Source organism: Leptodactylus fuscus, chromosome 5 (assembly GCF_031893055.1).
Source record: "Leptodactylus fuscus isolate aLepFus1 chromosome 5, aLepFus1.hap2, whole genome shotgun sequence".
Taxonomy (NCBI): domain Eukaryota; kingdom Metazoa; phylum Chordata; class Amphibia; order Anura; family Leptodactylidae; genus Leptodactylus; species Leptodactylus fuscus.
The window spans coordinates 50,120,022-50,261,830 of NC_134269.1; the positions used below are offsets into that span (position 1 = coordinate 50,120,022).

General features: G+C 42.9%; 3 protein-coding genes across 4 annotated transcripts; 2 read left to right on the top strand and 1 right to left on the bottom strand.

Moving 5' to 3' along the window:
• Positions 1-16,600: 16,600 nt before the first annotated feature.
• On the top strand, positions 16,601-113,614 carry ITGA11 (integrin subunit alpha 11). The gene is made up of 30 exons (XM_075273192.1): positions 16,601-16,738; positions 33,357-33,468; positions 47,154-47,263; positions 48,299-48,390; positions 48,658-48,772; positions 48,897-49,024; positions 49,102-49,250; positions 49,353-49,497; positions 50,089-50,257; positions 51,021-51,091; positions 54,040-54,184; positions 56,605-56,753; positions 56,989-57,129; positions 75,364-75,567; positions 76,266-76,396; positions 76,721-76,887; positions 77,248-77,393; positions 78,483-78,593; positions 88,233-88,318; positions 98,250-98,457; positions 100,108-100,206; positions 103,048-103,124; positions 104,433-104,522; positions 105,897-105,987; positions 108,441-108,551; positions 108,641-108,727; positions 109,674-109,784; positions 110,007-110,102; positions 110,927-111,040; positions 112,656-113,614. Exons 1-30 carry the CDS (start codon positions 16,672-16,674, stop codon positions 112,713-112,715), a joined length of 3,582 nt encoding a protein of 1,193 aa, XP_075129293.1. The 5' UTR covers positions 16,601-16,671; the 3' UTR covers positions 112,716-113,614.
• A 9,111-nt stretch (positions 113,615-122,725) lies between these two features.
• FEM1B (fem-1 homolog B) lies at positions 122,726-128,369 on the bottom strand. The gene is made up of 2 exons (XM_075273096.1): positions 128,093-128,369; positions 122,726-124,999 (listed from the first exon to the last, which is right to left on the bottom strand). The coding sequence occupies exons 1-2, from the start codon at positions 128,344-128,346 to the stop codon at positions 123,364-123,366; spliced, it is 1,890 nt and encodes a 629-aa protein (XP_075129197.1). The 5' UTR covers positions 128,347-128,369; the 3' UTR covers positions 122,726-123,363.
• Positions 128,340-139,403, top strand: CLN6 (CLN6 transmembrane ER protein). 2 transcript variants are annotated; one of them, XM_075273098.1, is made up of 7 exons: positions 128,340-128,450; positions 131,028-131,142; positions 134,983-135,081; positions 135,465-135,653; positions 136,965-137,020; positions 138,160-138,282; positions 138,688-139,403. In XM_075273098.1, exons 2-7 carry the CDS (start codon positions 131,140-131,142, stop codon positions 138,956-138,958), a joined length of 741 nt encoding a protein of 246 aa, XP_075129199.1. In that variant the 5' UTR covers positions 128,340-128,450; positions 131,028-131,139; the 3' UTR covers positions 138,959-139,403. The 2 variants fall into 2 exon arrangements, with proteins under 2 accessions (XP_075129199.1, XP_075129198.1); XM_075273097.1 differs by lacking the exon at positions 128,340-128,450 and adding an exon at positions 128,694-128,797.
• The last annotated feature ends 2,406 nt before the right edge of the window (positions 139,404-141,809 follow it).

Here is a 141,809-nt window from a genome sequence, read left to right on the forward strand (position 1 = left end):
ATTACAGTCATGAGATTCCAGACTTAAGATGAACCCACAAAGTGAAACAAAGCAAAAAATGTTATGAAAAAAATACTGTATTTTGTATTATTCTGCATTTTTTTAGTTTTTGCTGTGTTTTTCTTTGAGTTTTTTCTTCCCTTATTAAATATATAGGAAGAACATTTGCGATTTTGCAGCTGAATGAACAAGTTTTATTTTTCGCAAACGTGTTTTTGAAAATGGAACTTTTTATCCCATAATGTATGGATGAGATTAAAGACAATCTTATTCACTTTGCTGGAACTATAAGGCTAAGGGCTCATTCACATCTGCGCCCAGCACTCCATTATGCAGGTTCCCGTTTCCTGCATAAAACAGAGGCAGGGGGCCACACGGTGGCGCAGTGGTTAGCACTGCAGCCTTGCAGCGCTGGAGTCCTGGTGTTCAAATCCCGCCAAGGGCAAAAAACCATCTGCAAGGAGTTTGTATGTTCTCCCTGTGTTTGCATGGATTTCCATCCCATATTCCAAAAAAGACATACTGATAGGTAAAAATGTACATTGTGAGCTCTATGTGGGGCTCGCAATCTACATTAACCCCTTAGCGACCCTTGACGTAACTGTACGTCATGGGTCGCATGGGGATGTATGGAGCGAGCTCACACGCTGTATAATACAGCCAGGACCTGCCACTAACAGCAGCGGTCGGTGCCCGAGCCGATCGCTGCTGTTAACCCTTTACACACTGCGGTCAAACGTGACCGCAGTGTGTAAACGGCGCCGGCGGCATGGGCGCCGCCATGTTTCGCCGATCGCCGCCTTCCTGAACGTCACAAGAGGGCGGTGATTGGTTGCTATGACAGCCGGAAGCCTATTGAAGGCTTCCAGGCTTGTCTCTGCATGAGATCTATTAGACGATGGCCGAGGCATCGTCTAATAGAAGTGCTGCGATTTTCCTATTCACTGCAATACTGTAGTACTGTAGTATTGCAGTGAATAGTATGAGCGATCAGACTCCCTAGGTTTCAAGGTACCTAAGGGGTCTGATCATAAATGTAACAGAAGAAAAAAAAAAGTTTTTAAAAGTATTAAAAAAATAAAAAAAATATAAAAGTTCAAATCACCCCCCTTTCCCTAGATCAGCTATAAAAGTAATTAAAGAACATTAAACATAAACATATTAGGTATCCCTGCGCTCCAAAATGCCTGAACTATTAGAATATTAAAACATTTATCCCGTACTGCGAACGGCGTAGCGGCAAAAAAAATAAAAACAGCCAAAAAGCATTTTTTTCAACACTTTGCCTCCTATAAAAAATTGAATAAAAAGTGATCAAACCATCGGATCTTTCCCCAAATGGTATCAATAGAAACGTCATCTTGTCCCGCATAAAAAGACACCACAACCAGCTCCATACATGGAAATATGAAAAAGTTACAGGTGTTAGAACATGATGACACAATTTTTTTTTTCTATTTTGCAAAGTTTATCATTTTTTTAAAAGTATCATAAAATTTCAAATACTATATAAATTTGGTATCACCGCGTTTGTACTGACACGTAGAACACAGGTAACATGTAATTTGTACCAAACAGTGAATGCTGTAAAAATTAAACCCATAAGAAAATGGCGCAAATGCATTTTTTCTCCAATTGCGCCTCATTCTGAATTTTTTTCCAGCTTCCCAGTACATTGCACAGCATATTGAATGGTGCCATTACAAAGTAAAATTTGTCCCGCAAACAATAAGCTATCATGTGACTCTGTGAACTGAAAAATGAAAAAGTTATGGCTCTTGAAATGTGAGGAGGGAAAAACGAAAATGCGAAACCAAAAAATGGCCTGGTCCTTAAGGGGTTAAAAAAAAAAAAAAAAAAAAAAAAAAAAACAGAGGCAGGATACGGAAACCTGCAGGACTCTTTCTCACCCATGCATTTGAATGGGTGAGAAAGCTGTCTGGCCGTGAGCGCCGGTGAGCGTTTTATGCTCTACACAGGTCTCTGACTCGCATAGATTTCTGGTGCATGAGACCAGTCCCATCGTGTGCCAAAATTCTTAAGATGCTGGAGCTTTTGCTAAAGTTTTTCTCTTTTATTTCATGAAAGAAACTATCACTAATATCCCATCCAGAGCTGCTGCGATTTCACCATACTTGAAGTGCGTTATGAATGGAAAATCATATTTTCTTACTGACTCATAGCTAAAATCTGGCAGTTACTGTGAAAAAGGCAGGGAGTGTCCTATCATAGATACATATTATAATAAGGCTTATATCAAGACACTTCTTAGATCAATTCCATTTTAAAAACAGAGTTGGTTTTTTTTTTTCTAATTTTAATTTTGACTGCATTTATACAATCATGAATAATAATGCCATAAAGTAACTAACACAGGTATGAGACTACGCAAACTGGATTGAATATACTCACCAGATATGTGGTTTATAGTAAGAACTTTGGTAGTTTAGGGTAGTGCAGAGATTAGATTCTACTTTTAGTTTAAGGGTTAATGCTTGTTTTCCTGGTGATCTAGGGCAGTGGTTCTCAATCCTTTCTAGTAAAGTACCCCCAGTTCACATCTGTGCTCGGTATTCCCAACGGTTGATAGCTGTTTTCTAGAGATGAGTGAGTAGTATTCAGTCGAGTAGGTATTCGATAGAATATTACGGTATTCAAAATATTCGCACTCGATCGAATACTACGCGGTATTTGCAGTAAAAATTTGATTCCCCTCCCACCTTCACTGGCGCTTTTTTTACCACAATAACTAAAACCGACCAGGAAGGTAGGCGTTGTCGGGTTCGTCTGTTTACTGTGCCGGGGTGTTTAACGTGTCCCGTGTTGTGTACTCGCTCTTACTTGGCGGACGGGGCGGGGCGTCTGGCCCCCTTCTGGTTCATGGGGATGGCTCTTTTTTATCCAGATTTCAGTTTTGGGGGGTCTTTCGGGGGGGGGGGGGGGGGCGTTTTTGTGGTCATTCTTTTTGGATAGGAGTGGCTACAGAGGCAGCTAGGCGCGGTTTGGGGGATGATGTCACTAAACGGATCGGGCATTGGGAGTCAGTTCGTTTTAGGTCCTATGTGCGCCTGGATGGTTTCCGTTAGGGGTGTTGTCGGTGAGATGCCTAGATGGGGTTAGGGGGTTGTTGGTTTTGGGGTAGACTGCAATTCGGGGTTGTTGAAAATGTTGTTTTGGTTTTTTGCAGGTGTCGGTCCTTGCTTGGTCTGGGTGATGGGCCACTCCTTTGCTTTCTGGGGAGCGTTGCCAGCAGCAGTACGTCCGGATGGCAGGCAGTTGTGATTTGCGAGGGAGGAGGCGATGATAAGGTGGTTGGGGCTCAGAGGTATGTCCTGGGGCAGGGTTTTGGGCGAATTCCACAGATTTCCTAGGCTGGATAGGCCTCCAGATTTACTTCAGTCGCATGTAGGGGGAAATGACCTAGGAGTGCGCCCATTTCGCGAGCTGATCAATGACATTAAATTTGACCTTTTGAGGTTGTGGTACCTGTTTCCGGGCATGGTGACCGTCTGGTCAGATATCGTGCTGAGGAAGGTTTGGAAGGAGGCAAGGTCTGTGGAGCGAATTAACAAAACCCGGATAAAGGTTAACTGGGCTGTGGGGCGATTTATGGCACGCAATGGTGCGGTGGCAGTTCGACACATGGAGTTTGAGTCTGGTGAGGGCGCCTTTTGGAGGCACGACAGGGTACATTTAAACGCGGTCGGAATTGACATGTGGTGCCTCGGTTTGCAACAAGGTATTGAGACAGCGTTGAAGGTGTGGTGGGACACTCACCGATAAGGTATTTATGGGTGTGCGTCGTGGCGGTGGGGGTCCTTGAGGCTGGAGTACCAGAAATGTTTTTGGTCGAGAGGGCCCCGCGGTAGGGGCTGGACTCCCCGGAACATTTGGGATGTTGGTTAGTTGGTTTACTTTGGTTAAAATTAAGTTAAGTGGGATTATATGGCATGAGTTTAAGTAAGCACCGGGCAAGTAACTAAACAGGTGCCCCTGAGCTGGTGTCCAACGGCTAGGGGTAATAGCTGGTGCTCAGGGACTTAGAATTCGATGGGGTTTTGGGGCCTCAAGGACCGCCATCGTAGGGTGATAGCTTTTTGGTAGGAATGTTGGTGGTTGGCACGTTAAATAGTTATTTATTTTATTTTATTATTCAATAAAATGGCTGCTGTGGCCAATTAATCCAACCTTGTGAGTTGAGTATTTATTTCAGGTAATTCTACAAGAAGGTGCGAGTTGGCAATACCCTGGTCAAGCTTTCCTGGCTTATTAGCTTCAGAAACAAAAGGATTAATCAGCAGGAGCCTCACGCCGTGCGTTCTGCAGTCAGAGAATTCAGGAAAGATCAAGAAGGACTCTTATTTTTCAGTGTGAGTGAGTACTGCAAGGTGGCCGTCACAGGAAATAGATGGAAATCAGTTCGGACAAGCTGAATAACCCCTTTAGGCTCAGCAGCAAAAAAGTGCTGTGGGAAAAACCGAATTGCAGTTCTTCCTACAGCGCTTTAAACAGAAAGTTCGGATTGTTTTCCTCTACGTACTTTCTGTTATAATTATACCTATAGGAAAACCGCCACTGTTTCCGTAGGTATAATTGACATGCTGCGATTTCCAAAACCACGCCAGATTTGGAAATTGCGGCATGTCCACACAGCGGTTTTTCCCGTAAAGTGGGCATGGATTTCGCTAGAATCCTATCCACTTTGCCTATACTGTAAAACGCTGTGATTTTTCCTGCGGTGTTTCTGCTGCTGGCAAATCGCGGCATTTCCGTCTCAGGCCTTAATTGTACAGAGAGGGAACAGTCTAGATTTATTTACGAGCGTATTCACACACATAGCTGTATGTTACATTGAATACCCTCTCATTATTGTATTTTACTCTCAGCTCAAGATTACCCAGTGCTCCATAACATCCCCGAGCCCCATAGCATGCCCACTGTAAACAATATGTGCTCTTTGAAGTGAATCTACACCTGATTTCCAAACTTTCTTTTTGATCTGTGACTACGTTACCCCTCTGAAGTCCATGATATAGTTCATTATTTGCAGTTGTTTCAATTCAACACAGCCCTGAATGTAAAGGGAAACATCTGTGGCCCGTCTTTAATGATCCAGTGAAAGGCAAGTGTAATTGTGATATAGGGAATTCAGCCATAGAAATGTGTGACCCTCTGTCCCTCTCTGTCCCACCTGATCTCTTGTTACTTATGATCTCGTATTGAGTCATTGTCTGCTTTCCTGTTTTGGGATTAATATGAGCTTGGTGTAAGTGCAAATTCTGGGTCAGTCCACACCATGGACATAGGGATAGTTTGTTAGAAAGAAGGGTAGAAAGTACCGTATCATTTTCCATGGGTCTGGCACATTGATGGAGTTGACTCTTTGGTTGATTTTACCAGGAAACCCACAACCAGCCAGGCATTTCCCTTGTGGTGGTTGTAGTATTGCATGGAAACCATTCAGGGTGACAGGCAAAGTGCTGGAGTCCTGCTATATTAGCGTCAGGTTTCTGACCTATGTGTGGTCCAGGGCGGGTCTGGAGTAGGCTTTAGCCCAGGTGTAGGTCCTGAGCTTATTAGTGGCCCATAAAAGGCTGAAGAGTCTGCAGCTGAGGACAGATCCTGGGAGTAAGAGGAGGCATCTGGGTCTGTCCTGATACTCTGTGTCCGGTAAGACTGTTCTTATCTGTTTGTTCATGTGGCTGTTAGTAAGCCACACGTATAGTTAGCTTATTATTGTTTAGTTAGTAGCTCAGACGAGCAGGATCTTGTTTCTTTCTGTTTTGCCAAAGTTAAGGCTGCATTTTATTTTGCTAATTTTTTGTGCCTGAAGTCAAGGTTTATTTATTTTGCTGTGTTTTCGTAAATAAACCTATTTTATGCAAGATTTGTGTCCCTGTCTCTGACTTATTGGGTCCGCACCAATGCTGCTACCGAGCTACCTTCCCAACAATCTTGCACAGTACAAACACCTATAAACTAGGCATGCACTAAATGCCCTAATAGACACAAGTAAGAGTCTGATACATCACCCCCCAAATATTACCACCAAAACAAATAAACCTGACTGGCTTAGAGAACTCACTGCATCAATGCACTTTTCTTGTCTAAGTCACTTGACTCATTAATTCACATCTAACTTCCTTTTTTTGGATTTCATGCATGAATTTTGAGGGCAGCTCAGTAAGGTCAGTGGCACTCACTGATACGTTTAGTTTGAAGCCTCATCTATCATCATGACAGACAATCTCCTACCTCATGTAGACACCTAAACAACAGTATTATTTTGACTTTATACTTTTTTAGCTAAAGCATTTCCACCCCACCATTAAAATGGCCAATATCATATACAAGCCCAGGTTTATTCCGCCATGGTTAGGACATATGAACATCATAGAAGAGGACTCAACATTCATGATCCCCATCTATTAGTTGGCACAGAGAGCAACTATAGTGTTAGTGACAGTGACACAACAATACTATTTTCTTCCTCTCTTGCAAATCCAATGGTCTGATGAAGGTTCTAAGTGGACCAAAACATTACCATGATTTTTTTTGTATTGCATATTAATAAAACTACTATTGTATGCTGCTGAGTGCCTGAACCCTTTATGAAGAGATCATCTGTCATCTGTCACCCGAAGCATTATGGTGTTTTTGTTTATCCACACCAGCTCGGAGTGTCTTTTTTGGCATCCATCATTCCAATTTCAATGCGAGAATCTACTAGAAGATTGAGCAGAAGACATTTTTTGATTCGCTAGCTGAAAATATCAGCATTTGCCTCCCATTGAACTGACTCGAGGCTGATTTTTGGTGGAATTTGGAGCTGATTCTGAAGTGGAATATGCCTCGAAATTGGCTTTAAACTCCTCCATGTGAACATACTCCAATCCAATGCCACCATACACGTTTTGTCCACTTTGGTTTTTACGGTGGTTCAGACTGGTCATACATCAATGATATAGAGATTCTGGGAACAAGGGGGAGGGAAAAATGTTCACTCAAGATAGATGTATGTGAAAAAATTTGAAAAAATAGAGGAACTCACGCTACCGCAAAGGAAAAAGGATGCCCGGATGAATGGTTTCCTGGCTATGAGTAAGGAAGCATGTGTCTTCTGAAACGCGTCAGCCAGTGTGCAGTGATGTTGTCTACACCCTAAAACTATGCTAAAGATGCATTAGTGTTCCTATTTTATTATCTGCATGCATATTAAAAGTTAAGTTTTACTTCAAAGAATGAATCGGAGTGCTGGATTTTTACATTGTATACATCAATGATATCAGACTAAGGATGAACAATCTATACCTGTGAAGTTTCTTTCACGGAAAGATTGTTGATGTAATGGCTGTCTGTACGATACATAGTCAAACGGCAGATGGAAATACAATATTTTTTATAAAATTTCACCAAACATAAAATGTAATGCCCTCCAGCAATTGTTTGGCTTTCTAGAGCTATAAAGCAGTCTCAAAGTCTCGACTACCAAGTCCAGTAAATCGTCTCGAATCAAGACACAGGAATTCTGTGCGGTGATGTACAATCCCTGTATGAAGATCAATGTTGTCTGTGTGTTATACAATGAAATACACTTAGCTATGAATCTTCTGTCCGCCTGTTTCTAGACTGCACCGCTAAGTGACACTAATGCGTTCTGGATTAAACGCCATGATGGATGATAAACAGATCTCTGCTTATAATATATTCCTACGTCTCTAGTGTAAGATTTTAAGTCCAGGACAGGAAATCTTAAGGATAGTTGTGGTATTTTTTGCAGGAAATCATAATGTATTTATATAATTGTGTTATCTGCCACTATGCAATCTGTATAGAAGCTGTAAGTAAAGTACAGAGGTCTACCTAAAGTTGTGTAATATCACATGGAGACATGAAATCCCAAATGGAGCAGCCTAAGTGGGTTCATCTTACAGGATTTTTGGACATGTAATTAGTTTTGGATGTGTTTAGTGTGATGGATAATATAACACTGTTGTAACGGATATGGAGTAATTCTTTCACACATTTTAGATCATTAACTTTTCCCATAGTTAAAGCAGATCTATCACCTCTCCTGACATGTTGCTTTTAGGAAAAACTTGTATCCCCCCATAAAAAAAAAAATATATATCTGCCTCACCTTTTCTTAGACTGCCGTTCCTCTGTAATTTCTCCCACTAATTTATGGATAAATAGATAACTGGGTATTACCTTTCTCCTTGTTAAAAGGGTATGACCCTACATAGTCTGACACTGTCAACACTGCTCAGACAATGTCAGGTTGTGTATGGACACGCCCCACTGATACCACCCAGTTGTCAATTTATTCAGAAATTTCTGAGGCCTGGTTCACATCTGCGTTCGGGCCATTCCGTTCACCTTTCCAAATGAAATATGCAAGCAGCACTTTTCTTGTGCGGAAACCATACGGACCCCATTATAGTCTGTGGGGTCCGGGTGTTTCCTTAGGCAACCACTTTTTTATGCGGATTAGGTTTCTGTTCGGGGGTTCCCCAAGCGGAATTTCCGAAGGGAAACCTGAACTCAGACGTGAACCGGACCTAAGTGGAATAATAGAGGAACAACCAGCGCCGCACCTCCCATGAGGCGACCTGAAGCGAGCGCTTCAGGCGGCGCTATGCCAGGGCCTCAGGGAGGGCGGAATTTTTGGTTATCTAAGCCAGTCCAGGACAAGCTGTCCTGGACTGGCTTAGCACCGAGCGGTGGTTTGGGGAGTCCACTGGAGCAGCGCTGCTCCAGCAGCCTCCCCTCACGCTCAGGCAGAGAGCAGGTCTTCTCTGTGCCTGCTCTCTGCCTGTGAACGGCGCTAAGCCCCGCCCCTTTCACTTCGCCACGCCCCCTCTGCTCCGCCACGCCCCTCCGCTCCACCCCCTCCTCCCGGCGTAGGGGGGGCGGCTTTCTGTAGTTCGCCTCGGGCAGCGAAAGGGGTAGGTTCACCCCTGGGAACAACACAGCATATAGGTGCAAGAAAAAATGCTCCATAGTCGCCATTACATGGGGAATGTAACCATTTACTCATAAAGACATGAGAAAAGCTGACAGATCAAGATCAAGGTCTACTGGATTTCTGTAGAAAATAGTCCCCTGACCATCTAAGATGGCTCTGTTTATTCCTGCCACCAATAGTGCAGCAGGTTTTGGTTTCATCTCTCTCTGCAGATTATGTCTAAACAGTAAATGATGTTCAGAGGTGAAAATCTGCTGTAAGATATGAAATACGGCAGACGCTCGTTAAAGAGGAGCAATTCTCACAAAAGGTTCATTATATGATGAATGCCTCATGATTGTACGTCTCCTTCAGACTCCTCTTTTCCTTCCTCCTCTTTCCCAGTGGACAGTCCGCTTGGCCATTTCACAATGCTCTACTCACAAGTCCCGGTATAATCAGATATGGGCCTGACTTCTGTATCTGCGACTGTAGCTGGAAGACTTCCTAACCTGATGAATAAACATGAAGTGCTGGTGATGTCTTACACGCTGAATGGCTGCTCTATCTGGTGTGGTCCATCAGAGGTTCTGTAGACAGATAAGAATGGGCTCTCTATCCTCCTGTCACCATCAGTTTCACATTTTACCCCATCTTCCTTCTTTTATTAGTAAGATATCTGAGATGTACAATTTCTAAACAGGTCATAAATAGAGATGAGCGAGTAGTATTCCATCGAATATCTCGCTCCCATAGGAATGCGTGTAAGCGGCCAAACACCAAGGGGTTAAGTGCAGTGAATATTCGATGCGCTTAACCCCTTGGTGTTCGGCTGCTTACACGCATTCTTATGGGAGTGAGGTATTCGATTGAATACTACTCGCTCATCTCTAGAAACAACCACATCAGGATTCCTGAAGCCTTAGGTTTTATATCTGACCTTTACACAGTTGTGCTTTTTTCGCTGCTTTTTCAGTAGGTAATATTTATTAAAGGGAGTCTATCATTAGGATTTTACATTTTTACCTATAAATAGGAGCCATTTATTTATAAATGTTGATCACATATTCAATGGCGTAATTAGGAATGGTGGGGCCCCATGGTGAACTTTTGACATGGGCCCCCTCCCCCCCCCCCCGACCAACGCCAAAGACGTCGACAAACCGACCCCTCCCCCCCGTATTTCTGCGCACATTATTATGTCCCATAGTGGCCCCTACACACAGTATGAGCCTGGAGAGGTAGGTGACACTGTTTTGTATGTTCTGTTACCTCCCCTGGGCCTCCGATCATTATACTCGGGGGTCCAAAAAGACCTCCTGAGTATAATAGTGTTTGTGGGGCCTCAGGTGTCACTTACCAATCCCGGCCCCTGCCAAGATCGGTAAGTAGGGCCCATTATCGTCTGGAGTAACTCCAGCCGGTAACAGCCTATTAAAAAAAAACAAAAAAACACAGTGGTAGCAGCTGTTGCCAGGCCCCCTAATGTCCTGGGCCCTGTGGCAGCCGCTACCGCTGCTACCCTGTGATCCTTTTGATGCCCATGTGCACTTTGTGCCTGTTTTTCTAAAAATGCACACTTGCTTAATAAATTTTACGTAAAATGTACCACATAGATTTGTGATTCCCAGGCTGTGGGATGACAGGCTTTTTTACGCCGCCCATGAACGGGATGGCTTTTGTGCCTTTTTAAATGGGTGCAAGTTATACCTGCAAATACGTTGAGAAAAGAATTTCCACTCCTCATCCCCTTTCCTCGACAAAAAGTAAATGTGGTGAGGGAAGAAAAACATCTGGAAAAAAATTGCACAAATTCTTGATATACAGTATAAAGCGCATTGAGCAAACAATCCCTAAGAAAGGTGCACTTTATACCAAATAAAGGTGCAAATTGCTTAAAGGGGCTCTATCAGCAAAATCATGCTGATAGAGCCCCACATATGTGTGAATAGCCTTTAAAAAGGCTATTCAGGCACCGTAAATCTTATATTAAACTACCCCCCAGTTTTAAAATAATAACCTAAAAAACAATGTGCTCTACTTACGCATCGTGCACGCTGGGCGGGCATTCAGGGTGTGTCTTCATCTTCATCCACGCCTCCTCTTCCTCCGATGTCCTCGGGTCCCGTCTTCCTCCGGCGCTCGCGAACGGACATTGATAAAAAAAAAATAGCCTGGGCGCATGCGCAGTAGCCGTAGTAGAAGCTGCATGCTACTGCGCATGCGCCCAGGCCATTTTTTTTTAATCAATGTCCGTTCGCGAGCGCCGGAGGACGGGACCCGAGGACATCAGAGGAAGAAGAGGCGTGGATGAAGATGAAGACACACACTGAATGCCCAGCGTGCACGATGCGTAAGTAGAGCACATTCTTTTTTAGGTTATTATTTTAAAACGGGGGGGGGGGGGTAGTTTAATATGTGGGGCTCTATCAGCATGATTTTGCTGATAGAGCCCCTTTAATAAATATGCCCATTAAATAGCTGTCGACTTGAAAGTTTATTCAGTTGACTGCTATTCCGTTCTTCCATACCTATACACATGCACACTTGATTCAGCTGAGACTACATGTATTCTCCATAGTAAGAGAGGAATGAGCTGCTGGCGCACACCATTAATGGTCAGGTCTATTCTTCTCTGAGAATGAAAGGATCAAGCATGTTGAAATCCAACTGCGTAGAAGTGTTGGGAGGCTTCTCATGCACATTATATGGTTGGTGGATTTAGACAAAATTGAAGGGGGTTATGAATATTGATGGGGTTGATATTAGATCTATGGGGGTCCAACACTTAAGACCCCCGCAGATACATTATGGGGTCAAGCTGCTCATTTGGCCTACAAAGTGTAGCAACATCTTTATGTATTGTAGCGCTGTCCCATAGACATTGTATAGCGAGTAAGCCGCACAGTTCCTTGTATATAAGTATTAATGGGAACCGCTTTGTCCAGGAACAACTGGGGGTCCTGGCTGTCAGACCATCAAAGATGTAATATTGATGGCCTATTCTATACATCTAAAGGGTTTAGACACATAGCAGGCAATACGCATCCATAGCCATACCAGTATGTGGTTTTGCTGCAGTTCACTATGTTTTTCAGACTGGTGCTTACTTGTTTATATCACTATTATATGCCATCACTTTGTAATCTAAGGGACACCCACTGATCCAGAGGATGAAAGGGCCACAGTACTGGTCAATGCTATAGCACTTGTTATACTTGCGTGTCAGCGTCCCAGCCATCCGCCCTGTCGGAAAGTGTAGTACAGGTTCATTGAAAGGAGTGTGGTTGTGGATAGCCAGGTGACCAGGCGTACCATCGAGCTACAAAAACTTGGAAGAGGACACAACACTAAAGTTAAGCAGCGCCCCTTCAATTGCAAAATAATGGCATAGTCTAGGGATATACTATCACTTTATGAATTATGATAACACTTTCAATCCATATGAAACAGTAAAATAATACAGTAATAAGAGCACTACAAATGTCAGCTCTTCCATTACTGTGATGTATACAGATAATCCTAGACTGATAGACATCTGGGAATATTATTGTACGTGAGGGGTTAATGGGTCCGGTTTATGGAAGTAGTGGGCTGCAGCTCAGAACATTCCACTCTTTTATGGAAAAAATATTGATGATGAAGATTAATTTGTGATTAGGTCATAACCGTGGCACATTGTGACATTCCGAGGGTTTATCATCCGTCCCTTTATTGGAAGGTTTAGTGTTGATTTATAGATGGTTCCTCTGATCCACATCTGTCCTTGGAGGCCTGTTCCATCTCCCTTCAGTACATTCTTGTCTGTCCCTTGCATTGCGCAAGGTATACTATAAACAGATAAAATATCCGTGTGCACATTCTTTCCCAAACCTCACATCGGCCCGAACTGTGATTCAATCACATTAACTCTTCCTGTCTGAGGGCACATCCTTGTAGAGACATGAAGTCACCTTAGCCACTAACACTTTTTGGGTTAAACGCCTCATTATTTGTGGGTTTCCAGACCAAGGACAGTGCGTTCAGTAAAAGAGAAAGCACATGGCGTCATTCTTTCCATTGATTCGGTAATTCTGCTCCATTCAGCAGCTTTCATACCTGCTTATATTTTCTGACCCAATATGATCTTTAAAATCTACCCAAAATCTTTGACTGGTTGCTAGCGTTCGCCGTATGTGCAGAAAATAGCCAACCTTCTAAAAGCTACTTTAACTCCTTGGGACATACATATAGACCTTTTCTCTAATGTCATTGACTAGAGTCGAGCAAACCAATTTGTAATGAACTGAATTTAACCCAAATTTTCAAAAAGTTTAGTTTTTTAAAGAATCCAAATCCTTTGTGTTTTGTATCAGATGAACTGCCAAAGCGGCATGCATTGTGCACTTAAAATGCAGAGAAGAAGGATCACACGTGTCTGTGACGTTGTCTGGCTTTTGGCATCTGTTCAACCTGAGAGGAACTTGTCATATCACCATCGCTACAAGATCCTAAGCAATTGCTGCAATTTTTCATTGAAAAAAACCCATATAGAACAACTACAATAGAACTACAGAATAATAGAAGAACCAGTGGATTGAAGTTTAATCAGATTGAATGAATTTCAGCCAGATAGGCAGAGAAATCATAGGAGTGGATGGAGGGAGAATTTCTGCACTGTGCTGTGAGCCTGCGATTGTAGTTTTCACATACACTGGAAAATTCACCCTTTCATTGCCAATGGTCCCATTTTCAAATTAAATATGCCCATTTATGTTTTTAAAAAATATTTTTAAAAACTATAAATTTGTTCCACTCCCTTTCCCCCAAACGAAAAGAAAAACTGTTATTACATATGTTATATGTACCCCAAAATGGTGCCATTAAAAATGAAACACACCGTAAAAGCAACAAGCTCTAATGTGGCTATGTTGGCAAAAAATTTACTGTATATACTCGAGTATAAGCCGAGCTTTTCAGCACAGTTATTTGTGCTGAAAAAGCCCCCCTCGGCTTATACTCAAGTCAAGCAAAGAAAAAAAATATATTTTTTTTTTTGAAGGGGGGGGGGGGGGGTCTATGACCAGCCGCAATAATAATGTATAGAATCTCCCATAAAATAGTGAAAAAATAGAAGCTTTACAAAAATATAATAAAAAAAATTAAATAAAAGTTCTAAATCCCTCCCCTCCCTAGAATACATATAGAAGTAGAAAATTACTGTGAAACACATACACATTAGGTATCCCTGTGTCTGACAGTGCCCGGTCTACTGAATATATAAACAGTGCTCCTGTTCCATTGGGAAGGGGTTAATAGGAGCACTGCAGATACCCTATAGTCAGCCAGACTGAATTCCAAGTGGGGGGAAAAACCCCAGTCCTCAAGCTCAGGGAAGGGGCAGACAGACAACTAAAACACCCTCTCCCTTTCCCAGCATCTACTGCACCCAAAAACTCCGGCCATTTTAATTTTTGAAATTTTCCAATAGCTGCTGCATTTCCCCCCCTCGGCTTATACTTGAGTCAATAAGTTTTTCCAGTTTTTTGTGGAAAAAATGCCAAAACTAGACCATGTCCTTAATGGGTTAAAAGTCAAACTATGACATGTAAAGTCTTCAGGATAGTCCTGTTTTTATTTTCGTAAGCTGTGTCTTCCTTATACAGTAATACAGTAAATTTTCTGCTTTTACAACTCCCGCAGGTGTTTTTACCAGACTTCAGAATAGCAGTTGCAGTGATGCATCCCTAACTGCCTTATATCAGCACAGCGGCATGGATTTCTTAGAAAGCTGGGTGAAATACAAAGTAAACTCTATTCTTGTGGCCAAGATTTCTAAGAAAGAATTATAAATTAAAGATATATTCCAACACAAAGTAATAGAAAATCGCTAGGGTATGTCATCACTTTTTGGTTGTCAGGAATCTGACCTCTATGACCCAATGGGTTCTTAGAATAAAATGACTACAGTCAGTGCTGATTCAGTACTGCAGGCACTTCCTTCATTTTCCCTGCACAGCAGCACTCCTGAATAGTCTCATCCCACCATGTCTAAGGGGACAGTATTTTGTCTATACAGGACGCCACAGACCCTGTAAGGAGGAATTTGCTGTGGATTTGGGGGAGGATACCGCCCCCAAATCCGGAGCAGATTCCTCCCGAATCCACCTCCCATTATTTTCAATGGGAGGCAGAAATCGCGCATTCCGGCCGAGGTGATTAGGCCCATCAGCATCCCGTAGCGGCTAGCCCGTGCGAAAATGAAGAGGAATTTCCTATTCATTTTCCCCTGTGTGGACAGACCCTTAGGAAGATAACAGACATTATATGTCTCCAAACTCCAAACATGACCATCTTCATTAAAGGGACATTTCCATTTGGGCATCTATGGCCTATATGGTCCAATAGATTCAGGTCCCACCTCTCAGACCCAAATCTATCCCATAAATATGGGTCCCTTGATTCCCAATTCACAGCTGTAGTGAAGGGAATGATGGCTGCCCATACGCAGGTCTCTACATTCTCTTGTATGAAAGTTTTCTAGGTTATTATCAGAACTCCTGAACAAGTGAATGGAAAAACCTATGTATGAGCAGCCATCTATCCCTTCACAGGAGCTACAAAACAGTAGTCCCAGGTTCTTGAGACAAATGTGGATCCCACTGCTGAGACCTGCACCTATCAGGTATATGACATATCCTGTGGATACAGCAAAAAATGCCCAGATGGGAAGATCCTTTTAAATATACGGTTCTATAGTGACCTAGATTCAGTTCAATAGAAAAAAAGGCATTTCATGTGGTCATAATGTGGTGGATATAGCCATAAATGGGAGAAACCCTTTAAGTACAGGATACTCTAGTGACCCAAATTTGGTTCAATAGAAAAGCAAGGGTTTGGGGGTTGTGGCCATAATATGGAGTAAGTCATAAATGCTCAGATAGGAGTACCCCTTTAAGTATAGGGTTCTATAGTAATCTAATTTCAGTTCTATAGAAAATCAGGTAGTTCACGTATTGTGATCATATACTACGGATATAGCCATAAATGCCCAGTTGTGAGCTGTGACCATAATACAGATATAGCCATACATGTCCAGATAAGAGGACCCCTTTAGGGTTCGATAGTGTCCTAAATTTGTTTCTGTAGAGAATCAGGTGGTCCTGATGTTGTGACCCCAATACAGATGTTTGGATGTGGCCGCATAAAACTAGGAACTGGTCTTAGCTAGAAGCAGTGACATTTGTGATCTGGAATAGCTTCGTGCACTGTCTTACAGAAGGGCTGCCATTGCGTAATAGGATGTGGCCAGATGTAAAATCATTTCATAACTGACACTGAATCAGCGCGAGTGCAGATTCTTATGAGACCATTTGGCCCCCATAAAGCAGAAAATAATAGAAAAGCAGGTAACCCAAGTATTGCAACACAGAAGCTAAAATAGCTTATCCGCCTTGATTTCAGTCTATGATGTGACTCATGGGTCTATTTAAGGGGCCACACCGAAGGGTTCACATTCTTTGTCTTTTATTGATGACCCTATGATTAATGTCCTCATACCCCCGGCTATTTTGCTCTTGTCCTGTCCCTGTACCACTTACACCTCCTACCAGAGTCTGGTCCTCCCACTTCCTCAGTCTACTATGTAACTCCTAAGTTTGGGAGCCAGGGAATAGCGGAGACTGAAGTGGGAAAGTGGCAGCTTCTCCGGCTACCAGTCTGGCAGAGGGATCCCCACAGACAGGATGAGAGTCTGCAGCATGGATCACTGGCGGGGGCTCCTCACTGCCTGGGCTCTCTTCTTCTTACCAGGTGAGCTGACAACCATCAGGACCATTGATATCAGGCAGAATGAAGACTGATCCTCCTCTGGTTAACCCTTACCGGTACAGAGAAAACTAGGAGACAATGCACTTGAAACATTGATGCACTTTAATTTTTTTGCAGAATTATATTTATTAGATTAGGATTATTAAGGTTAATCATAAGGATCTAGACAGGAAAAATGTAATTCATTGCCGACTAGTGTATTATGTCTGAAGTGCACCTGATTTTCTGGATAAATACGTTTTCCAGGATTATTGGGATTTCTTGCATGCAACACTGATATATAATAATTTTACAAGTTACTGTGATATCTTCAAAGAGCGACCGGTCAGACTGACATTAAGACTGGCACTTGCCAATTTTATAGGCTGCCACTGGCTATACCAGCTGCCAATAGATGCAGGGTTTCTGCCGCTGAAGATGTCAGGTTTTACGACACGCCGCTGCTTTGTAGATCAGAGGCTTGTCCCTTTAATGTGGAGGAATCTTCGCTTTATGTCTGGAGCTGGACACGTCCAGAGAGCTAAACATCTGGCAGCAACTGGAAACAAAATCTGCCGTCAGCCCAAAATCCCAAAGCATAGCAGAAATGTGAGGAGCAGGGGGCTTGAAAGATGAAAGGCGAGACTGGTGGACAGAGTGGGATAGGGGGGCAGGGGTGCTGGGCTTGGCATCCTCTGAAGATGTTACAGAATTGGGGGAACTCAGGACCGAAAGGAGGCAGTGGAGGACAGGTCAGAAATCATCTCAACTACTATAGGAGCCACAAGTATGTCAGGAGAGACTCAGTGTCACGTCAGGCTGAGTAGTGGAGATGAGGAGAGGGTTCACATGTCACAGTGGAGGGAGGAGAAAGATTGGGGTTGTGATACCTGGACGGAAAGGTGACATGGACTCTGCTGGGGTAGATACATGAGAAAGACATATGTACTACCTGGCACGGTACGGTAATAACACATGACCTGCACAATGGTGGATACAGAGTCATCCAGGTGGAAATGATAGAGTAGTGGAGAGAGTTGACAGGTGGAAGAGACCTCACCCCCCGTTTAGCCCAGGTTAAGCTGTTTTTGCTTAGTTCTGGTACATTTTGAAGAGGTTATCCACAATTGGTATAATAAGGTCTGTTTATTTCAGAAACATCACTACATCTGTGCATGGGAAGTGTCTGGTATTACAGCTCAGCACTATTCACTTGAATAAAGATGATTAAGCTGCAGTACCAGACACAGCCAATGGACAGAGGTGGCGCTGTGTTTGAAAAAAATTGAATATTTTTCTCAACATGAACTTTTTTTTTTTACTGAAGCTGTTGCCTTACATATGATACACTTGCATAGGTGAATGATAACTGGTATATGGTAGTTAAACTTTAGAAAATAGGGGAGATTTATCATCTTAAATCATTTTCCTGGGGTACAAAGCCATAAACCTTGGGTTTGCAACTTTGCATATGCTATTTGTGCAAAAATATTGACATAAATCGTGTTTTACACCACCCTCACTACTTTTCGAAAGGGGTGTGGTGTAGCCCAGGTCATGACCCGAGAGATCTATCATCATTTACATGAGTTTTCTGGGGTATATGATGACTGGAGCTCATAGAAATTTCATTATAGGCAGACTGACTGCCAAGAGATGAGCTTGCACCTCGCCAAAAATTGAGCGCATCCTCCAGCAGCACAAGGGATATTATGACTTATAAATCTTGATAAATCTCCCTCATGGTATTTTTATAGATCGCTATGTACAAGTTCAGGTTTAACTAAAATAGGACTAATGGTAGCTACAGATGAAAGGATGGTGGATGACGAGATATATGGAAAGCACCAGGAGGCTGCCTGCCTATGTGATGGGTATTTACTTAAAGGGACTGACCAGCCTGCAAAAATGTATTAGAAAATAGTTCAGGATGGTGTAGGATGATAAAAGAAGCCATACTCACCTTACCCATCCCAGCTTTTCCCAGTCCTCTGCTTCCCAAACCAGAAGGTGACACAAACAGCTGACAGCCCTGACCAAGGATGGTTATTGGCCCCTTGTTGCCCCATCTCAGCATAGATCACCCCCTTATGTCTCTCTAACAATACACCAGCAATCTTTATCAATGAAGTACATTAGCTTAGGTATTTCCCTGCAATCTAATAGACACTAGAAAGTTGCTGTTAATGAGATCGGGCCCCCTGATATTCTGGGCCCCTGTGAAGCAGCACAGGTTACATCGATGGTATGTCTGCCCCTGTCCCAGTCCCCCAGTCCCATGGTTGTTCTCCTTCCTGGTCCTGTGATGTCATCCGTGATGTCATCCTTACATGGTCCTGTGACCACTGCAACCAATCAGAGTCTAAAGCAGTTACCGTACCTATTTTATATCACTAGAATATTAAGTACAGAGATTGGTGGGGAAGGGGGGGGCAGTGGAATGAGAGAAGTGGGGGCTGCCAAGGTAAGTATGTCTTATTTTGTTATTTTATACCATTCTGATCTCTTTTCCAATAATTTTTTGGGGCCTGGGAAAGCCCTTAAAGGTTAGGTTCTCGATCTGGTATGTGGCCCACAAGAGGTACAAGTCCAGACTATATGTACACTGTCTTTTGCTGTGTCTTTAAGGGGTGTCACACAGTGCGTGAGTATATCTTAGGGGTATTTCGTGTAGTTTTTTTTAATGTAATAATTGGTAACCCTGTACCACAGTCCTGGTGAAATCTCTGCTGTTTAGGATTCTTGTCTGTTTATAATGTTAAAGTAAAAATCCAGGAAAAATGTATATTTTGTTCTCTTCTTTCCTACATCATGTGGACCAGGTTATATCTGTATATTCTTATAATAGTCCATTATGCATCCTTTCTTGACCACCCTGTTGCCAGTTTTTTGTTGTTCTTTTTTTGCTTTGTTTTTTTTGCACTCCTTCTGCCACTAATCAAATTTGTACAATATAAGTCTATGGAGAGGGGAAGGGGGAGGAAGAAGAGAATTCCTCAAAGTAGAGAGACATCTGCACTGTAGAGAGACAGTTTTCATTTACTAAACATCAGGGTTATCAGGAATTGCTATCCAGTCTTCTTCTTTAAGAATTAACTAATATAATTGATGTAGACAGCCTTATATCTCTCTTGTTCTCCTCCTCCCCCTCCCCTCTCCATGGACTTCATTGTAAACGTATCTGCTTTCGTGCATACAGACAAATATCACTCAGATAATAAGTAAAGAACAGAGTAATATTAATGACACAGGCACTTTTCTTTCTGTAATGTTTGTTCCATTAACCTCCACTACTGATGATAAAATTACCACTGCCTATGGCAACCACTAGGGGGAGTGTAGGAGCTTACTATATACCTTTGCATTCAACAGTGTGACAGTATTACAGTATTACTGCCCCATAGTCCTATCTGATATTAATAAAAATATTAACAAATTAATACAAAATATTGGACCTAAAATAACCCATTTTAATATCATTTTAAGTATTATTCTTTGACCATATAAAATGTCGGGAGGTCTGTGGAGATGATAGTTTTCTGGTTACAGGAATAAATATTTCAGTCATACTGTTTTATGCCCTGAATAACACAATGAAGGCATTGACTCAATGGAATGACATAAAAATTATATTTGCCAGAAGTTACATCAGTCTGACACCAGTGACTTAAGCTGTGGTCACTGAACCCGTCCCAAAAGCTAATGTTTTCTTGTAGAGGTTGCATTTATAGAATATAATCTGACAAAGAGAAAAATTCTACTCTCTACCAGTTATCTAGTTATTGAGCTCAGTCGGATAATAGAGTCACAGGTTTATTAAAATTATATATATATATATATATATATATATATATATATATATATATATATTAAATGATATTATATTACATTTAAAAATTATATATATAATACCTTATAAAATATAGGATATGGGACAAGTGTCTGTAATGTTACAACCTCTTTAAGAGAAGGTTACAGTGTTACAAATAAATAGCTCCTATTCAACATCTGTAACCTACTCCTGGTCCTTGGCTGTATGCTGTAGGTTGCATGCTGCAGAATGATCAGACGGATTCTCACTTCTCGCTTCAGTATGTCCATTCTTCATATAACCTTGTAGTTGAAGTTAGATACCTAGGATGAAAGCTGCAAAAGAAAACTTCTCTGAATTGCAAAACCAGGTGCTTCTACTTATCTTTACAATATTGCTAGAAATGTCAAGTCCAGTGAAGCTTCAAAGTCAGACACTTAGCAGACAGATCTACAGTCTGTGCATTCAGACACCTGTGGAGAATTTATATTTGACCAGTCTGCAGTACACTGCAGCTACAGCAGGTGGCGCTTTACAGGCAGCTTGTTATATAGCAGGAGATGCTGAGTAGATGGGTATATAGCTTTAATAAAATTTCCAGTATAATTTGGCATTTATTCATATATATTTCTGCTCATTCATGTCTAAAGAGTCCTATGGGTGATCCTACTCAGTGACTTACTACCTTTATTCTATGCATGTGCATACATAGATAGCTATCAATTATTGAGAGTCCGCCCACTTGACTCCTAAAACCAGACAGAGATACAAATGAATAAACCTATATACCAATCTGTTCAGTTCCTCCTGCTCTATAGCATTGGCCACACTTTCAATGTGACTACTTCCCTTTAAGAATATATTAAGTCAGAGTTTCTTAATGTCTAAGCAAAGTGCCCCCTACCAAGAGTCAAACAACAACCCCAAAGTAACAATCGGACATGATTTTAATATAAAATGTCAATTGCCATCATAGTTCATTGAGCAGTAACCATTAGTATTGTTCTATGAGTAACACAGATAGTAGCCTTTATTCATTACCTTGACGCCAAGCACTTCCTCCTTGGGGTTTACCTACGACAGGCTAATACTTTAACAAGAAATACACCAGCCTTGTCTCCTACTTGAGAAATTTGGGCCCTGGTCATTTCTCTCTGGGTTATCAGTTGACTTTTCCCAGTAATTCCCGACAGAGATCAATTGCACAATACAAGTTACATCTGGTCATATCATGCAACTTGCATGCAATTTTAGTTACACAACATTTTTCATATTATTTTATGTAACTTTTTGCTCCTTGGTCTGGAAAGTGTCATTTTGTTGTGTGATCATTGAAAAGTCACATAAGGTAGTATATAAAGAATGGTTACAACAACAATCCAGTATGTGAATTGACCGTATGGTGTGTCTGCCTCTGTGTATTCCAAAGGACAGCAAAAGATGCTAAAGAAACGCCATTGCCTTGTGCAGTGCTATAGGAATAACCATAGGGGCAAAATTATGCATCATTTAGGAAGAATACCAATGCAGGTTTTGATGCAGTTTTTTGAGCCAAAGCCAATAACACATCTGACAGAAAAAGTATAAATCCTTCAATTATATTCCCTTCTCCTTTTATATCCATTTCTGATCTGGTTCAAAAAATATCCGTGGCATGAGGACCCCCCCGAATGGAATACCAAACGCATTTGCAAGCGCTGTGTAGTAAAAGCACACAGACCTCATAGACTATAATAGGGTCTGTGTGCTTGCCGCAAGATCTCCGCTGGGAACATGCAGAGAGGAAAGAAGTTCACAATCTACTTTCATGTCCGCATGAGTCGTGTGGAGATCTCACGACAAGCACACGCACCCCATTATAGTCTAAGGGTCTGTGTGCTTTTACTGCACAGCCCTTGCAAATGCGTTCGGTAGTTCATTCAGGGGGTCCCATTGCGGACTCCCTGAATGGATTACCAAACGCAGAGGTGAACGAGGGTTTACATGAGGGATCTCTCAAGCCCTGAACTCTAGAAGCTTATTTACAAAAAAATTTGCAACATTTTACAGTTTTAGGTTGAAGCCCCACGTTAACGAAACGCAGCTTTTTTGTTGCAGATTTTGCTGCATTTTTTAGAGCCAAAGCCAAGAATGGATTGTGCAGAAGGGAAACTTGTATATGTTTCCCATTCCTTTTGGAGCTATTCTTGGACTTGGCTTAAAAAATGCAGACTTTACACCATTCAGTCCACTTTTGAAAAGAGGGTGGAGCAGTGGGCGTGGTTAGGCTGTCTAGCGCTTTGTACACTGCATTTATGAAATGCTACTTTTATGATAATTGTTGCAATATCACTTCACTACAGGGGTGACATAGAAAGTGGACAAAGTGAATCCCATATCAGAATTGTTAGATTTAAAGGTTTGCCAAATATCGTGTAACATTTGATAAAGTTGGCACAAATTTAGGCAATGCAGATTGCAACAAAATTGACTTGAAGGATTTGCCCAGTTTCAGCAAATAAAAGTTATTGTTTGTATAAAAAAAGCTATCCAGTTTTTCAATATACTTTCTGTATCAATTCCTCGCGGCTTTCTATATCTTTGTTTGCTGTCATTCATTCTGTTTCTTTCCAGTGGATAAATATTAGTCCATGGTCATGTTATGTACAGTCCGTGGTCATGTGATATACCGTTCATGGTCGTGTGATGTACAATCCATGCTCATGTGATGGACACACAGTTGCACAGCTAATTATAATCACAGCACAGTAATCAGACACCTGCCCGCTACGAGCTGTGCACCTGTGTGTCCATAACATGACCATGGACTGTACATCACACGACCATGGACAGTATATCACACGACCATGAACTGTACATCACATGACCTTGGACTGATTTATATCTACTGAACGTAACAGAATGAATGACAGTAAGGAGAGATCTAGAAGAACGTGTGCAATTGATACAGAAAGTATATTGGAAAATTGTATGCATTTTTATTATACAAGCAATAACATTTGTTTGCTGAAACTGGACAACCACTTTAAAGAGGACCTTTCATCAGATCGGGCACATGCAGTTTTATATACTGCTGGAAAGCTGACAGTGAGCTGAATTCAGCGCACTATCGGCTTTCCCGATCTGTGCCCGGTGTAAAGCGCTATCGGTCCCGGGACCATAGTGCTTTACAGTCAGAAGGGCGTTTCTGACAGTTAGCCAGGAACGTCCTTCTGCCTCGCGGCGCCTATAGCGCTGTACGGTGTGAGCGGGGAGGAACGCCCCTTCCCCTCCTGATAATACTCGTCTATGGATGAGCACTGTGAGCAGAGGGAGGGGGTGTTCCTCCCCGCTCACACGGTACAGCGCGATAGGCGCTGCTGGGCAGAAGGGCGTCCCTGGCTAACTGTCAGAAACGCCCTTCTGACACTAAAGCGCTACGGTCCCGGGACTGATAGCGCTTTACACTGGGAACAGATCGGGAAAACCGACAGTACGCTGAATTCAGCGCACTGTCAGCTTTCCAGCAGTATATAGAACTGCATGTGCCCGATCTGATGAAAGGCCCTCTTTAAAGAGGACCTTTCACCAATTTGGGCACAGGCAGTTCTATATACTGCTGGAAAGCCGACAGTGCGCTGAATTCAGCGTACTGTCGGTTTTCCCGATCTGTGCCCTGGGTAAAGAACTATCGGTCCCGGTACCCTAGCTCTTTACAGTCAGAAGGGCGTTTCTGACAGTCAGCCAGGTACATCCTTCTCCATAGCAGCACCTATCGCACTGTACTGTGTGAGTGGGGAGGAACGCCCCCTCTCTCTGCTCACAGTGCTCGTCCATAGGCGAGTATTATCAGGAGGGGAAGGGGCGTTCCTCCCCGCTCCACAGTACAGCGCGATAGGTGCTGCTGTGGAGAAGTATGTACCTGACTTACTGTCAGAAATGCCCTTCTGAGTGTAAAGAGCTACGGTACCGGGACCGATAGCTCTTTACCCAAGACACAGATCGGGAAAGCCGACAGTACGCTGAATTCAGCACACTGTCAGCTTTCTAGCAGTATATAGAACTGCCTGTGCCCCAAACCATGAAAGGTCCTCTTTAAGTCAGTGTAGCTGGAGTCTGCTTTGCCATAATGATAACCCCTGTGCGTGACACCAGCCTAACAGGAGACAGCCATATGCGGAGGGTGAATTGCTACTTTTAGAACAAGGCTCTTCTGCAGAGGTCTTTTTATCTTCTTTGCCAATAAATCACAGTGCACGATATATAAAGCACATAAAATCCAATAATAACATTTAACAACACTGTCCCTTTAAATCTCCTACTGCTATACATATGTAGCAAGCCACAGAGGAGATTCTGGCTTTCATTTAACATGAAACATGTGGAAAGATTACACGTTGACAAAATACTTTACAATCACTCCTCACGGATCAGAGAACATACTCTGTACATTCGTTTTTCCTTTGTTTTGCTACATTGAGTCTTCTAGAAAGTTAAAAAAGAAACCTATAAATGAAGTAGAGAACCCAATACTATATCATTATGCTTCAAGAGCTCTGACTAATGTCTGGGAAGGAGCAGTGTAAGGACTATGGTCCCTACTAGAGCATTGTCGTCTGGTGTACTGACTGTCATCATGGCTGACATAACCCCACACTCTCCATGTCATTGCCCTGCTGTAACATCAACTACAAGGACTAATGGACAGCCTTGCAGAACAGCCTGAATCCCTTCCTGAGAACACATATGGGTTAATTTAACATCAGCTCCCGTTCAGATCATTTTTTACGGCATTCCTGTGGGTTGTGCACTTTCCGTCTGGAGGTTTTCTCAGGACATTATTGTGTGAGTAACTAACTATTCTTAGCAAAGCCATAATACAGGATTTCTGAATGTGTTATCTGCACAAGGGACTTCTCTAGAAAGTGACCTATGGCTCACAAGGGTCCCACTAGAAAAACACATACTGGATATACAGATGTGATTCTGTATCTCACTTGAGCAGCCTATACATATTAGAAGTAGGAAGACGGAAGGACAACCATTAAACAAGCAATCGTAATATTGCAGTCATACTCATTTTGGTCTATTTTGACCATTGGTGTTCAAAGAAAGTGGATGATGTGCAAACCTGCAACGATCTTCGACAGAAAGATTGTTCGTGTAATGAGCAAGTCAAGGACATGAGAATGGGATTGTTCTGGTCGAAATCCTTCTTATCCTTATAGGAGGTATAAGAATAAAAAAACTTATCAGTATGTTCCCTGCCCTGGATAAGCTTACATACTAATGTGTAAAAGCAAGTCCGCCATCACCCCATTATTAAGTTTGCAGAGTTCAACAGTGGGTCAGAAGTCATATTCCTCTGCTTCCACTGCTGCTGCCCTGTCTCCTGGTCACCCATCCGTCTCTGCTCTACTCCTGCTACTTGAACATGGAGTTGGGATGGTCAAGAGTTGAGCGTCAGTAGGAGAAGTAGAGGAACAAGACTTCAGGCTCCCTAATTTGGCTACTGCTCCATAAAGCTCATCCCAATATTGGCCAACATGTTATGGATGGTTACATAATAACATAAGTTGAAAAGGCTGAGAATTGACTCCAGGACATAAAGTCCAGTCTAAAACCCTACAGTGTTGATCCAGAGGAAGGCAAAGAATACCCCCTGAGACTTCCTAACTAGTACCTATAACCTGTAATGTCATCAATGAATCAATCCAGTTTGCAGCAGAAAGTTCCATAGTCTCTGCTCTTATAGTGAATAATTCCCGTTTAGTATGGGGGGAGGGGGGTTACCCCATGTTAGGAGTGAGAACACCAACAATCTGACTTCTATTACCCATCTTGTAGGAAAGTGATGGATGCTATATATGTGTGCTGCCACATACTCATCTTTAGGTGCTGTATATATAGCAATACCTCTAGGGGAGTACTCCTCCATATATACACTTTCAGTATGAAATCTGAGGCATACAGAAGAAAGGTAGTGGTCCCATGCATTTCTATAGGGCTCCTATTATGGTGCTGTACGTATGTCAAATAGATACAGTCTATGTATAGCTATCACACAGATCAATGCTATGCCAGGGTGATACATTGCATTTTTTTTGCATGCAACATACATCAGAGAATATTTCATGATTAAATAAAAAAATATCAGTATCCATAAATCACCAGTATAAATTCCTAAGTTCTTCTGCAAATTCATTCATCTGTTTCTTACATCTGTGTCTGAAGAAGTTGTAAACCAGTATGACCAACATTAAAGCTTGGCTACGGCTTGTCACAGGGCTGTTGTGAGATGGAAACACTTCAAAGCCAAACATTTATTATTTTATAACTGGATAGATTTATTCTTTTGGATTCTGAGAAAGCTGGGTGAAGCCTTCTCGTGGAGATATTATGGCAGCATTTTTGGATGTCATATAACTCAAACTGGTGAATATTATAGGAAATAACTATTAAAGATGTCAATTAAAGGGGCATTCCAACACAAGTTATACCCTATCCACAGCTCATGGCTGTTGGTGCTCAATTCAGTTCTATGGGACTGCTGAGGATTGTGTTCATCTTCTCTTCTGTAGTATTATAGAGATGAATGGAGTGGTAGCGCACATGTATGACCTGCTGCATTATTCATAAGGGGTGTACAGTACCTCCATTTTCATGATCGATGGGACCCCAATAGTCAGTGACACTGATCAGGCAGTTACTCGCCTGGTACCACTCTGTATACATTAGTGTAATACTTGAGAAGTTTATTCAGCTGCCCCATCACTGCTGTAAATGCCTTGTGTTATTCTATGTCTAGCGTATAGGAGCAGACTTGGAAATAGTAGGATTATTCCAGTGTGTTTTAAGTCTAGCATTACTTTTATACTGCTGAAACAAGCTGTTTTGGTTTTGTGGTTATTTGGAAACTTGTACAGAGCAATTCATGTCTGCCTGCGCTTACAATCCACAGTCCTACCCCAATTACTAAATTGTTGTTTTATTAGATCATCATTGTATAAAGAGGGAGTAGACGTCACTGCAATTCCATATGTCCGCCTTACAGAGCTTAATACTGCAGAGTCATCAACTGTCCCTAATCTTCATGTATGGTGCCAGGGGTTTAAGATTTATCCCTAAAAAAAGAGTTTCCCATTATTCTTAGCTCATGACTTCATGCTCTATTTTATAGGGGTTGTATACAGTTTTATACTTATAACAAGAACGGTGGTCCTGTGTCCCCTGTATAAATGAAGAGGCAGTCGAGTATACATAATGCTGCTCCAAAATAGCCAAAGCACTGTACTCGATCGACTTCTTTAATTCAGTCCCATAGAAATGAATGGAGAAGCAGTGTGCATGCTGCTTCATTCATACAAGAGGACGTGGGACCCCTGTTCTTGTGATTCCTGGGTTTCCAGCAGTTGCAATACCACCAGTTAGACAATTTGCTCACATCTATACAGGAGGAGATTCCATTAAAAAAGAGAGATGAAATAGCCAAGCCTGTGCACTGTTGTATGACCCCATTATTGTTAGTAGGTTATTGCTCAACTCCTATAACAGAGCAAAGCAATGGAAATAGACAAGAATTATGTGAACTTAGCCCATCCTGGTTTACGTTAGATTGACACCCAATGAGCTGCAAATGGTCATAGTTATGGAACCAGATAATAAGTGACAGTACCGTGGACAAGCAAAAACAGAGACTAGTAGACCGTAGTCATATCATAAATGTGCCAGAATCTGCATGCAGTATACAGCATTACAGTATGTCAATATTATGTCTAAGGTAGCATTAATGAATTTATGCCATATCTTATTGTCAGGAGACAACTAACATGAAACTAATCTCTCATGGTAAAGGCAAAGTCTATATTGTGATACTTCATAGTGTCCTGTTCGTCATACAGTCAGAGCCGCCTCCCCCCAGCTTGCTGGATAATATAGGAAGTGAGGAGAAGAAGAGACAGCAGTCAAAGCTGCTGAGACATAGAGATTGGAAAATCCCTTTAAGGGCAGCAGTCAAATGTAATACATGGTATCACTAAAAATATGCACAATGAATACTCTGTCCATATCTGTATTGTGGCTTCAATTTATAAGAGTCACCACAGTACTCTGCAGAATCCATCACACAGTGACTGGCAGCCTTACTGCCTTATAATGGAGTTCAACAGGTTCCAGAGAAGTTCCTGTCATACCATACAGCTCTTTTTGTGAGAATCTCTGAGAATATGGACATATACACTCACCGGCCACTTTATTAGGTACACCTGTCCAACTGCTCGTTAACACTTAATTTCTAATCAGCCAATCACATGGCGGCAACTCAGTGCATTTAGGCATGTAGACATGGTCAAGACAATCTCCTGCAGTTCAAACCGAGCATCAGTATGGGGAAGAAAGGTGATTTGAGTGCCTTTGAACGTGGAATGGTTGTTGGTGCCAGAAGGGCTGGTCTGAGTATTTCAGAAACTGCTGATCTACTGGGATTTTCACGCACAACCATCTCTAGGGTTTACAAAGAATGGTTCGAAAAAGAAAAAACATCCAGTGAGCGGCAGTTCTGTGGGCGGAAATGCGTTGTTGATGCCAGAGGTCAGAGGAGAATGGCCAGACTGGTTCGAGCTGATAGAAAGGCAACAGTGACTCAAATAGCCACCCGTTACAACCAAGGTAGCTAGAAGAGCATCTCTGAACGCACAGTACGTCGAACTTTGAGGCAGATGGGCTACAGCAGCAGAAGACCACACCGGGTGCCACTCCTTTCAGCTAAGAACAGGAAACTGAGGCTACAATTTGCACAAGCTCATCGAAATTGGACAATTGAAGATTGGAAAAACGTTGCCTGGTCTGATGAGTCTCGATTTCTGCTGCGACATTCGGATGGTAGGGTCAGAATTTGGCGTCAACAACATGAAAGCATGGATCCATCCTGCCTTGTATCAACGGTTCAGGCTGGTGGTGGTGGTGTCATGGTGTGGGGAATATTTTCTTGGCACTCTTTGGGCCCCTTGGTACCAATTGAGCATCGTTGCAACGCCAAAGCCTACCTGAGTATTGTTGCTGACCATGTCCATCCTTTTATGACCACAATGTACCCAACATCTGATGGCTACTTTCAGCAGGATAATGCGCCATGTCATAAAGCTGGAATCATCTCAGACTGGTTTCTTGAACATGACAATGAGTTCACTGTACTCCAATGGCCTCCACAGTCACCAGATCTCAATCCAATAGAGCATCTTTGGGATGTGGTGGAACGGGAGATTCGCATCATGGATGTGCAGCCGACAAATCTGCGGCAACTGTGTGATGCCATCATGTCAATATGGACCAAAATCTCTGAGGAATGCTTCCAGCACCTTGTTGAATCTATGCCACGAAGAATTGAGGCAGTTCTGAAGGCAAAAGGGGGTCCAACCCGTTACTAGCATGGTGTACCTAATAAAGTGGCCGGTCAGTGTATAGGTATGTAAGACAGTGCACATGGTTCCTTAGCTGTACGAAAACCTTATTGCATTTGTTTTTTCTGTTGCTGAGAATAATAGTTCAATACAATCCGTGCTGTAGACACCATTTATAGAGCTGTAAACCGAGCACATAATAAAAGCAGATGTACCATAGTGTCTGCACTAGAACTTGTCTCATCGTTACAGGACAGCAGAAACTCCAGCAAAGGTATAACAGTAGTATATTAAGGCTAGGTTCATGTCATATTTCAGCCATTTTGGTTGGGGGCATAAAAAGCCAAACATGCCAGTATGCACCAGGTGTATGCTTATATACAGTTCTAGATGTCTTCATATACTCTCTTTGAAATAACATGTTGCATCTGGTTTTTGGGAGGGAGTGGGGGTTTGCTTTAAAAACATAGGACTCTCTTTTCATATGTATTTGAAATTCGATGGAAATGTTAGGCAAAAATATGAGAAGAATTTCCCATATTTAATAATAGACAGTATAATCGTAAGACAGGCAGTCTGAATATGCACCAGATTTACATAGTGGCCTACATTTATTAATAGTCATAGATAGTGTTAACTTAATAGGGTTAATCCATTAATAACATGTATCCCTTGTCCACAGGATAGTAGATAAATGTATGATCATTTGGGGTTCGAGTCTGGTCCTGAAAAGTCCCTGGAGTGCCACATCTGAATGGAGTACTGGTGTCTATGCTGACTATAGGAGTGCTGGAGATCACTGTTACAGTAGATCCACAGAAGTGAATGAAGCAGTAAGGGCTAGTTCACACGGGGATTCCGTATTGCATATTCCGTCATGGCTGCGCAATGGGATGCTGGTGCACGCATCCCGTCACGGCTTTCTGCTCCAGATTACACCCACATGAATGGGCCTAGTCCGGAGGATGCTGTCGCAAGGCGGACACCGTGGCTGAATCAGCTGCGGAATCTGCCTGAAGAAAGGGCAGTCCGCTTCTGTGAGGGGGCGGATTATGACATGGATTCAGCGCCAAAATCCGCCCCCTCTTGCCCCGTGTGAATGGGGCCTAACTGAGCAATGTGCACCTCTTTTATGCCTCCCATTCTTCATGGTCTCAAATCATCTGAGTGGTTTGGTTAGACATTTTTTCCAATTATGTTGATAAGGAATAAATGTTACTATTTGGAAAATCCCTTTAAGACTGGGTGCCTGAAAATGCACCAAATTTACAAGTGACTCAGTTTGTATGAAATATTTGACTTGAGAGATGTAACTTGAAGCTCCTGGGCCCCAATAAAAATCTGTAATGGGGCCCGTACCTAACTTTTTTTTTTATGTAGAGTGTGAGCCCCACATAGAGCTCACAATGTACATTTTTCCCTATCAATATGTCTTTGGAATATGGGATGGAAATCCATGCAAACACGGGGAGAACATACAAACTCCTTGCAGATGGTTTTCTTGCCCTTGGTGGGATTTGAACACCAGGACTCCAGCACTGCAAGGCTGCAGTGCTAACCACTGAGCCACCGTGTGGCCCCGGGGCCTGTACCTAACTTGTGACACAATAGTGGTACATCACGTGGCAGAGGGACCTTTGAGCCTCCGTCAGAGTCCAGGACCCCATAGCAACTGCTATCTCTTCTCCCCACAGCTACTCCCTGTCTGGGGCATAAACTGACTAGAAGTTTACAAGACCTATGAAAAGGCTTAGCTTGTGCCAAAAATTTGGAGCACAATGTCACATTTCACACTACATGCCCTTGTTTCTGAGCTCCATATTATTCTAAGCCATGTCCCTTGCCAAGGAAATGGTCTATAACCAGATGCAACATTCTGTGCCAATATTTTGTTGCACTCTAGTAAATGTGCCCCAAAAACTCAATATTGAGTATATTCCACAATGCAAATCTAGGTTACCACTGGCAATGTACACACTGTATGAAGCGTGAACGTTGCCTTTTATTATTGCCATCTTGTGTTGTCCTTTGTAATACTGGAATCCCGCAATCAAAACATTGGGCTTTCCTCTGTTACACTTGCATTTTCTAACATCATTTTCCGATATCATGTTAAGTTCTGCCATACAAAAAAAGCAAAGTCTGGTATTCAAGGAAGGATATAACAGGGAAAACCACTATAATCTGCATGAAAAGACAAAAAAGCCTAAAACAGATTTGCCACAAACTATGTCAATGGCTATTTACAGAATGTTCCATGGACGGTGGAAGAAACGTGGAATGTTTGGTGTAAATGACAAATGTTATTTTTGGAGAAAATTAAAGCCTGAATTTTAACATCTGAATCTTCATCATAGCAACCAGCGCAATACAGTCTACAGGATAGTTATCGTACATGAGCTGGATATGAATAGACTATATATGCATGGAAATAGGTTTCATATAATTCCATGCCATGAGGACGCTGCCAGTTATGTGCCATACCTCCCAACGAGGACAGAAAGAGGGACAAAATCTATAGTCTTATCTCGCAGTATAATACTTACTTAATGATCTCTGCATGGTTCAATTCTACCTTAGTTCCCCTTACATAGTGTCATGGCCCCTTTGTGTCCACCACACCACCACAAAGCTCCCCCTCTGGTCCCCACACAGTATAGCAGTTCCCCTTGTGACTTTATCACATTATAATGTCCCCTTTATTGCCCCCGCCACAGTATAATGCCCCCTTGTACACCTCACACAGTATAGTGTCTCCCTAGTGGCCACCACATAGTATAATGGTCCCCTTTGTGGCTCCCACACACACTGTATATTAGTTCATTGTGGCTGGTATTTGCAATGCCTTGGAGCAAAAGTCTTAATGTACTGATGTTACTACATCGGTATTTACCTATAACAGGGAGCTGAAGGCTCAGACAGAGTTGGCGAAGACAAGCTGCCTGGGGTAGCGGGCTGTCACCTGAAATCTGGGACTGTCCCGCTGAATCTGAGATGGTTAGGAGACATGATTACTGAACATACAGGGCTGGCAATTAAATAAGAGGCAAATAATGGGGTAGGGGGAGAGGTAGTAGTCACACTTGGAACCTGGATCCTTAGTGGGTACAAAGACCCCATGCCAAAAAAAAAAGATACCAGCATTAGATACGAGAACAGTAGATGGGAAGCCATTTTTGCATTGGTGCCCAGGAGCTTTAAGTCATGTATATGATTTATATCATTGCCGATGGTATTGTTATGTACACATCACTAACATCTTAGTGCAATAAAGGAGAAGTAGCATCTGCATCCCCCATTCACTTTACTGAAATTTGCAAAGTCAGGACAAGTCCAAAAATATGTTTAAATGTTATACATAATGCTTTATCTACAGGAGGCGCACTGGTCTTTATTTAATCCTTCTATTCATTTTTTCTTTGTTCTCCATTAGGTCTGACTGATACGTTTAATATTGATGACAAGAAACCAAGGATCATCCAAGGATCGAAGGATGCATTCTTTGGCTATACAGTACAGCAGCATCTGGTTGGAGGCAAGAAATGGTAAGTGCTGATTTCTCATAAACCAACCTTCTGCAAAGATATACGAAGGTACCGGATATGTAAAAGTATTCATTCCAACAGTGCAGAAGCTACAATATCAACAGGAAACATACTGTACTATAATAAAATGGAGATGCACGCTCTTTGTTAGTAAGTTATGCCACTGAAATGTACATAAAACTGGAGATACATTTAACCACAGTGTATTCGACACTGACCGCATTAGGATATTCAGCAACGTGAAATCCATACACTGAAAGGGTTAAGTTTATAAGAGCAAGAAAAGGCCAAAAAGAGCCCTCCATATGTTTGCATGTTTGTGGTGTGTTTGTATCTCATTTGGGATCTGTAGGAATCTCTAGCGTTGGCTAAATCTTATCGGAAGGAATTAAGTTGAGGAGGAGTCTAGATTCTGGCCATGATTCCATATAAGCTGGAAATAATAAATAATGTGAGCCTACATGAAGTATTGGTGTAGTCTCCTAATACTGTGCACCCTGTACACACTGCCAGACAGGCAGACATAGCGGTCAGAGGTACTCTAGGTGCTTCTGCTGTGTAAATAGGGATTCATGACATCATCAGTAATATTTTGGTTATGGATTCGGAGATGTTCCCTCTGGACTTTCTCTGCTTAGACTATTTCTATTTGTTTTATTTGTTGCAGCTGGGTTAGTTCTTCCTAGCAAAGCAATGACTTGCTTCTGTTGACACGGTTGGCGGGGTCCAAGGTTAAGGCCAGGTTCACACAAAGCAGTTATTAGCTTATTTTGAGCCAAATCTGGAATGAATCTTTAAAGGAAGGAAAGGTATACAATACAGACTTATACTCTTCCTCTTTCTATATCCACTCCTTGATAATCAGATGCATCATCAAAACTTGTCCTGTGTGAACCTCACCCGATAAAGAATATAAGAGGAGATAATAGTAAGGGAAGAATTAACAAACATATGGATGTAATCCATTATACGATTATTACGGCAGGTTCGCATAATATGGTTGACGCATGCATTTTCCATTACACTCCCCCTCACGTTGGAACTATCCTCTCCCCACAAAAAAGCTCGCAGAAACCGCTCCACTACTGTGATGTGTGTCTTTTGTGTCTAGAGATAATTTGATTTGTATGGAGTCTTTGAGAGTATCTTCAATAGCCAGGGGTGCTTTGACATCAATACAGCTCTATCCATGGTAAAAAAAATATGCAAATCTATTCTCCAGGATGTAATTAGGAGAACAGTGCACTCTGTACACCTCCCTCTAGAGGGCAGCATCCTTAACATCATGCATGACTCAGTTAAAAAGTCTAATATCATGATGCGGATTTAATTGCCAAATTAGTATTTCTATTCCAATAGGAACAGATTCCCAGCTATGGACAGCGCTGTTTCGGCTTATTGGGCCTCCTCAGCATAGCGTAGGGATAGTGATTTGGCAGAGTGAGAAACTATAGATCAGGGTCAGGGGATAATCGTACACATCAGGGAGAGTGTGTGCCTACATAGGCAGTACGGAGACTTACAAATCATTCCTGCTCCACTAGGGATTCTGGGTAAAAAATATGCAAATCTATTCTCCAGGATGTAATTAGGAGAACAGTGCACTCTGTACGCCGCCCTCTAGAGGGCAAAATCCTTAACATTATGCATGACTCAGTTAAAAAGTCTAATATCATGATGCGGATTTAATTGCCAAATTAGTATTTCTATTCCAAAAGGAACAGATTCCCAGCTATGGACAGCGCTGTTTCGGCCTATTGGGCCTCCTCAGCATAGTGCAGGGATACTGATTTGGCAGAGTGAGAGACTATATCCATGGTATTCAGACATGGATATAGTCTTAGCATCACATACCAGCCTCTTGCTTCCCATGCAATGATCTAGTTAAGTGATCTAGTGTTACGTTGTAGTGACACCTCCTGTAGTGGTGAATAAGCTTTAGAGATGAGCTGAACTATGATTTCTGCTCTTATTCCAACAATGCATTATCTGAAATTATTTCTATCCCTTCCTTGAGGTTTCCTTCCCCAAAATTTACCGCAGGATTGTTTTTTTTTTTTTTTTTTTATCACATCTTCATTTAATAACTCATTAAGGGCTAGTTCACACGTGAACTGCCCGCGCGGGTTTTGACACAGAGAGAGACGCGGCGAGCCGCGTCTCTCTCTTGTCAAAACCCGCCCGTCGCGACCATCGCTGTCGCGGCTTAACCCTCTGCTGTCGGCTCAAATGAATGAGCCGACATAGGAGGGAGCTGCCGGGGGCGGAAGACGCGCGGCTGAGCCTGCGCGGCTTCCGCCTGAAGAAAGGACATGTCCTTTCTTTTCTCCGCTAGCGGCAGCCCGCCGCTAGCGGAGAAAAGAAGCCCGGCGGTCTCCATAGACCACCATTATAAGGGGAGGTTTTGGACGCGAAATCCGCCGTCAAAAACCTCCCCTTATACTCACGTGTGAACTAGCCCTAAAGAAGAGAATATATAAAAATGATGTATTATCCATAAATAGTTCTTTTTCAAGGAAATGTTAAGAGTTACAGTGATTTTCTATTCCTGGACTCCATCATTGCCCCAGGTGTTCTACAGTCCTATGAAAAAGTTTGGGCACCCCTATTAATCTTAATCATTTTTAGTTCTAAATATTTTGGTTTTTGCAACAGCCATTTCAGTTTGATATATCTAATAACTGATGGACACAGTAATATTTCAGGATTGAAATGAGGTTTATTGTACTAACAGAAAATGTGAATATGCATTAAACCAAAATTTGACCGGTGCAAAAGTATGGGCACCTCAACAGAAAAGTGACATTAATATTTAGTAGATCCTCCTTTTGCAAAGATAACAGCCTCTAGTCGCTTCCTGTAGCTTTTAATCAGTTCCTGGATCCTGGATAAAGGTATTTTGGACAAACAATTCAAGTTCAGTTAAGTTAGATGGTCGCCGAGCATGGACAGCCCGCTTCAAATCATCCCACAGATGTTCAATGATATTCAGGTCTGGGGACTGGGATGGCCATTCCAGAACATTGTAATTGTTCCTCTGCATGAATGCCTGAGGATTTGGAGCGGTGTTTTGGATCATTGTCTTGCTGAAATATCCATCCCCGGCGTAACTTCAACTTCGTCACTGATTCTTGAACATTATTCTCAAGAATCAGCTGATACTGAGTGGAATCCATGCGACCCTCAACTTTAACAAGATTCCCGGTGCCGGCATTGGCCACACAGCCCCAAAGCATGATGGAACCTCCACCAAATTTTACAGTGGGTAGCAAGTGTTTTTCTTGGAATGCTGTTTCTTTTTGGACGCCATGCATAACGCCTTTTTTTTATAACCAAACAACTCAATCTTTGTTTCCAAAATGAAGTTGGCTTGTCCAAATGTGCTTTTGCATACCTCAGGCGACTCTGTTTGTGGCGTGCTTGCAGAAACGGCTTCTTTCTCATCACTCTCCCATACAGCTTCTCCTTGTGCAAAGTGCGCTGTATTGTTGACCGATGCACAGTGACACCATCTGCAGCAAGATGATGCTGCAGCTCTTTGGAGGTGGTCTGTGGATTGTCCTTGACTGTTCTCACCATTCTTCTTCTCTGCCTTTCTGATATTTTTCTTGGCCTGCCACTTCTGGGCTTAACAAGAACTGTCCCTGTGGTCTTCCATTTCCTTACTATGTTCCTCACAGTGGAAACTGACAGGTTAAATCTCTGAGACGTTTTGTATCCTTCCCCTGAACAACTATGTTGAACAATCTTTGTTTTCAGATCATTTGAGAGCGGGCTGTCCATGTTCGGCGACCATCAAACTTAACTGAACTTGAATTGTTTTGTAGAAAGAAATGGTCCAAAATCCCTTCATCCAGGATCCAGGAACTGATTAAAAGCTACAGGAAGCGACTAGAGGCAAAACGATTATCTACTAAATATTAATGTCACTTTTCTGTTGAGGTGCCCATACTTTTGCACCGGTCAAATTTTGGTTTAATGCATATTGCGCATTTTCTGTTAGTACAATAAACCTCATTTCAATCCTGAAATATTACTGTGTCCATCAGTTATTAGATATACCAAACTGCCATGGCTGTTGCAAACACCAAAATATTTAGAACTAAAAATGATTAAGATTAATAGGGGTGCCCAAACTTTTTCATAGGACTGTATATCTCAGACAGTCTGTGTTTCTGTGACTGAGGTTAAAATCAAAGAACATTCCACCAGAAGATCTAAAAACACTCTTCAACCTTTTCTTTCTTATGTCTATATTTGAGAAAGCTGAGTGATAATATCACCACCATTGCAGCTTCTTAAGAAGCATCAACCCTGATGGCCCAAAAATAGTTAGGAACACAGTACTGGCATAAAAAGTCAGAATTCTGATAATTGTCAAAACCCTTAAATGACATAGCCAACCAAAAATTTAGCAATTAGCCCTTCTCTGCTCCTAGACCATCAGGAATAAATGACCATCTCCACTTCTCTATTCCTGCAGAGGGCCTCCTTTAGTCTCCAGTCAATGGCTTCCTATGTGGCCTCTGCCAACAGTCATATGCAGTGGTTGATCATATTGTTACAGTAGCACCAAAATCTCTGCATGGGTGACCGAACCAACTATGAGACTAGTGATGAGTTGCAATTGCCATGTGGGGGGACTATTGATATCATTGTTAGAAAGGAGGAAATGAACAGAGGCCTACTGCTGTGAACTCACTCCATTGCTAAATTCACAGCATAACTACTCATTAGTGTTGTGTAATGTCCTCCATGCTGCTGCTACTGTGAATGTGAAAGAGAGAAAGATAGGAGAGCAGAATCTCCTCTTCTCTCTGTTTGTAGTATAAAGGAGAAATAGCAGAATACTTATGATAAAAGATATAGATAAAGACAAGCTGTAAGCTAACAAAATATTATAAAAATGGATTTCCACATAGTGGTTGAGATTGTGTATTTTATACCAGTAATGTTAATTCATGGTAATAGTTAATGCCATAGTTTAATTGTTTTAGTCCTCATGTACATATTCATGATGCCTAAATTAATCTGAAGGACAGAATTATGTAATCCAATCATCTGGTCAGGCTGAGTGCGTGCAGGAATTAGTCATGTCCCCCCGGGTCAGTGATGGAGACTGTTGGTCAAGTGTGATGAGTACAGATGCTGAGATACCATGCCTGTTATGTAACAAGCACTCCTGATCCAGGGATTTAGAGTAAACCGAAGTTGACCCAAGGGAAGTTACTTATTAAATGGAAAGAATATGAAATGAGTCCATTTGATGTGTAAATGTCCAACATCAGAAGGCGTAAAGTGTATGAGATGTGCCAGCTCCGCTCTGCCTTAGGATACAGAAGTGATGTAAGAGGAATTCTTTGTAAACAACAGCTTGGACGCAGCTTTCGTGGGGGAGAAGAGATATAACAGTTCAAGTGATGCTATTCAGAATCAATGCAATGTGATCCGCCACAGGCCCAGATACAACATCAGGAAGAATAAAGGAGGCAGAATGGATGTTATTCTTCCTTCTGGTGACAGCCTGGACCTTGTCTTCTTGCTGGCACGGTACTAGATGCGATCTTTTCCCTCTTGTCGACATGACATCACAAGTCATGGTTTATTCCCCCTTCACGCGGTGCTTGTGTGAAGATGGGGGCCCAGAAATTCACACACTACCCGGAATTTGGCCACATTCAATATCAGATGGTCCAACAAACCAAATTGTTACTGCATCCTAGAGAAGCCTGTATATAGCTTGTCAGTAGTGTCTTGTGTGGTCTTAAGGTATTATGTGTATACTTTGTATTTTGGTATACTTTGTAGCTATACCAGGGGCCGATGGGTAGTTGCTTGCAACTGGTCAATGGTATGTTAGCTCTACATGGCTATCACCATTCCCTTCTGTGGCTTACACAACACCGTATTTGGCCTGTCTCCTTCTGACCTACCCACAGACACCACCCCTGGAGTCTCTCACAAACAGAGAAGGACATGTTAATAGCACAAGAGGTTTTCAACAAAGTTGGTAAACACTGTGGAGTAGAACACTAACCAGGCAGGTCCCCATGCTGAGGTGATGAACAACCACTTTCACTGTCAAAGGGGTTACCTCAGCTGGCGTCTTACAACTGTTTCCCTCTCTCCTCCTGCAAACCACACACTCTGCTTCTCATGCTAGCTCCCCTTACAAGCTGTCCTCCTGCAGCGGGCTATCCTTCTGCTCCTGCAGGCCAGCTCTCTCTCCAAGGCGCAGGAACCGAGACTGGCCAATGACATCAGTGGGTCAGACCACGGGAGAGTAACAAACAACTTCTCCTGCAATGCAATTCACATGTGCAACTTTATTCAACTTCTGTGTGGTCATCACAAGATACAGTCTCCAGAAAACACCTAAAGCACTTCTGAAAGCAACATCATGTAGATGCTAAATGCACCAAATACAACCTAATGCACCAGTCAATGCAATGTACACAGGGCAGAATATCATAATCCAAATAATACTATACTGAGTCTATTTGCAGCGCCAACCTCCCTTAGCTCTGAACCTCTGCCACCATTACATGCTCAGCTCACTTTTGACTTAACTCTTCCCGCACCTTTCCCAAGCAAGTCTTGTGCTCTGACAATGAAGATATCCAACTGTTTAAAGTATGTATCCATAGGTGCCTAAGGTGATAGGTGCTCTGTACTATTGAGGGGTCATTGTTGAGTTGTACTGGATGTACAAGATGGTGAATGCTGTATATTGATGAGGATTTCAATAATCATACTCCTTACTAATAACTATCTATCAGTATCTATCTATCTATCTATCTATCTTACTGATAACTATCTATCTATGAGCACGGCCAAAGCAATGAGTTGTATTAAAGGGTCGTATAAAACCTGACAGATTTCTTTTAATACATCAGTATATTGTCTTTCAATAAATAAGGATACATGTAGAATAAATCCTATTTTTTTCACTATTTTCTTGTAGGTTTTTATAAGTTGTCACCAATGACCTCACTGACTTTGCTGCCTGCATTGAGCACCACACCTGCTGATGTTTTATCCTAGCAGTCGCTGCTCACGGGACACAACTGTTATTAGTATACTGTGCTTTTATGAGAATCTCATAGAATTATGGTATTTGGAATGAAGTCAATCTTTTTATTGGGTGTCATCTCTAGGGATCAGGGGATGCTTTGAGCAGCCCTCCATCCTAGTTTCATGAGTCTGCCCCGTTGCTGGGTTACAATTCTGCTGCTGTTTATATTTTCCTGGCTCAGCTCCATTTGACCAGATGTTTGAAGGTTCCTCCTTTATGTCTGTCGCCTTGGAATGTCCCCATCACCAGCGTGGCCACATGTGCACAGCATGCGCTCCTAACTGTGTGTGGGGAGACATCAAGGATTCCGAACTGCTAGTCATTTCAGGGACCAGCAGATATGAGAGCATCTTTGGGTGCAAAAAGCACATTGCAGTGTATATTTCCATCGTTCATAGGGTTACGTTTCCTGCAAAGTTCATTGTTGCCCAATGAGCCAATACACACACTCCCCTCACATCTGGTTTTGTGAGTAGTCTTTGGCTGCTGCTTCCAGTCTCATGGACAGATTCCCAAACCCGCTTTGTCTGCTAAAAATGAACCAAAACCTATAAAATAAAATAACATCTAATCCGCTACCAACCTGCAACTGTGAATGTGCAGCAGATACACAAAGTTGCTGAGAAATCAATAGCCCTTACCAAGGCAATGGATTACATTATCCTATTGTAACTATACAATATATGAAGCTTACTCTGAAAGTAAACTACATGAAAGAGTTAATTTCTGCACTGTAAAACATGGCGGGTAATTACAATCGTACAAATAATACTGTTCATGCTTTGACAGCAATCGTATGCATTTTCATGAGACATTTCTCAGAACCTGGAAAGCTTTGGGAAAAACTTATAACACTTAAGGTTCCCATACACTCAAGAGCAAAGATGGGAAAAATCTGCCAATTTTGGCAGGACTGGCAATTATTTTATGTGTGTAGTTTGCTAAATCTCCCCAAAGAATGGTAGACCTGTTTCATTTTATATGCCCAATCTGTAAGTTCTCATAAGAGATAAGTTGCCGCCAGGTGGTTTACTGTATTCTCCCATTAAAATACGTATGTGATAAGCCAGGTATGCATATGTGTGGGGGAATCAGGAGGAATAGCTGTGAAGGTGTATGAGAACCTTTAGACCAGGTTCACGCGGCAAAAAATGAAGAGAAGTTCCTCTTCATTTTCTGCTGCCATATTTGACTGCAGGATTGCCACGACGGAAGCGTTCCTCTGATGAATAGGCCCAGATGAATGGACCTAATCGGCAGAGTCTCCTGAGCTGCAGAATCCGCCAGTAATAAGGTGCAGAATTTGCGACAAGATTGGCAGGACACTGATTTCTTCTATGTCTTGCTGCGATCTCTGCTTTGCATTAAAAGCAATGGGAGGCAGATTCGGAACGGAATCTGCCACAGATTTGGGGGCAGAATCCGCTCACAAATTCATGTCAGATTCCTAGGTGGGAACCTAGCCTTAGTCCATGATCAATGCAAGTAGTATTGTCTTCATAAGAACACTATAAAAGAGACTTTCATGTGATATGCATTGTTTCCTAATGCCCTTCACTAGGTACAAGATATTGGAGGGAATTTATTAAGGTTTGCAATTCTTACATCAGTCTTAAATTATTCCCAGACAGGCACTAGACATGCAAGAAATACTAAGAGTCTCTGGCCCCTTAATCCTTGCATATGTAGATGTGCCTGAACTGAAATCTACACTAGTCATGGATTGGTTTAGCTTTCGCGTCATTTTGTTGGTGTGAGTTATGGTTAATCAGATGGACCAGGGCATCTCCGACCCAGTCCACCTTACTTATTGTTAAACAAAGTGGCAAGTGGGGCATAAGATCCATCGTGCACCAAAAAATGTGACAAGTCCAGTTAGCAAATCATTAGATTTTGGCAGTATTTATTTGTAGTTGAGTAGAATATAAATCCGTTCATTAGGCTTTTCATGTACTATAGGATTTATGAGTTAGCTTGTGTCCTGGTATCACTAGTCATATGTTTGAACCCGGTTTCATCTGGTTTTCATACATTAAAGAACTGGACCTCATCTGGGATTCATGTGGTTATGAGCTGGGCTTCATATGGTATTCATGTGTGAACAAGCCAGGGAAACCCACAGCCAATCACAAAATCAGATCTTAATGCTGAAAATAATAACTACAGACAATATTAAGTATGAGAGGATCCATCAGCAACTGGACTGATTGTTATCAGTTTCCATCCAGCATTAAGGTTGCTTTCACATGGTCAGTGTTTGGTCAGTGATTTCCATCAGTCAGTGGGTTAAAACACAGAACAGGTACAAATATTTTTATTATACCTGATCTCTGTGTAGTCTCCATTCCTAATTTTAGCTTACAATCACTGAATAAAATCACTGACCAAACACTGCTGCCTGAAAGTAGCCTAAGGCTAAGGTCCCACTTTGCGGAAACGCAGCTTCTTTGGCTTCAGATTTTGCTACGTTTTTTTTGAACCAAAGCCAAGAAGTGGATTGAGCAGAAGGTAGAAGTATAAGGCTGGGTTCACACAGGGTATTTTGGATCAGATTTTAACATGGGAAGCCACCTCAGGATCGCCTCCCGCGGCTAGCCGCGACTGTCACGGAATTCCGACAGTCATGGCATTCCGTTCTGGATTAGGCCCAATGAATGAACCTAGTTGAGAGGGAGTGTTGTGCCGTGGAATCTGCGGCAAGAAAGGGCAAGCCGCTTTTTTTTTCCACGAGCAGGAAGAAACCACTTGCGGAAAAGGGAATTGAACAGCTCCCACTGAAGTCAATGGGAGGCGGGTTTTTGGAATGGATTCTAAAGCGGATTATGCGTCAAAATCTGGTCCAAAAAACCCCCGTTTGAACCCAGCCTAAGAACTTCCTCTACATTTCCCATTCCTTTTGTAGCCATTTTTGGCTTTGGCTTTGGCTCAAAAAACAGCAGCAAATTCTGCAACAAAAAAAAAAAAGCTGCGTTTCCACAACTAAGGGTAAGTTCACAGAGTTTTTTGCAGGTGGATTTTTGCACAGTAGGAATAAATAGGTGATGCACTTTCTAATTTTGGTTGCCTATCCTTGGGACAAGGCATTGATATTAGGTGTGCAAGGGTCCGACACAGATGTGAATGCAGCTTAAGATACCTGACCAGTCGTGCAGAAGTGAGTGGGAACTGTCTACTTTTGTCTACCTAAAGTCACTGCCATACTTCGTGCAGTGAGTGAACAGCGCAGTGCGGGCATATAAACCATACCAGGAGCTGCACTGTCTGGGGGCAGCTGATCTGCAAGGATCCCAAGTGTCAGGTGATCCCAGGTACCCTTGCAGATTTAATATCGATATCCTGTCTTAAGGATAGGCCATGACTATAAGAAAGTGGATAACCCCTTTAAAGGCCTCTATCTTCAAAAAAGAAAAGTAGAGAAATCCGACTGACTTCAACAGGACCAGCCATCTATATTAAGTTGCATTCACATCTGTGTTGGAGTCTCTGCTGCAGGTACCATCAAATATCCCAGACAAATAAGTCCTGCCAACTCTTCTTTTGCATCCAGGAAAATTGCAGACATCATAATGAAAACCGATGTACGCCATTATAGTCAGTAGGATCTGTCTGGCTCTGTTGGCCTCCACCATGTAAAAAACCTGTCCCCAGCTTGCATTCCATTTTTCTGTACTGACGTAGAAATCTGACAAAAATATTACATAACAAATCATAATCTAAGACATGATCAATGACACGGAATAGCAGCTGACAGTGTAATGCCAGTGCGCAGTCTTCAATAGACTGTGATTTATTTACTGTTTGTGTCATCTGGATATATCATAATGTAATATTAAGAACTAGTGTTTGGCAGGTTTCATGTTACTTCATATGGCAGAGAGAGGTAAAAGAGAGCTCCGAAATTTCCATTGGTAGCAGCCAAGTAAATATAATGAGACTGGCAGCTTGTTCATGTATTGCTCTATGGAGGGTTATATGAATGTTCGTCATGTCTCAGCACATAAGGAAATAGTATAGAATGGCTCATTGAACTGTGTAACTATAGTTATCTATCTATCTATCTATCTATCTATCTATCTATCTATCTATCTATCTCCTATCTATCTATCTATCTATCTATCTATCTATCTATCTCTCCTATCTATCTATCTATCTATCTATCTATCTATCTATCTATCTATCTATCTATCTATCTATCTCTCCTATCTATCTATCTATCTATCTATCTATCTATCTATCTATCTTCTATCTATCTATCTATCTATCTATCTATCTCCTATCTATCTATCTATCTATCTATCTATCTATCTTCTATCTATCTATCTATCTATCTATCTATCTATCTATCTATCTCTCTATCTCATATCTATCTATTTATCTATATCCTATCTATCTATCTATCTATCTATCTATCTCTCTCTCTCATATCTATCTATCTATCTATCTATCTATCTATCTATCTATCTATCTATGTATCTCCTATCTATCTATCTATCTATCTATCTATCTATCTATCTATCTATCTATCATCTCCTATCTATCTATCTATCTATCTATCTATCTATCTATCTATCATCTCCTATCTATCTATCTATCTATCTATCTATCTATCTATCTATCTATGTATCTCCTATCTATCTATCTATCTATCTATCTATCTATCTATCTATCTATCTATCTATCTATCCATCTATTTATCAATATAGCAACCAATTAAAACGTGGTTTTAATTTTTCAAGATTAGTGTACAAAATGAAAGCTGCACTGTGATTGGTTGCTATGAGCGACCTAGACAGTTTTGTTTTAAGGCCATTTTAATAACTCTGCCCTATGAGATATGATATATGCAATACTAGCTTTTTAATAGAAACTACAGGCAAGGTCTGAGGTCAGATTTGGGAGCTTTACAAAAGAAAAACTACCTTTGCAACCCATAGCAACCAATCACAGCACAGCTTTCATTTTCGATTATGTCCAAGAAAAATGAAAGCTGCACTGTGATAGGTTGCCATTGGCAACAAAGTCAATTTTTCTTGGTATCATGTCTATTTATCATTTGGAGCAGAAATGAAGGCCTTGCCTTGTGTTTATTTGACCTAATACGTAGAAAACTGGACACAATGGCTAAAGGTCTCTTATTAGGCCCAACTATTAAGGGGTTTTTGCTGAACTTTTCAACCATTAGCAAACATAGAACACTTTCACTGTGTACTCCATACACATGACTGGCGGTACGCATTGGCGACCACTCTTACGTTTACTAATATGGGACTCAATTAAAAGCTGTTCCATTCACTAATGGGAGACTCAACTCATTATTGTACATACACTTTAAGGGCGAGGCCTCATGTGGCATAAACTAGCGAATCCCATGCACACTTTGCAGGAAAATACACGCAGCGGATACCGTTGTGGTTTCGGAAATGGCAGGATGTCAATTATACCTACAGAAACCCCGGTGGTTTCCCTATAGGTATAATTGAAACAGAAAGAGCACAGAGAAAACTTCTACGAACTTTCTGGAAAAAGCGCTGTGGAAAAACCCACAATGTATTGCCACTGCGTTTTTTTCCCGTATCACTTTTTTGCTGCGGCCGCCATGTAGGGCCTTAGTCTAGATCAATGTTGGCTGACAGACATTCCATATATATATATATATATATATATATATATATATATATATATATATTTGGCTTAGCATGCTGAGCATACCGGTGGGTAAGAGTGGGGACATTACCATACCCAGTAGACAGTCAACCAGTCTTGCTGGAATCAGTAGCTAATATCAACTAATATGTAATATATTAAGAATATAGTAGGACATAACATTTGTGTTTTCAGGCTGTGAGCTTTCTCATTGCCTTGCACTTTTTAACATGTACATTTACTGTTGCCGACATTAGTCACATACACTGTTAACCATGTCTAGAAATCTGATACAAGTTGGACCTGAGTGGAGCTACAAACCTCAAACTTCTGTGCAACCCACAAGCTGCTTCTGCTTGTCACTTGTGGTTTTTATCAAACCTCCTGGATTTTACAAGTCTCTTGGTGATGTCTTTAAATGAACAAATAAATCTGCTATCCTTCATTACCTCCGTACCCTTGAGAATGATGTATATTTTCCTTACTGTAATTTCCATTTCCCAATTCTATTTTTCCAGTATATCAACTATTTGGAAAGGTCACATGCAAAGCTACATCTAGGAAGGGAAGAATGGAGAAATGGCTTTGTATTGAACAGAGTTCAATTTGCATAAAAAAATAAAACTTATAAATTTACGATTGGATGTAAATGGTGGTAATTTTAATCCAGCTTTCATTAAATTCATTAAAGGATGGCATAGTCTCCAGGTATATTCCTGGTATGATGTTCCTGTGCCTGCCACCTTTTATGCATGCAATGATGGATGATATTGAAGTCACACTTCTGTGTTATACTTTATCTATGTGTCTAATGTTTTTCTAAAATAAAGACCCAAATTCAATGTAAATTGTTTCACATGGTTTCCTTCCAGTGTGAAGAAACACCTCAGTAGTATCATCTATTTGCCTTATCAATGTCTGAACTTGCATCGTAGATTGAATTTTTTCATTCTGTTTCTTCATGCAGGTTGGTGGTTGGTGCTCCTTTTGATCACAATGGAGCTCAGAGAACAGGAGACATCTACAGATGTTCAGTAGCCAATGATACTTCTAATGACTGCAGCAAGCTTGGAATCGGTAGGTGACATATCATCAAACATGTCTTTCAAATACAGTTTATTAAGTTACATACATCAAATATGATATGGAATGATATGTAGTCTTATCCAATATATATTCTTGTGACACAACATATAAAAATATATTAATACAATCTTCATGGTTTGATTGCGCCTACTGGACAATCTGCAATAGCCCATATGCTCATCCTTTCATTTGGGCCCTCTCAACCATTCAAAGGTTTTTCTGGCCTTTCAATTATTTCTTCCTGGCTCTTCTACTTCCTGTCTATGAAGGGATTGTGTTTAACATGCTGGTCAGCAGATAATGCACATTCAGTGTGGGACAAACCGAATGTGTCAGTAGTAGATCGCTGTTGCACTAAAGCATATGTAGATAGAGTAAATGATTGTGAGTGGGAAGAATCATGGAAACTATTTTTACATATTAATGCCATCCATAGCAAGCCCAGGTTTAGCACAGTACAACTATACTTTTTCTATATTTTTAGAAGCTTGAAACACTCTTTCAAATTCTATGTCCACTTTCACAACCAATTTTATTGATCTAGTGCTCAGAAAAAATAAGCAGCTTTGCAAACAGTCTTGAAATATCCAACCGTTTGAATCTACATCCAATATGCAGACAGACGTGTCTTCTTGTTTGAAACCCTGTGTAGTTAGATCCTGTAGTCATACTTCCTTCCACCTGTCTCCTACTTCTTACTAAGTTACTGAATACATTTATAATGAAGATTATTTACAAGGTCATATACTATAAGAGCGTTACTACATGTGTTTGTCTCTCCAATATAATGCTTTCACTGGAACCTCATTAAGTACTTATTCACACTTATAGGGCATCTAGAGCAGCACAAAACATTAAATGCATTCTAATTTACACAAGATGTTGTCTTTCTTGGAAGCATACGTTAAGAATGAGGTCTGTGTGGTAGCTTGACTGTCTCTAAGGTCTCTGTGGTAACTCAGAGGTTTCTCAGGTCTCTGTGGAGGTCTCAGAAGTCTGTGTCTCTGGTAACTGGAGGTCTCTCAGGCAGGGTGATGCTGTCCAACATCTCGGAGCGAAAGGACAACATGCGCTTGGGAATGAGCCTAGTCACAAATCCCAAAGATAATAGCTTTGTGGTAATGTCATGTTATGTTATATAATGTGTCTGTGCTGTATTAATGCTTTAGCTACTGGATATACCAGACTCCTATTATTTGTTGCTGCATGCCATATCTGGCTCTCTACTAGTTTTATGATTCATTGATGCAATCCCCCTCAACTGTTCCTGCATGTGTCCAATATGCCAGGCTTGTTTGCAACCTTTCTTGCCTTGGTACTGCATTCAGTAGCTATATACGATTATTGCATGGACAGTAAAAGTGCCGGTATATTTTATGTTTCAGGCTTGCAGCCCACTCTGGTCCCATGAATGTGGAAGTTCCTATTACACCACAGGGATGTGCTCCAGGGTCAATGCCAATTTCCGTTTCTCTGGGATTGTGGCTCCCGCTCTTCAAAGTAAGCTTAAATAGTCACAATTGTCAACTGATCTATAGTCAAGCAAATATAAAAAAACTTTGTAATTCATGTTATCAGTTAAAATCTCTTTCTCTATTTTTACTACCTGGGTTTCTTTCTTCAGGATGCCCAACTTTCATGGATATTGTCATTGTTCTGGATGGATCCAACAGCATTTACCCTTGGGAAGAAGTGCAAGGCTTCCTCATCAGCATCCTACAAAAATTCTACATTGCTCCTGGACAGATACAGGTATAAATGATAAAAAGAGGCATATACGTGTACATTAAAGCTACAGTTGCCCTAATAAGACCTTCCATTTGCCATAGGTTGGAGTCCTGCAGTATGGGGAAAAGGTAGTTCATGAATTTTACTTAAAAGACTTTCGCTCAGTGAATGAGGTGGTAGAGGCTGCCAAGCGTATTGAGCAAAGGGGAGGGGAAGAGACCCGAACTGCACTGGGGATTGAGAAAGCCTGGTGAGGATACATGAAGTTGTGTATGCATTGCATCTTAAAGTGTATGCTCCTTTCAGAAATGACTTGGAGTGAATTTGCATTGGTATTTATGATCTTGCCTAGTACCGAAGCTTTCCAGCATGGTGGAAGAAAGGGTGCCAAGAAAGTGATGATAGTTATTACAGATGGAGAGTCCCACGACAGCCCTGATCTGAAGAGAGTGATAGAGAGAAGTGAAAGAGACAACATCACACGTTACGCCGTGGCAGTAAGTATTTGTCTCTAATCTTATACTATTCTATCTGTATGTCTTAAAGGGATTCTATCATTAGAAACCAATTTTCCACAAACACCACGTCGGTATAGCCTTTAGAAAGGCTATTTTTCTCGTACCTTTAGAATTCTTCTCTGAGCCGCCGTTTGGTAGATATCCCAGTTTTATTGTTATGCTAATGAGTTTTCTCGAAGTACTCGGGGCATTCCCTTGCACTCAAACAGTACTGGGGGCGTCCCCTGTGTTACTTGAAAACTCTCCAGCACCGCCTCCATCTTCTACTGGAACGCCTCTCTGTCGTGTACTCTGTGATGTCTTATTCCGGCGATGGTGTCTTCGGGATCTAAATCCCACACATGCGCTGTTGGCACTGCAATCGGGCTTTGGGCAGAGCTGACTGAGCATGTCTGTGCGGTCATTTTCTTGTGGCCGCTTTCTTTTAACCTATTTGGAGCCTTTTAACAAACATTTTTCCCCCACCAAAGAATGGTTGTTTAAAAAAGCCCTATAAGCAATGCCTAAATAGGGCTGAGTTGCAATACCGATGCAGTGGATAGAATGTAATATACTTTTCTTTATATTCAGGTTTTGGGATATTATAATAGGAGAAAGATTAATCCTGAAGCTTTTCTCAATGAGATCAAGTACATTGCCAGTGATCCAGATGACAAGCATTTCTTTAACGTGACGGATGAAGCTGCCTTGAAGGACATTGTGGATGCGCTCGGTGAAAGAATATTTAATCTAGAAGGAGGTATGTATAATAATGTATTACGTGTAGTATATATTATGTACAATTTGTATTATTATCACCAATGACATTAGGTTTACAATAAGCCCGGTCAGTTATATCTAGCCATAATGTACCACTAGGGTCAACGTTTCATGCGTGCTTGTAGATATCTTGCAATCTACCAAGGTATCACTATAACTGAAGCTTTTGTCTTGTGTCAGATAGTTTGGGATACATATCTGTAGGGCAAGACTATGTAGGAGAGTTCAAAAGTTTGAGAAGGAAGAGAATATTTGTGGGTCAGTGGAAAAAATGATTCTCTGCATTTGATGTGGACCTTTATGGACCTCTACTCCATGTAACTTGGCTATGTAGATTTATATCACTGAATTGAAGAGAGAAGACGGATTGTTCTGTATGTGGAGAGGATGGAATGTAGGAAGTGGGTGCTGGAGAATGCCCTGCCAAGATAAAGAGTCAAGATAATGTGATAGCTTTGTGTATTGCGGAGCTGAAGTCAACTAAGGACCATTGGGTTACAGATTTAGAAACTTTATTTTAATGTATTTAAAATATGACTGCCTGAAATGTCCTACATCTTATATCTGCTTTTCTAATCATATTGTTAAGAATTGTTCTAACTATATTTACAATGAATTATGTTTGTAACTTATACCCATTGTAAATGTTCACATTCACAATGTTCAAATTGTCATATTCAGTTTGCAAGAAAATTCACAGAAAATATTCCATTACTCAAGTTCTGATTTTCTTTTAATTGCAGGAACCAGTAAAAATGAGACATCATTTGGGCTTGAAATGTCCCAGGCGGGGTTCTCGTCACATGTAGTGGAGGTAAGTATAGAAGGTTCTATGGTCACCTACAAAAATGGCATAGAAAGATGATAAACGTCATGTTCTAATTAATAAAAAAAATCAGATTGGATATGTTAAGGTTGTGACCCAAACCCTACCCATGTGCAGTCTCCATTCATTGCATGGTTTTAGTTTATAAACATGGCAGCCACATTCGGGCAGGGTTTCAACCACGTGCAGCTACGGTAACATTAGCATGCCCCCTTATATTATTGGTGAAGATCCACAGGCTGTCTATACACAATTGGATTCTGCATCAGCTTCTGAGGAGTATCACTTGCCCTTAATATATTTTCTCCCTTTACAATCCACACTTGAATTTGGCTTCAAAACTGCATATAAAAACTGATCAAAACCCAATGCCGAACCCGATTCTGTACGGGCACCCTAAGGCTAGATGCACACGACTGTGAAACTCAGTCCATCTGCTCATCTAAGTCTATGTTCACATTGCATTTCTATAATATGCTTAGCAGATCAGTTTTAACTAAGGCCTGGTTCACATCTGCGTCAGTAATCTGTTCAAGGAGTCTGCATGGGGACCCCCCCGAACAGACTACCAAACGCATTGGCAAGCGGTGTGCAGTGAAAGTACACGGACCCCATAGACTATATTGGGGCCCGTGTGCTTTCCGCACAATCTCCGCACGGAGCATGTGGACAGAAAAGTACTTCACAATCTACTTTCCTGTCCACATGACTCGTGCAGAGACCGTGCGGAAAGCACACGGACCCCATTATAGTCTATGGGGTCCGTGTGCTTTTACTGCACACCGCTTGCCAATGCGTTCGGTAGTCTGTTCGGGGGGTCCTCATGCAGAATGCTTAATGGATGGGCCTCTACGTTCCATAGACGTCAATGTTAAAAAAAAAATCACATTCTTCTTTCTCTTTTTTTCTGCTAGACCAAAAGCATGGTCACCTCTCCTATACCATCTGGTGAGGTGTTTTTTTTTTTTTTTTTTAACTGAAGTCTATGTAAAACAGATTCAAACAGATGCCCATCTGTGTGCCTACGCTTTTAGTGTTTCTATTAAAACAAGTTGCACAAAGCGGATGATAGAAACAGTTATGGTTCAAAGGCTTAACCCCACACATCATGGATGCCAAATACACCTCGGAGCAAAAATGAACAGATAGGTGCACAATTCTGATACACAGACTAACAGTAATAAACCAAGTAGCTGTGTGCCCATCACAAGACTAGAAAGATGGAAGTAAACCATGAAGCTTCTCAATGAATAACATATGCAGAGAATTGAGCCAGATATTTCAGTATAAAGGAAACAATATATACAGCTTAAAACAATATTTCTTATATACAGTTTTATATTTCTTATTATATTTTATTCCTTGCTGCTGGTTGAGCTATATCTCAGCCTTCCTACCCGCCCTTCACTCAGGTCTAGGCCTCACAAACTGACCCTATAATAACCTGATGTCAGGTCCAAGTCTGCAAGCCACAAATCCTTTAGGCAACAGTGGTCATTAAGTAAAGGATGTTCAACCTTATACCGTCCATTACATAAAGAAGATGGATTAAATGTTATTTCTGTAGGAATTTTCTACCTTCCTCTTTTTTCATTGTGGTTTGGAAACGATATATTGGATAAATTATATGGAAGGAGGTAAATAATAAAATAGGTGAAACTATCTTCTACTCCAGATGCTAAAATGTGCTTCTTCCATATCCTTCCCTGCTTCTTTGGTCTCCTTTCTGATTTCCTTTGATGGCTGGCAGTCTGTACATTGTAAATTTATGACCCCTGCCTTCTGGTGAGCTGGAGTGAGATTTATTATACACAGCCGTCCAGTTGTCATCTGTTGGAATCTGTGGAAGCTGTGGCACAAAAAGGGGGCACAATTACTGTTTGTGGGGTACTCCTATGGAATGGGAATGATAGGAAGCTTGTGTGCACACCGACATGTTGTGAAGAAATCTTCAGGATGGTCTGGGACCAGATATTGAAGGAAAGGGAAATTGAAATGTTGCTAAAATGTATGCATGGGAGTTGGTTGACTATTGAAAGAAATCACAGAGGGGCCCAAACTGAGTTTTTGCCTAAGCGAAGGTCATTAGACCTTTAGGCTGGTCTTACACGACCATATTGATTTTACGGTCCGCAAGTTGCTGATCAGCAACACTAGATGCTGGTTAGCAACATAGACATCGCAGACGCCCATGTCCTGCTGCACGGCCTTTGCGGACCTGCGGTATTCAGTGCAGACCTCTGTCACGGCCTGGCACACCACGGATAAAATATCCGGTGGTGTAAGAGGCCGCACTGAATATAATGTGTCCGCAAATGGTCTGCAATTGAAAACCCTCAATTGCGGACCATTTGCGGACTTAAATTACGCTAGGTTCACACCTGCGTCTATGGTCTCCATTCTGTGGTTTCCGTCTTCTGCATGCCAGAAGACGGAAACCACAGACCGGGTCCGGCCGTGAGCGGCGGTGAGCGTTTTGTGCTCTCCGCCGCGAAACCGGTTTTTTTAATCCAGACACAGAGTACTGCATGTCCGACTCTGTGTCCAGATTATAAAACCCGGTTTCGCGGCGGAGAGCATAAAACGCTCACCACCGCTCACGGCCGGACAGCTTTCTCACCCATTCAAATGAATGGGTGAGAGAGACTCCTGCAGGTTTCCGTCTCCTGCTCTGTTTTATGCAGGAAACGGAAACCTGCAGTACGGAGAGGAGAACGCAGATGTGAACGAGCCCTTACTGTTGTGTAAGACCAGCCTTAGTTATACCCTAAGAATGACCAAAGAATACCTTTTTTTGTGAGGGGCATTCACACAAGTCATATACATTGTTATGCACAACCTTGTTGTCCAACACCCTGCACCTATGTAAGGTAAGATCGCCCTTTTAATATATTCATCATTTATCTATCAAAAACTTTTTTCATGCTTTCTTCTAGGACGGGATTTTGCTTGGAGCTGTTGGTGCTTATGACTGGAATGGGGCTGTTCTAAAAGAAACCAGTAGTGGGAAGGTGATACCTCGAAGAGAATCTTACCTCAAGGAGTTTCCTGATGAACTTAAGAACCATGCAGCTTATCTTGGTAATCCTGGTGGATCAAATATTCAAAAATTTTGACCATAGATCATGGGTCCTGGAAGTCTTATGTAAATGTAGCATTGGGGGCAGCCTTCTGCTCCCTGAAGCATTGCTATTGTCACGCAGACCCCTACCATCTCTTGCCTGTGACACCCCATACAGTAACAGTTGATTCTACCACTGTTATGTCACCCATCCTACTTGAGCAGTATGAGCAATGCTCCAAGGGTTGATGGCCCGCCCCCAGTGCACCAGCTACTATTTGCATAAGTCTCCAGAGTTGTTTTTTTCCCAAATCTAATAAAGGGGCATGTACAACAGAGCTATGTTGTTTATCACAGTAATGTGCTGTGTAACATGGTGTTAACTGCTCTATATGTTTGGTGGAGGTGATAGACTCTCACTTATCTACACAGTAGGACTAGAGCGTGTGCTTTTATTCACCAAGGGACTTAAGACTAACTCATAGTCATGTGACTGATAATCCCTACTAAATGATCTAAGATTTTTGGCCTTCTTACACATGTCTTAACTCAGTAATGATTTTTCATTTAGAATATAAAACGTTATAAGCCGCAGCCAAATGTGTCACCTGGCACCATAAATACCTGGACGAACCTGTCTGCTTATACAATTATAAACCAATGAGGCTTATAATCTGAAATTCATTCTTGGCAAGTCATTGCTGCACATAATGGAGTTTACAAACTTAAATACCTCAAAGCAATTTCCACTAATATAGAAAATTAATCTTCAGCTTTACTTGCCCAGATCCTGTCTCCCCTTAAAACCTTTATTGGCTCCTACCACACTTATCCCAACTTCTCCCCTGATTTATTAGCTGCCCCTTATATCATATATGATGCGTACAATGTTACCATCATTTTGAACATATATCTATTTGTTGTAGATCGTTTTGGAAATTGTACGATACCTCTGGGACCTATAGATCAGTATTGTAAAATTCTGCCTAATAATATTTGGCACAAAGGGTTAACATAAAAGATGTCTTTTTATGACGCCATTTACCCGGTCAGTAAAATACCCCTCATTGGAAATGGAGGATTACATGCGTTACGGGTTAATGCCCAGCTCTGAATTTTGATCTATGGCTTGGAACATTGCTTGGAAAATTGAAGGGGAAAATAAGAGTTTTATATCCTCAATGTCCAGGATGGATCTTATTGCTTTGGGTCCTGTGGAAAAGACGTCTGGCCTCGTGCCTGGAGTTGCTCACCACACCACCACATTTGCTGCAGGGGGAATGTGTGAGAGCTGAGCGCTGCTGCTGCTGCATTAGTATTGTCTTACCCCCATACTTCAGGCATGTACAATAATGTTATGGAAGGCAGCGAGCCAGCGCTCTCAAACCAAACTATGCGTAAAAGTCCTCAGCCCGCTCACGCTCTTCCAAGTGTTCCTCACCTATAATATTAACTCCTCTCAATGCTAGTGGTTTTGACTCAGCAGTTTATTAGAATCATTCCGCTATAAGGTATGCCTGGCCATACAGCTTACTACAAGGATAAGCCATATGCATAGATCTATGTGCAAACTCACGTAAGGCTTGTCTATGCACAAAGCAATGTATTCAGGTCTAGATTTAACAAGAAAAAAACATAAAATATATGCAATTTTACTTATACAGTTGCATACATCTGCCATTGATTTTCAATGCCAAGAGTTACGTAGTGTTATGCAATTTTGGAATATATATGTACACTAGAAGTTTATAGGTATATTACAGTATACATCAGGGTAGGATTTTCTTTTACAAATACACGTCACATGTTAACATACCATGATATACCCATGCACATTAGAGCAAAGTTGTTCAAGCCCCCCACCCCAAACCGCTTCCACACTTGACATTTTGGAGCAATAGCAAAACCCTCATTGCTCCAAACGGCCATTTGCATATTCACAAAAACAACAATATCTCAGAAACTGAGGCACTGATTCATATGGGAGAAACACTTCTTGATTCAGATAACCCTAACCTGTCTATCAATGGGGATGGGTTCAAGTGACACACTCCCTTTACAGGGATCCTATCATTGGGTACCCTTTTTTTTCTGACTAACATGTAGGAATAGCCTTAGGTATATGGAGTTGTGCTAACTTGCCTTCAACGGATTATATTGGGTAAAAACACAACACCTTTTATTGTCACTTTGGTTCACCTGGTACCTAGTCTAAAGCAGGTACTAAAAAAGTACCCAGTACCAGGAACTTTCTAGTACTTTTTCACAAAATTGGCAAAATTTCCGCAAAGGCAAAATTGGGTCAAGGCAAGCTGAGGCGATCCAGTACCATGCAGTGCAAAAGGGGCTCATCACTGACTGACATTGGACAATATCGGATCTTAGTTTGGTCATGGTCAGCTCATGGCATCACACTTGTCTTTCTCTCTGTCTTGGGCAGGTTATACTGTGACGTCTGTCATGACACCACAACGTGTGAAATTATATGTTGCTGGAGCCCCACGGTTCAACCACACAGGAAAAGTAATAATCTTCAGCATGCAAGGAATGGAAAACCTCGTGATCCACCAATCTCTGCTAGGTAGTCAGGTAATCGCTTAACATAGTACTTTGATATGACACAGTACTGTAACATCTGTGTTTCTTTCCTTCTATAGTGGAATCGGATGAGCGAACACTGTTTGTGCCAGCGTCACAGGTGTTTCCATTCATTTCTATGGGAGCGTGCTGTTCGGATCGGCTGATCCGAACAATGTTCGCTCATCTCTTACTACCATTTTAATAGAGTTGATGAAATAATAGGATTTTCTTCTATCCTTGGTAGATTGGATCATATTTTGGCAGTGAAGTTGCCTCTGTAGACGTGGATGCTGATGGAGTAACTGATGTCCTATTGGTTGGAGCACCTATGTTCTTCAGTGACGGACGTGAGCGTGGCCGTGTGTCTGTATACATCATGAGAGAAGTAAGTGTCTGACAGTATTACCCCTGTAAATCTCTACTAACATAAACTTTTTACACAATTATTGCTTAAAGCAGATTTTTACAGCAGATTTATGACCCAGAGTCACTGCAAAAAAACCCAGATTTTAAATGATCATGTAATATGTAGTCGCTGATGTGACCTTGACTGATAATAACGCTCCCACACAGGTTGTATTTCCATGTGTCCTATAGACTTTGAATGGCAGTATACGTATATAATAAACTGGATCGCTACTTCATTCACACTTCTTATCATCACTGTATTGGAAGGAATAGGGGGCATAAGACTCACATTCCAATAATAGTTAGAGGTCTGAGCAATCATACATTTAGGATTCTTCTTGTGGATAGATAATATATGTATTTTCTGGAAAAACCCATTAATGTGTTTGGTACACATTCTGATCAAACTGTATAAACTCATTTACCACTTAATGGTGACTTTGCTTAAGGTCCCAAAGTCTACTTCCATCTTATTTCACTTTGAGAAGTTACTAGCTAATAGGAACTGTACTCTAAACTGTACACGCACCAATTATTTATGACCATCTTCCTCTATAGCTTTTTATGTAGTGCCAAGAAAATAGTCTTGCCAATAGCTGTTTATATTGTACTCATTAAAAGTTGTCTATGAGCATGCCAAGTGATGTAATCCACCTCATAATCCTTGAATAATTCATGCTGAAAGGGCTGACTTGTAATCCTCTATTAGTCACCACCCCCTAGCCATAATCCTACAACTAGATCTTCAAGGTGGGTAGTCAAAACTGGACAACAATCCTAAGGGATGTGCTGAGTTTGAGAAAAACTGTCCGTGTATTGGTTGGATTTACCTGCCTGAACATGGCTATGCTGAGCTGAACTCGGCACGACATTTCAGTCCAGCCAAGTTGCACTAGGGCGGGTGTATTTCCTAACCATGATCCAGTAGTCTTTGACAGTCTTTGAGATTTTTTCTACTACTGTGATGAGCTGCGCACCCATATGGCCATATATGTTGTCTTGTAACATAAATTCCAGCATCACAGCTAAGGTCAGTGATTTGCTGCAGAGATCATGTAAATATACAGCATGATACCAATGGTAAAAAGTCAGCAAAAACTGGTGAGGCCCACTAGAGCGGCGCTAGAGATTTATTATGCGAGTAATAGTTTTCTTTTTATTTTATGGTATTTTTTCCTTGTTTCTTCACATGAATGTTCTAAAATTATAGAAGAACATTTATGATAATTCTACAAAATTGTGTGATATGAATAAGAAGTACTGATCCTTCCCCTCAGCCTTCAAACACGCCACTGTCACTCCTATACTTAAGAAACCGTCCCTCGACCCGTCCTCTCCTGCCAACTATCGTCCCATCTCTCTGCTCCCGTACGCCTCAAAACTTCTTGAGCAGCATGTCCACTCCGAACTCTCCTCCTATTTCTCATCCAACCTGCTCTTTGACAGACTACAGTCAGGCTTCAGACCCCGGCACTCCACTGAAACTGCTAACAAAAGTCACTAACGACCTGCTAACCGCCAAAGCCAAGCGCCATTACTCTGTCCTCCTCCTCTTCGACCTCTCCTCTGCCTTTGACACCGTTGACCACTCCCTCCTGTTAGAAATTCTCTCATCCCTTGGTATCTCAGACCTGGCCCATTCCTGGATCTCCTCATACCTCACCAACCGCACATTCAGCATCTCCTACTCGCACACCACCTCCTCACCTCGCCCTCTCTCTGTAGGTGTCCCCCAGGGCTCCGTCCTAGGACCCCTCCTGTTCTCCATCTACACCCTTGGCCTGGGCCAACTCATAGAATCTCACGGCTTTCAGTACCACTGCTATGCCAATGACACCCAAATCTACATCTCTGGACCAGACATTACCTCCCTTCTGGCCAGAGTTCCAGATTGCTTAGCGGCCATAGCCTCCTTCCTCTCCTCCCGCTTTCTCAAACTCAACATGGAGAAAACAGAGTTTATCATCTTCAGCCCATCCTGTATGGCCCCTCCACCTGACCCATCTATCAAAGTTAATGGAACCACAATTACCCCTGTCCCACAGGCCTGATGCCTTGGGGTAACCCTGGACTCTGACCTATCCTTCAAGCCACATATTCAAGCCCTCAACACCTTCTGCCGCCTCCAGCTCAAGAACATCCACCGAATTCGCCCCTTCCTCACCCAGGAAACTACCAAGATGCTCGTCCAGGCCCTCATAATCTCCCGCCTAGACTACTGCAACACCCTTCTCCATGGACTCCCAGCAAACACCCTCGCCCCCCTCCAGTCCACCTTAAACTGCGCTGCTCGCTTAATCCACCTCACCCCCCGATCTTCATCGGCTGCTCCCCTCTGTCAGTCCCTCCACTGGCTACCTATAGCCCAGCGAATTGAGTTCAAGCTACTAACACTAACATACAAAGCCATCCACAACCTGGCCCCTCCATGTATCTCTGACCTAATCTCCCGCTACCTGCCCACACGTAACCTCAGATCCTCCAATGACCTCCTACTCCACTCTGCTCTCATCCGCTCCTCACACAACCGCCTCCAAGATTTCTCTCGTGCATCCCCCATACTCTGGAACTCCTTACCAAGACACATAAGACTGACCCCCACAATCACAGGCTTCAAGAAGGCCCTGAAGACTCAACTATTCAGGAAGGGCTACAACCTCCAATAACACTATCACCTCACTGCCATCTGTACAGTCTCCCCCCTCTCCTTCTGTCTCTACCCCCTTCCCTCATAGATTGTAAGCCCTCGCGGGCAGGGCCCTCTACCCCACTGTGCCAGTCTGTCGCTGTTAGTATTATATCTACCTGTATATTCTGTGTATTGTATGTAACCCCCAAATGTAAAGCACCATGGGATTAATGGTGCTATATAAATAAATAATAATAATAATAATAATAATAATAATAATAATAAGGATATGCTATCCATTTCATATAAAGAATTTTTTTTTTACTTGTTCATATGATTTGTACAAATGGTTGGCAGGTTGAACCAGACCAGGATCTTCTCCATGTACATATTTCTCATGCTCTTCAGTGCAGCACTGAGCCTCAGACATCACTAGCAGTAGCCCGAATGATGGAGGAAGCATCTGAAATCTTCCACCTTCACCATTGTTTTCAATGTATCTTCAGCTTTAGGCCACAGGTCTACACATGCAGCAACCTCCACATGGCCGTGTGTGACGGGTCTATCTGCCTTTTTTTTAAAATAAAATGGCAGCAAGGTGGTTGGGCTCGTCGCAACTGGCACCAAGGAAATCACATAGTTGCCATTTGGACCCCAGCTACATCCTCATTGTGTTTACTCCATATTATGTAACTGACGTATTGTGGTTTTACATTATTGATTTAATAAAGATATAGAGTATTTTTAAAAAAAAAACCTGCAGCTACCACGGAATGTTCCCTAGTGTTAGCTATGGTAGAACCTTATGACATCACGCAGGATATATAACAAGGTGCTGCACTGATATTCCTTTGAGGGTTACAGTTGATGGTGGCGAGTTGCTTGTGTTTCTGAGCAATTTCTGCGTAGTCAGTATGGAAGACATTGAAGAGTTTCCAGACGAATTATGGAGAGAAATGGTAGAGGAGGCAGAGCCAGCCTTCTGGCCTGATCAGTATGGTGAGGTCTTATTCTGGCCCACCTTGGAGACAATACCAGAGGAGGAGGAGGAAGAAGAGATGGTTGAGGAAGGAAAGGAGATGAGAGACAAAGAGAGCATCCGTGTAATAACACCCAAAAATGGCTTGGATGTCGATAAAATCTCTGAGGAAGAAAAAGACTTGGAGGTAATACAGTCAGAGAATGTAACCGAAAACATCTCTGAGACAATGACTACGTCTTTACAGTGTCAAGTGAAGGAAGCCTGGCCATGTCAAGATCCTGTTTTGCCGCAAAGAAGATGGTGGCTTCCCAAATGTTTCAGATCATCAACCACAGAACTGCAAAAGATGAGCAGTGAAAATATTTCTGAAATTTCAACACCAACACGGCAAGTAAAGGAGGCATGGCCAACCATGGATTCGGCATCAAACAGAAGGTGGTTCCCAAAACATTCCAGGAGGAACACCAATAGCCCCGCAGAAGACCCCCAGCCATCGGGATTCTGGAAGGCAATTCTGTGTTGCTGCAGAGTGAAGACTATAGAATGAATACGCCAACTCTTCAGTCAGTCTTCACCATGGTTGTGCCATCTGATACTTTACCGGCATCCTGATGTAAAGTCTGCCAGGATGCAGATATCTGATAAAATTTATATTATTTATTTTAAAAAATAAATAATTTCTGTTTTATCTTATATATTTTCTGACTCTTCTATTATAGCCACATCGGCCTGGGTATCAATCTGAGTCCAGTGGGAGGAATTTATTAAGACCAGCGACATCTGGGGGAGGGGGGAATTGCAGGTGGAAGTGAAATCCTGTGCCAGTCAGGGAGTAAAAAACCTGAAAAAATTAGGAGAAAAAAGAACTTTCAGTTGATAAATTGTATAATGGTCTGCCGAGTGCCCCCCCCCACACACACACACAGTATAATGCTCCACCACAGTGTATATATAATATTGTCGGTCAGTGAGAAAAGCAATGACTCTAAGGTGTGAGGTCGGCCCCTCTGACAATATTGAAACTAATGGCACCGATATCTCTGGCAGATATCTCTGAATTCAGTGCACCCTCAGCTTTGCGGTGATATGTAACATGGCCCATGTTAAAGGACATGAAAGGTCGTCTTTAAGGGGGCGTTCGCACTAGTGTATGCTGTCTGCCCAGGGTTTTCTGTCCTAATTCCTGGAGAAGCTGGATAGGGGACGTGTTAGGAGTTCTATTGGGTGTGCTTAGGTCATCAAGGGTTAATCTTTTCCTTGCTCTCAGTCTCCATGCCATTAGCCATCAGGTGTGTTTTTCTGCTGCTATTTAAACCCCACCCAGGCATGGATCCTTGCCAGCCATTCACTTTGTGTTTCCTGGTCCCCCTGCTCAGTCTGATTCCCTGTCTGTTTGTATTCTATATGTTTCTTGGTTTTTAGACCCGGCTTGTATTTTTGACTATCCCTTGTCTTTTGATTTGGTACCTTTTATTATATCTCCTGGCTTGACCTCTTGCTCGTCTGACCTCGCCTTCTCTTCTGTGTCTTGCTGGGACTTGTGGTCCTCCCTGGTTCCATGCTATTTAGTCTTTTGTTTTGCATTGCATTTACACTGTGCTTTCTGTTTAGGTGTGACCCCGTGACTCCAGTCCCTAGGACTTTCAGGGCCTCCTCTCCCCTTATCCTAGCCGCCGGATAGAAGGTTAGGAGCCGTGGTAGGCGCACTTCAATTAGGAAGTGCATTGGTCTGCCTCATCTCAGATATTACAGCATAGTTATAGCTGCAGGGCCTGCGACCCCTTTTTGTCATTAGTTGCACAGTGTTGCTTTCCCAGCTGTGTCACATTGCACTGCCTGACCCTGACTCCAATCCTTACAGACAGCACCTAACAAATATGTGGTATCCCAAGGGATGCAGGTGTTATAGTAGGACCTAATGGGGGTAGTAGTCCCTCTGATAGCTGAGCTGTTGTAATGGTCACGGTAGCTGTAGTGGTGGTCCAGACTGCGGGGCACCTCTCATAGGACACACAGCAAGTCAATTTTCAAAAGAAGGATAGCAAAAGACACAGTCCTTTGTTAACCAAAAGTTTCTTTACTGAGGACTCTGATAAAATGCAGCAATACCTCCCAGTGATACAGTCTCATGTACAATACAGCAGGGTGCATGTGAGGAGGACTACCATATAGTGCCGCCATACCTCACAGTGATACAGTCTCATGTACAATACAGCAGGGTGCATGTGAGGAGGACTACCATATAGTGCCGCCATACCTCCCAGTGATACAGTCTCATGTACAATACAGCAGGGTGCATGTGAGGAGGACTACCATATAGTGCCGCCATACCTCACAGTGATACAGTCTCATGTACAATAGAGCAGGGTGTATGTGAGAAGGATTCCCTTGTAAACTGACAGGTAATGGCTGATGCTGACACAACTTTCCTCAGATTTGGTATTTAGAGTATTGAGGAGACACAGTCCAGGTTATAGCTACAGAAGAGGGATCTTCACCGGTTGGCTCCCGGCGGGTGACTAATTTGGGGCATATGTAGTTACTCACGGTTACTGGGTCGCGGTATCCGATAGCCGGACGCAGACCTAATACACGTGGCCTGGAAACCACAGAGCACTGGACTTGAGCGGAGGCCTTCTTTAGGTCCAGGAATGCAGAAAGGCTTCTTTCTAGCTGCTCCTTTCTGTCAGGTTCTCTCCTTCTTGGAGGCAGTAGCAGTATGGCTCTTATCCCCTCTGTATGGACTGGTGAATGGTCCTAGAAGTATCTGTACTTTACATGGCCTGTGAGATTCACCATGTAGCTCCTAGGTTTGGCAGGAGGACCAGCAGGTGCTGTTACCTTACATTTAAAGACACGTCTATCTGGTCATGTGACCTTGAGACGTCAGAAGGTCCTTACGGCGTCTAGTATCTTTACCATAGTGATACCCAGTATTAGTGCATTGTGAGAACATGACATTACATAGCATACAACTATTATAATGGCAGGAAGGAGTGTACTGAAACACTAGACATATACATCTGCAACCACAACTGTGCATTTTTTTCCAGCAGTTTTTTACTTGTTCTTACACATATGATTTGTACAAATAGTTGGCAGGTTGGAGCAGACAGAAGTTGAGTCCCCACTTCCTGGATCTTCTCCATATACATATTTCTCATGCTCTTCAGTGCAAAGAGACTAACTGTAATTAGAGATGAGCGAACAGTGTTCTATCGAACTCATGTTCGATCGGATATTAGGCTGTTCGGCATGTTCGAATCGAATCGAACACCGCGTGGTAAAGTGCGCCATTACTCGATTCCCCTCCCACCTTCCCTGGCGCCTTTTTTGCTCCAATAACAGCGCAGGGTAGGTGGGACAGGAACTACGACACCGGTGACGTTGAGAAAAGTAGGCAAAACCCATTGGCTGCCGAAAACATGTGACCTCTAATTTAAAAGAACAGCGCCGCCCAGGTTCGCGTCATTCTGAGCTTGCAATTCACCGAGGACGGAGGTTTCCGTCCAGCTAGCTAGGGCTTAGATTCTGGGTAGGCAGGGACAGGCTAGGATAGGAAGGAGAAGACAACCAACAGCTCTTATAAGAGCTAAATTCCAGGGAGAAGCTTGTCAGTGTAACGTGGCACTGACGGGCTCAATCGCCGCAACCCAGCTTTCCCAGGATCCTGAATGGAATACACTGTCAGTGTATTCCCGTATACCCGATATATACCCCGATACCCGTTCCAACGGTGTGCCCCCCCACCTTCACCCCAGAAATACCCTGCAAGTCCCCTAGCAATAGAATTGGGGCTATATACACCCACAATTTTTACTACTGGTATACAGTGCCATTGTCTGACTGGGAATTCAAAGAATATATTGGGAATACAAATACCCTCATTTCTTGCTACTGCCATATAGTGCCAGTGTCTGACTGGGAATTCAAAGAATATATTGGGGTTACGTGCACCCACAATTTTTACTACTGGTATACAGTGCCATTGTCTGACTGGGAATTCAAAGAATATATTGGGAATACAAATACCCTCATTTCTTGCTACTGCCATATAGTGCCAGTGTCTGACTGGGAATTCAAAGAATATATTGGGGTTACGTGCACCCACAATTTTTACTACTGGTATACAGTGCCATTGTCTGACTGGGAATTCAAAGAATATATTGGGAATACAAATACCCTCATTTCTTGCTACTGCCATATAGTGCCAGTGTCTGACTGGGAATTCAAAGAATATATTGGGGTTACGTGCACCCACAATTTTTACTACTGGTATACAGTGCCATTGTCTGACTGGGAATTCAAAGAATATATTGGGAATACAAATACCCTCATTTCTTGCTACTGCCATATAGTGCCAGTGTCTGACTGGGAATTCAAAGAATATATTGGGAATACAAATACCCTCATTTCTTGCTACTGCCATATAGTGCCAGTTTCTGACTGGTAATTCAAAGAATATATTGGGGTTACGTGCACCCACAATTTTTACTACTGGTATACAGTGCCATTGTCTGACTGGGAATTCAAAGAATATATTGGGGTTATAAATACCCTCATTTCTTGCTACTGCCATATAGTGCCAGTTTCTGACTGGTAATTCAAAGAATATATTGGGGTTACGTGCACCCACAATTTTTACTACTGGTATACAGTGCCATTGTCTGACTGGGAATTCAAAGAATATATTGGGAATACAAATACCCTCATTTCTTGCTACTACCATATAGTGCCAGTGTCTGACTGGGAATTCAAAGAATATATTGGGGTTACGTGCACCCACAATTTTTACTACTGGTATACAGTGCCATTGTCTGACTGGGAATTCAAAGAATATATTGGGAATACAAATACCCTCATTTCTTGCTACTGCCATATAGTGCCAGTGTCTGACTGGGAATTCAAAGAATATATTGGGGTTACGTGCACCCACAATTTTTACTACTGGTATACAGTGCCATTGTCTGACTGGGAATTCAAAGAATATATTGGGAATACAAATACCCTCATTTCTTGCTACTGCCATATAGTGCCAGTGTCTGACTGGGAATTCAAAGAATATATTGGGGTTACGTGCACCCACAATTTTTACTACTGGTATACAGTGCCATTGTCTGACTGGGAATTCAAAGAATATATTGGGAATACAAATACCCTCATTTCTTGCTACTGCCATATAGTGCCAGTGTCTGACTGGGAATTCAAAGAATATATTGGGGTTACGTGCACCCACAATTTTTACTACTGGTATACAGTGCCATTGTCTGACTGGGAATTCAAAGAATATATTGGGAATACAAATACCCTCATTTCTTGCTACTGCCATATAGTGCCAGTGTCTGACTGGGAATTCAAAGAATATATTGGGGTTACGTGCACCCACAATTTTTACTACTGGTATACAGTGCCATTGTCTGACTGGGAATTCAAAGAATATATTGGGAATACAAATACCCTCATTTCTTGCTACTGCCATATAGTGCCAGTGTCTGACTGGGAATTCAAAGAATATATTGGGAATACAAATACCCTCATTTCTTGCTACTGCCATATAGTGCCAGTTTCTGACTGGTAATTCAAAGAATATATTGGGGTTACGTGCACCCACAATTTTTACTACTGGTATACAGTGCCATTGTCTGACTGGGAATTCAAAGAATATATTGGGGTTATAAATACCCTCATTTCTTGCTACTGCCATATAGTGCCAGTTTCTGACTGGTAATTCAAAGAATATATTGTGGTTACGTGCACCCACAATTTTTACTACTGGTATACAGTGCCATTGTCTGACTGGGAATTCAAAGAATATATTGGGAATACAAATACCCTCATTTCTTGCTACTGCCATATAGTGCCAGTGTCTGACTGGGAATTCAAAGAATATATTGGGAATACAAATACCCTCATTTCTTGCTACTGCCATATAGTGCCAGTTTCTGACTGGTAATTCAAAGAATATATTGGGGTTACGTGCACCCACAATTTTTACTACTGGTATACAGTGCCATTGTCTGACTGGGAATTCAAAGAATATATTGGGAATACAAATACCCTCATTTCTTGCTACTGCCATATAGTGCCAGTGTCTGACTGGGAATTCAAAGAATATATTGGGGTTACGTGCACCCACAATTTTTACTACTGGTATACAGTGCCAATTTCTAACTAGGAATTCAAAATGCGCAAGGCTCCCGGAAAGGGACGTGGACGAGGCCGTGGGCGAGGTCGGGGGAATGGTTCTGGGGAGCAAGGTAGCAGTGAAGCCACAGGGCGTCCCGTGCCTACTCCTGTGGGGCAGCAAGCATTGCGCCACTCCACAGTGCCAGGGTTGCTTGCCACATTAACTAAACTGCAGGGTACAAACCTTAGTAGGCCCGAGAACCAGGAACAGGTCTTGCAATGGCTGTCAGAGAACGCTTACAGCACATTGTCCAGCAGCCAGTCAGACTCTGCCTCCTCTCCTCCTATTACCCAACAGTCTTGTCTTCCTTCCTCCCAAAATTCCGAAGCTTTACAGAACAATAACCCAAACTGTCCCTGCTCCCCAGAGCTGTTCTCCGCTCCTTTCATTGTCCCTCAACCTGCCTCTCCACGTCACGATTCCACGAACCTAACAGAGGAGCATCTGTGTCCAGATGCTCAAACACTAGAGTCTCCTCCATCTCCGTTCGATTTGGTGGTGGATGACCAGCAACCCACCCTCATCGACGATGATGTGACGCAGTTGCCGTCAGGGCATCCAGTTGACCGGCGCATTGTGCGGGAGGAGGAGATGAGACAGGAGTTGGAAGAGGAAGTGGTGGATGATGAGGACACTGACCCGACCTGGACAGGGGGGATGTCAAGCGGGGAAAGTAGTGTGGATGTTGAGGCAGGTGCAGCACCAAAAAGGGTAGCTAGAGGCAGAGGCAGAGGTCAGCAGCTTAGGCGAAGCCAGGCCACACCCGGAATCTCCCAAGATGTTCCAGTTCGTACCCAGCCCCGAAAAACTCCCACCTCGAGGGCACGTTTCTCGAAGGTGTGGAGTTTTTTCAAGGAATGCGCCGAGGACAGATATAGTGTTGTCTGCACAATTTGCCTCTCGAAATTGATTAGGGGCTCTGAGAAGAGCAACCTGTCCACCACTTCAATGCGCCGTCATTTGGAATCCAAGCACTGGAATCAGTGGCAGGCAGCAACGGCAGGACAAAGGCCGCCTGCCGTTCACGCCACTGCCACTGCCACTGCCTCTGCCTCTGCCACTGCCACTGCTGACTGTGCTGGCGATGCACTCCAGAGGACGAGCCAGGACACCACTTCATCTGCCTCCGCCACTTTGTTGACTTCTACCTCATCCTCCCCTGGTCCTGTCTTATCTCCTTCTCCTGCACCATCAAAGGCACCATCAGGCGTTTCTTTACAACAACCCACCATCTCTCAGACATTGGAGCGGCGGCAGAAATACACTGCTAACCACCCACACGCGCAAGCCTTGAACGCCAACATCGCTAAACTGCTGGCCCAGGAGATGTTGGCGTTCCGGCTTGTTGAAACTCCCGCCTTCCTGGACCTGATGGCAACTGCGGCACCTCGCTATGCCGTCCCTAGCCGTCACTACTTCTCCCGGTGTGCCGTCCCCGCCTTGCACCAGCACGTGTCACTCAACATCAGGCGGGCCCTTAGTTCCGCGCTTTGCACAAAGGTCCACTTGACCACCGACGCGTGGACAAGTGCATGCGGACAGGGACGCTACATTTCACTGACGGCACACTGGGTGAATGTAGTTGAGGCTGGGACTGCTTCCCAAACTGGCCCGGTGTACCTCGTCTCCCCGCCTAACATTCCTGGCAGGGACACGAGAAGAACACCCCCCTCCTCCTCCTCCTCTACCGCCTCCTCCTCCGCCACCGCCTCCTCCTCCGCCACCGCCTCCTCCTCCGCTGTTAGATTGACCCCAGCTACGAGTTGGAAACGTTGCAGCACTGGCGTTGGTAGACGTCAGCAGGCTGTGCTGAAGCTGATCAGCTTGGGGGACAGACAGCACACTGCCTCCGAGGTGAGGGATGCCCTCCTCGATGAGACGGCAATATGGTTTGAGCCGCTGCACCTGGGCCCAGGCATGGTCGTTTGTGATAACGGCCGGAACCTGGTAGCAGCTCTGGAGCTTGCCGGACTCCAACATGTTCCATGCCTGGCCCACGTCTTCAACCTAGTGGTGCAACGTTTCCTAAAGAGCTACCCCAATGTTCCAGAGCTACTGGTGAAAGTGCGGCGCATGTGCGCCCACTTTCGCAAGTCGACAGTAGCCGCTGCTAGCTTAAAATCTCTCCAGCAACGCCTGCATGTGCCACAACACCGGCTTTTGTGCGACGTCCCCACACGCTGGAACTCAACGTTTCAGATGTTGAATAGAGTGGTTGAGCAGCAGAGACCTTTGATGGAATACCAGCTACAAAACCCTAGGGTGCCACAAAGTCAGCTGCCTCAGTTTCACATCCATGAGTGGCCATGGATGAGAGACCTTTGTGACATCCTACGGGTCTTTGAGGAGTCCACAAGGAGGGTGAGCTCTGAGGATGCGATGGTGAGCCTTACAATCCCGCTCTTGTGTGTTCTGAGAGAATCCCTGATTGACATCAGGGATAACTCAGATCACACAGAGGAGTTAGGGATAGCATCCGATCCGTCACAGCTGGAGAGTAGGTCCACACATCTGTCCGCTTCACTGCGTTTAATGGAGGAGGAGGAGGAGGAGGAGGAGGAAGAAGAGATGTCCGATGATGTGATGGTGATACAGGAGGCTTCCGGGCAACTTCGAATCGTCCCATTGTTGCAGCGCGGATGGGTAGACATGGAGGATGAGGAGGAAATGGAGATTGAACTTTCCGGTGGGGCCAGAGGAGTCATGCCAACTAACACTGTGGCAGACATGGCTGAGTTCATGTTGGGGTGCTTTACAACCGACAAGCGTATTGTCAAAATCATGGAGGACAACCAGTACTGGATCTTTGCTATCCTTGACCCCCGGTATAAAAACAACATCTCATCTTTTATTCCGGTAGAGGGGAGGGCCAATCGCATCAATGCTTGCCACAGGCAATTGGTGCAGAATATGATGGAGATGTTTCCAGCATGTGACGTTGGCGGCAGGGAGGGCAGTTCCTCCAGTAGGCAACCAAGTTCTCACCGGTCCACACAAATGAGGGGCACACTGTCTAAGGTCTGGGACACCTTGATGGCACCCCCTCGCCAAAGTGCCGCCACGGAGGGTCCTAGTGTCACCAGGCGTGAGAAGTATAGGCGCATGTTGCGGGAATACCTTTCCGACCACAGCCCTGTCCTCTCCGACCCCTCTGCGCCCTACACGTATTGGGTGTCGAAGTTGGACCTGTGGCTTGAACTTGCCCTATATGCCTTGGAGGTGCTGTCCTGTCCTGCCGCCAGCGTCCTATCTGAGAGGGTGTTCAGTGCAGCCGGTGGCATCATCACTGACAAGCGCACCCGTCTGTCAGCTGAGAGTGCCGACCGGCTCACTTTGATAAAAATGAACCACCACTGGATAGAGCCTTCATTTTTGTGCCCACCTGTGTAAAGCACCCCAACATGAAACTCCATGTCTGTACTCAACCTCTCCAATTCCTCCGCATCCTCATACTCATCCACCATAAGCGTTGCACAATTCTGCTAATACTAGGCTCCCTCCAACATGATTTCCCCCAACTCTGCTGGTTAGAGGCTCCCTCCACCCTGATTTCCACCAACTCTGCTGGTTAGAGGCTCCCTCCACCCTGCTTTCCCACAACTCTGCTGGTTAGAGGCTCCCTCCACCATGAATTTGCCCAAACTGGGCTGTTTAGAGGCTCCCTCCACCATGAATTGGTCCAAACTGGGGTTTTTAGAGGCTCCCTCCACCATGAATTGGTCCAAACTTGGCTGTTTAGAGGCTCCCTCCACCATGAATTGGTCCAAACTGGGGTGGTTAGAGGCTCCCTCCACCATTAATTGGTCCAAACTGGGCTGGTTAGAGGCTCCCTCCACCATTAATTGGTCCAAACTGGGCTGGTTAGAGGCTCCCTCCACCATGAATTGGTCCAAACTGGGGTTTTTAGAGGCTCCCTCCACCATGAATTGGTCCAAACTTGGCTGTTTAGAGGCTCCCTCCACCATTAATTGGTCCAAACTGGGCTGGTTAGAGGCTCCCTCCACCATGAATTGGTCCAAACTGGGTTTTTTAGAGGCTCCCTCCACCATGAATTTGCCCAAACTGGGCTGTTTAGAGGCTCCCTCCACCATGAATTGGTCCAAACTGGGCTGGTTAGAGGCTCCCTCCACCATGAATTTCCCAAAACTTGGCTGTTTAGAGGCTCCCTCCACCATTAATTGGTCCAAACTGGGCTGGTTAGAGGCTCCCTCCACCATGAATTTGCCCAAACTGGGCTGTTTAGAGGCTCCCTCCACCATGAATTTGCCCAAACTGGGCTGTTTAGCGGCTCCCTCCACCATTAATTGGTCCAAACTGGGCTGGTTAGAGGCTCCCTCCACCATGAATTTGCCCAAACTGGGCTGTTTAGAGGCTCCCTCCACCATGAATTTGCCCAAACTGGGCTGGTTAGAGGCTCCCTCCACCATGAATTGGTCCAAACTGGGGTTTTTAGAGGCTCCCTCCACCATGAATTGGTCCAAACTTGGCTGTTTAGAGGCTCCCTCCACCATGAATTGGTCCAAACTGGGGTGGTTAGAGGCTCCCTCCACCATTAATTGGTCCAAACTGGGCTGGTTAGAGGCTCCCTCCACCATTAATTGGTCCAAACTGGGCTGGTTAGAGGCTCCCTCCACCATGAATTTGCCCAAACTGGGCTGTTTAGAGGCTCCCTCCACCATGAATTTGCCCAAACTGGGCTGGTTAGAGGCTCCCTCCACCATGAATTGGTCCAAACTGGGGTTTTTAGAGGCTCCCTCCACCATGAATTGGTCCAAACTTGGCTGTTTAGAGGCTCCCTCCACCATTAATTGGTCCAAACTGGGCTGGTTAGAGGCTCCCTCCACCATGAATTGGTCCAAACTGGGTTTTTTAGAGGCTCCCTCCACCATGAATTTGCCCAAACTGGGCTGTTTAGAGGCTCCCTCCACCATGAATTGGTCCAAACTGGGCTGGTTAGAGGCTCCCTCCACCATGAATTTCCCAAAACTTGGCTGTTTAGAGGCTCCCTCCACCATTAATTGGTCCAAACTGGGCTGGTTAGAGGCTCCCTCCACCATGAATTTGCCCAAACTGGGCTGTTTAGAGGCTCCCTCCACCATGAATTTGCCCAAACTGGGCTGTTTAGAGGCTCCCTCCACCATGAATTGGTCCAAACTGGGGTGGTTAGAGGCTCCCTCCACCATTAATTGGTCCAAACTGGGCTGGTTAGAGGCTCCCTCCACCATTAATTGGTCCAAACTGGGCTGGTTAGAGGCTCCCTCCACCATGAATTTGCCCAAACTGGGCTGTTTAGAGGCTCCCTCCACCATGAATTTGCCCAAACTGGGCTGGTTAGAGGCTCCCTCCACCATGAATTGGTCCAAACTGGGGTTTTTAGAGGCTCCCTCCACCATGAATTGGTCCAAACTTGGCTGTTTAGAGGCTCCCTCCACCATTAATTGGTCCAAACTGGGCTGGTTAGAGGCTCCCTCCACCATGAATTGGTCCAAACTGGGTTTTTTAGAGGCTCCCTCCACCATGAATTTGCCCAAACTGGGCTGTTTAGAGGCTCCCTCCACCATGAATTGGTCCAAACTGGGCTGGTTAGAGGCTCCCTCCACCATGAATTTCCCAAAACTTGGCTGTTTAGAGGCTCCCTCCACCATTAATTGGTCCAAACTGGGCTGGTTAGAGGCTCCCTCCACCATGAATTTGCCCAAACTGGGCTGTTTAGAGGCTCCCTCCACCATGAATTTGCCCAAACTGGGCTGTTTAGAGGCTCCCTTCACCATGAATTGGTCCAAACTGGGTTTTTTAGAGGCTCCCTCCACCATGAATTGGTCCAAACTGGGCTGTTTAGAGGCTCCCTCCACCATGAATTTGCCCAAACTGGGCTGTTTAGCGGCTCCCTCCACCATTAATTGGTCCAAACTGGGCTGGTTAGAGGCTCCCTCCACCATTAATTGGTCCAAACTGGGCTGGTTAGAGGCTCCCTCCACCATGAATTTGCCCAAACTGGGCTGTTTAGAGGCTCCCTCCACCATGAATTTGCCCAAACTGGGCTGGTTAGAGGCTCCCTCCACCATGAATTGGTCCAAACTGGGGGTTTTAGAGGCTCCCTCCACCATGAATTGGTCCAAACTTGGCTGTTTAGAGGCTCCCTCCACCATTAATTGGTCCAAACTGGGCTGGTTAGAGGCTCCCTCCACCATGAATTGGTCCAAACTGGGTTTTTTAGAGGCTCCCTCCACCATGAATTTGCCCAAACTGGGCTGTTTAGAGGCTCCCTCCACCATGAATTGGTCCAAACTGGGCTGGTTAGAGGCTCCCTCCACCATGAATTTCCCAAAACTTGGCTGTTTAGAGGCTCCCTCCACCATTAATTGGTCCAAACTGGGCTGGTTAGAGGCTCCCTCCACCATGAATTTGCCCAAACTGGGCTGTTTAGAGGCTCCCTCCACCATGAATTTGCCCAAACTGGGCTGTTTAGAGGCTCCCTCCACCATGAATTGGTCCAAACTGGGTTTTTTAGAGGCTCCCTCCACCATGAATTGGTCCAAACTGGGCTGTTTAGAGGCTCCCTCCACCATGAATTTGCCCAAACTGGGCTGTTTAGCGGCTCCCTCCACCATTAATTGGTCCAAACTGGGCTGGTTAGAGGCTCCCTCCACCATGAATTTGCCCAAACTGGGCTGGTTAGAGGCTCCCTCCACCATGAATTGGTCCAAACTGGGGTTTTTAGAGGCTCCCTCCACCATGAATTGGTCCAAACTTGGCTGTTTAGAGGCTCCCTCCACCATGAATTGGTCCAAACTGGGGTGGTTAGAGGCTCCCTCCACCATTAATTGGTCCAAACTGGGCTGGTTAGAGGCTCCCTCCACCATTAATTGGTCCAAACTGGGCTGGTTAGAGGCTCCCTCCACCATTAATTGGTCCAAACTGGGCTGGTTAGAGGCTCCCTCCACCATTAATTGGTCCAAACTGGGCTGGTTAGAGGCTCCCTCCACCATGAATTGGTCCAAACTGGGCTGTTTAGAGGCTCCCTCCACCATGAATTTGCCCAAACTGGGCTGGTTAGAGGCTCCCTCCACCATGAATTGGTCCAAACTGGGGTTTTTAGAGGCTCCCTCCACCATGAATTGGTCCAAACTTGGCTGTTTAGAGGCTCCCTCCACCATGAATTGGTCCAAACTGGGGTGGTTAGAGGCTCCCTCCACCATTAATTGGTCCAAACTGGGCTGGTTAGAGGCTCCCTCCACCATTAATTGGTCCAAACTGGGCTGGTTAGAGGCTCCCTCCACCATGAATTTGCCCAAACTGGGCTGGTTAGAGGCTCCCTCCACCATGAATTTGCCCAAACTGGGCTGGTTAGAGGCTCCCTCCACCATGAATTGGTCCAAACTGGGGTTTTTAGAGGCTCCCTCCACCATGAATTTGCCCAAACTGGGCTGTTTAGAGGCTCCCTCCACCATGAATTTGCCCAAACTCTGCTGGTTAGAGGCTCAATCCACCCTGATTTTCAAAACAAATGTTGGTGCCAACCTCAACTTACTACAAGGGCCAAATTCACTGCTGGTGACAAGCTCTCCTCACTGCAAGTGCCAAATACACTTTTTCCTACTGTCAGAGAGGTGGTATTGAGTGTGTAAAGTGTGTAGTTGTTAGGCTGTGATGTTGGGGTAATAGAGGGTCTTTGGTGTGTTAGATGCCCCCAGACATGCTTCCCCTGCTGTCCCAGTGTCATTCCAGAGGTGTTGGCATCATTTCCTGGGGTGTCATAGTGGACTTGGTGACCCTCCAGACACGGATTTGGGTTTCCCCCTTAACGAGTATCTGTTCCCCATAGACTATAATGGGGTTCGAAACCCGTTCGAACACACGAACATTGAGCGGCTGTTCGAATCGAATTTCGAACCTCGAACATTTTAGTGTTCGCTCATCTCTAACTGTAATGACATATGTAATAAACTCCTCTGATGTCATCTGGCTTCCATGAGCGTTCATTGAACTGAGATGTACTTAAAGAATTCATTTTTACTAATATGAGGAATTAAAGATATTTTAATAGAACATTTTCAACTATTCTATAATAAAGAGTATAACATGAAATAAAGTTTTCCAGACCAGATTCCTTGTGATAGATTTTTTTATTGCCACCATATATCTTGTATACTGGTCATCTTCTTTGAGAGGTGCAGTGGTCACATGTCATGTCATCACATCAAGGCTGCTTTAGTAGATATGTGACTAATATTATGGATCCTTAGCAGTATATAGACCAATACGCAGCACATCACACATGTATGTCAGTCCTGAAAACATTGGATACAGTACTGTAGGTTAGCTGGAATCATAGAAAAGTCCTTGATTCATTTCTATATAGATCTGCCCTGGAATTACACATTCTAGTGTCTGTATTCTGCTCTTGTTACAGAAGCGCTTTGTTCCAGACGGTATTCTTCGGGACTATGACGCATCACAGAATGCCCGTTTTGGATATGCCATAAGTGCCGTGCCAGACCTTAACCAGGACTCCTTCAATGATGTGGTGGTTGGGGCTCCTCTTGAAGATGATCACAAAGGTGCAATCTACATATATCATGGATTTAAGAAGAATATCTTAAAGAAATATAAACAGGTAATGACAAAAAGATCATCACAATTTTATGACAGGTGCAACTTTAACCAATGATGATTATGATTATTATTATTATTATTATTATTATGATTATTATGATCTATTAGGGAAAGGGACATTTGTTCTTTAACCTTGGTTACAGTTACCAGTTGTAAAAGAACCATAAATATTGAAGGGATTTTGTCCTCTGAGGCCTCAAAACTGTTGAAAGGATGGAGATTTCAGTGTAAACATATCTGAGATGACCAAGAAACCAAGTTTAATGCCCCTGGTGCCCGACTGCAGGTGCCCAGAAGGCAGCTACTTCATGTGCAGTGCCCAATGATCTCAGAATAGATACTAAAGCTATCATTTATAGCCAAGAGCGGATCTTACACAGGAAGACGGTACACAGGAAAGGGCCGTCTCCTGGGCGCTTGTAGTTGCAGTGCTGGAGGCAATAAAATATGGATTTCTCAGTCATGTAACCAGCATACTCAATAATACAGGTACATTTACACTATTCTCCTTATATTGTGCTGTCATCTATTTTGAGGCATCAAAATGCTAAAAAATTCCAGTCATAAGTGCTTTAGTTTAAAGACCAGTGTCAGCAAATAAACCAGACAACCACTTTACTCATCACATCTGTATTTATTTTGGGGTTGAAGGATCATCCGCTGTTCTTTTCACATGTTTTCTATGTCCCATCTACCTAGCGCATTGCCGCAGCAGACATGTCTTCCAAACTTGAATATTTTGGCTGCAATATTCATTGTGACATGGATATGAATGAGGATGGACTGGTGGATCTGGCGGTGGGTTCCATGGGAAATGCAGTTCTTCTATGGTAAGTCATAATGTTCTAGATGTGAAACAAAAGTGCTCAGAAGACCATTTGATCCATGGTCCTTATCCTGACCCTTTCATCAGACTGAACCACTGCTAGGGGCTTGTGGTTAGAGGAGGCCCTACAGTCAGCTGACAACCAGTCCCACCAGTTACATGCAGCTGCCATTAGGGGGACATCATTGGATACAGTTTTATACAGCTCCTAATGCATCTATCTATCTATCTATCTATCTATCTATCTATCTATCTATCTATCTTTTATGGCAATAGCATGGCTTTCACGTCATCTTATCTATTTTCATTTTATTTGTGTGGTGTTCAGGACTCGCAGCGTTATTCAGATCAATGCAACCATCAGGTTTGAGCCACCTAAAATCAACATTTTTAGCAAAGAATGTCGCAGAAACGGACGTGAGGCAACATGTATGTCAGCATTTGTCTGCTTCGCTCCAGTGTTCAAGGCTCCACAATTCCAAGGGCAGAGTGTTGGTTAGTATGCATTTTGTTCTTCATAGCCATATATATACCAAATATTGCTCTTATGCCACAACACATCTTTTTGGAATACTGATATATTAATGCAGTAAGATTACTAATGTAGTGGCAGTGTATGGTAGGACTAGTGTAAGCTCACTCCCTCTTTCAACTCTCCTTGGCAGTCACTCACAGTGAGAGAACCTTCCCGATTTCATCCACCTTGTGGGGCATGCTCAACTGAATCTATACATACACATAGTAGACTAGACTGGGATAATATCACACACATATCTATGTCCATTATTATTATAGTACTTTGTAATCAAAATGAGAGACATGTGTGTACTAATAATGTTCTGTATGTACAACCAGCCATTAAATATAATGTGACGATCGATGAGAGGAGATATACCCCTCGTGCTGTCATTGACGACATTGGGGGAGACAAGCACTTCATTAAAACCATCAGAGCTACCAGTGGACACAGCCAGTGCCAGCAGCTTAATTTTCATGTACTGGTAAGTGTAAAATTTACAATTTGTTGAAATATTGCTATCCTCCTCTTGATCATGACACTAAATGTGAATATATACAATATTGTTGTATTGGAGCTGTATTTTTACCAATATTGGTTCTGGGAGCTGCAATTTTCCTTCTTCTGCCTAAAGCTAAGTTCACATCCGTGTCGGAGTCTCCATCGTAATGTCCAACTTAAATCAGTGAATGAAAAAAGTCCTGCATGGAGTATTTATTCCTCTGCCGGTTTCAGTTTTAAAACAACGACCACCCAGCAGACCCCATTATAGTCAGTGGTCCTTTGGACTCCATATGTTACTGCTATTTTAGCCGCCCAGATGGACCAGAGCAATGGATAGGCCAGTTTCTAGGAGCGAGATAAGAAGAAATCAAGAACTGTACAACAAGGCTGGCATCATAGTGGCTGTGCAATAGATTTATTTCTGCCCACCTGACTCAAATCAATGCTCAGTCTATTCATTAATATAAAAGAATATAATAACATAGTGACCTATGTATACCTAGTGACCTCAATACTTATGTATTATGTAATGAGTCCTCCACCACACATATCCCTTCAAGAAAAGGAGGCCACACTGGTGGCCACTTCTTGTTTGAAGTCTAAAGAAGTCAGCTACCTCTATAGTTGTCCTGTGCTTCAGTAAAGATAGCCATGCTACTATAGACTGCTGAGATAGGGGTAGGATGGCATCTGATCTTAAGCCAGATCCATGGTGATAGTTCAGTATAAGAGTCAAAATACTATACAAACCATGGACCTTTGCAGACAAGGGGTCCAATAGTGGTTGGTCTCATCACATTTGCACCCATGAAATTATGTAGGACTTCACACTCCAGAGGAACTAGCATGTTAGCAAGAAAAAGTTTATAAAAAATAAGCAGAAAGAGAACCAAGCACCCGGGCTTCTATCTAAAACCTAATATAGGTTTTGGGCAACATAATGAGGGCACCCTTTGATCTTTGGTATCAAGTCCCCTCTTTTATGGCGCTCCTCTGCATCAGACAGATCTTTTCACTGACTATATTTCTACATATTATTCTCATTTTAATATCTGACTTTTCTCTGTAGGATACTGCAGACTATGTGAAACCTATTACCTTTTCCATGGAGTATGAGCTAGCATTTCCAGACGAGGGACCTGTACTGGATGAGGGCTGGCCAACATCTCTCAAAGTGTCGGTATGTTATTAAAAAAAAAAAAAAGTTAGAAAAAAGGAACATAAAACCCAGTGGAAAAAATGAAACACAAAATGAAACAAAACTTGGCATATGCAAAAGTTTGGGTACCAGGTCATTTTTTCCACTATGATAAATTCAGCAAATAAGCAGTAACCGAGTAGAACGTGCAGCTGGAGATGTAGAGTCCAGGTATTTTTCATTTTCTTCAGATGATGAAGGGTTATTACTAACTTTATAGAATGTTTCGTCTGTTCAATAGAGCAAGCAGGACCTCGTTCCTTAGGTTACAAGTTTTATGGTGCGCTGGCATTTCTAAGGTTCACTTCTGGGTTCAAAAATTGCTAAAAGGCCAAGAAAAAAAAGCACAATTGTGCACAATACAAAAACTGTCCTATGCGTCACTGCACTCTGCATGTCCTTCAGTAATGAATTGGTAGTGCTTATAGACAGCCCTATAGATTGAAGTCTGTGGGAGTTACAGAAAGTCAAGCAAGTGATGCTTGTTAGGATGCTACCCTGGTAAAATACAGTCATTGAACAGTGGACTACTGGTAAAGAGCACAATGCTAGGTTTATACCAAGTTTTGAAATACTGTATACATTCCTTTATTGCATACTGGCATGTACCTGAAAACTGTGTGCCTCTGATATTTAGGAAAAAATCTACACAATATAGCACAATTCAGCTATAATAAAATAAAAATAATATATTTAACATGATTGATCAAACAGGAGGATGTACATAAAATAGAGCAATGTATGATGTCTTCTATCAAGCATGGCGGACTAGAGTTCCTTGAGCCCACCAGTAGAATTCATTCTTGGGGCCCACTATACAGCTATATGCAATTATGCCTCCCATTTGCAAATCACTGAAATTGCATCGACACACATTTTTTCAGTATTAACTAGAGATGAGCGAACAGTGTTCTATCGAACACATGTTCGATCGGATATCAGGGTGTTCGCCATGTTCGAATCGAATCGAACACCGCGTGGTAAAGTGCGCCAAAATTCGATTCCCCTCCCACCTTCCCTGGCGCCTTTTTTGCACCAATAACAGCGCAGGGGAGGTGGGACAGGAACTACGACACCGGGGGCATTGAAAAAAATTGGAAAAAGTCATTGGCTGCCGAAATCAGGTGACCTCCATTTTAGACGAATAGTGGATTTCAAATCCGGGTCATATGAGAATGTGAACTTTGTGACTAAGAGACAGGGATAGCTGTACAGGCAGGGATAGCTAGGGATAACCTTTATTTAGGGGGGAATGTTATTAAAAATAACTTTTTGGGGCTCTATCGGGTGTGTAATTGTGATTTTTGTGAGATAAACTTTTTCCCATAGGGATGCATTGGCCAGCGCTGATTGGCCGAATTCCGTACTCTGGCCAATCAGCGCTGGCCAATGCATTCTATTAGCTTGATGAAGCAGAGTGTGCACAAGGGTTCAAGCGCACCCTCGGCTCTGATGTAGCAGAGCCGAGGCTGCACAAGGGTTCAAGCGCACCCTCGGCTCTGATGTAGGAGAGCCGAGGGTGCACTTGAACCCTTGTGCACCCTCAGCTCTGCTACATCAGAGCCGAGGGTGCGCTTGAACCCTTGTGCATACTCTGCTTCATCAAGCTAATAGAATGCATTGGCCAGCGCTGATTGACCAATGTATTCTATTAGCCTGATGAAGTAGAGCTGAATGTGTGTGCTAAGCACACTCATTCAGCACTGCTTCATCACGCCAATACAATGCATTAGCCAGTGCTGATTGGCCAGAGTACGGAATTCGGCCAATCAGCGCTGGCCAATGCATTCTATTAGCCCGATGAAGTAGAGCTGAATGTGTGTGCTAAGCACACACATTCAGCACTGCTTCATCACGCCAATACAATGCATTAGCCAGTGCTGATTGGCCAGAGTACGGAACTCGACCAATCAGCGCTGGCTCTGCTGGAGGAGGCGGAGTCTAAGATCGCTCCACACCAGTCTCCATTCAGGTCCGACCTTAGACTCCGCCTCCTCCGGCAGAGCCAGCGCTGATTGGCCGAAGGCTGGCCAATGCATTCCTATGCGAATGCAGAGACTTAGCAGTGCTGAGTCAGTTTTGCTCAACTACACATCTGATGCACACTCGGCACTGCTACATCAGATGTAGCAATCTGATGTAGCAGAGCCGAGGGTGCACTAGAACCCCTGTGCAAACTCAGTTCACGCTAATAGAATGCATTGGCCAGCGCTGATTGGCCAATGCATTCTATTAGCCCGATGAAGTAGAGCTGAATGTGTGTGCTAAGCACACTCATTCAGCACTGCTTCATCACGCCAATACAATGCATTAGCCAGTGCTGATTGGCCAGAGTACGGAATTCGGCCAATCAGCGCTGGCTCTGCTGGAGGAGGCGGAGTCTAAGGTCGGACCTGAATGGAGACTGGTGTGGAGCGATCTTAGACTCCGCCTCCTCCAGCAGAGCCAGCGCTGATTGGCCGAATTCCGTACTCTGGCCAATCAGCACTGGCTAATGCATTGTATTGGCGTGATGAAGCAGTGCTGAATGTGTGTGCTTCATCACGCCAATACAATGCATTAGCCAGTGCTGATTGGCCAGAGTACGGAATTCGGCCAATCAGCGCTGGCCAATGCATTCTATTAGCCCGATGAAGCAGTGCTGAATGTGTGTGCTTAGCACACACATTCAGCTCTACTTCATCGGGCTAATAGAATGCATTGGCCAGCGCTGATTGGCCAGAGTACGGAATTCGGCCAATCAGCGCTGGCTCTGCTGGAGGAGGCGGAGTCTAAGATCGCTCCACACCAGTCTCCATTCAGGTCCGACCTTAGACTCCGCCTCCTCCAGCAGAGCCAGCGCTGATTGGCCGAATTCCGTACTCTGGCCAATCAGCACTGGCTAATGCATTGTATTGGCGTGATGAAGCAGTGCTGAATGTGTGTGCTTAGCACACACATTCAGCTCTACTTCATCGGGCTAATAGAATGCATTGGCCAGCGCTGATTGGCCGAATTCCGTACTCTGGCCAATCAGCACTGGCTAATGCATTGTATTGGCGTGATGAAGCAGTGCTGAATGTGTGTGCTTAGCACACACATTCAGCTCTACTTCATCGGGCTAATAGAATGCATTGGCCAATCAGCGCTGGCCAATGCATTCTATTAGCGTGAACTGAGTTTGCACAGGGGTTCTAGTGCACCCTCGGCTCTGCTACATCAGATTGCTACATCTGATGTAGCAGTGCCGAGTGTGCATCAGATGTGTAGTTGAGCAAAACTGACTCAGCACTGCTAAGTCTCTGCATTCGCATAGGAATGCATTGGCCAGCCTTCGGCCAATCAGCGCTGGCTCTGCCGGAGGAGGCGGAGTCTAAGGTCGGACCTGAATGGAGACTGGTGTGGATCGATCTTAGACTCCGCCTCCTCCAGCAGAGCCAGCGCTGATTGGTCGAGTTCCGTACTCTGGCCAATCAGCACTGGCCAATGCATTTCTATGGGGAAAAGTTAGCTTGCGAAAATCGCAAACTGACAGGGATTTCCATGAAATAAAGTGACTTTTATGCCCCCAGACATGCTTCCCCTGCTGTCCCAGTGTCATTCCAGGGTGTTGGTATCATTTCCTGGGGTGTCATAGTGGACTTGGTGACCCTCCAGACACGAATTTGGGTTTCCCCCTTAACGAGTTTATGTTCCCCATAGACTATAATGGGGTTCGAAACCCATTCGAACACTCGAACAGTGAGCGGCTGTTCGAATCGAATTTCGAACCTCGAACATTTTAGTGTTCGCTCATCTCTAGTATTAACCTGCTAGCTAGCCTTTAACTTGGACTATTTCTGTCCTGTGGCCCTCTCAGTAACCTGATGACTTGCTCTTGCTTTAGACAAGGGCCATTTTAGTAATGAGATTGGTAATGAGGGCCCCGTAGTTAGTATAAGGGGCTCAGGAGGGAGGATAGTGGTCACTGGTGGTCTGTGCCTAGATGTCATCTCAGCCACCCAGTGCATCCATATATAATAAACTGGGTATAATCTATAACTATTCTTTAATTGTATAGGAGCACAGACTGTGTAAGATGCTGTATACTATCTACCTGTATGTAGTACAGGGCCTGGGGTTCTAGTTGCCATCTAGCTCGCCTGGGTCAGGGGTCTACCAGAGAATTCAGAAATGTGTTAGTAATAGGCAGCTTTGATGCTGGTAAGTTAAAGAGGACCTTTCATCACTTGGGGGACATGTGGTTTTATATACCACTAGAAAGCCGACAGTGCGCTGAATTCACGTTCTGTGCCCCCGATGAAGAGCTATCAGTTCCGGTACCATAGCTCTTCACTGTCAGAAGGGCGTTTCTGACAGTCAGTCAGAAACGCCCCTCCTCACAGCAGCGCCTATAGTGCTGTACTGTAAGATCAGTGAGGAACGCCCCCTCCCTCTCCTCCTGATAGTACTTGTCCATAGATGAGTACTGGGGGGGGCGTTCCTCCCCACTCTCACAGTACAGCGCTATAGGCGCTGCTGACAGTGAAGAGCTACAGTACCGGTACCGATTGCTCTTCACCCGGGGCACAGAACGTGAAAGCCGATAGTGCGCTGAATTCAGCACACTGTCGGCTTTCTTTTGGTATATAAAACCACATGTGCCCCAGGAGGTGAAAGGTCTAAGACAATGTGGACTAAGAGACCATGTAGATTACATTATTTTCCAATGCCATGTCACAGCTATTCTGTAAATAGAAAAATACAAAGGTTATTATACGTGTCATTGGCAGAAAACTAACGCTAAACAGCTTTGACAGTGTTACAGAGGACATTAGTGGGTGATTTGCATTCCCCATACCTTCCCTAATACCCAAATTGGTCCTGCTCTGCATGGAAACCATTTCTGTAATGGGCATATATTAAGGAATTGATATAAATGCAGTTCTATAATCTAAGATTTACCAAGCGAGCTCCCAAAGCCTTGAGCTTCACAACTTCACTGCAGATGTTTATAGCGAGAATTCTGGGAAAGTAAAAAAGTGTTTAGAAAACCGACCCTACTTATACAGTCCTCGTGGGAGAACGCTTCTATATGACTAACGACTTCACACACATTACTTATATTATATGAAAATGAATTCAATAAAAACCTCAACTTCTGCAACTTATTACATTTTACTTTCCATATTCAGTGTTCTATCAGTTATTAGAATGTTGCCTAATTCTGACTAATGTGACTGTTTTCACTTGGGCGGCAGTGACAGTGACAAAAGACAATGCTATAAAAATTAGCCCCAGGTTTGGTATATACAGAAAAGTTACCAATTACTAAATACTAATGACCAGTATAATAATACAAAACAACGTATATAATACTACATTGTATCCATATGTCTGATCACTAGACATGTGCATTAGAGATGAGCGAACACTAAAATGTTCGAGGTTCGAAATTCGATTCGAACAGCCGCTCACTGTTCGAGTGTTCGAATGGGTTTCGAACCCCATTATAGTCTATGGGGAACATAAACTCGTTAAGGGGGAAACCCAAATTCGTGTCTGGAGGGTCACCAAGTCCACTATGACACCCCAGGAAATGATACCAACACCCTGGAATGACACTGGGACAGCAGGGGAAGCATGTCTGGGGGCATAAAAGTCACTTTATTTCATGGAAATCCCTGTCAGTTTGCGATTTTCGCAAGCTAACTTTTCCCCATAGAAATGCATTGGCCAGTGCTGATTGGCCAGAGTACGGAACTCGACCAATCAGCGCTGGCTCTGCTGGAGGAGGCGGAGTCTAAGATAGCTCCACACCAGTCTCCATTCAGGTCCGACCTTAGACTCCGCCTCCTCCGGCAGAGCCAGCGCTGATTGGCCGAAGGCTGGCCAATGCATTCCTATGCGAATGCAGACTTAGCAGTGCTGAGTCAGTTTTGCTCAACTACACATCTGATGCACACTCGGCACTGCTACATCAGATGTAGCAATCTGATGTAGCAGAGCCGAGGGTGCACTAGAACCCCTGTGCAAACTCAGTTCACGCTAATAGAATGCATTGGCCAGCGCTGATTGGCCAATGCATTCTATTAGCCCGATGAAGTAGAGCTGAATGTGTGTGCTAAGCACACACATTCAGCACTGCTTCATCAAGCCAATACAATGCATTAGCCAGTGCTGATTGGCCAGAGTACGGAATTCGGCCAATCAGCGCTGGCTCTGCTGGAGGAGGCGGAGTCTAAGGTCGGACCTGAATGGAGACTGGTGTGGAGCGATCTTAGACTCCGCCTCCTCCAGCAGAGCCAGCGCTGATTGGCCGAATTCCGTACTCTGGCCAATCAGCACTGGCTAATGCATTGTATTGGCGTGATGAAGCAGTGCTGAATGTGTGTGCTTAGCACACACATTCAGCTCTACTTCATCGGGCTAATAGAATGCATTGGCCAGCGCTGATTGGCCGAATTCCGTACTCTGGCCAATCAGTGCTGGCCAATGCATTCTATTAGCTTGATGAAGCAGAGTGTGCACAAGGGTTCAAGCGCACCCTCGGCTCTGATGTAGCAGAGCCGAGGCTGCACAAGGGTTCAAGCGCACCCTCGGCTCTGATGTAGGAGAGCCGAGGGTGCGCTTGAACCCTTGTGCAGCCTCGGCTCTGCTACATCAGAGCCGAGGGTGCGCTTGAACCCTTGTGCACACTCTGCTTCATCAAGCTAATAGAATGCATTGGCCAGCGCTGATTGGCCAATGTATTCTATTAGCCTGATGAAGTAGAGCTGAATGTGTGTGCTAAGCACACACATTCAGCTCTACTTCATCGGGCTAATAGAATGCATTGGCCAGCGCTGATTGGCCAGAGTACGGAACTCGACCAATCAGCGCTGGCTCTGCTGGAGGAGGCGGAGTCTAAGATCGCTCCACACCAGTCTCCATTCAGGTCCGACCTTAGACTCCGCCTCCTCCAGCAGAGCCAGCGCTGATTGGCCGAATTCCGTACTCTGGCCAATCAGCACTGGCTAATGCATTGTATTGGCTTGATGAAGCAGTGCTGAATGTGTGTGCTTAGCACACACATTCAGCTCTACTTCATCGGGCTAATAGAATGCATTGGCCAATCAGCGCTGGCCAATGCATTCTATTAGTGTGAACTGAGTTTGCACAGGGGTTCTAGTGCACCCTCGGCTCTGCTACATCAGATTGCTACATCTGATGTAGCAGTGCCGAGTGTGCATCAGATGTGTAGTTGAGCAAAACTGACTCAGCACTGCTAAGTCTCTGCATTCGCATAGGAATGCATTGGCCAGCCTTCGGCCAATCAGCGCTGGCTCTGCCGGAGGAGGCGGAGTCTAAGGTCGGACCTGAATGGAGACTGGTGTGGAGCGATCTTAGACTCCGCCTCCTCCAGCAGAGCCAGCGCTGATTGGTCGAGTTCCGTACTCTGGCCAATCAGCGCTGGCCAATGCATTCTATTAGCCCGATGAAGTAGAGCTGAATGTGTGTGCTTAGCACACACATTCAGCTCTACTTCATCAGGCTAATAGAATACATTGGCCAATCAGCGCTGGCCAATGCATTCTATTAGCTTGATGAAGCAGAGTGTGCACAAGGGTTCAAGCGCACCCTCGGCTCTGATGTAGCAGAGCTGAGGGTGCACAAGGGTTCAAGTGCACCCTCGGCTCTCCTACATCAGAGCCGAGGGTGCGCTTGAACCCTTGTGCAGCCTCGGCTCTGCTACATCAGAGCCGAGGGTGCGCTTGAACCCTTGTGCACACTCTGCTTCATCAAGCTAATAGAATGCATTGGCCAGCGCTGATTGGCCAGAGTACGGAATTCGGCCAATCAGCGCTGGCCAATGCATCCCTATGGGAAAAAGTTTATCTCACAAAAATCACAATTACACACCCGATAGAGCCCCAAAAAGTTATTTTTAATAACATTCCCCCCTAAATAAAGGTTATCCCTAGCTATCCCTGCCTGTACAGCTATCCCTGTCTCATAGTCACAAAGTTCACATTCTCATATGACCCGGATTTGAAATCCACTATTCGTCTAAAATGGAGGTCACCTGATTTCGGCAGCCAATGACTTTTTCCAATTTTTTTCAATGCCCCCAGTGTCGTAGTTCCTGTCCCACCTCCCCTGCGCTGTTATTGGTGCAAAAAAGGCGCCAGGGAAGGTGGGAGGGGAATCGAATTTTGGCGCACTTTACCACGTGGTGTTCGATTCGATTCGAACATGGCGAACACCCTGATATCCGATCGAACATGTGTTCGATAGAACACTGTTCGCTCATCTCTAATGTGCATAGCATTTTCTAGATTTCTTCTAATATTCCAGACACCCAATGGTGAAATAGCTGGCAACTAAGAGTATAGACACATGTAACATATTTGTTGCAAAAACTTCTATGACTGAAAATCAGTTCCATACATCTAAATGGGGTTGTTTTGTTGACAACCACATGGATTTCTACAAGCTTCATTCAGATGAATGGGACAATCGTAGTACTGCGGTAATAACCAGAAGGCGTTTTCCAAGAATCACAATTAATGGCCTCTCAATAGACTATTAGTGTGTGAACACTGGGTAAGGGGTCTGGCCATCAGAATTTCACCAATTACCAGAACAACAATTGAGATGTGGTGACACATCCATGATGGACACCAAGGGATCCCATTTTAGTCAATGGAGTCCATCAAATGCTGCCGGAGTCATTGGGCGCTGCCGTCATCTTCATTTTTCTGCTCCTATAATGGAGTGCCCAGAAAATTAGAAATGGTAAGCGCAGATGTGATCAGAGTCTAAGGTGGTTATGTAAGGACTAGAGAGGAGAGAATCACTTAGGCGGGGGCCTTGTTTAGACCCATGTTCATTTGGCCACTGTGACATACATTGCAGTAAATTATCACACTCTAGGGTCTCTTCAGACCCCAGAGTATAATAGGTTTAGAGCCATGGCAGGTGAGAAAAAAAAACATTTATATTCACCTTCCCTCACATCTTTTAGGTCTCCCTGCAGTGTATGGCGTTCTCCTTGTAACGTCACTGCTGAGGCCTGTGATGTGCCACACTAGTCACATGGGCATGCTGAATGTCATGACGCCTTGGCACTCGTCTTTGTCACTGCTGAGGCCCATCCACAGACCTCAAGACCCCAAACGCATGACATCACTGAGTAGTCTGTGAGAGAATGCCGGATGCCGAGAGGAGGTAGAAAGGAAGTGAGGAAATGTGAATATAAATGTTTTGTATTTTTTACACCTTAGACCCCAGAGTATTATAATTTCACTTCTGGTTCATACCTAACTTGGTCAACCCAAAACAAATCAGGAACCTAACCCTGAAACAAAACAAATCTTGGTAGGTTCGCCCATCTACCATAAGGCACTATAATAACAGCGGCCATCATAAAGAGTGTTTCTAGGAATCCTAACCCATATCCAGCTCTGCATGATATTATTGGAAATTATGTGTCAAGGATCCATACAAGACCATACTCTTTCTTGGTTACATGGTAAGATGGCAGGATGTCATTGTTTGTCATGTATAGACTGTCCTCTATATTATTGTGGGGCTGTATGGGTGTCAGGCACTCGGCAGACCCTCTTATTCAGTATATCAGTGATGATATCTTGTCTTATAATGCCTTTTCTGCTGCTTCAGGTTCCTTTCTGGAACGGATGTAATCAGGACGAGCGCTGCGTACCCGATCTCTTCTTGGATGTCAAGCACGACATCCCAACTGCACTGTGAGTATATGCAATGTTTAACGTGATTATATCATATATAAAGTCCATGTTATATAACATGCAAAATACTAATATAAATCTAATATGAAAATTACTGAATATAATCCCTGCTAACAGCACACACTATCATGAGCATTGAAAGGCCTTTTGTACGTTTTAATGCACAGTATATGCTACCATTAGCGTTTGCTACAAATCTAGATATGTAAGTTGTATTTTATTAAATAGCTATTCAAAATGGTTACATAATAAAAAAACTAAATATATCTTATGTTATTTGACTATTCAGTAAAATTGGAGAACTGTACAAATCTATACACTTTTGCTCCTTAGGGACTATTTACACCCCAGCTGACACAGGAGTAGCTGAGTGGTCACTTAAGTTGTAAACTAAAACTATCAAATAAGGTGCGGCATCTGTAGTATACAGAATAGGAGGCCATGGCTATCTGATTTATTATTATTGACAGGCCAGGTGCAAAAATATCCCTAGTGGATACAGCCAGGGCACTATGCAAAAGTATCATGAGTGTCCCCTGACCCACAGATGTCACAAAGATGGCCTTCCACCCACAGAAGCCATCATATAGAGCTTCAGCCTCACAATGTAGCTAACAAATTCTTCCCAGTGTCACAGCCAGATGCCCTTCCGAGTACGCCCATAGACTACTTACTACCTATGCTCCTGGGCTCTGGTCTGCTCCTTTAGGCTGCATTCACACGGAGTAAACGCTGGCGTTTTTTGTGTGTTTTTTGCACATAGCGCCGCGTTTACGCCGCGTATACGCCGCGTTAACGCCGGGCAACGCCACCGTTAAATAGCGCGGCGTTAACGCGGCGTATACGCGGCGTTAACGCGACGCTACGCGGCGTAAACGCGGCGCTATGTGCAAAAAACACACAAAAAACGCCAGCGTTTACTCCGTGTGAATGCAGCCTTACTGTGTCTAAAGCTGCCCTTTTTGCACTTTTGTTATACTGGTCCAAGCTACAACATTGAAATGTTAGATTAATTTCACATTACCCATAGAAGTTTGCATGGTTCTCCAGATATTTGTTTGCTGAGTGCCATCCATAAAACCTTCTTTGGAGGCTAGTGCTCATCTTAATGGAAACAATTGCATTAAAGAAGAAAAACTCAACTAGCTCAAAGTGGTTCCCCTGACATATACCATCATATGAGCCTGCCAACCCCCTGGATTGGATTGTGATGCCAGTGATCTACGTTTTTGTCTTACTTGAAAGTGTTATGAATGACTCCTGTCACCACACGACCCCTCTGAATCACATATACACTTGAGGCTAAGGCCCTACGGGATGCATCGCGGTTCTTCCCGCAGCACTTTGAACAGAAAGCTTATGGAGTTTTCCTCTGCGGACTTTCTGTTACAATTATATCTACGGGGAAGCCGCCCGCGTTTCCGTAGATATAATTTACATGCTGTAATTTCCAAAATCGCAACAGTTTTGAAAATCGTAGCGTGTCCGCAATGCGGTTTTAATCGCAATGTGGGTATGGGATTCACATGAATCCCATTCACTTTGTAATTACTGTAAAACACCTCAATTTTTCCCACAGCATTTCCGCTGCAGGAAAATCGAAGCGTTTCCGACCTGTGGGGTCCCAGCTTCAGAATGTTTTGTAGCTTTGTTGGACTTTCCATAATGTATAATATATTGAGACTGAACTGATACATTGTATTTTCACAGCAGATGGAAAGAATATATCTTTGATAAATGTCCTCTGGAAAAAAAAAAAGGCTCAGTTTCTGATTTCTAAAGGCACAAAATCTCTACAGTGAAAGCTATCTGTAATCTGTTTTGCTTGATGATGTATGACGTTGATATAAGATATACCGTATATACTCAAGTATAAGCCGATCCGAGTATAAGCCGAGGCCCCTAATTTCACCACAAAAAACTGGGAAAACTTATTGACTCGAGTATAAGCTGAGGGGTGGGGCGGCGGGGGGGGGGGGGTTATGCAGCAGCTGCTGGAAAATTTCAAAAATTAAAATGGTCAGAGTTTTTGGGTGCAGTAGATGCTGGGTGCTGGGGAAGGGGAGGGGGTGTTTTGGTTGTCTGTCTGCCCCTTCCCTGAGCTTGAGGACTGCTTTTTTTTCCCCCACTTGGAATTCAGCCTGGCTGACTATAGGGTATCTGCAGTGCTCCTATTAACCCCTTCCCGACGGTACAGGAGCACTGCAGATCCCCTATATTCAGTAGACCGGGCACTGTCAGACACAGGATACCTAATGTGTATGTGTATCACAGTCATTTTCTACTTTTGTGTCTATTCTAGGGAAAGGAGGGATTTAGAACTTTTAATTTTTTAATTTTTTTAAAGCTTTTTTTTTTCCCCACTATTTTATGAGAGATTCTATACATTGATATCGCTGCTGGTCATAGACCACTTTCCCGATCTGTGCCCCGGGTAAAGCGCTATCGGTCCCGGTACCGTAGCGCTTTATAGTCAGAAGGGCATTACTGACAGTTAGCCAGGGACGCCCTTCTGCTCAGCAGCGCCTATCGCGCTGTACTGTGGAGCGGGGAGGAACTCCCCGCTCCCCTCCTGATAATACTCATCTATGGACGAGCTTTGTAAGCAGAGGGAGGGGGTGTTCCTCCCTGCTCCACAGTACAGCGCGATTGGCACTGCTGGGCAGAAGGGTGTCCCTGGCTAACTGTCAGTAATGCCCTTCTGACTATAAAGAGCTACGGTACCGGGACCGATAGCGCTTTACCCGGGGCACAGATCGGGAAAGTCGACAGTGTGCTGAATTCAGAGCACTGTCAGCTTTCCAGCAGTATATAGAACTGCCTGTGCCCAATCTGATGAAAGGTCCTCTTTAAAATAAATGTATATGTAGCAAATACGTAACTAAACTATATTGTATTAATGATACCCAATAACCAGCGTGAATGCGAGATCTCTAAATATCAATCCTATAGTCTTTAACTCTTTTTTATGTTGCACACTTTATTATTTTTTATTTTTCAACAATTTTACATTAAGATACATTTTCTAGGATTTACAAAAGTAATATTGCTCAAGTAACCAGTCCCTGTCCTATCCCATACTAACACTTCCCAGCTCCTCTGCAAGTCTTTGTTTACCCTCCTCTAGAGAGGACTTGTGGACATGACATGAGACATCTATATCCAGTGGTTGGCAGCAGAAATCACATGGTAACATGCTATGTCAATGCTGGAGTCTGGTAAGCAGAGATGAGTGGGGGAGCAGGGACGTATTGGATACAATAGGAGAATATAAGGTGATTATTACTAATTTTGTATTTTATAGTATTGCAAGCGGTTAGTTAAAAAATTATTTATTTAATTATTTTTTTATGTAGATTATGAGCCCCATATGGAGATCACAATGTACATTTTTTCCCTATCAGTATGTCTTTGTAGAATGGGGGGAAATCCACACAAACATGGGGAGAACATACAAACTCCTTGCAAATGTTGTTCCTGGCAGGATTCGAACCCAGGACTCCAAGCTGCTAGTTAAAAATTTAATGGGGCTTGAGAATAATAGAGATGAGCGAACAGTAAAATATTCGATATTCGTTATTCGTTTTGAATAGCCGCTCAATATTCAACTATTCAATCGAATATCGAACCCCATTATAGTCTATGGGGGAAAATGCTTCGTTTCAGGGGATCCCACCATTCGTCTCAGGAGGGTCACCAAGTCCACTATGACACCTCAGCAAATGATGCCAACACCTCTGCAATGCAACTGGGACAGCAGTGGAAGCATTCCTGGGGGCATCTAATAAGCCCAAGTCACAGTTTTACCCCAACATCACAGTCTATCAACTACACACTTTCCACACTCAAAAAAACCTCTATCAAAGTGGGAAATTAGCTGGAAACCTTTCTTCTCCAAATGGATGGAAAGAAACCCAAATTTAAGCTAAAGAAACATTAACAAGCACCCCTTTAAATCATGTTGCCCATGACAACCACAGATGGAATAGGCAATGGGAAATCCATCAGTACTCACCCTGAACTGTCATTGTGTGCGTGTGTGTGTGATGTGGTAAGACCTTCCAAAATTCACTTTTAAGGCCCTTAACATGAGCCCTTCCAAATTAAGTTAGAGGCCCTTAAAGGGGCTCTATCAGCAAAATCATGCTGATAGAGCCCCACATATGTGTGAATAGCCTTTAAAAAGGTTATTCAGGCACCGTAAAAGTTATATTAAACTACCCCCAGTTTTAAAATAATAACCTAAAAAAGAATGTGCTCTACTTACGGATCGTGCACGCTGGGTGGGCATTCAGGGTGTGTCTTCATCTTCATCCACGCCCCTTCTTCCTCCGATGTCTTCGGGTCCTGTCCTCCTCCGGCGCTCGCTTGCGGACACTGATAAGCTGAGCTACCAGCAGAGATTGAGTCCTTTTAAGTGACTTCAGCCTTTTACCTGCAGAGTTTTAGGCCCTTTAACTTAGTTCAGCCTTGCACCAGCAGAGATTTGTTGGCCCTTTGAGTGAGTTGAGCCTTTAAAAAGCAGTGTTTTTGGCCCTTGAGGTGAGTGAATCCTTTTAACAACAGTGTTTTTTGACCTTCAGGTGAGTAGAGCCTTGCACCAGCAGTGTTTTATTTTTTGGCCCCTGGGGTGACTAGAGCTATGCAGCAGCAGTGTATTATTTTTTGGCCCTTCAGGTGACTAGAGCCATGCAGCAGCAGTGTTTTATTTTTTGGCCCTTGGTGTGACTAGAGCCTTGTAGCAGCAGTGTTTTATTTTTTGGCTCTTGGGCTGACCCCTAAAAAATTAGATTTCAGGCCCTTGGGGGTGAGCCCTAAAACATTAATTTTCAGGCCCTTGGGGGGAGCCCTAAAAAATTATTTTGCAGGCCCTTGGGCTGGAGCCCTAAAAAATTGATTTGCAGGCCCTTGGGGGGTATCCATGAAAAATTAATTAAAATTGTTTTTTTAACAATTACATAACGGTGAAGGGTCTGGGGTTGGAGGAGGAGAAGGATGAATGAATTGGGTGCTGGCAGCCTCTCTCCAGTACCTGGACTGTGAACTGGATACCCAGCTGGATATCCACGTCCTCGCCCACGTCCCCTGCTGCTACCCTACTGCATGATTTGCAGTTTCACTGTATGTATAGTGTTCCTGCAGTGTAGCTCTGAAAAGAGCTGTTTTTCCTGCCTATAAAACACTACAATCTGTTTCTCACACTGAGAACAAGCTCTCCCTATCACTCCAAAACGAAAATGAGACGAAGATGGCCGACACTATTCTTATGAATCAGAGGTCACATGTTTTCGGCAGCCAATGCGTTTATCCAATTTTTTTTCAATTCCTACGTTGTCGTAGTTCCTGTGACCTGTCCCACCTCCCCTGCGCAGTTATTGGTGCAAAAAAAGCGCCAGGGAAGGTGGGAGGGGATACGAATTTTTACTGCGTTTGCGGCCTGGTATTCGATTGGAATCGAATACCTAGAACGGCTTGATATTCAATCGAATAGCTACTCGATCGAACGGTGTTCGCTCATCTCTAGAGAATAACTTAAAGTGAACCTCCAATTCTAAAGAACTTTTCAGAAATGAATAGTATAGGCGAAAATAAAAATTTTGCAATATATTTATATATTTAGCAATTATGTTGCCTTCTCCATTTATCAAGATGAGTTTCTTTTTACGTATTAGCCTATGGAGCAGAGAAGGGTAGAAGGAGGCTACTGGAAAACACACAAAACTGCAGCTCCTATACTCTGCTATTCTGTGACACTAGGTTCACCCCTATGTTTGGGTTTCCGTTTGGGGGTTCTGCTGGGGACCCCCTTGAAGCGAAACCTAATCTGCTTAAAAAAGTAGCTAGCCTCGGAAACCAGTGGACCCCATAGACTATAAGGGTGTCTGTCAGGTTTCTGTCCAAGAAGGGCGAAAAATGCAATGAGAAAAGCGCTACTTGCAGGACTTCTCTCTCTGCATTTTTAAAGAGGACCTTTCATTGATTTGAGCACAGGCAGTTCAGCGCACTGTCGGCTTTCCCGCTCTGTGTCCTGGGTAAAGAGCTAGTGGTGCCAGTACCGTAGCTCTTTACAGTCAGAAGGGCGTTCTTGACAGTCTGTCAGGAACGTCCTTCTCCACAGCAGCGCCTATCCCGCTGTACAGTGTGAGCGGGGAAGGACGCCTCCTCCCTCTTCTCACAGTGCTTGTCTATAGATGAGTATTATCAGGAGGGGAGGGGGCGTTCCTCCCCACTCACACTGTACAGCGCGTTAGGCGCTGCTATGGAGAAGGATGTTCCTGACAGACTGTCAGAAACACCCTTCTGACTGTAAAGAGCTACGATACTGGCACCGATAGCTCTTCACCCAGGGCACAGATCGGGAAAGCCGACAGTGCTCTGAATTCAGCGCACTGTCAGCTTTCCAGCAGTATATGGAACTGCCTGTGTCCAAATCAATGAAAGGTCCTCTTTAAAGCAGAATGAGGAACAGAATCCTCAGGTGGAGGCCAGGCACAGGTGTGAACCCAGCCTGATGGAGGAGGCGCTCTCTGAATAAGAGATAAGAGGCAAAAAAACAGCTAACATCCTCCTCATCCTCCTTTTATCGCCATAGAACTCTGTATGTAAGCAATATAAGGCTATGGATTCTATGTAAACAAACAGGCTGATAAGGAGGTAAGGAGAAGGAGAGCAACCTAATAAGTGGCAAAGGAAACAGATCTCCTTAATAAGATATATTACAAAGATTCTTATATTCACCTATACAAGTCATTTATGAATAGTTGTTTACAAATGGAGATACACTTTAAGATGCCTCATAGACACTTTTGATCAGCCATAGCTCCTTCATTCAGAAGTGCCTCAACTACTTTGGGATCTATTTATGACATCTGAATTGATGATCTCCGATGTTTTGGTGCTGCCATAATAATGATAGCGGACCAACCACAAATGGTTGCTTACTGCTTTAGCTTTGTGTATGTTATTTGAATACTGATATATATAGTATATACAGTCCTATGAAAAAGTTTGGGCGCTCCTATTAATCTTAATCATTTTTAGTTCTAAATATTTTGGTGTTTGCAGCAGTCATTTCAGTTTGATATATCTAATAACTGATGGACACAGTAATATTTCAGGATTGAAATGAGGTTTATTGTACTAACAGAAAATGTGCAATATGCATTAAACCAAAATTTGACCAGTGCAAAAGTATGGGCACCTCAACAGACAAGTGACATTAATATTTAGTAGATCCTGCTTTTGCAAAGATAACAGCCTCTAGTCGCTTCCTGTAGCTTTTAATCAGTTCCTGGATCCTGGATGAAAGTATTTTGGACCATTCCTCTTTACAAAATAATTCAAGTTCAGTTAAGTCTGATGGTCGCCGAGCATGGACAGCCCGCTCTCAAATGATCTGAAAACAAAGATTGTTCAACATAGTTGTTCAGGGTAAGGATACAAAAAGTTGTCTCAGAGATTTAACCTGTCAGTTTCCACTGTGAGGAACATAGTAAGGAAATGGAAGACCACAGGGACAGTTCTTGTTAAGCCCAGAAGTGGCAGGCCAAGAAAAATATCAGAAAGGCAGAGAAGAAGAATGGTGAGAAGAGTCAAGGACAATCCACAGACCACCTCCAAAGAGCTGCAGCATCATCTTGCTGCAGATGGTGTCACTGTGCATCGGTCAACTATACAGCGCACTTTGCACAAGGAGAAGCTGTATGGGAGAGTGATGAGAAAGAAGCCGTTTCTGCAAGCATGCCACAAACAGAGTCACCTGAGGTATGTAAAAGCACATTTGGACAAGCCAGCTTCATTTTGGAAGAAGGTCCTGTGGACTGATGAAACAAAGATTGAGTTGTTTGGTCATACAAAAAGGCGTTATGCATGGTGTCCAAAAAAAACAGCATTCCAAGAAAAACACTTGCTATCCACTGTAAAATTTGGTGGAGGTTCCATCATGCTTTGGGGCTTTATGGCCAATGCCGGCACCGGGAATCTTGTTAAAGTTGAGGGTCGCATGGATTCCACTCAGTATCAGCAGATTCCTGAGAATAATGTTCAAGAATCAGTGACGAAGTTGAAGTTACGCCGGGGATGGATATTTCAGCAATACAATGTCCAAACACTGCTCCAAATCGACTCAGGCATTCATGCAGAGGAACAATTACAATGTTCTGGAATGGCCATCCCAGTCCCCAGACCTGAATATCATTGAATATCTGTGGGATGATTTGATGCTCGGCGACCATCAAACTTAACTGAACTTGAATTGTTTTGTAAAGAGGAATGGTCCAAAATCCCTTCATCCAGGATCCAGGAACTGATTAAAAGCTACAGGAAGCGACTAGAGGCTGTTATCTGTGCAAAAGGAGGATCTACTAAATATTAATGTCACTTTTCTGTTGAGGTGCCCATACTTTTGCACCGGTCAAATTTTGGTTTAATGCATATTGCACATTTTCTGTTAGTACAATAAACCTCATTTCAATCCTGAAATATTACTGTGTCCATCAGTTATTAGATATATCAAACTGAAATGGCTGCTGCAAACACCAAAATATTTAGAACTAAAAATGATTAAGATTAATAGGAGTGCCCAAACTTTTTCATAGGACTGTATATATATTTTTTTTTATATTTTTTTTCTTCCCCTCTCTTTCCTTTACTGGATGAACTAATTCAGACTATTTCACTTATTCACATAAGGAGGGGATTTATTAAGAACACATGTTTCTGTAATGTAAATGTTTCCATCAATTCTTCTGCACGCTAACACAAAGACACAGTAGTGCACCATTGACTATTTCAAGTATACTGTTACATGACACCTCTGTCTGGATCTGGAGTCCTCACGTTATTTCGCAACAGGTTTCACAATTGGTAGGTAATTAAAGGGCCCATAATCTAAATGCACAAGTGTGTCTATATGAAACCCTTCACTCTCAATGCTATCTTATTATAATCTGGAGGGGTAACTGATTATATTGTACATATACACTTGATCAGAGAGGGGGCTGCATAGCAGTGACTATAAAGGGCCACCATTATGGCACAAGGTGTTCCCATTTAGGAAAGGTTCTAGTAGGAATGTATTATGCTATTTGTATAGAGCCTACTATTCACAAGCTATATTTGCATAAATATGGGGCCCCTACCTACCTTGTGATATTTAGAATACTGTATATTTTATGTGGCAGAAGGAACATTGGCGCCCCTAACCTGATGGGAGGAGTAGGGCCAGCTGCAGTTTATCAAATTTACTATTACTTAGGCCAGAAACTGGTGTCAATTATAGTGCAAATGTATGCTAGCTCAAAGCTAGTGTAGATTTACTTTTTGGGGCATGAACTGTCAAAAAGTGCCAAGAATATATCAAGATTCTCATACCTATTAATAAATTTGGGATGTCTTACTCCAGGGAGTTACGGCAAGGGCTAGTTGGAGACCTGTTCCTTGTATATCATGTGTCTTCTTTTGAACATTTATTTATTGACTATAGGACTTGTTTAGGGTCCATAGACTCCAGCCAGTTTCATGATATGCCAACCATGTTTATGGGCACATACCTGATAGTAGACAGTCCATATTACAAGTAATTACATTTTCCTTAATCTGACCAAATGTTAGTTTAGGTTTCTTCTATCACTCATCATGAAATAACGTTGTAACTCAGGCGGCCTGTTCTCTTCCAAGAATGGTATTTTCCAAATATTAAGAGCCTGGAAAATTGTGAATAGGGCACATGCTGTTCCCCTGGAATTTGGAATCTAAGCATTAAGAAATTAACGGAGAGCAGACTGTGCGGCACAGTAATGAAATCAAGCACATCTTGGAATGATGCTAATGCTAAGCTATAGGCAAAGTCCTTCTAATCTCGATGAGTGGTCCTGATACTATTCTATCAAGGCTGGCTGTATTTCTGATATATTTTATTTCTTATATTCAGGGAGTTCTGCCAGCGCTCGCTCAGAAGATCGGCCTCAGACTGCGCCAGTTTTACTCAGTCTTTCGACAACTCTGTCTTCATCATTGAAGGAAACAGGAGGCGAGTGGCCCTGGAAGTCACCTTAGAAAACAGAGGGGAGAATGCATACAGCACCGTACTCAACATCTCCTACTCTAGGAACCTTCAGTTTGCCAGTCTGATTACCAAGGTGAACAATCGTGAACTTCTCTGTGAACACCAGCCAACATTTTATACAGTCTCTCAGGTTTTGGACACAATGTCACACAATACTCAACTGGCCCTAAAATTTATTGGAACAAGGCTGAAGGCTTATAAGTACAGTGCACATTAGAGGAATTTTACAGGAGTTTCATTTTGATGACCTGTCCTTAGAATAGATCATCAATGTCAGATCAGTAGAAGTCAAACACCTGGCACCCCACAGATCAGCTGTCTAAAGAGACCATGGCACTTAACCTTTGTGGCCTCTTCATTCAATACCGATCATAGAACTGTTCAGAGGTGTAACTTGAGGGGGTGCAGAGGGTGCAGTCGCACCAGGGCCCAGGAGCCTTAGGGGGCCCATAAGCACTGGCATCAGTATTGAGATTGCAGCTTCCATCTGGCCCATAAGCCAAGGAGACCCACAGGTTACCCTAACCACACTAAGGTGGATTAAACTGCTTAGCACCCGTAACCATCATTATCAAGAATTTACTGTAGGGATGAGGTAGGGGGCCCCGGACAAAAGATTATACTGGGGCCCAAAAGATTTTAGTGACATTGTATAGTGACTGTGCTTGGTAATGCAGCTCAGTCCAGTTTACTGAAATGGGGCTGAGCTTCTATTTAGAACGGCAATGAAAAAAATAATCCATGAAAATAAGTAAAATGCTATTTTTTTTAATGAAAATGTACAGGATTAGTCTCATTGAATAACAACTGGACTAATCCTTGTGTGAATCTGCCTGAGATTTGTGACATTCATTTTGGATTAAAATAGATATCAGATTTCCCCTACAGAAGTTCAATATGTGTGCGCATAGCCTTAAAGGGGTTCTATCTGCAGATTTACAGGTTATGAGCTAAAAGATATGCCTGATTAGCCTTTAAGAAGGCTATTCAGGTGCTGCTATTAATTTGTAAAAAGACCCCCCCCCCCCCCGTTTTTTTAAATTACCTTGGTAATCGATATGAAAATTAGCTGGATCGTGCACGGTGGACGTGTCGTGCACCCCTTAGCATCATAACTTCTGCACGCCCACCGCTGCCTCCAGGCCCCCCTCTTGCTTATTCACGTCGGTTTCTATTAACAGCTATTAAAATCACGCACGCGTGCAGTAGCGCTCACTCCGGCGCGCTACTGCGCATGCTCCAGCTTGCAATGGTCTCTATGGGAAAATGGCCCTGGAGTGTGCACCAACAATCTGTATTTTCATTTTATTTCAGGTATTTTACAGCACTTATACTTGATTACTTTTTCATGGAACCTTTTTCATGCTCTATAAGGTGGTATTTGCATTGTGTGCACTGTGCAGTATCCTAATATTTGCAGTTTATGGTGTGGCGGCACTTTTATATTTGCACTTTTATGAAATGTTATGTGGCCAATATTTTGCAACAATTGAATATCATACTGTATGACTGGATTTACGGTGCTGATAACTAGACACTGGGGTGGTTACGTATATTATGTATGACCATATGTCTGATGGGGAAATAGTGGCCACAGATGGTACCTCACAGGGTATCATCCACTATGAGGCTGACAATGTACAAGCCCCGCACTACCATGAACATAACTGTTTATTGTCTGTGATTCAGACTATAGATTTTCTTTCCTATGTTTACCCCACAGGAAGAAACAGACATTAAGATTGAATGTAAAAATAATGAACATATACCTCACAGCAAGATCTGCAATGTTAGTTTCCCATTTTTCAGAGCCAAGGCCAAGGTAGGTAAACCATTGCTGTGATTTGGAATGAACGTTCTCTAGATCTAGATTAATATGTTCTAGACTAGAAATTATTGTTTTTACGTAATGTTATCTTGAATAGAGACCCTGTCTGTGATGTAAATGAGGTTAGTGCTGCAAAGGAGATCCTTAAAGAATTGCAAGTGTCAATCTAGTATTGGGCTTAGTGACCGGAGTGAACATTGCAAGATTTAGGATTTTTTTTTCATTCAGAAAAAACATGTTTAACTTAAAGACTTGTTTTAAAAAAAAAATAGGTCATTTTCTGGTAACATATTCCCATTAACATACACATATCTGACTGACGATGGTCATTTACCCGTACAAACTCGAGTGCAGCTGGCGGGGTTGTGGTTTTGGGTGGTCCAGCGAAATGGTCAGTTCAGTGTTACTTTTATACACTCAGATTATGGGAGGTTTGTAGAAATGACAGAGTAGTAGCTGCTTTTGAAGATATAACCATGGTTGTACAGATGGATGTACGTGGTGTGCTGCTCCCACTATTCTGAGCGGAGTGCAGCTGAGCTCCATATTAGAGCTGCTTATGTCATACATGTAGTATCTCAAGACAACATTTCACCTTTCTAACCTTACCAGGGATTTATGTTGTTGGAAGATGTGGTATAGATACAGTCCTATGAAAAAGTTTGGGCACCCCTATTAATCTTAATCATTTTTAGTTCTAAATATTTTGGTGTTTGCAACAGCCATTTCAGTTTGATATATCTAATAACTGATGGACACAGTAATATTTCAGGATTGAAATGAGGTTTATTGTACTAACAGAAAATGCGCAATATGCATTAAACCAAAATTTGACCGGTGCAAAAATATGGGCACCTCAACAGAAAAGTGACATTAATATTTAGTAGATAATCGTTTTGCCTCTAGTCGCTTCCTGTAGCTTTTAATCAGTTCCTGGATCCTGGATGAAGGTATTTTGGACCATTTCTTTCTACAAAACAATTCAAGTTCAGTTAAGTTTGATGGTCGCCGAACATGGACAGCCCGCTCTCAAATGATCTGAAAACAAAGATTGTTCAACATAGTTGTTCAGGGGAAGGATACAAAAAGTTGTCTCAGAGATTTAACCTGTCAGTTTCCACTGTGAGGAACATAGTAAGGAAATGGAAGACCACAGGGACAGTTCTTGTTAAGCCCAGAAGTGGCAGGCCAAGAAAAATATCAGAAAGGCAGAGAAGAAGAATGGTGAGAAGAGTCAAGGACAATCCACAGACCACCTCCAAAGAGCTGCAGCATCATCTTGCTGCAGATGGTGTCACTGTGCATCGGTCAACTATACAGCGCACTTTGCACAAGGAGAAGCTGTATGGGAGAGTGATGAGAAAGAAGCCGTTTCTGCACGTACGCCACAAATAGAGTTGCCTGAGGTATGAAAAAGCACATTTGGACAAGGCAGCTTCATTTTGGAAACAAAAATTGAGTTGTTTGGTTATAAAAAAAGGCGTTATGCATGGCGTCCAAAAAGAAACAGCATTCCAAGAAAAACACTTGCTACCCACTGTAAAATTTGGTGGAGGTTCCATCATGCTTTGGGGCTGTGTGGCCAATGCCGGCATCGGGAATCTTGTTAAAGTTGAGAGTCGCATGGATTCCACTCAGTATCAGCAGATTCTTGAGAATAATGTTCAAGAATCAGTGACGAAGTTGAAGTTACGCCGGGGATGGATATTTCAGCAAGACAATGATCCAAAACACCGCTCCAAATCCTCAGGCATTCATGCAGAGGAACAATTACAATGTTCTGGAATGGCCATCCCAGTCCCCAGACCTGAATATCATTGAACATCTGTGGGATGATTTGAAGCGGGCTGTCCATGCTCGGCGACCATCTAACTTAACTGAACTTGAATTGTTTGTCCAAAATACCTTTATCCAGGATCCAGGAACTGATTAAAAGCTACAGGAAGCGACTAGAGGCTGTTATCTTTGCAAAAGGAGGATGTACTAAATATTAATGTCACTTTTCTGTTGAGGTGCCCATACTTTTGCACCGGTCAAATTTTGGTTTAATGCATATTGCACATTTTCTGTTAGTACAATAAACCTCATTTCAATCCTGAAATATTACTGTGTCCATCAGTTATTAGATATATCAAACTGAAATGGCTGTTGCAAATACCAAAATATTTAGAACTAAAAATGATTAAGATTAATAGGGGTGCCCAAACTTTTTCATAGGACTGTATATGGACCTTTGAATGTAGTATTTCTAGTTCATTGTCTACCTGTAAAAAATTCATAGGATATACTTTTATTATGGGTAAGGAGACTACTTCCTTGCCATTTGGGTATTTGGACATCACAGAGGTGGTTTGTCCCCTGGAGACTCACTTAGTAAGACACAAGAGCAGCTCCCAATCTCTGGCCTCAGACTGCCCCTATATTACATGGGAGTCCAATCATTTAAATAGAGGACTTGTAATACTGCAGTTACCCTGTAGTGACTGCTGCAATTCCGTCCCTGTCCTTAGTTGGACCCTTGTTTGGCTTTAATTTTATGGTTATCAAGAGATGACTTCTTAGAACAGAGAAAATTATATTCACTGAAGAATATGAGTCCTCTGAGACAAGTAGCACTGAGAAGAATTCTGCCCCCTCCCCTGCTTAGTATGCTTTGAACTCTCCTCATGCAGCGGCTAAGTTAAAGGGCTGCACTAATCTCTTCCAAAAAGCTTTACGCTCAACTGGGGAAATAAAACAAGGAACTTTCACTAGTTCTAACTCAGGAGGTGTAAGGAATTTGTCAGGCGGGCTGCCAATATGTCTTACTGATCCCAGTGTATACATTTCTTCTAGGTGGCGTTCCGGCTTGACTTTGAATTCAGTAAATATGTTTTTCTTCCATCTCTGCAAATACATCTTGTGGCAAGCAGGTAAGTTATGTGATGTCTCTATTCTTTACCATCAGTTATATGCAGAAGGAAGATGCTGGGGGAATTTATTAACCCATCTATGACGGTCTCATTGAATAACAACTGGACTAATCCTTGTGTGAATCTGCCTCAGATTTGTGACAGATTTCTGGCATTGCGGGGTTTTAATTTGGCACACAGTCCTTTCTTGCGCCAAAGATACATCAGATTTCTCATTCTGTACTTCACTCGCCACTTTCTGGTAAAATGAGTGGAGAGCAGAGTGAGCCGGGGCACGTAAAACAGTTTTCTGGCATTATTACAGCAGTTCTATTCCGGTGCACAGGGATGCGCCTCATTTATTATTAGGCTGGATTGTCTTAAGAAAGTCCCTGAGTAGCACAAGGCCAATGGGAATTATTAAGACTGGTGTGGGGAACACTTGTATAACTGATTCCAGCCCACCTTAGGACTATATACGTTCTATTTAGAGATGAGCGAGTACTATTCAAAACTCCAGTTTCAAATAGCACACACCCATAGGAATGAATGGACGCAGCTGATTTGCAGAGGGTTAAGCGGGCGGCCGCCGGCAAAGTCGGCATGCCGGCCGCTTCCATTCATTCTTATGGGTGCGTGCTATTCGAACCGGCCATTTCGAATAGTACTCGCTTATCTCTAGTTCTATTCTTAACACTGCAAGGACATATAACGTATATTATAGTCAGTAAAGTATACTATAATCATTATAATCCGCATGATATATTAAAATATAATCATTATAATCAGTATAGTAAATTATAATCTGCATAGTATTAAGAAAAAAACATCAGCACACCTGGCATCGTCATAAAACAGAACTTTTATTAGAGCTTTTAAAACCTTTTGTACATAGGTGGACTGACACATTTCAGGGAAAACATTACCGCTAGTGATAGTATTTTATAATCCGTAAGGTATATTATAATCTGATTAATCAATATAGTATATCTACATAATCAATATAGTATGTTATCATCACTATGATATAATCTGTATTGTATATTATAATTTGTATGATGAATTATAATCATTATAGTATACTATAATCAGCATGGTATATTATAATCAGTGTAGAATATTATATTCAGCATGGTATATTATAATTTATAATCTATCTAAGTAATATTTGTGATCTGTATAATTGTATTTGGTCAATGGTAAATGTGTATGTTATACGAGTTTCTGTGTTTCTTTATGTGTCACTACTATATTATTTCCAGACATATTACAGAGCCAGCGATATTAGTGATTGTGATAGTTTCTACATTATGTTATTTGTTCTTATAGTGACAGTGAAGAACTGGAAGGTACAATATTTGATAATGAAGTTTTATTGGACTTTAACTTGAAGTATGAATCCGACCTCCTGTTTACTAGGTATTGTTGCTATTCAGTCATATTTATAACGTACATGTCTTTTATACCTGTAGACCCTTGTAGATGAACTCCGGCAACCCCTTCATATATTTATAGCAATTTCTGCACCTTAAAATCTTCTCTCCATTTTGTACTGGGAACCATCTTTCTGAGTATACATTTATAGATGAACACTATGAGCACATACACAGCCACTCAAACTATGGAAAGTGAGAGGGACAGATAGAAATGGGGTAGACGCAGTTTCAGGCTCTGAGCTTACCAAAAATAATACAGGGGCAAATTCTAACTCCAGTAAACTTAAACGTAAAGCTGGATGCTGTGCTAAGTAAGAACACTCTTTGGGGACATTCACACGGAGTAAAGTGGCGCTAATTCTGACACGATAACTTGCGGCAGAATCAGCGCTGATAAAAAAAAAAGACTCCCATTGACTTCAAAGGGTTCCACGCAGAAGACGGAACCCATTGAACTCAATGGGAGTCTTTTTATCAGCGCTGATTCTGCTGCAAGTTATCGTGGCAGAATCAGCGCTACTTTATTCTGTGTGAATGCCCCCTAAGTCTTAGACAGTTTTGATAAAAACTTAGGTGATAAGAAGTTCTTATCACCCCAAATGGTAACACCCAGTTGTCAAGGTATTCAGAAATTTCTAAGAAGAATAACAGAGGAACGCTCAACAGAGTTATAAGAAAACCTGCTCTCGAATCGCCATTTCATGAGGGATACAAGTATTACTAAAACAGATTTGTCAGAAGAGGTGACAGGGTGACACGTCCTCCTTAAAAGCATTACATTTCATTAGACCAGACTTGACCACATTTTCAGGTCACTTGCCCTTTGCTCGATCTCCCTTGGCGTTTTGTGCGGCCAATACTTCATACACAGAGCTCTGTGCTCCATAATATGTGTCACTCGATCCTGGTGCTTTTATATAACTCATGTTGGTTCCAGTTATTATGTAGAGAGATAGAAATTTAGAAACCTTTGGGTGACCCCCAAATATTCTTGGAATGTGAACTGTGCAGAAATGATAGCCTCTTTAATCGGCAGCCAGATGGAGCACTCTGTGAGGTGTCTGGATTTGGATGTCACATTGACAGTCACATTTATTGCCTGCACACATTTCGCACCAAGACATGTGTGGGCGCTAAAGAGCTTCTTGTGCAGTCAGTTGATACAGAATCCCATTTGTTAAAACCAATGTGAGAGATTAAGCTTTTTATTTGACACATGTTTATGATCAAATCTAGTAAGGAAACAGAAAGATGGAAGCAATCCCATCGGTGACTCTTTACTAGCTTCGGTGCTTCCATTTAGACCTGTTGTATAGTTACTATTACAGAGATGTGACAGCTATATTTCTTATCACAGATATTCCAGCCTGGACCAGTATGAGGTCACCTCTCGAGGCTCAGCTGACAGATACAACGCAATTGGACCTCCATTCAACTGCACCTTTAAGGCAAGTGACTGTAATAAAAAGAGCTACTTGTAACTGTAGTTTTCTGGGCCCATTATGCACTCTTCTTGCTTCGAACTTGGTTGCACAATAGGAGATTTATTAAGATGGGCATAACATATACCAGTCTTAATAAAAGCCCAATTGGGGCAGGGAACGAGAGACTTATGAAGATGCCGGAGCCTCAGTTAGACGTTAGGAACTGGCGTATATTTCAACTATAACTCATGCCCTGGCCTGCCTTGTTGTGAGCGAAGTGTGCAGTGGGGGTTTTGGCATAAGTTTGGCACAAGAAAGGGCCTTGCATTGGGGCAACACGGTGGCTCAGTGGTTAGCACTGCAGCCTTGTAGCGCTGGAGTCCTTGTTCCACCAGGAACAACATCTGCAGGGAGTTTGTATGTTCTCCCTGTGTTTGCGTGGATTTCCTCCCATTCTACAAAGACATACTGATAGGATTTTTTTTTTTTTTTAAAAAGTACATTGTGATCCCTATATGGAGCTCACATCTACATTTAAAAAAGAAAGGGCCTTGCGCCAATTGTATGCCACTATATCAGCAACCTGGCATAGCAGGACTGATAAATCTCAACTTTTTTTAGTTTTTTTTTTTTTTTGTGGGAAAAAAAATGCGGATGTGCAGATGTTACAAGTTATTCAATGGTAATTTATGACAAAACACATTGCATTTTAGTCTTGGTGGGTTTTTTTCTAATTCCCTGGCTTTTTTTTTTCTTTCCAGAATACAGAATTTTCCAATAAACTTCTAGTTACAGAATTCTGAAAAATTATGTGCGCATAGAAACACTAAACAGGAAGACTATCATTTTTTTTAAGGTTTACTTTTTTTAAGAATGCAAAAATTCCCAAGTGAAAAAAAAACTTGGTGTGCATGTATCCTAAAGGGTTCTAATTATGTTCAAAAATTTGTAACATATCACAATTCATGTCGGAAGTTTCGATCAGTAGAGGTGCGAGTGGTATGACCCAAGGAATTTACCTAGAGTCAGCAGAGAAAAGTCCTACAAGGAGAACTTTTTTTCTCCACTGGTTTTATACTGAAACTGTCAGAGAAAAAGCTATAACCGTGCAGACTTTTAGTCTATAAGGTCCGTGGATTTCCACTTGTTACTGCTTTTTAAACAGACAAGATCTCCGTCTTTTGAGTCCCCATACGGACCCAAAGAACGAAAACCCGAATCCTAGTGTCAAGCTAGCATCAGCAAGCTTGTTGACAAGCAGCACGATTATGAATACAGAAATCAAGTCCAACCAATAACCCTACAATCCCTACAGTGTTGATCCAGAAGAAGCAAACAAAAACCAAAAACCCATGAGGCTCATGCCAATTGCCCCATTTCAGGGGAAAAAAATTCTTCCTGGCTCCAATCTGGCAGTCAGTATAAAAACCCTGGATCATGATGAACCTTTCACCACCTCCACCAAGTCCAGCTCATTGCCTCATTTAATAAATGCTGCTCTACTGGTTCCAGGACTGTTGTACATGTTCTCTTGTCCCCGCCAGTCTTGAGCAATATATGCTGTTAGTTTTGGTGCCTTATATGTAATTTGGGCTCTGTATTGTCAAATGGGAAGTGTCGGGCAAGAGCAGACAAGGGGTGTGATTCTGAGTGCTGACACTGGCTGCCTCTGATTGGGGCTCTGAATCTTGCCCCCTTTTGCCTCTCACCTCCCCTGGCCTATTTAAAGAGGACCTTTCATCAGATCGGGCACAGGCAGTTCTATATACTGCTGGAAAGCTGACAGTGCGCTGAATTCAGCGCACTGTCGGCTTTCCCGATCTGTGTAAAGCACTATCGGTCCCGGTACCGTAGCGCTTTACAGTCAGAAGGGCGTTTCTGACACTTAGCCAGGGACGCCCTTCTGCCTCGCGGAGCCTATCGCGCTGTACTGTGGAGCGGGGAGTAACTCCCCCTTCCCCTCCTGATAATACTCGTCTATGGACAAGCTGTGTGAGCAGAGGGAGGGGGCGTTGCTCCCCACTCATACTCTACAGCGCGATAGGCGCTGCTGGGCAGAAGGGCGTCCCTGGCTAAGTGTCAGAAACGCCCTTCTGACACTAAAGCGCTACGGTCCCGTAGATATAACGTTAAGAGAAAGTCCGCAGAGGAAAACTCTGTGAACTTTCTCTTAAAAACGCTGTGGAAAGAACCGCAATGCGTTAACGTAGCGGTTCTTCCTGCAGCGCTTTAGTGCTGCGGATACAGCCCATGGGGCCTTAGCCTTAAGAAGCATGTCTGGCACCAAAACCAACAGCACTGGTTACTCGGGAATGGTGGAGCTGGAGCAAAAAATCCAACTGTGCTGGAATCAGTGGCGCAGAACTTATGAATTGGTGCTAAGAACTGGTGTTTGTGGAGGTGGTGAAACATTCCCGTTAAGAATCTATTCCCATCTAAACGGTTGAAATTCTAAACATGGATGCGTTGTATTATAGATCCAAAATTTGGGATTCTTTCCGGAGGATATCACCATTAGGATTACTGTCCCAGTCGCAACTCGTGGCGGAAACCGTTTGCTTCTTTTACAAGAGTTAGTCAATGACCAGGTATGGCAATGCTTCTTAGTATAAAACGATTAATGAGACATCACATACAAATGTCCGTAAATTATATACAACTGTGTTATTTCCTATAGGGAAATGAAAGCTGCAATATCTGGGGTAATAGCACAGATTACCGAAGGAAACCTTCTGAAGAAGATCTTACTCATGTACCACAGCTGGTAATGTCTACAGCAGTTAGGTTGTGTTCACACTTTGTTTTTGGTGAACATTCACACATTACAGGAAAGCTCCTGGCACATTCACTTAATGTACCCAAACACCACCAATTATTTTACAGAAGACTTAAGAATATATATATATTTTTATTTTATTAGCATGTGCTTTCCTATATAGTGGGACATGCAAAAAAAAAACCCCAAAAACCAGTACATCTAGAGCAGGGGTAGGGAGCGTACGGCTCTCCAGCTGTTGCAAAACTACAACTCCCAGCATGCATACTGGCTCTGCTGTTCTTGGAACTCCCATGGAAGTGAATGGAGCATGCTGGGAGTTGTAGTTTTACAACAGCTGGAGATCCAAAGGTTGCTGACCCCTGATCTAGAGGGAACATCATCTCTGTAGTTTCAATGGTAGATACTAGAATGGAGTAGGTTTTTTTGCTACTAGAAGTCACCCTAGTAGTTGCAATTGAAATTCAATATCAGCACTGAAAGAGTCACAAAGGGTGACCCATCAATATTTGGCCATGCAACAGGAGTTGTTGCCAAAGTCGTCTTGTAAGGCCATGTAGCCCTAGTCATAGGGTCAGCTACTGTCCTAACTCACCAATGGGCTGTGGCCTATATGAGTCCTGACCAAAGTCGCTGTGTAGCCTTAGCCATAGGGTCAGCTTCTGTCCTAATTCTTCTACAGCCTGTGTGCTGTGTGCACTGACACATTATACAGATGATGCTCCCTCTGGTGGACAAAAGTTGGAAATATTAAAAATTTCTTGTTATTTTTTTTTAATGTTTCCTTAAATGTGAAAAAGTCCCAACATTTATAAATAGTAATTTACATCAATAAAAAAAATATTTTTATTACACAATGGAATTTTATTATGGCCTACTTAGAATATAGGATGTAACAATTAGCAGAGATGACCGATCCGCGTGTCTCTTTCAGAATCACAGTAACTCGGATGTGGTGTCCATTGAGTGCACTATGAGTCTTGCTTCCAATCAGGAGGGCACGCTTACTCTACATGGATATCTCTGGAGAAGATCTTTCCAAGTGGTAAGAAGGGCTTCTCGAGAAACAGGGGAGATGGCAATATAACCTACATGATGCATACATGTACAAATATATGTATACAGTGAACCCTCTTAAATGCGACCACCCAAAATGACATTAAGAAATGGTCTTCCAAGGGGGATGGTCTTCCCAGAGAGGCTTCACCATAAATGACTATAGGAATTAAGATTTCCTTTCTGAATGTTATTAACTCTTCTTTTGCAGATGAATTTCCGCTATATCAGTCTGGTTAGTTTTGCTGCATTACAACGAAAATTCCACAGTCCTTTTATTTTTCGAGAGGATGAGCCGAGCCGCCAGGTAAAAACTCATATTTCTACATATTTTCCCAATAGGGTCCATAGTAGATATTACAAGGCTGACATATTTGGAAGCTGCAGGAGCTTGTACAGATTAATGTGGTAGTAAGGCTGTAGATAGAAATAGAAATTGTCATGGGGTTGGATCCATCTTATGGCACAAACAGATCCTTATCCACCCCATTGATGATAATTGGATTCATGAGCTATATATTATAATGGAAAGAGACCTAATTGCAAGGACTTTTTTGACCAGAATTTGCAATGGAGGTTCCTAATGGGACTTTGTGACAGATGTGAATATATTATATTATTATTATTATTATTATTATTTATATAGCACCATTAATTCCATGGTGCTTTACATTTTGGGGTTACATACAATACACAGAATATACAGGTAGATCAAATACTAACAGTGACCGACTGGCACAATGGGGTAGAGGGCCCTGCCCGCGAGGGCTTACAATCTATGACCTGGTTATTGCCATTTTACTGTTTAGTATTAGTATCTCTATCATTTTATTATGGCCTTACAATTCATCAAAACAAAAGAAAACAAACAAAATTGTGTGATTTTTGGACCAGGTGTGCAGGAAAAAAAAAAAAAAAAAATCAGAAAAATCAGACAGGCAGGCCTACTAGAAACACAAGAAATCCAGGATTATATTGCCTCCTACTGGACAAAAAAATAAAAATAAATAACTGTTGTGTGCGGTTTTTTTTCGTTTTTTTTTTTTTTTTTTTTTACTGTGCACTATTTAAAAATGTGGTTGTTATGTAATTTGCCTAACCAGAAAAAAAAATGCTTTTTTTATTTAATAGATTATATTTGAAATCTCAAAGCAGGAGGAGTGGGAGGTCCCAATCTGGGTTATAATCAGCAGTACAATAGGTGGGCTCCTGCTGCTGGCGCTCTTAGTCCTGGCCCTGTGGAAGGTAAGAAGGCATTGGGTTGAAGCCATCCTGTTACCCTGTACGATATGTTACAGGCTTTACCTTTATCTTAATGGACATATGGATCACAGTGTAATATGTAGTGCTTCGCTGCTTATTGTGCACCCATCAGCCTAGTGATACACTGCTAGAGCTATTTTATATCAACACTTACTCAACTGGGTATTAATGCAAGAGATCGATATATAGGATGTATACATATACCGTAGCATCATTATAAAAACAGGCATAGATAGGCTTCTTTGTACTGAAGGAAAAATTATTAAAAATTTTTAAAATCATTCCTTTAGCTAATGCTGAGTTCACACCAGCGTTCGGGTCTCCATATTATGTTTCCGTCTTCTGCCGGCAGAAGACAGAAACCTGTCAGTGTCTGGCCATGAGAGCCGGTGAATGTTTTATGCTCTCCACGACAAAACCGTTCTTTGTAAACAGGACACAGAGTACTGCACGTCCGACTTTGTGTCTGGTTAAAAAAACCAAAACGGTTTCGCTGCACAGAGCATAAAACGCTCACAGCCGGACACTTTTCAAACCCATTCAAATGAATGGGTTTGAAAAATGGCTGCAGGTTTCCGTCTCCTGCCCAGTTTTGTGCAGGAAATGGAAACCTGAAAGCGGAGACTCTGGGCCTAGATGTGAACCTGCCCTTACTTGTATAGCCCCATCATATTCTGCAGCTCTTCACGGACAGTCAGTCCCTACCCCATGTAGGACTCACAATCTACATCTCCCAAACAGTATGTCTTTGGAGGGTGGGAGGAAACACACACAAACACAGGGAGAACTTACATGCAGTTACAGTTTAATATCCTGTGCCCACAAGATACCAGATATAAGGCAGGGTACACAAGAGACCTGCAAACGTATTAGCACTATTCAGTGGCGTAACTGGGAATGGTGGGGCCCCAAACTTTTGACATCCCCCACCCTGAAGACCCCAACCGACCAAGCACTCCCCTGACCAGCATTCCTGCATGCACTATTATGCCCCATAGTTGTCCCTGCACACAGTATTATGCCCTTTTGTGGACAAATCATGAACAATTATTGTACTCTGGGGTTTAAAAAGACCCCAGAGTATAATAATTGTTCGAGACCCAGGGGAGGATACAAACATAAAAACAACATTACTCACCTCTCCTGGGCTCCAGCCCACTCCACACTGATGTTGGCCATCTTCCATAATGGAAGAGACGTCACTTGAGCTGGGCCTCCATCAAGACACATAAGGACGCAAGCCATGTCTAAGATGTCACCAAGTAGGCCCATAGCCTCTCCTGGCCCTCGGATCATTATAGTCAGAAGCTGCTGCCACCGCTGCCCAATCCCAATCTCCCCCGGGTCAAGTTCTAGATACATTATACATGCCTAGTGTCATCAGCGCACAATAGTATCTGCTGGTGCCAAGAGCTTGGGCCCCACATGCAGGTGGCCTATGTAACTCCCCAGCTACTGGTTAAGGAACACCATTTTAGCAGATGGGTACAACAAAGCTTTGGCTGTGGGACACAACACTGTACAATAGGTGTTTTTATGTAGTCACAAGTCTATATAAGATTGCTCACATATAACCTGCTTATCTTTTCCTGTCCAGTTGGGATTCTTTAAACGTAGCCACCATGAGAGAGAGGAAGAAGATAAAGTTTTGGAGTGAGGTTGCAACAGCAAACTGGAACTCTTGGCCCACTGCCTGTGCCAATACATATATATACACCAACCCAAGGGGGCCAGGGGGAGAAGCTGGCTGCAACTCTGAGGACTGAAATGGACAGCTGCAATGATCTCAGACAGGCCGACTTGCACAGGGCTGAAGACGAGATGGTAACTTGAATATTACCACCAGACGCTGCCTCACAGAGAAGGTGGAAGAGCTCCTGCTTCCTCTTTGGCCTCTATTTATTTCTTTACTGACCTGAAATTCAAGGAACTTACAGCCAAAGACTGAACTTGCAAACTCTGACAGGTTCTGCTCAGGGATATACCTACCAGTCACTACCAAAAGGTGGAGACCACTGCCCGTTTCCCTGGAAGTCTCCCATCATATTCTATGCCTGGATTATTCTTATTATTTCCATTTCTTCTTATTATTACTAATTAGACCACTGTAACATGGCCAAGGAACATAGGCCGAGAAACTACTTCTGATAAAGTAACATCCCGGTTATATTCACACTCAGATTTGTTTCTGCAACTGAAAATCAGTTCACTCATCTGAATGGGGTGGTTTCTGCAACAAGTACATGTATTTCAGCACGTCCCATTCAGTTCATGTCTTGTGCAAATCTGCTATGAATATAACCCATATAGTAGGAACCGCAATGTTGAGACAAAGCTTTTCGCGAAACAGACTTAGGCCTTATTCACACAACTGTTACATTTTTCACATGCCAAATGATCATGAAAAAAATGTGTTGTTCCGTTTTAACAGCGATCAGAATAGACTGCCATCTGTGTGACGGCCAATAACAGACCCATAGGTTCACATTTATTATTTGGGTGATGTGACTTTACAATACAATAATTGTCGCAATTTAAGTTTTTAGGCCGCCTCTAGAGATGAGCAAACACTGTTCGGATCAGCCGATCAGAACAGCACACTCCCATAGAAATGAATGGAAGCACCTGTGACGCTGACTTTGCCGGCGGCCGGCGTCACAGGTGCTTCCATTCATTTCTATGGGTGCGTGCTGTTCTGATCGGCTGATCCGAAAAGTGTTAGCTCATCTCTAGCCGCCTCGCCACTTCCTTGAAAAGTAGGTATGGCAAAGACAAGCTGGGGCTAGCAGCCCCATAACATTTATCCTCAGTTACGTGTTTTTTGGTGTAAATTATTCCAGAAATGTAAACCAGTAAGGAGCCAACATAGATTTCAATACAACAAAGCTTTGTCCACCAGAATAGAGATCATCAAGACTGGTGTAAAAACTGCAGGTGATGGCAAATCTTCCCAACTAACTTCTATGCAGTCTCTGGGGCCGTCACAAACAAACAAAAAAATTAAATTAAATAAATAAATTTCCATTTTCACGGTCACTGTAAAAAATAAATAAAAAAATTAATATAATAGAGCATGCAGATTGTCCCATAGACTTTTATGGGTTTTGTTTTTGAATGTCCACATGATGGCTGTTAAAATAGGGCTCGTTCACATCTGTGCCCGGTCTCCGCTCTGCAGGTTTCCGTTTCCTGCACAAAACAGAGGCAGGAGACGGAAACCTGCAGGACTCTGTCATACCCATTCATTTGAATGGGTGAGAAAGCTGTACGGCCGTGAGCGTTTTATGCTCTCCGCCGCGAAACCGGGTTTTATAATCCGGACACAGAGTTGGACATGCAGTACTCTGTGTCAGGATTTAAAAAAACGGTTTTATGGCGGAGAGCATAAAACGCTCACCGCCGCACCCGGTCTGACAGGTTTCCGTCTTCTTGCATGCAGAATACGGAAACCACAGAACGGACAGCTGAACGCAGGTGTGAACCTAGCGATAAATGGATGTCACACAGTTGTTTTTCACTGCCGTGTGAATAAGGCCTAAGTCCGGTTTAAGGCGAGTGTAATAGGTGTATTTTGTGCTCATATTGCACCTACAAATCCTGGTCTAATGATACCTACTAAGGCCAGGTTCACAGCAGTAGTCTCCATAGGAGAACTCACCGCAGATTCCACCTAAATTCAGAAGAGATAAAAGTCCTACAAGGAGGACTCTTCCCTCTGCTGATTCCAGTATAAAGCTGGGGTCCATGGGTGTCCTCACGTAACTGCTTTTTAAGCAAACAGGCTATCATTCGAATCCCCATGTGAACCTGAACATCAGAGAGCCGAATGTTAGTGTGAAGTTAGTGTGAAGGTATCAGACAGGCCAGGACCAGAGGATGTCATACAAGCACAAACACTTACCCATATTCTACTTACCGCAACCAGCCATAGGTTACACTCATGCACTGATCACCTTCCTTAGTAAATTTCTACACAATAATAGCACATGGTTGAGGACAATATTCACAGTCTCAAAACTGGACTATTTGTACATAACAGAATATGTCCATGAGTACAGGAAACCTCAATACCCTGAAACCCCGGGAACTGAGGTTTATTATGGCCAGACATCTTATTAGGGCACAGATCCATTTTACATCTGCACTTTAATGAAACCATGTTTCTCACAATTTTATTACATTCCTTTTTCTTTATAGACTTTTTTTTAAATGATGAAAATTGTGGTAAAGTTGTAATTTTGTTTAATAATGAAAAAAAAAACCCTCCATTTTTATTACATCTCTATTGCATCATTTCTTTAACCCTATATGTTCACACTTGTCTCTATAGTAATCTATGGGCGTTAGACTGAAGTGGTTGTGTGCAGAAAGCCTTAAAGGAATTTTCCACATTAAAAAAATATTGTGGGGGATTCCAACACCTAAAATCCCCACTGATTAGCTGTTGAAGGGGGACAGAAAGCAGACAGCCCCACTCTCTGTGTAGTAGCTAATCACTATAGCTTTGGCTCCCACTCACTTGAATGGGACTCCTAAATGAACTTGGTCTGGCCGCTACACAGTAGACGATCTATTTGCTTCCTGTGCCATACCCCCTACTCCATCACTATGGCAGATATCAGGGAGACAAGGGTCAGAATTTCACATGCTGGATTCTTTAGTTCTTAGGGTGATAATCCATCGCTGCAGCAGCCCGCTCCCTATTCAGTACATATACACAGAGGATCGGGAGAAGCTGGCTGAATGCTCACGATCTGAAGTCTATGGCCACCCTTAGAATGAGGAATCTTTTTGTTACTTGGAATTCAGTGTTGTAGGGAAGTATGCTGTGCCACCTCTTTCAGGCCCGATTCACATCTGAGTTCAGGAAGTCCATTTAGGGACTGATGCTAATGGAAACCTATATGCGCATAATTATACATATATGTGTATAATTATGCGCATATAGGTTTCCATTAGCATCAGTCCCCAAATGGACTTCCTGATGAAACCTGCGGTGAACATCTGTAACATTTCTGAAGCCATGTATAGCACTGATTTGAAAAGCCGTAGCATAACTTCAATCCACCGTATTTTATGCTTAAAAGGGGTTGTCTAGGAATTTGTGACCTACTCTTAGGATAGATCGTATATAAAAATACAAAAGATAAATGCTACATCCGATTCAATTGTAGATATGTTTGCATCGGACAAAACCCCGACTGCAAGGGGTCAACAATGTTCAAACATTCACAAAAAAAAAAGTAAGTCCAGCAACCATTGAATAAAATATAACATTTACTTTATCAAAAAATAAAAAGGAAACATCTTACATACTCCAGGAACAAGACAGAAGAAAAAAAAAAAAATATCATCTTATGCGTTTCGGGACATGATGTTGCGTCCCTTAGTCATAGCACAATGCTATGACTAAGGGACGCAACAACATGTCCCGAAACGCGTAAGCTGATATTTTTTCTTCTGTCTTGTTCCTGGAGTATGTAAGAGGTTTCCTTTTTATTTTTTGATAAAGTAAATGTTATATTTTATTCAATGGTTGCTGGACTTACTTTGTGAATTATAGATTGTATATATCTGATCAGTGGGGGCAAGATGGCACCTGCATCAATCAGCTGTCTATACACAACCCCAGTGCCTGTGTAGCAGCTAGATAGTAGTGCAGTACTGACTGTTTTCAATGGGAGCTGAGCTACAGTCAGCAGTGGCCCCGTACATCTGAACGGTGTGAGGGCTGCCTGTCAGCCCCCACCGACCACATATACAGTATATGGCCTAACTCCTGGACAACCCCTTTAAGTGAATGTCTCATTTTCTTTCCTTGTTGTGGAATTTCTGTGCATATCCTGCAACCAAAATTCCTTAGAAAATATACAGTGCATGATCCTGACCCAGGGTGGTTCAAGTATTGGCAGAGGGTGGGATGCCTTGGCCTGACAAATGTAATATAATTTGTACCACAAAACTGGTGTGAATTATACATGAAACCTATGCCTGTTCCTGACTGGAGCAAATTTCAATTTTGGCTCACAAGAGTGTGCCACCGGCCAGTGAGCCTTTACTTAGACAGACATAGGAAAATCCCATACATGCACCACTCCCCCCCCCCCCCCCCCCCCCATGATGCCACATATATTCTTGTGTCTGGAATTCTACCTGCCCTTTTCCAGGCGTTCTATTGTATAGTACCCAAATCCTTCTCTCTATAAGCAGTTTAATGGGGTACAGGTAGTCCTCGGGTTACGACGGTCTCTGGTTACAACTAGAGATGAGCGAGTAGGTCCTTGCTAGTCGGGAGAGCTGGCAGCTTGCATTTATGCGGGAGCTGACTTTTTCCTCATAGGAATGCATTGGCTAGTGTACAGCATTCGGCCAATCAACGCTGGCCAGGAGGCAGAGTCTAATATCGGACCACAATGGAGACTGCTGTGGTCCAATCTTAGACTCCGCCTCCTCACAGACAAGCCTCCAGCAGAACCAGCGTTGATTGGCCGAATGCTGTACACTGGCCAATCAACGCTGGTCAATTCATTCCTATGAGAAAAAGTAAGCTCCCTCGTAACAGCAAGCTGCCACCTGACTAGCAAGGACGAGCCTGCGACAAATCAACGCTGGTTCTTCAGCAGGCTTGTCCTTGCTAGTCAGGAGAGCTGGCAGCTTGCTGTTACAAGGGAGCTTACTTTTTCTCATAGGAATGAATTGACCAGCGTTGATTGGCCAGTGTACAGCATTCGGCCAAACAACGCTGGTTCTGCTGGAGGCTCGTCTGTGAGGAGGCGGAGTCTAAGATCTGTCCACAGAAGTCTCCATTGTGGTCCGATATTAGACTCCGCCTCCTGGCCAGTGTTGATTGGCCGAATGCTGTACACTGGCCAATGCATTCCTATGAGGAAAAAGTAAGCTCCCGCATAAACGCAAGCTGCCTGCTCTTCCTGTACAGTGCGTGATTTAGTGTGCAGCGGCTTGCAACCAAGGAAGACTGTACTGTACAGTTCCGAGCCGCTGCACACTAAATCACGTTGATCCGTTCCTACGCGGCGTCGTATGGTACAGTTATGCATGTTTCTGACTTACGTTGAAATTTGGTTTACGACACTGCGTAAGAACAGATCAAAGTCGTAAGTCGAGGACTACCTGTATTCCGATGAACATAACTAGATTTAGAGCTGTAAACAAGTGAAACATTTTCACAAATATAAAATGAAAAATTTAGCAGTTTTAATGACTTTGTCTAATCAATCTAAAGATGAAAGTCGTGACTTGATCAGTTGCCAATGGACACGACCGTGAGTGCAAGAAACCTCAATACTCTGAAACCCAGCCTAGATTTCTTTATTGTGGCCACAATATCTTCTCATGCTTATCACTTGCCCACAATAAGGAAATCAGTGCTGGGTTTATGATAAATCCCAGACCATAGAAAGTTCCTGCACTTATGGTCATATCCTTTGGCAACCGATCAAGACAAGAACTGTAAGCACCAAGATGGTTGGGGGAGAACTATAAAGTAGTCATGTTTGGAGAGAATACCCCTTTAAGAAAAGAATTTGTGATGTCAACAGTTCTATAAAATAACTCCTCAGATTTATTAGTTGCCCTTCATAGTGCATGATTGTAGACCAGGCAGTGTATACTGGATACAGTCACCAGTCCGCAGGACACGCATGATGAAGAGTGGGAAAGAACATAGCCTGGTATTACATCTAATGTAATGCGGGCATTGTAATGCAGTGGGAACCACGACACCAAGCAGACGATCAGGCCTCTCCTTCTATGACTGATAGTTACCTGTTCTGGTGATGCAGAATGTGGTATGACTCTTGTTCTTTTGTATTTTGTGCTATTTAAAAATTAAAAATACTATTTAAAATAACAGATTATGGATCATTTATTTCCGATCACATTCAAAACTGCACTTAAACATGAACAGATCTGTGTAATCCAGAAGAGTATCGTCTCTCTAGTGCCCCCTACTGCCCTTTCTGGGAATAGTTAATCAGCATACTTGCTGTCTACGAAGTGGCACCTTCTCACAAGACTCTTTATAAGATGCTTTGGTGCACTGACCCCTGTGTGCAAAAATAATAATGAAAATTGTGCTTTTGTACCAGCTTTGCCCAATGCAGTACTATACGGGCAAGGGATCACCTGTACTTTTGCACAGGTGAAACCCCCTGGCCCTACGGGGCAGACCCAATTTACTAAATTACATCCCATCTATCTATCCACACTGAAGAAAATATGTTCAGTAAAGATAATCCACATGTTATTTATAGAGTCTTCAGGAAACGTCAAGACATTTGTCACTTACCAGTTGTAGCATCTTGTGAACTTCTGCCAATCTCCACCATGGTAATTCAGGTCACTCCGCAGTAAATCCTAGTTTAAGTAGAGGATGTGGTCTCTATTTTCCAGGGGGAGTGGGCTGTGAGGATTAGTCTCTGGAGATTAATCACACAAAGTACAGGAAAGTAGTGCAGTGTTTTGTAGATTATTAATCTCATAAGATTTTGGAGTGAACCAAACTAGGGACCTAACAAGAAATCGAGGATTACCATGTGATAAAGTCAGCTGAGGCGTTATGTAACAGGGCGACTCAACAACCAGAGGGGAAAAATTCGTGTTCAACTATTCCGCAGCAGCAACAGTAAACCTGGAGACACGCCAATAGAGCCAGGGATGGATTGAAGAGGAATAGGAAATACTTACAACACTAGGATCACCTCTCTTCGGACTTTCTGCCTTAATTATATCTACACAGAAATCGCCAGCGTTTTCACCAGTATAATTGACATGCTGCAATTTACAAAATCGAGAGTTTTTGAAATTGCAACAAGTACACGACGGATTTTTATTTTTCTGCAATGCGTAGATAGGATTAGTCAGAATCTCATCCACTTTGTAAAGCGCCACATTTTGGCTGCAGCAAAATCGCTGCATTTATGCAACGTGGGACCTAGCCTTATAGGGTTAATTTGGCCATAGATTTTCAGGATAAATTGCCTTGTGTGTAAATAAGGGTTAACAATATTTCTGGCCATTATATACAAGTTTTGTTGTTTTGGCTTAAGGCCCCACTGGGTGGAAACGCAGCGAAAAATGCAGCATTTAAAAAAAAAAAAAAAAAGTTGCAAACATTTTTGAAAAACCCAGCTTTTCCGCAGCATTTTTTTTCCCACAGTGTGGGGCTAGGATTAGGCCGGGTTCACACAGAGTATTTTGGTTGGTAATGAGGAACGTAGACGCCGCGGGAGCTTTTGCGGGCCGTATACGCTCCCATTGTTTTCAATGGGATCCGGTACCGTATACGCGATGCTATTTTGCGGCCGTGATTTTGAGGCAGCCGCAAAATAGCGCCGCATATATGGTACCGGCTCCCATTGAAAACAATGGGAGCATATACGGCCTGCAAAAGCTCCCGCGGCGTCTACGTGCCACATTACGAACCAAAATACTCCGTGTGAACCTGGCCTTAGACAAAATTGCATTCCCTATGCTGGTACTGTAAAACAGTGTTTTTTCCCCACTGCGTTTCTGCAATGCCCAAAAACGCTGCATTTCCGCGTTCCCTAAGGCTAAGGCCCCACGTTGCGGAAATGCAGCTTTTTTTTTGTTGCAGAATTTGTTGTGTTTTTTTTCTGCCAAAGCCAGGAGTGGATTGAGCAGAAGGGAGAAGTATAAGAAGTTCCTATAGATGTCACATTCCTTTTGTAACCAATTCTTGGCTTTGGCTCAAAAAAAACGCAACAAAATCTGCAACAAAAAAAAGCTGCGTTTCCGCAACGTGGGCCTCAGCCTTAAAGAGGTTTATAAAATGGAGGAATGCTTTAAAGGGAGTCCCCAGAACACAGTCCCACAGATATATTACGGTTACCTTCATTACCGAAATAACGCTATTTTTCACAATATGCTCTTTACACAGATACAGTAAAAGCAATGCTTGTAGAAATAGGTGCAGCTTCTTTATGAGTAAGAACACAATGGGGGTATTTCTCACCTTGGTAAAGATTTCTGATGGACCGCTACGTACAGGGAATAATACGCATCAGACAATACAAAAAGGATCATTTTACACAGCAAAAAAAGAAGCATTTCTCCCATAGCGATAAGTTTTTTGGAGTCATGATAAAGAGAAGCTGCTGTTTCAGTACTATAGGCAAAAACGCATATGCTGCAGAAAAGATAACAAATCGCCTTTCAGATGGGTGTATTGTACCAGCCTGTATTCTGGGTGACCCCGCAGGTCTACTGTGCTGCAGAAGTGATGAGACCGACTCCCATAAAGACATGCTGTGTTAGGGGCATTTACAAATCATCGAGGAAGGGGTCCGCCCCACTATGAACTTCCTAATATGAGCCACAACAAAAAGCTACATTGCAGGAACGATATATCATTCTGCCAGACCGGACACCATGTAATATTGCTCTTGACCTCTTGCAGAAACTGCTGGTAAAGTACATGGCTGGCCACATCACCCCCTGGTGGCAAAATCAGCTGCTTACTGAGGGTGCAAAGTGTGGCACCAGTGATCAGCTGACTGTCCTGGGGTAAGGGTGGCACATGCTAGAGGTGCAAGTCTCTGATGGAACTGCCCATCACACATGTTTTTTAACCATTTCTGTTTTGTTTTTTTTCAAACTAAAAAAAAAAAAATAAAAAAAAAAAAAAAATATATATATATATATATATATATATATATATATATATATATATATATATATATATATATATATATATATATATATATATATATATATATATATATATATATATATATATATATATATATATATATATATATATATATATATATATATATATATATATATATATATATATATATATATATATATATATATATATATATATATATATATATATTATATATATATATATATATATATATATATATATATATATATTTTAGCAGTATTTTGGTTACGTCTGGGTTCTCTGGGAGCTCCTGCATCTTCTCTTCTGGGCCTTTCCTACGACTCCCAAGATTCCTTGTGCTGCACTCAGAGCTGGCTCCCTCCCCCTCAGTTTCCCTAACTAGCCCACCCACTACACCCTCAGCAGCAATCTTTAGATTCCTAGTTCTCACTCATTTAATAACCTTCTGTACATCATCATTGCAGGGCTGCCAGCAGCAATTTTGAGCCCTCCACAGCATAATTCTCCGCAGTGGACGCAACACAGTTTCATGTGATGGCCACCATCTCCTCTCCAAAACAGAGGGGACAGGGGGAGGGCAAAAAAAAAAAAAAAAAAAGTCATAAAACAGAGGTCATTTGTACCACATTCAGCGATCTGCAGCAGCTCCACTGTAAATGAATGCAGTGGCAGCGCTCATACTCCACATGCAGATTCATTCAGGTACCATCTTTTTGCTTGGGGTCACAGTGGTCGAGCCACAGATCAACAAGTGAATAGAAGGTAAACTGTAATAGCCGGAATACCCCTTTAACGATAAAACAGGTTATTACCAGTAAACGATTGGAGACCTTTCCAAATTCACGTGTTGCTGTAGTTTCAGTTGTGCCGCAACAGGTTCAGGATTTCCCGTGGCGAGATGCCCTGCGATAATTTCCAAGACATTGACACAAACTTTCCCACCAATACACATGACCTGGGGCTGAGAGATACCATAGTAATATCACATAGAAGCATTTAGGAGCCAGCCTGAGATTTTATTTGAGACAGAAAAGGAGAGAATCCAGACATCGACCATATAAAAAGCCAGCAGAAATATATTCGACATATGGCTAACTGGAATACATCCAGTACTAGTAAATGGCACACATTCAATCACATAACATTTCTCAAAGCCTCGCTTAATCTGTCACATACAATGTGAAGGGCCAAGGAGACTCAGTCACATTTTACTCTCCATAAGGCATTTACATCTCCGAAAGCAAAAAAATTAAAAGCTGCTGCCTGGTTCATGAAAATATTCAGACTACTCTAAACATAAAATTGTGCAAAGCTTCATTACATGGAATTAAAAAGACAGTGGGGTTTATGGTTCCCCATGAGATGTCCTGTCCCGACAGGATCTCCACAATCCTAATTCAGCACCTTATCTTGGGTCTCACTGATCCTTACTCAATAGTGAGGACAGCAGTCCCTGCCATAGGGCATTGTCTGTTCCTGTACATAGCTGGAAGACCAACACACATGAAATAAGGGACTTTGCATTGGATCAGCCCCTTTGTCAGAATAGGCAAATGGAAATTCAAAAATGGTCTCCACCCCACCCTGGAGATACCGACATGCACATTAAGGGGGCTTAGGTAATTGCAGGCATTCAGTGAAATTCCACAAACTCCTCAAGTGTCCGGGGGATCTGGTTCTGGTACTTAATGTTGTGCTGGCGCACAGCCCGGGCGGCCAGGCACTTCAAACTTAGCTTCATCTGGGTTTTTAGGAGGATCTCCGATACACCGGTGGTGCTCCGGTCCAGCGGCGTTTTCTTCTCTTTGTTAGTCATATCTGTATGAGCACCTGCTTCCACCAAGCTGATAATGATGGAGTGCAAAGTGAGAAAGTCACTTATGGGACGGTTGTATTGGACAATCAGATGAAGCGGGGTGTTCCCTACATGGTCTGTGGCGTTGACATTTGCCCCACAGTCTATAAGCAATTTGGCTACAGGGGCACTGGGGAAGCTGCAAACATCATTAGTGTGGAAGTCATCTACCGGAGTGCTAGAGTCAACTGCTAGATGTAAGAGGCTGCAACCTTCCCGGGTGCGAGGGTCCAGGTGCACCAAGCGATAGATCTGCTTGTTGACGTGTGACTGCTCCTCTTCTGAGCACTGAGTCTTGGTGGAGATGCAGACGAGGTAGAGAAAAGTGTACAAATTGCATTCATGATTTTCCAGTGCAGAATGAGCATCAGGCTCTTGTGGATTCTGAACTCGAGTCATTCCACGTTCTATCTCCAAGACACTACATCTCAAAACATTCTCCACGTCATGAGCCTTCACCGGTTCATTCAGATGAATCATTTGGGAGAATACCTGAGCAAACCTCAACAGGTCTTTGTGTGTGTTGCGGTTCCCCTTCTGCCGCAGTTGCAGCGCATGTAACCAAAGCTTAATGCAATGCTCAAACTCCATGTTATCGGCATACACAGCACCACGGTATATTATTGGATGTGACACATCAATATTATCAGATCCAAGAATACGTTCCCGCACGATCAAGCCCTCCATGTGCAACGCATCTGTATCATGGCGAATAGCATCCAACTCATGTGGAGTGCGGCATTCAGTTCTCATACCATAGGCAGGTATTGGCGGAAGGACTTCCTTGTGAAGGATGTTGTCAGGATCTCGAAAACGTTCCAGCATTGCCAGGTACAAGTACTGATAAGTCTTGGTAATATTGTAATTTTCCCGATCATTGGCAAAGGAGGCACCTAACAACTCTAGTGCTTCTACCCTGCTTTGGATATCAACATCAGAGTGTGCAAGAAGCAGTTCCACCACCTCCGCTTTACAGCTCTCGGCCGCTACCTTCAAAGGCGTCATCCCGTGTCCATTAACCACCATTGCAGCTTTCCATTTAACCAGTTCACGCACAATATCTAAATGTCCAGCTTCAGCTGCAAAGTGCAAAGCTGTGGCTCCACAATGAGCCCTGGCATTGGGATCAGCACGCTGCTCCAGGAGGTAGCGGACTACATCGGTATGGCCCTTATAAGCAGCAATCATTAGGCACGTGTTGTCATACTTGTTGGCAATACTAATGTTTGCATTATTCTCCACAAGAAAGCGGACAATGTCAAGTCTGCCATCGAAGCAAGCAGCCCTTAGTGGAGTGGAATTGGTTACAGTTGTATGATTCACATTGGCTCCATGGCTGACTAGCAGCTTCACCACTTCGTAATGTCCGGCACCAGCTGCGCACCAAAGGGCGGTAGCTCCATCGATCACATACCTGCGGGATGAAAAGAGAAAGAATAGAATGAGAAACATATCCTCTTACATCTATCTGACATCCTTAGGTGACCCTAAACTGGTGACCCCTGATACAACAGTCCTAGCCAAAAATAGTAATCAGGGGAAAAAAAAAAAAAATCCAGTCTAGAACAAGGATTAATGCTTACAAGGGTTATAGCTACGACATATGGCTGCTTTCTGATCTTTTCAGTTATGGATATACTTTTACACTCCTGCAAAGTAAAATAAAAAGTAATACATTCCTTTTACTTGGATAGGTTTTTATGAGATATATATATATATATATATTACCACATGAATCATTATTTCATTGAATTTAACTATGTGAAGATTTCAGCACTTCTATAGGATACTGCTTGGATTGGTGATTTATATGGTTTTGGTCACATTGAGTACCTCTTTATATTATTGGTAGCCATTTGTTTACAGAAGGGTCACACCGGAGAGTGAAGGGTTAATTGACAATTCCATAAAATGTGACATTTTTGTGTCATCATGGGTGGCCGGGGTGCCTGGACATGCATAGGAGAGATAGACGTCCACTGATTACCTGTTTTTAACCGTAATGAATAAAAGACGACATTTTACCAGTCATTGATCCTGGGGTCAGACTGGATTTTTAATTTGGAATATTTACACCCAGCTGTCTAGGGAGTTTCTCAGAACATGTAACCATAAAACTTAGGACTGCTTTGCTGATACCTCCAAACCAACAACGTCATGTGGATGAGCGGTGCTTATTACCGCTTATGGTGTAGACAATAGTAATGCAACCACTTAGAGAGGGATTTGTACTGAACTACACTGGTCACACCACAGCATGGTGCCCGGTATAGATCTGAAAGCATTACAAGGGGATTCCAATCTTCTGACATGATCACCAGAATATGCAATTAGGTTAAAATGGAGGGGAGGGCTGAAGCCGCCAGGACCTTTATGAAGGGGTTACAACTCAATAGGTCAGCTACACACATGGGGTTTTATGACTCAGGTAACCATATACATATCACCAGTAGATCCCCGAGTACACTCAGTCTTCAGACCCGGACTTGTAGTATTATGCTTAGCTATGACACTGCTTCACCCAACAACTACAATCCTACATTGTAATCAGGAGTCACAATAAAATAATCATCTATAGTAAACAATTATTTATATTGTAGGGCTGTGCCATTCAGTAAACTTGATGAATTCACCATTTCATAGAATATGGGTTTTGATCAGAAGGTGAAATAACCATTAGCCCCATCCCAGAGTCGGATATATTCCATGCAGGCCTTCTCCTACCCCCAAATACGTCACTGTGGGTCAGTAGAAGTGATGCTGGCTTCCTTGTCCTCCTCCCATCTCACTTCTCCCCCCCCCCCCATGTCTGCTGACTGAAGATTGAGAATCAGCATAAGCTTGAAGAAGAGAGATTTTCTTTCTAAGCAAAATCACCTCGTTCTACAATATTATACATGGCTGTGGAGTCGATAGACCAAATCACTGACTCCTGCTCAGACCTCTTCATAAATGGCTGACAGCAAGCAGGAAGGTTCCCCTCATTCATTCATTCAACAAAAAAAAAAAAAAAAGTAATTGATTCCTATGAAATTAAATATGTAAAACTATACGTTTAATTACGGTATACAACATTGATATACTAGGATTTAAAAAAATGTATTGTTTTATTTTGGTGGAGACTGACATATGTGAAGGTTACGTTAGAGGAGATTTGCTCAGTCTGTCCAGCCAGAACCGTCAGCTATTTATGAAGGAGAGAGTGTGGAAAAATACTGGAGTGGAAGAACTGCACAGCCCTGCCCCTTCATTTTCAGGATTGGTAGGGATTACCCCCTGCACCATAAACGGATGACAAATACTAGCAATATACCATGGCTTTAGGATATGGTCACACAAACTGTAGTATACAGTCCTAGCAAAGAGAATCATTCATCTACAACACAACTTTTACATAGAGGTCGATTCACACTGTAGGTTATGACTCATTGCAACACAAGAGTGAAATGTAACAAATGCAAATGAATTTACTGCTTACGCTGTGTTCACACCAGCGCCCGCTCTACGGTTTCAGGTTTCCATCTTCTGCAAACAGAAGACTGCAACCTGTCAGACCATAAGCGCCAGTGAGCGTTTTATGCTGCGGCGAAACAGTTTTTTGTTTTAAAACCGAACACAAAGTACTGCGCGTCCAACTTTGTGTCCGGTTTAAAATATATTATATCTGGTTTCACCGCAGAGACCACAAAACGCTCACCGGCGCACACGGCCGGACACTTTTCAAACCCATTCATTTGGATAGATTTGATAAATGCCGGCAGGTTTCCATCTCCTCCCCAGTTTCATGCAGGAAACAGAAACCTGCAGAACAGAGAGCCGGGCGCAGATGTGAACGAGCCCTCCCTTAGGCTCAGTTCATATTTGCATTTGGCAAATATGTTTCAACCCAATATTTGATATCTTCAATGAGTTTTAAAAGTAATCCGCATGGATCAGTTTGGGCCATTTTTGTCTGGTTTCTGCTTTTTTGTGCGGAGAGAAAAGTTGAACTTGCAGGACTTTGTCTCTGTACTAAGAATAAGGATTCCACAAGGACAGCGACTAATGCGGGGTTTTCAGTTTAAATATTGAAGTCTAAGGAAACGGATTACACACTGATAGCAATCGCTTTGTGTCCGTTCTGCAATCCATTTTTCCCTCTGCGCAGGCTCAGAATAAAGAGGGGAAAAGAAAAACCAGATTGGTCACAAATGATTTTTTTTTTGAACTGACGCCCCATTGACTAATCTGCCTAAAAAACAGATTCAGGTCCCCGCCGTGTAAACGGTTAGAATCATTTTGTTACCAAACTGTTTTCCTCTTAAGACTATTTGCAAGAAGACAGCTACCAGATGCAGGTGTGAACCCAGCCTGATTTTCTGCTGCAGAATATTTGCAGTATTGTGTGAACGCAACCTCAAACTTCTCCAACTTGTGTGCAGCCCCCCATGTATACAGGTGTGCCCCCCACACTACAGCAGGGCACTGCAGGGTCTCCTCCTCCCTCTGGCTTCACTCATGTCCTCACCCATCAAAGCGCACGGTGCCGGTCTGCTGGGTGTCCACCCCGTAGTGCTCGAGCAGCAGTCGCACCACCTTGCTGTGCCCGTTACGTGCAGCGATGATGAGCGGGGTGGATCGCTGTCCGCCATGCTGGGTGACGGCACTGAGCAGGCTCCGGATCTCCGATTCTGTGCGGTTAAGCAGCAGAGCCGCCAGAGTCAGCACACGACCCTCAGCCGCAGCCTTATACACGTACACTGACAGCCCCTCCAGGGCCATCCCGGGGCAGCAGCAGGAAGTCCGCGGGTGCTCACTTCCGGCCGTCCTGAAGAAAACAGACGCGGACGTCACGAGAGTTCCGGGTGCAAACATTGAGCCTTGAGGTGAAGAGAGCGCTTACAGGGCACGGGGCGAACACCGAGGGCGCCACTAGCGCTGAGCTCGCCACACGTCCTGCCCGGGGCGCCATGCTATTTGTCTGGGAGTTACCGTAATTACCTGAGCCGCTATGTTACCAGGGAAACCAGCACCATGTCACATGTCTAAAGTTCTGCCTGTCGCTCCTCCCCTCCAGAGCTCCGCCCCCACGCTCTCGCTGATTGGCTGCTGCGCTGTGGTCTTGTCTGTCCGCCAGCTCTGTAGCAGTTCATACTGGATACCCGCACAGCATCAGGATGCAGAGCAGTGTCCGCCGGCGGCAGCAGCAGCAGTCTCCGGGATCCCCGGCCAGGTACACAGCGGGCATGCAGCTGCAGTGCTAGGGGTAGTGGACTCCTCTCCCCCTGGGCCACCTCTCATGCCCCAGAAAGTGTCCAGCGTGCAGGGATTACTTGGCCTACATAACTTCCTCTACCCTGCCATCTGCCTAGAATGACGCCCCCTGTGGGTGCTTTAAGTCTTACTACTTTCTGTTCCTTATTGGACAACTTTTGCATTTGTGCAGGATTTACATTCACTTTCTATGGGACAGTCATTCTGCACAACTTTTATTCCACATTACCTTGTGCACTACTGCTTATGGTACCGGTTAGATGTTTATAAGACTCCCAGGATCCCACATCACGTGCCAGGTTAATCTGTCCAATAATGGTGGTGACAGGGGGTGAAGACAATGATTCTTGTTACATTTTCTGTACAATCAAAATCATCAGATTGGTTGTAATGTGTGTGGCTTAGTGGTGTGCGGTATAGCACTCAGGTTACACAGTGAGACTTTTATATCCAGCCATGTGTGTGGCATCAGGACAACCCCATTCAGATCAATGGAAGTGATTTTTAATGGCAGAAATTACTGCAACAGATTCTGCTTCTTGTGAATGCAGCCTTATAGTTTGATGCCAGTAATAGGTGGCTGCAGGTTGTGATGGCGGTCGTGCTCCTGTAGTGAATTGTAGCAGCTGTCAGATCTATTGGCAGGGTGTATTTGTGTCTTGTAGGAGCCTGACTCTCATATGACTGTGTGCTTCTCTAAGTTTTTATGATGTTTTTGCTTTGATATTGAGTGTATTAGTTTTGGATTCTCCATAATACCCAACACTCATGTGTCTTTACAGGGCAAGCAGGATTGGAAAGGCCATAAGACTTGAATCATACTTGATGCAGTTTTTAAGCCAAAGCCAAAAGTGGATCCAGCAGGAGGAGAAGTCAAAGGCTTTCCTATATATTCCCCTTTCTGTTAAAATCCACTTGTGGCTATGTCTCAAAAATGGCTTCAAATTATAGCGTGTACCAATAGGCCCCCCCGCGATCCTGAGAATGGGGGTCTCTTCTGTGAAGAGAGTGGTAATGTGTGACCTAAGCGCTGTGTTCAGCTATCTCCATCTATCACATAGATGGAGCAGTGGTCACACATTCACACTACCCTTCTACTCACTAGACCCTATGTGCTCACAATTATTGGGTCAGACCAGTCCTGTGGATAGGGGATAAGAGGTATTATTAAGAGAACCCCTTTAAATTTACATAGTATCTACAACTTTAACACTCCAGTGTGATGTCAGATTGCAGATAGAGGTAGAATTTAAAGGAGTTTTCCACGACCATTGCATAGGTCATCAATAATATATAGGTATGGTGTGGGCACCCAGCATTAAATCTGGCCCATGGCCTATATGCATCTCAGTCCAATTGAAGTGAATGAGATTAAAGGGGCTCTATCATTCATATTTTTTGATTTGAGATATTCATATGCCTGAATAGCCTTTAAAAAGGCTATTCAGGTGCTGCTACTTGATTGTCAAGGCTCATTTGCATATTGGTATTACCTGTATGTAATGAAAACGGGGGCGAAGGGGTCTTTTGTCAATCAAGCAGCAGCACCTGAATAGCCTTTTAGAAGGCTATTCAGGCATATGAATATCACAAATCACGAAATAAGAATGATAGAGTCCCTTTAAGCTGCAGTACCAAGTACTACCAATATACACTGTATGGCGCTGTACTTGATATTTAAACACCTGATCAATAGGGGTGCCAGGGGATCAGTCATCTATATCAAAGTACTAAAAAAAAAAAAAACCTTTAAAAGAAGTCTACCACCTCACCCAAACATATTCATTTGTTATGTATGTCACTTTTGGAGATTTAGAGAAAATCAACTTTGTAATTTTCTGCAAATGAGGCAGTAGGTGCACTGGGGGCGGATCTCCAGCCCTGGGAGCGCTACTCCTGCTGCGCAAATAGGATGAGTGATGTCATAGTAGTGGCAGGATCAACTCTGTCTGCACAGGGTGGTGCAACCAGGCAGATGGAAGGGGTCTGGGTGGCAAGAGCACTGCTCCCAGGGCTAAAGGTCCGCCCCCAGTGCACCAACTGCATAATTTGTATAAGACTTGGAAGTTTCTCATGTCTATCTCTGTAATATGGTGGTGACAGCTGAATATGCTTGAGGGATGGTGGTAGACTCCCTTTCAGTGATAAAAGTTTCATTGTAATGAGCAATATTTTTGCTGGTTCCCCAGATTTGGTGTCATTCAGCCCAACGATGAATCAAGAACTCACCGCTTTCATCTGGACCTCTGGTTCTATTTCACCTTACAGAACTGGCTTTTGGACTTTGGACGTCCGATTGTTATGGTGAGTGCATATAATATTTTTTAGCCTCTTTCTGTTGAAGTTTGCCCATATGGGATGTAGTGGGGTAGCCACTCTGGATACCTGAGCAATCAACCCATTAATGAAGTATAGTATCGGCATAGCGGATGAGAATTTACAGAATCTGTAGCAGAAATTCACCTGCATTGTGGGTTTCGTCAATTCATCCTGCAGGATTTACCCGTGGCCTTAAAGGGAGTCTGTCCCCAGGAGAGGTAAGAGACACCTGACACTTGGACAGTGTTTTCTCCTTGTGAATCATTGCCTTTGTTGTTGAGATATCGTTTTTGTCAATGGGAAAATGAGTTTTTCGGAGCAATGAGGAGGTTTTTTCTTCTATCTTTGGAGCAATGGTGGCATTATGATAAAGTTCCAGTTAGCTGTGGGGAGAGGGGGTGTAATAAATGAACAGTGAGCCTTTTGAGAGGGGGTGTAATGGAGTAACAGTGAGACATTGGGGGATGTAATGGAGGAACTATGAGGGGAGTTGTAAAGAAAGAACAGTGAGCCATGGCGGGGCTTAATGGACAAACAATGAATTCTACAGGGGGTGGTTGAGGGGGTGCGGTGCAGGATCGGTGATCTGTGGGAGTGGGTGGTATAATGAAGTATGGCAAGCCTCATGATATGAGGGTTGTAATAGAGGAATGTGATTACTGAAGTAGGGTATGATGGAGTACAAATCTAGTGACTAGTTTTGCGGGTAGAGGATGGTGAGCAGGAATCTGAACTAGAGTGAACACTCCCTTAGCAGTAGCTCAATGACAATTGGACAATTACACTGTATTGTGTGATCATTGGCGGCCACTTGTGAGCAGGGTCTTGGCCACATTCAGCTACCAATAAATCAGCATGCACGCTAAGCCTTTTTGGGGTGCATGTGACCATCAGGATTATGTGTAGATTTTCTGCATGAATTACAGCGTATAATCCATTATAATCCATTACTAATAAAGTCAATGAGAAATTCTACTGAAATTGAAAAAAATTGTCATTTGTAAGAAGAGAGATGTGGGCAACTCAACAAGGTAAGGCTGGGTGAGAATATGCACTCCTGGCCGCTCAGGAGCTCACTTCTTCATAGCTTACTATGATGCATTGAGTTCAGTTCACACAGATGTGTTCAAAATGGACGCCGAGCAACACAGCGTATATCTGTAAAGTTGTCAGCGATGCACAATGAGTACTAAAGGAGCACAGTACAATTCCAGTCCAGGTGGACACGAACCTTGTTTGGTTTTGTCAGATCACACAACAACCAAAAAAAAAAATCTAACCCCAATGTGTTTCAGGCGATGTAGCAGGATCTTCACCATTCAGGATATACATCCAGATGGGAAAAGCCAGGTATTTGAAAAAGTCACTCATTGACCATCCAGGAAAGATAAACCCTGTGTTCACCAGGAGTACTCTGTAATACAGTCCATACATACAACACATTTCGACAATAACCCCTTTTTTAAGTACCTACCATGCAGTGCATTCCATTTGTATGCACGTCTATGAAACGCGTTGTGTGTATGGACGAGTATTAAGAGTACTCCTTCTGGTGAGCACAGGCTTCTTCTTTTTCTGGATTGTCATGGATCCTATTTCCTAGACTTGACACAGTTGTATGAATACAGTCTTTATTAATTATCTAAGTATTTGGTAACTAAAAGTTTGACTAAATGTTCCAGTTTATGAGCCAATGAATCCTCTGTATTTATTTTGTAGTCTGGAGCACTGGTGGATGTACCTTAGAGGGGTTTTCCAGGTTCAGAAGATTATTCATGGCCTATGCTTAGGTTAGTCGATCAGTATCTGATCTATGGGGGTCCAAATCTTGGCACCCCTGCTGATCAACTACTTGAAGAGGATTCTGATTACATAGGAGCTGTGTATTTCAGCTACGTCTTATTCAGAAATATGGTGATCCTGTGGTCTGCCTACTGCACGTAGAATAGCGATATCTGCTTCCTGCTCCATTCTCAAATGTGTATCAACTGCTGAGAGCCGCAGATCAATGGGCAAGTTGGGTGTCAGACACCCACCAATTTGGTATTGATATTATATATTGATCTTTTTAGCCTAGGAAACCCATGTAAATGGATGCCTGTGAGAGATGCCATAGGGATCCATGTTAAAAAAACAAAAAAAAAACATATACTATGGAGTATAAAAAAATTTTTTGGGATGTCTCTTTATGGAATCTTGCAGATTGACAGAGGTCAAAGGAACTTTCTTTTGACCTCCATTTGTATAATATGAACCTATGCCTGGGCACATCGTGTCCTCTAGAAGAATAAATTATCGCCACTCTTCACTTTGGTTATTAGATAAGGGTCCAGGACATGAGTTTATAGCCAGATCGCACCTTTAATGTGTCTTTGTTTCTCTTTTCTATCAGCACCTATCAGGTGTGAATGATCTAAGTAGGTCAAGATCGCAGTGTAAGGAATTAGGTGAAGGCGGTCACAGTAAGCTATTACAATGTTGAGACGTTAAGTTATCCACCTGAGAGGTGGTAGTACTAGCAGGCTTAAACGCCGCAAGGTTTACTGCTGTGTCACATTATCCGTTGCGGTAACATGAGGCGACTCTGGGTATGGGGGTCACTTGGTGCATGTTACCTCAATGGGTCTAATTAGTTTAATGTGCTCCTGTCATCAGCCATATGCTCTGGACACATGGCTTCTCCAACAATAGGCCATTAACCAGTCTATCACACCCCAGATCAGAGCTGTACTGTGTGTGCTTCTATCTACTGATCCCGATACCTGTGAGATACACTGCCTGCCCACCTCCTGATCAACAGAGGCCCATAAGCGTCATGTGTATTGGATATCAGTGAAAAATCTGTGATCAGATGTTATGGAAACCTATAATAAAGCTGTGTGTATGTGACCTTGTGTAACAGTGTCCACGACCTACAGCAGTGAAGAAAAATGGATGAGTTGTTATGGAAACCAGGAGTAAAGCTGTGTGCATGTGAAGACTAAGTGCCTGCAAGCTTCTATTGGTGGATAAGGGACATGTGACCGTGTGTATGGCATTTGTAAAATTAGTGAAAGACTTGCAGGCTTGTATTGGCTAATGCGGGTAATTTTTTGGGAATACTGTATTTCAGGAATGGTACGTCATAAGGAGCTGAGACCCAGTCTAAAACCTTCCTGGACACCTGATGTACCGGTGTGATAAATTTGGTTGAACCTAAGGAACAGACAGAAACCCTTAAATATAAGAGAAGAGCGTCTCAGTCCCATTGGGAGTTTGTCCACTTTTCCCCCAGCTGTATTTTTGGAAGGAGGATAAAGCACCCCTGTTCTCCGGATCAGTGGGGTTCTCGGCAGTCAGACCCCACTGACTAGCAATGTATCGTTTATCCTATAGACAGAGTATACATATGGTTTGCAGTATATCCTCTTTAAGCTCCTGCCTTTGATATGAATGCAGACCTTACAGACTGCCATGTCCACTATGATCGGGCAGCCCTGACCCCAAGCAAGTTCCGGCTGGCCACCTCTTTAAGTGTTACTACAGGGTTTGTGTCACTGCAGACATTTAATTAATGCCTTTTATTCTATGACATGTTCTAGTTTTTACTTTTACCACTATTTTTATGTAGCTTCTTGTGTTTTTTACTGTGCTGTCACCTATCACTTCTGCTGGCCATATACTCGCTATACTTAGTATTCACATGTTATAGGAAATGGTTTACATTCCACATATAGGACACCAAACGGATAATGTTACTCTGTGTATTTTTCCAGATGTATCCTCCTCTGCTACCAAAGATCAAGTGATTTATTAGTCAAGCCATGTTTTCTGTTCTTTCTGCAGATTATCCTTCCCTTGGATTGGTTCCCATTGAATAAACCCAGTGCAGGCGACTACTTCCATATGGCTTATAACATTATAACTCCGCTGTTGCTGCTGAAGGTGAAATGGGATTAATAGGGAACTGGGGACTATAAGAGAGAAGCAAAGAGAAATACATGAAATATACCTAAAACAGCACAAGCTAGGTAAAGTAAGGGGCTGCAGGGGATTTGGCCATCCTCAGTCTCTGTATTATAGCGGGAGGTCCCAATAATAATGTATGGGAAGATGTTATTTATGCAGTTCCCAAATATAATCTTTATAGAGCTTTATCTGTCTGTATCTGAACCCTACAAATTGTACAGTGCTGCGGAATATGTTGGCGCTATATAAATAAAATGTATTATTATATATTACATGGTAGGTAAGATGAAAAATGTGACTAAATTGCAGAATATTTGTAAAGAAATATAATACTCTGGTTTTATTTCTGTCTTTTCCAGTTGATAGAAAGATCTCCAAAGACCCTTCCCAATTCTGTGATCTACATCAGCATTATGACGTTTGTCATGGGTGCGAGTATCCATCTGGTGGGAGATTCTGTCAATCATCGATTGATCTTCAGCGGATACCAGCTTCACCTGTCTGTGCGGGACAACCCAATAATGCAAAATCTACAGCCCCCCACCCTGGTGAGAGGGAAGGAGGGTAAAATGGGAATAGGGTACTGCAGCATAGATATGGGAGGTGAGGAAACGCTTCAAACAAGATTGGCGGTCGTACCAATCACTTGAATACTATGGCATCATAAAACAAGTTTTTCAGTCTTAGACTTTGATGGCATATCCACAGTCTAGAGTACACAGGCTAAGATCCATGACTGTCTTACTGCCACTATGAATGGAGAGTTGGCCATGCAACATGGCTGCTTTCCTCAAGAAGCAGCGTCACACCTAACCACTAAGTGGTGTGTGGTATTGCGCTATGTCTCATTCTGTTAAATGGAGCTGAGCTGCAATACCAGATACAACCTGTGGACAGATGTGGTACATGTTTTTGTAATCCTGTGGAACCCCTTTAGGTTAAGGCCACACACTACCAAAGCCAGAACTGGATGTAACAGAAAGGAGACGTATCAGAATTTTCTTTAGATTTCCTATTCCTTTTGGAGCCACTTTAAGATTTGGCTCAAAAAAGCAGAACTAAAAAATGCAGCTTTTCTGCAATGTGTGACCTCAACCATAACAGTCTTTTTGTCCTACTGCAGATATGGAAGGGGGGGGCAGGAGTTGTCTTACCACCAGACACAGACAGTGACCAAGCGGCTTATGGCTCCCTCCAGACTCCATTCTGCACCTAGTATTCTGTCGGTTCATCAACTTAAAGGGGTTGTCCAGGCAAAAATTAAACGGGTTGTCCATCTTTAAATCAAATGGGGCAGTGGAAGAAAAAAAAAAACATCACTTTCCACGGTGCTCCTGTGTCTCCCAGCCTGGTCCAGTCTTCTTGGTCCAGTGTTGGACATGTGGCGGAAGTCCCAGGTACACGTGACTACTGAGGCCAATCAGCGGACACATTGAAGGCCATGAGTTATCATTACCTATGACATCAGTGGCCACGGACATTTTCCTAAGGCCACTGATTGGGCTGAGAAGTCCCGTGAACGTTGAGGCCAATCAGCAGCTTCAGTGGAACTCAGGAAGAGATCTGTGAGAAGATGCCGGAGCACATGGACTGTCCTGGGAGGACGCTGTGGCACCGGGAACAGATGTGATTTTTTTTTTTTTTTTTTTTTTTTCCTCTTTCCTCCTCTCCCGACATATTTAAAAAAAAAAAAAAAAATTACCTGTACAACCTCTTTAAGGAACCAGGAGCCAGTAATAAGGATTTCTGTCAATCCTAAAGTTTAGAACTCGGCATCATATCCATTTTTATCTAAGCACATTACATAGTAGAAGAATCCAGGCTTCATGTTCTGTACTGTACGTTCTTTTGTATTCCAGGTGGACTTCTTTGAGCTGTTATATTACTACGATGAGTATCTGGGTCATTCCATGTGGTAAGAAATGACTTGATGTTTGTGTCACTAAAGATACTGCAGCTCATTCCCTAATACGTTCTACATAAAGGTCATGCTTTTCAATGCAGTTATAGAGTAATTGTATTACTATGGTTGCCCTATTGCTGTCACAGAATCCAGATTTAGTAATGCTGAGTAATTGCTATCAAATTCAAGTTCTTGTAAGTGTGTGTATATAATATGTGTGAGTGGTTTTTTTTTTTTTTTTTTTTTTGGGGGGGGGGTGTTTTGTTTTTTTCCCACAAACTCATTTAGCTTCTGTTCACATCTAGGTCAGAGGATCAGTCAAAGATCTGGTCAAAAATCCAGATACACCATTTTGTGTTGTTTTGACTAGTAGCATGTCCTGAGGCATGACGGAAACCCAACAAACCCTATTACATTCAGTATGGCCTGTCAGGTACCATTTGCATTTGGGATGTGCCAGATCCAGCACTATACTGTTTTTTTTTGTTTTTTTTTAATTGTTCTTCTCCTATTATGAAGAAGCACAACAGAAATCAATAGTGCATATATGAACAGACACTAAAGAGTTTGTACGGGGTCATTATGCGTCTGGGGTCTAAACTCAGATGTTTAGGCATTGTGTACTAAAAAAACTTGAAGTGAAGCAAGGTGTGCACAATGCACATGAATATGACACTGGAGATGAATCTCTGGCTTATCTCTAGTCTTATACAGGGTATTTTATTCTACATTGTCAACACTCCCAATTTTCACATTGACTGGTTTGGGAAGCTCGGCTGCAGAAGAACATACTGGTGGTTTAGTGGCCCCAAACTTGGTGATGGGTTTCCTTTAATTGAAGAAGGCCAAAGGAGCAGATGGATGGATGGATAGATAGATAGATAGATAGATAGATAGATAGATAGATAGATAGATAGATAGATAGACAGACTTCCATGTCTCTGTGCCAGAATGATTATTTATATGATATTTCATTTGGATTATACTGTACAAGCATTTGTAGGGGGGTCAGTCTGTATTGTATAAAGGAGATTTATGGCATATGACATTGAAGCAGTACTGTACAATGACTTCTGTTAGAATCACAATGGGACTTTACATCTTCATTGTATAACCTGTATTAGTGTCACTCATTGTTGTTATTTTTTTAGGTACATTCCATTTTTTCTCATCCTGTTCATCTACTTCTCTGGCTGCTTTACAAATGTGAAGCGGGAAAGTGAGATGCCTTTATCCGCCTGGTCATTGCTGCTCCCGAGTAGCCTGTATTACTGGCAAGTATCTTTATACCTTTACTCTGAACTTCACGACAGTGGACGTAATGACCTACAGGTTACTATGACTCAAAAGTCTACAGAAAGTCAAGGCTCCTGGATTTCTGCACAGCCATATTCACTATCATTGCGTGCGACTGGTAACACTAACCCTAATCTGTTCACTTATATTAGCCCTGTTTTGTGGTATCTGACTATAGAGATGATGAGATTCTACTCTAAATAAAGTGAAGTTTGGTTAGCAGATCCAAAATACATAGTAATGGCGGGTCTCAGACCCAGATTCTGACCAGATATCACACAACGCCAACAGGTGCACATATTGTAGATGGACTAAGAAAATGGAGCAGTGTAATAAATCTGAACATGGTGAATTTATTATCTTGGTCTTACCCCTTTTTACAGGTACCTGGTGACTGAGGGGCAGATATTTATCATCTTCATATTCACGTTCTTTGCAATGTTGGCTCTCATCTTGCACCAGAAGCGTAAAGGACTGCGCCTGGACAGTAACGGCCTTTTCCTATTACTCTCATTTTCCGTCACTTTGTTTCTCATAGCAGTCTGGATTATATGGTTATGGAATGACAAAATCCTGCGCAAGAAATACCCTGGAGTAATCTATATTCCCGAGCCATGGGCATTCTATACACTGTACATCAACAGCTTGCACTGAGATCTGCGCTTCCCTTTGTAGTCACTTGTAGGCGTGGACCTTGCCATAGACTTCCATTATTTGAACCTATATTACCCGACTAGAGGGGATAAGAAGAAGAGAGCCTGTTTTCATCCTACCGTAGTAGACTTGGCTGTTTTTAATGCAGAATAATTATATTTTATTATATGGCAATTGCTTCGTTCAGCCGCTGTGTTCTGTTACATTACCAGACTTTTACAAAAAATGGTGGCAAAGAAATAGAAAAAGGTCTTTGCAAGGCAATATATATTACTTCTATTTTTAGATTGCAGCCTGGAGTTGTGGTCCAGTGGATTTTGATCAAAGGATATGTTCAGACAATCAATTGTGGATATGTATATTCAATGCAAGGTTTGTTTACCTGTCATATGGTATGTCATGCAATAAGACAAATCTGACATGTCTGCACTCACCGGTGGATGGTTATTTCAGAATAAAATATATATTTTCTTTTTATTGTGAATTAGTTTTCTTTTTCTTATGAGACTTGGATTGTACAAGAATTGATTCAAGTTGCCAGTAATAGGGAAGTCAAAGTGAAGTACTGCATTTTATTAAAGGGACTTTTACATCAGGCCAAGTGTTCTTAAAGAAGCATTGATTTATTATGGATTTTCCTTGTTGCTGGCCGCAAGGTAACCAGCAAAACCAAAGGCACAGCTCTGGTTGTGGATCTTCAGTACATAGTCTGGTTTGTATGGTATGGAATAATTTGTGACATAATACCTAATTGTTTTATTTAAGGGCTTATAAGTTACGGATACCGGAGTTCTCACCAAAAGTTGATATATTTGCATCTGTTCTGAACTGGCTGTATAAGCCTCTACACATGATGACTGTTCTGCAGCTGATACCCCCATTATTTTTGCAGCACATTTTTCGTCCTTGTCTGAGGCAGAGGGCTTGTCACAACACGGACCTTTCCATAGCCATTATTACTCTGACTTGTTCCTTTATGTGCAGAAGTGCCTGTACAATGGTAAGAAAATAAAAGAGAAAGCAAATGGCCAATGTGACTATAATATAGGAGAATCCAGGGACACTGGACTGTAAATCCAGGTTATAGTACAGATCTAAAGATCCATGACATAGAAAAATAGAAATCTGAGCGCAATGAGTAAAGCTGGTACTGTCCATGACTAACATCCCTTCAGATATAACACAAGCAGCTAGACAGAAGTAGGTGGATTCTCCTTACAGTCCTCTTTGTGCAGGGAAAGCTGTGTGGAAACGTGAGGACTGACCTGCCTCTACACTTACTGTGATCCCTCTTCAGCTTGTTGGTTTCTAAAAACTGATTTGCCCTATTAATAGAGACTGAACAAAAAAATTAGGAAGGTGGGATACACCTAATGGCAGGTACTTTAGAGAGCTTTTTAAGGCCAAAGACAAAATTTTTAAATAAAGTACATTTTTGTCTGTAATCACACGCTGGAAAAAGTAAGCAAAAAGTGTTAATTAAAAAAACCTACCATTTAGTTGTTGTGTAATCTGTACAACTCCTGCAAATGGCTGACTGTCTTGCTGATTTTGATATAGACTGGATAGGAGATCCAACAAATTGAAAGTAACAACATCCTGAACACAAAGACCTCACATCCAGCATTACTATAAACAAAAACAACTGTTTTCAGAGTATAATTTGCTAAAAACAACAAAAAAAGACCTATCCCACGTATAAGGGACTTCTCAGCCCTGATACATGGGACAAGTTATCTTTTTACTCTGCTGATTTTCGACAGTTTCTCTGGTGGACTCTCTAATGGAGACTCTGGCGCAGATGTGACCCCAGCCTTAGACAAGTAGTCTGAAAATACACCAGATGTATCACAGTGGCTGATGCTGGATCATAAACTTAGTGTATCTTTAGACTGTCTAGTCTACATTCATACCACCTTTTAGTTTGCGTATGTTGTGGCAAATTATTATTTTTTTTTACACTATTATCGCACATTTAAGCCACATCCCCTTTTATATGAGATTCCAACCCCATATGTCTTGCATGTCGAATAATTTTTTTGGCCCAAACAAGTGCACCAAAGATGCACCATGTTTACACCAGTGTCTAGATGTAACCACAGTGGTAAATCTGGGTCTTCGTTTGTGCGTCAAGGGACTTTTCTGGTATACATGCTAAGCCTGCATCAAAAATGTGAACCTAGCCTTAGAGAGAACCTTTCATGTCCTCATCAATGTGTGTTTTTATATACCGCTAGAAGGCTTTCAGAGTATGTTCCCCGACACTGGAGATATCAGTGCCATTAATTTCGGCACTGATATCTCCCTACTGTCAGAACACTGGGCCTTACAGTCTAGGGTCATTTCTGAGCGGTAAGGAATGCCCTTTCTGACTGTACAAGGCTATTTTAAAATACAGTCGGGAGGGCGGCAATCCTCACAGCCCAGTGATGACGCTAGGATGTAAGGCCTGCCCTTCTGACAATGGGGCGATATCGGTGCCGAAATTACCAGCACTGATAACTCCAGCACCTGGACACATAACGGGAAATCCATGAAAGGTCCTCTTTAAGGGGGTTGTACCACACATTAAACTTACACCCCATTATGTGGATAGGGAATAGATAGGAAATAAGTGTCTGAAGACTGCCAACACCACTGAACACAAGATCAGAAATCTTGTTGCTTACTCATACAGTAGCGATGCCTTATTGCTGATCCATTCTCTTCTATGAGACTATTTTGAGACGTTCTTATGATCAGTGGGATTCCCAGTGGTTGGATAGGTTATAGGGCTCAGGATAGGATTAATTTGTGGTACAGCCCCTTTTAGGAGACTAATATTAATGCACTTATTTTAAGTGTTCTTAAG

Excerpts from the sequence above, each read along its gene's own strand:
- CLN6 (XM_075273097.1), top strand. The coding sequence starts at position 128,742 with ATGCAGAGCAGTGTCCGCCGGCGGCAGCAGCAGCAGTCTCCGGGATCC. Across the intron at positions 128,798-131,027 it reads TCTCCGGGATCCCCGGCCAG|ATTTGGTGTCATTCAGCCCA; the intron begins GTACACAGCGGG and ends CTGGTTCCCCAG. Across the intron at positions 135,654-136,964 it reads ATCTACAGCCCCCCACCCTG|GTGGACTTCTTTGAGCTGTT; the intron begins GTGAGAGGGAAG and ends TTTGTATTCCAG.
- FEM1B (XM_075273096.1), bottom strand. The coding sequence starts at position 128,346 with ATGGCCCTGGAGGGGCTGTCAGTGTACGTGTATAAGGCTGCGGCTGAG. Across the intron at positions 125,000-128,092 it reads GGCACCGTGCGCTTTGATGG|GTATGTGATCGATGGAGCTA; the intron begins GTGAGGACATGA and ends TTCATCCCGCAG.
- ITGA11 (XM_075273192.1), top strand. The coding sequence starts at position 16,672 with ATGAGAGTCTGCAGCATGGATCACTGGCGGGGGCTCCTCACTGCCTGG. Across the intron at positions 51,092-54,039 it reads TCTCGTCACATGTAGTGGAG|GACGGGATTTTGCTTGGAGC; the intron begins GTAAGTATAGAA and ends GCTTTCTTCTAG. Across the intron at positions 108,552-108,640 it reads AAGAGTTAGTCAATGACCAG|GGAAATGAAAGCTGCAATAT; the intron begins GTATGGCAATGC and ends TATTTCCTATAG.